General features: G+C 45.3%; 3 protein-coding genes across 5 annotated transcripts; all 3 read left to right on the top strand.

The window, feature by feature from the left end:
- The first annotated feature begins 10,397 nt into the window (after positions 1 to 10,397).
- Positions 10,398 to 47,320, top strand: SMARCE1 (SWI/SNF related BAF chromatin remodeling complex subunit E1). Of its 3 annotated transcripts, none has more exons than XM_082273046.1 (11): positions 10,398 to 10,474; positions 15,816 to 15,858; positions 18,871 to 18,914; positions 20,309 to 20,407; positions 25,565 to 25,645; positions 25,822 to 25,953; positions 32,327 to 32,498; positions 34,820 to 34,992; positions 41,321 to 41,422; positions 44,900 to 45,128; positions 46,719 to 47,320. In XM_082273046.1, the coding sequence occupies exons 2-11, from the start codon at positions 15,852 to 15,854 to the stop codon at positions 46,940 to 46,942; spliced, it is 1,263 nt and encodes a 420-aa protein (XP_082129172.1). In that variant the 5' UTR covers positions 10,398 to 10,474; positions 15,816 to 15,851; the 3' UTR covers positions 46,943 to 47,320. The 3 variants fall into 3 exon arrangements, with proteins under 3 accessions (XP_082129172.1, XP_082129173.1, XP_082129171.1); XM_082273045.1 differs by having other exon boundaries at positions 10,399 to 10,474; positions 20,309 to 20,413; XM_082273047.1 differs by lacking the exon at positions 20,309 to 20,407.
- A 10,596-nt stretch (positions 47,321 to 57,916) lies between these two features.
- LOC309567237 (Ig-like V-type domain-containing protein FAM187A) lies at positions 57,917 to 59,191 on the top strand (the record flags this gene model as incomplete). The annotated part of the gene is made up of 1 exon (XM_082272619.1): positions 57,917 to 59,191. The coding sequence occupies one exon, from the start codon at positions 57,917 to 57,919 to the stop codon at positions 59,189 to 59,191; it is 1,275 nt and encodes a 424-aa protein (XP_082128745.1).
- A 34,845-nt stretch (positions 59,192 to 94,036) lies between these two features.
- Positions 94,037 to 95,311, top strand: LOC309566700 (Ig-like V-type domain-containing protein FAM187A; the record flags this gene model as incomplete). The annotated part of the gene is made up of 1 exon (XM_082271964.1): positions 94,037 to 95,311. The coding sequence occupies one exon, from the start codon at positions 94,037 to 94,039 to the stop codon at positions 95,309 to 95,311; it is 1,275 nt and encodes a 424-aa protein (XP_082128090.1).
- Between the last annotated feature and the right edge of the window lie 26,585 nt (positions 95,312 to 121,896).

The raw sequence follows: 121,896 nt of genomic DNA, 5'->3' as shown, positions 1-121,896 counted from the left end.
TCCAGGGGTTCCTTGAGAAGTGGTTAATTATTTTCCCATTAGATGAAGCTTGCAAAGTTCCAGGGCCAACTCCACTTGGCGGTGCCAGCAGCATGACATTATTGGTGATTTTAGCTGTAAGGGTGGCTATCTGGCTTTTGGAGGTGGTCCATGACAGCACCCTATGCAAAGCACACCTAAACTGCTGCATTCAGTACATTGCAGGAACCTCACTACCTACACTGTGGCACAGATGTTGCCGATTTGTGAATGGCCTCAATTCTGAACACAGACTTGTGAATGGCCTCAATTTTAAACACAGGCAAAATTTTAAGGCTAAAATAACTTTTCATATGCATAGCCTTGTCTGGACCCCCTCACCTGTACTTTCTTATAAATTCCAATTACTTACAATCCTGCTGTAAAGAAATCTTCACTGTGATAGCTGTCCTAGCTGGCACCGCTGAATACTTCAGAATTTTCAAAAACCTGTATCAGTGAATATGCACCCCAATCACCATTCACTTGGAGCTCATCTGTGAGTCTGTCTCTGTTGAACAGTCACCATATATCTAGATGACCTTGACTGGTGCCCCAATACTAATAATCTTGTGTTTGACAGATACTAAAATTACAAATACAAAATTCCTGAGTTGCCCCCAGAACAGGAATAAAGGGGAAATCTTCCAATGGCCATACTTGTTCCTGTGTCAACAGTCCAAGAGAGGACATCGTTTCTCACATTACAAAGATATCCTCCCACTTTCTGTTATGTCTACCGGGCAGGATGTGATGGGAAATCTCCCCAATGAGACATAGGCAAGAAAGAAAAACTTTGACACAAGTTTTAACCTTGCCCCTACTCTACAGCTTTACGTTAAAGTGTTTGTAAACCTCAGACATGAAATATGAACATAGCATATCCCTCTGTGTGCACTTGTCTCAGTCGGAGCACTAAATGTCATTTCTGTCTGCTGCTTTGTTCCTTTACTATTACCATGAATCACTTGTGACAGGTTTTCCTGATGTTAAAGTGTTACAAAACCCACAATCGTAAAATCTGTCTGTAGATGAGGAATAGCATGCTTGTTATACTCACTGTGTAACATCCTCTGCATTGTGTAAAAAGGCTGTGTGATCCTGTATGCGCAGATCCTCCCCCTGCTGCAAGTTCACTCTGGACAAGTCCAGATAAGCACAGTAAGTGTAGTTCAGCTGCACATGCTCAGTTTGGTCTCTGTTGCTCAGAGAACACTTCCTGGTTTTAGCTGAGCTCTTCAGGTCACATGGTATTGACATCACACATGTGGGCATGTATACAGATCCTAAATGACAGCCCAGTCCCTCCCTCCTCCTCCATGCCCAGTAACTTAAAAAGAACACAGTGGTTGGGATGTGACATATTGATTGATGGATGATTTTTTTTTTTCATGGGAGGGTACATGTGATCAGCACAGGGCCAATCAGCACTGTCCAGACATGTTCAGACAGAGAATTAAGGGTCTTGAAGCCTGATAGGACAATTGTGGGAGAAATGAATACTCCTCCTACAAAACTATCAGCACTCACTGATACAAGTCACAAGATTGCTCTAATTGCTATAAACAGCTGATGAGAAAAGATATTGATCAGTTTATGTTTACTAAAATAATTGCATTTCCAAGGTCTGTGTACTGTAGGAGACCAGATATAGTAAATGCAGGATCTGAGTTTAGTAACCCTTTAAGAGAAAAAAAGATGACAGGGGAGGAGGCTCCAGCTGATTGACAGCCTCAGCTCTGTTCCTGTGTGAAGAGGGATGTGTTCTTTCCCTCCAATCAGTTCTCAGAGATCTCCTCAATGAGCTCTGCAGAGTGTAATTTTAGCTCTCCGATCCTTTTTTTTTTTTTTAACTCTTAGACAAGCTTATAAATTCAGCACTTTGAACGGATGCATAGATAAGAAGACTGCAGATAGACAGGTAAAACTTAGATAGGTCGATTTCTTTCATCTCTGTGTATCACCTGAGGCCAGTCACTTCACTGGGTATATGTAAGGGTTTACAACCACTTTAAGATTAAATGTAAAGGTGGATTCATTTTTTTGTTTTCATTTCAATGAAGCTGATGGGTCTTGCACCCGAAAACTCTGCTCTTTTGTCATATTGCCAAATATAATGTATGAAGTGCCATGGTTATGTTCCTATCATCTACAAGAGGCCTTACAGACACCCAAAGTATGTATCTTTCTACCCACAAGGTGGCCAAGTAAAAGAATTGTACCAGATAGTCTGTTTTTCCAGTAGCAACCAATCATATTTTTCTTTTCATTCTTAATGTTGTACTGGAAGTATAATAGACAGAATCTGAATTACAGTATTGGCAATTGCAAGCAACATGGTCCATTGTCTTTATACATTTCATTTTTTTACACTGTTAGGTTAACTGTCCTGAATGGTTTTCATTCATGACAGCATGCTTACTATTGTGATCTGTGATTGGCTACAGCTAATAATATGGTACAGGGTGGTGTGATTGCCTAGGCAGGGCTGGGACAAGGGGTGGGCGGGAGGGGCACAATGGTTTATTGCAGGGATGGGGGGGCTCTGTGACCCTAACCCTAAGGGAAGGGGGGGCTCAGTTTGGCATCCTTGCCCTGGGCGCTGGATGACCTTGTCTCGGCACTGGGCCTAGGCAAAATGTGATAGTTGTAGGCCAATCACAGCAACACAGTAGTAAGCACGCAGTCACGAATGGAAGCCATTAATGACTGTTTTGCTTACATGTAATCATGTGATTGCTATGATTGGTCACCGTGATCAACTATGTCTACTGGACACAGCGATCACAGGATCGCGCCACTGAGCGCCCAAGTGTGCATGTACTAAGCAATGTACCAGTATGTTGCTTAGCCTGCAGCTGCACATTTACTGCAAGCAGGTGGCAAGTGGTTAAAAAACATTAATGCTGGAAAGAAAACATTCCATTCAAACCATTTACTACATATTTATATATTTAGTACAAAGTGTTGGGAACTGTGCAATCACAAAGATTATTTAGCAAAGGAATGGAATAGCTAAAGTGTGTTAGGCAGTACACATTTCAAATTGTTTCTTGGGCCTCACTAACTGCTGTGGGCAATTGGGCACATCTTGTTCTGAATTGGTTTATCTTAAAGGGGTGTTACACTTAAAGTGTAACACTTTTACTGAGAAAAAAAAAACAAAACAATCTCCTCTGGGTAAGCTATGCACATTACAATGATTCCATTACTTTGTTGTAGATTGCTACCATTTTTTGTTCTATAGAAATATCTGTTTCACCGTGTCCTTTTCAGACTGATTCCTGAATGGGAGAGTCACCTAAAAATCTAAATTCTAATAGGGCAATCTACATCCCTGTAGTAGTCAAGCCTACTTGAATAGGAATAAAATTCCTATTGCTGGGATGTCAAAATTTTAGTTGATTTACTAGCAGACCTCTCTAAAATACAAAATAGGGTGCCACTCACACAAGGAGGAAATTACCTCCCTAGAGGCAACTGTGTACAGAATGCCACCAGACTGCCATATTGTGTTGAAAAATACACGGTTTGCAGATTAATATGGAAAAGTAACTTTTTTTCAGACTTCTGGGAAAATCAGTGAGCCAATCACACAAGCAGGAAACATCTCTGAGGTCGTTCCATATACCAAAGCTGTACAGATAGCCTTCAGTTGCCAAACTGCATTCAATTTTACAGAACAATTTAAAGAGGTTGTAAACCCCCAGACAAAAAAAAAAAAAACTGTAAGACAAAGGCATAATGAGCTAGTATGTATTGCTTACTAGCTGATTATGAAATACTTACCTTAGAACGAAGGCCTTCCATCGGCGCCCGCACACCGCTGAGATGTCTGACATCTTCCCCAGTGTTTCTTCCGGGTTCGCGGGCTCAGGCACTGTGAGTGGCCAGAGCCACGATAGCATCACTCCTGCACATGCGCCCGGGAGCCGCCTGTTTGCGACATAGGCTCTGCAGGTCCGATATAGTAAGCCAGACCTTCAGAGCGTATGTGCCCATGATGTCATCAGCTGCATGCACTCTGAATATCCCCAAAACCTGTACGTCGGCTTGGAGAAGTGGTTGTACTGGGATGATATACAGCTGCAGGCATTCTTTAGAGCCGGCGGTCGGCTTTCAGAACATATCAGTCGATGCGGCTCAGGAACCGCTTGGCCATTATCCCAGTGAGCGAGAGGGGACATCCCCCCTCCCGCCACCTTCCGTGACTCTCACCGGGTCTCCCGTCCTACTGGGAGACCCGAACAACCAGTTGGCATGTCCGTGGACGTGCCAGCTGGTTGGAGTTCCGAACAAAGCCAGATTCGGCTCTGATCAGGTCTCCGATGTATTAACCTGGAAGCGGTGTCATGACGCCACTTCCAGGTTACTCGGCGGCTAACGCGCCAAATTTAAAGAACTGTCAGTCTTCAAAAATGCAGATTTCAGCATTTTGAATACTTTAAAGCGCACTGGAGGGGTCTGGGGTCTTTTAGACCCCTGATCTCTTCATAAGAATACCTGTCACTGCCTATTACTGTCACAAGGGATGTTTACATTCCTTGTGATAGCAATAAAAGTGATACATTTTTTTTTAAAACAGTGCTAAAAATAAAAAAATGTTATAAAATAAATAGTAAAAAAAAAAAACATTTTAAAGCGCCCCCCGTTGACGTGAGCTCGCGCACGAAAGAAAACGCATACTTAAGCCGCACCCGAAAATGAAACTGGTATTCAAACCACACATGTGAGGTATCGCCCCGATCGCCAGGGTGGGAGCAATAATTCTCAAAAAAGAGTAACTCTAAACTGGTAACTGTTAAAAAATTTTAAAGCGTCGCCTATGGAGATTTTTAAGTACTGTAGTTTGTTTCCATTCCACGAGTGTGCGCAATTTTAAACCATAACATGTTAGATATCTATTTACTCGGTGTGACATCATCTTTCACAATATACAAAAAAATTGGGCTAACTTTACTGTTTATTTTTTATTTTTTGAATGCAATAAAATGTATTTTTTTTCCCCAAAAAAATGTGTGTGAAAGAACGCTGCGCAAATACAGCATGAGAAAAAATATTGCAACGACCGCCATTTTAGTCTCCAGAGTCTTTGCTAAAAATATATATATATATATATATATCTATCTATATATAGATAGATAGATATATAATGTTTGGCGATTCTAAGTAATTTTCTAGCTAAAAATACTGATTTTAACTTGTAAACAACATGTGTCAGAAATATGCTTGGTCCTTAAGTGGTTAAATTACAACATGGTTTCTGTAGAAATTGTATACACTATATTATTTTTTTATTTTTATTTTCACAAAAGTGGAGTTACTCTTTAAAGCCCAACTAAATCAGTCCCATTCTTATAATTTCTAATAACTAAGGTAATTTTATATGAATCGAAACTCTATGTGATAAATTGTTACGGTTATAAACCCTCTAAATAACATTAAGATAGCAAACAGCTTTTTATTTATTTTTAGCATCACATAGTCTGTTAATAATACATGACTCAATTGCTAAATGTCACTTTAATAAAATATGTATAAAGGATATTTAACTCGCTGCTAGAATTGCTTTTAGGTGTCCTTATTCATTTAAATTAAGGGCTGCTTAGCTTTACCTTTTAGCAATATTTGGCTTATTGAATGTACGACTTGATTGATGTGCCTATACAATGTTAATGCTTGAATGATGTGTCAGAGAATATCTGGCTTCAAAATTCTGTTCTGAATTGTGTACATACAAAGATTCATGGATGACAGAAGGAAAACATAAAAATATTGCTGTTAATATGAGCTACTTTTTAAATAAAGCGCTTATGTGAATTTATTTCTGTACATGGCTATATGGGTAGAAATGGGGCAAGTCTAAATAAACTTGAAGTTTTTTTCCATCTAGGTAAATCTGACTTTGAGTACTTTTTTTAAAAGAATGGTGCTGAAGATAAGTGTGGGCTTGCAAAATAGCTTTCAGTCTTGTTCACATGGGCTTATTACAGTGTACAACCGCGCAAAAGCTGTGTTTGCCTGCATGGGGATGCACAGGTATTTGTGCATCCCCATGCAGGCAGTCACATTCATGTCAATTGGGATGCAGCAGCTGTAGGGACACTGCTGCTCCCAATTTGACATCTGTGTGGGCGCAGTGCCCCAAATGCAATTGGCACAGCACTAAGCCCAGGAGCTGAAACAATCAGCTCTTGGGCTTCCACATATCGCTTCAATGGCGTATGCTGTAGAAAAGAATGTAAACACTATGAGGGTCGATGTAGTAAAAAAAAAAAAAAATTGCTGGATGAATGACACACACATTCTTGAAGGATGGATAAATGTTTCCCATGTTTTCTGTAGATTAATTCATATGCTTGACCTCTCCATCTTGTGGCCAAATTAGGTATAGTTTTCTTGTAATATTTAATTGCAAAAATATACCCTATTTTGGCCACTAGATGGAGATGACAATCATAATCTATTACAGAAAATACAGAGTAAAGCTCATCCAGCCTGCATGAATGTGTGTGACATTCATTCAACATATGTTTTATAAATATAGTTACCATGTGTGTTTATTATCCACATCTGGACCGAAAGAATTCCCCCCTTAATTGCCCTTTTTTCCCCCTTAAAGGCCATTTACCCCCTTAAAATGACATTTTTTTGCGATTCTGCACTGCGTTACCTTGACTGACAATTGCACGGTCGTGCGACGCTGTACCCATATAAAATTGATTTTCCTTTTGTTCCCACAAATAGAACTTTCTTTTGGTGGTAATTGATCACCTGTGCAATTTTTATTTTTTGCGCTATAAAAAGGCACTTTACTGGGATTCGTCGGGCGCCAATCGTGGCAAAATCGCGCAGCGATTGGGGTGCCATTGTCGGTAACGGGGATCACAAGGGTGTCCTGCCTTTTGCGGTGATTCGGGATCGCGGACAGAATGGTGGCGATTCCGCCCACGATCCAGAATGCCATGGTGTGAACGGAGCCTAAACTAATAACCTGTAAAGACTTTTAGGCTTGATTCACATCTGTGCATGTTGCTTTAGAACAAGGGTCTTCAAACTATGGCCCTCCAGTTGTTCAGGAACTACAATTCTCATCATGTCTAGTCACGTCTGTGAATGTCAGAGTTTTACAATGCCTCATGGGATGTGTAGTTCCACAACAGCTGGAGGGCCGTAGTTTGAGCATCCCGGCTTTAGAGAGTTTCTGCAGTGCTTTTTGCTGCCTTTCAGCGTTTTTTTTTTTTTTTTAACTGCGACTTTGCCATGATTTGGCTTTTTTTAATCCTTTCTTTTTTTTGAAAATTTGTTGTTGAACAGATTTAAAAACGCAAAACACAGCAAAAAGACACTACATGCTTTTCTGCAGCTTCTCTATTGAAGTTTATTGAACCAAAAAAGCAAAAAATAAATAAAAAAACACCATTTTAAGTTAAAAAAAGTCTCTGACCCTTTCCAAAAATGCAGAGGCACTAAAATGAATTGATGTGAACGTGTTCCATAGGAACCCATGTTTTAAAAAAAAAAAATGTCCTGCATTTCTGCAAAAAGCACCTTGGTGTGAATGGAGCTTTAGAGTGCCACCTATAGACAATTTTGGGTACCATTGTTTGCTGCCAATCCATGAAGACATACAATTTTAAGGTTTGACGTGCTGGTTAGGTGCAACCTTGTCTTTTATATTTTCCTAAAAACTGGGTAATATATTGTGTTATGTGCACTGAAATTATTGTTACTGTACTGCATTTTGTACTTAAAATCAATTTAAAGCAGAGCTCCACCAAAAAGGGGAAGCTCCGCTTGTTTGCTTCCTTCCCCTCCTCCACTACCACATTTGGCACCTGTTTTTGACACTTACCCGTCCCTACTCCCGGATGACCTTGCTGTGGCCCCCCTCCTCCTTCCCCCACCGCCAGGCCATTCACAAAGTGCAGTGTGCTTCGCGCATGCGCAGTAGGGAACCGGCTGTGAAGGCTTTACTGCCAGGTTCTCTTACAAGGAATGGTGGCGGCAGCACCCGAGATCTAACTGAAAAATTGGCTGGGGTGCGTCATAGGGGAATTCCTGGACCGGTAAGTGTCCCAATATTCAAAGTTTATTATACAGTATTTGTAGCTGCTTACTTTTCATTTTTTTGGTGGGGGATTTTCTGGGGGGGGGGGGGGGCGCTGGAGCTTCACTTTAATAAACAATTAACATCATGTAACATAGACTACACAACTACTGGCATTTTATTCTCCAGGGTCTCTGCTTTCAGAAAATGTAAGCTGTTTTGGGGGTCTCCAGGCATAAAGTGTGCATTTAAACAAGCACAAAAAATAAAATAAAAAAGAGGCTCTGGCAGCGAAAGGGTTATAGCCCCACTCTAGAACCTCCCTTCCCTCCTTTTTTTTTTTTTTTTTGTTAATTTTTACTATAGATTTTTATTATCTTCTTCCTTCCACCAGGGGTAGGTAGTCCTTACCCCCCACAGGTAATGATGTGTGATCATTGTTCTATGAGTCCAGGCTAGTGTGATGGCAAACTCCAGGGGGAAGGGCAATGATGGCCTGGGCTCACAGGAAGTGGGTTGAATGATGCTGGGACTCATTCCAATTGGACGAGCAGAGGAGAGAGAATGTGGAGAAGACAATTCTGTGAAGGAAGTGAGGATTGCGGCAAAAACTGCTTCTTTTTTATTTTAAGAGGTGCTAATACATTTTCACTCCCTGCAATTTCTGGACTTGGCTATTTGCTTTAATGCCAGGTGATAATAGAGACAGGGCCGGTACAAGTTAAAACCAGTGGTGATTGGTGCTCCATCGGTCGGCCACGGCCCACCCCCTTCATCACTCCAGAGTCCAGTCCATGCCATAGACCCCCCCACCCTGGACGCCAGTTCACTTACCTTGTTCCTCCGGACAGCGACGGCTTCCCCCTCAGTCTCCTCCATGTCCCCTCTCGGCAGCCGTTTCCTCCCTCCTCCTCCGCTAATAGGATGCCTTCTCCTGTGGCCAATTGGGATACAGGTCTCAGGAGGAGAATCAGTGTGGCAATAGCAAATATTAATTTGCTATTGTCACACAACCCGGTGGGCTCAGGGCGCAGTGCTCTGTGCCCCGAGCCCACCCTTTTTTGAGGCCTATTCGAGCCTCTGGCTCTAATTACGTGCTTCAAAAAAACCAAAAACTCTCATGTAGATTAGGGGGCCGGACGCATGGATGGGGGGGCGGCGCCCCTACTGGACGGGTCCACTGCCACTGGTTACATTTCAAACTTAAGGCCAAAGTAGCAGAGTTGGAATAATTCTCTTCACTCTCCAGGGGTCCTTCTCTGCTCTGCTTTGGCTGTCGTAAACCGCGAGGCCCTGCCGAGAATGAGTGCCTTTGATTTAAAAATGGTGCCACGCAGTGCCATTACGTAACTGTGCATGCGCCTGCCCCTGCCCAGTCGAGCTTGTACGAGCTTTCCCGAATGCGGCAGGTGTCAGAATGGCGCATGCGCGGTTACAGTGTCAGCCCGCAACCATTTTTTTTTTTTTTTTTTTTACGAGGTAAAGGGAATTTAAATGCAGCCCGATTAATGTGCGCTTGCCGGGACAATGTAAATTACCCGGGACAGGCTACTATTTGCTGGGACTGTCCCGGCAAAAATGGGACAGTTGGCAAGTATGCAACCCTAGGCAGCGGACATCTTCTTACACCCATGAAAGTCTTACATTTCACACTTATTTTAGCAGTAAACTCTCCTTATATATTACAATAGACTATTTCATCATTTTGGTGCTGAGCAGTGCGGGATTGGCTATCGCCACCTTCTGCCTGCAGGCTTTTACGCTGCATATACTATAAAAATTAAAATCTAATACTGTATTTAAGGATATAAGGTCAGTTTGCTGTTATAATAAGTGTAAAATTGAAGACTTGCTTGGCTGTAATGTCCGCTGCCTCCTTCGTGTTCTGTCAGATTAGGAAACCTATTGGAACGCATAGCGGCCATGTTGGAACGCATCGCGCATGCGCAGTAAGCATTACCCGCTTCACTACAGGTGTTGTAAAATTTTGTCGGACCCGTGAAAAAATCGGACCTCGTCACTTCCGGTGATAGAGCATCACAAAACAGCGGATGGGAGTCGTCCGTGCGCATGGGCAGAAGAGATTTTTCGAGGTTTGGCAAACCTACCCGTGAGAAATGCCTAACCTCGTCACTTCCGGCGTACCTACGTCATCACTACGTCATTGAACAGCATTTTCCGATGAGCAGTAGCTTGCTGACAAAACACCGGAAACACCGAGCTCCCGTGAATATGTCTCCCCGCCCCCTTCTAATTGCGTGACTTCCGTTGGCATGTAAGGGCAGGAGGCGGAGTGTGCGGCGCCTTTTGTTGTCCGGGCAGAGGTGGGCGTGGCGTGGAAAGTGCGGCGGCGGAAGTGCAAGCTGCCTCTTCCTGTGTGAGGGACAAAGAGAGCGGAGCTGGGAGGTGAGTGAAGCAGTGTGTGGGGGGAGCGGGCCCGGTGTGTACATATGGCGGGGGGAGCCGAGTGTGTGTATTATCTTGTCATGTAGAGGAATATGGGGGGCTCAGTCACCCCCCCCCCCCCTCTCTGTGTGTACTCATTCTCTGGGCTCGGATATACTAATAATAATAATACTATGTGCTTCCAGGTATCATTCATATATTACAAGGACTGGGTTAGGCCTCATTCACATTGTAGTGTTGTGTGAGCCCCGCTAATACCATGCTGTGTTGCACCGCACACCTATGGCAGCCCATTCATTGCACTCTAATGCAAGCAATGTTTGTTTTCTTTTTTTTCTTTGTGTTTTTCCTGCTAAAATGTGTCTGCTCTGCTGCATTTGTTACAATTGTTTTATTAAAGCGATAGTATACTCCGCTATATGACTTTTACCTACATGTAAGCCTATAATAAGGCTTACCTGTAGGTACAATTAATATCTCCTAAACTGGCACTGTTTGGGAGATATTCACCCTGCATGCAGCCGCTGACGTCTGTGGCGCACACGCTCTGTAGGTCCCTGCCAGTGTTCTAAAATTGCATCAGACCCCCGAAAATCCTGGACCCCCGTCACTTCCGGTGACACTACGTCACCACCAGCTGGTGCGAGCCCCGGTGCGCATGCGCACAAGACATTTTCCAGGTCCCATGAAATTTTAAGGCTTAGTGAACAGCTGACTGAGAGGAGGCGGGGCTGAGGCACCGGGTATGTGCGGTCCACCAACTCCACTTCCGGGTCTATGCATTCCAGACATAGATCTTTTTTTTTTTGTTTGTTTTCTTTTATATCATTCCACACATTTACACAAGTTCCCTTTACTTCAATGGAATGGAAAGGCGGACACTCTTTTTTTAGCACATACCAACACACTGTGCAGGGGTCCAGAAGCACTGCATTTCCCATGATGCATTTCCCTTTTCTGCTTTATATAAATACTAATTATGATTACGATGAATATTCAACATTTTATTATTTCTCTCGATGTGTGTAAGGCTCCATTCACATGTTAGCGTATGGATCACGGGCAGAACCGCCCGCGATCTGGAGATTATTGCAAATCGCGGGACGCCTGTGCGTTGCCCGTTGATTTGCAATAGACCCCCAAACGCTGAGCGATGTTACCGCGATTTCCGCCTGCCGAATCGCGGTAACATCGCGCAAAAAAAAATCGCGGGACGCATTATGACCAAAAAAGTACAAGAGCTTCTCTGGATCGTATTGCATCCCGCGATTTTTTTTGCGCGATGTTACCGCGATTCTGCAGGCAGAAATCGCTGCAACATCGCTCAGCGTTTGGAGGTCTATTGCAAATCAACGGGCAACGCACAGGCGTCCCGCGATTTGCAATAATCTCCGGATCGCGGGCGGAACTGTGGCGGTTCTGCCCGTGATCCATATGCTAACATGTGAACGGAGCCTTAGGGAATGTGTGGAATGATAGAAAAGAAAATAACAACAAAAAAGATCTATGTCTGGAACGCATAGACCCGGAAGTGGAGTTGGTGCCTCAGCCCCGCTTCCTCTGTTAGCTGTTCGCTAAGTCTTCAAATTTCATCGGACCTGGAAAATGTTTTCTGCGCATGTGCACCGGGGCTCGCACCAGCTGGTGCTGACGTATTGTCACCGGAAGTGACGAGGTCCGGAATTTTCACGGGTCCGATGAAATTTAAGAACACCAGAAAGTGAAACTCCTGCGTGCAGGAGAGACATCATCGCGGCTCCGGCCACTCAGCGCTGGTGTTCCGTGAGAAAACCATACCCGTGAGAAAACCATACCCTCGTCACTTCCGGTGCACCTACGGAGGGTATGGATTTCTCACGGTAGTTAAACTTGCGGCGCTTACATTAAAACAGCTGCTATGCAACATAAATCATCTCTGCTCCGTCCCCTGTCACTTCCCTCATCTCCGGTAATAAATATAAAAGCGGATCACGGAGCCGAGATCGCCGTCATTTACATCTCATACACCCGCCGCCGCTTTTATATTTATTACCGGAGATGAGGGAAGTGACAGCGATAGCAGAGGAGATGTTCCAGCCGAAGTGTTTTAATGTACCCGCCACAAGTATAACATTAGACACAGTGCCGTGATAATTTCATGCCCACCGAGCATGCGCACTTCTCAAATCCTTTCATGTTCTATTAGGTATCCGGGGCTCTGAACATGCGCACTGCTGCGCTGCTCAGCTGTTTCAGACCGGATGTTATGAGGGTATGGTTTCTTCACGGGGTATGGTTTTTTAACGTTACACCGGAGCCACCGAAACAGGAAGGGATGCCGAGAGAGCATGTCAGCTCCCTCAGCGTTGTCCAGGCAACCGTGTCGGGGCTTCGTTTTAAGGTAAGTATTTCATAATGAGCTAGTATGCGTTGCATACTAGCTCATTATGCCTTTGTCCTGCAGGGTTTGTTTGCTATTTTATTTTATTTTTTGAGTATACAGCCGCTTTAAGACAGAATACATAAAGCAGGTTATACAGATATGTTATATATATATATATATATATATATATATATAAAACAACAATGAAAATGGAAAAAAATGACATCTGGTATCAACAAGAAATACATTTGTAGAATATGTACACAATACTAGAAAGTGTTAACAAAAAAAAAGTGGAAAGGGGGGGGGGGGGGATGCGAAGAAATATAGAAGAGTTTAAGTCCCCGTTCACATTTGTGTGATGTGGGAACGCTGCGAATATGCAGCGTGATCCCGCATCGTATCCGCACCCCCGGCAGTTCACACTGCCATATGCGATACGCAGGGGGTGTCAAAAGTTAATGACACCCCCAGTCGCATATCAGTGTCATGTGGCCAAAAAAAAAAAATCAATTTTCTCTCAAGTTGCTTAAAGCTTTAAATGTGTTTTTATGTTGTAAAGCTTCCTAAGGGTCTTCCCATTTGATGCGTCATTAGCAATGAATGGCACTGTGAGCACCAGTGTGCACTTTTCATACATAACGCATTGTAGTGTGAAAGCGGCCTAAAAGTATGACTCCAGTATGGATTATATTGCGTAGTTAGGCCTCGTGTGCACAGAGTTTTTCTCCCTGTTTCTGACCGGGGAAAAAACAGCTTTAAATTGCACTTAAATCTGAATCTGCATTTTGCACTTGTTTAGGCATTCATTGATTTCCATTGGCTGGAATATTAATTTATTCTGGCCATTGAAATGAATGAACACTTAAAGCGGCGGTAAGTAAAAAGAGGGTCCCCCTGCAGGTTTAAGCCATAATGTATGTATTCACTGCATACTAGCACATTATGCCAGAGTTACCTTTTTAGAATAGATTAGAGAATGCACTGAAATTTTGGCCACCAAAACAAATCGGTCAAAAGAAAAAAGGTGTCAATAATGGTGCTGAAAACGCATGCGGTTTTACAGCGATTTTTGACTTGCATTTGCGGTGAAATTTTCACCGCAATTTTACTGTGCTTATGGTTTGTTTTTTTCATAGGTGATGTGACTCAAACGCATCAGAAACGTAACATGGGTGCGTTATTGATGCGTTTTCAATGCAATTAAATTGGGAGGTGCGTTTTTTTTTTTTGCCCTGGTTCACATTGATGCTACTTTAAAATCGTCTTACTTCATTTAAAGTAGCACGATTCCAACGTAGCAGGTCTGTGTGATTTCAGGTGCTACTTGAAAGACACCTGTGCAACTTCATGCACCGATATCTATTGAAGTCGCACCCAAAATCAGCAAAAGAAGTGCAGGAACTACTTTTGCAAATCAGTGCAGTGCTGGGTTTTTTTTTTTTTTTAAACAAAAAAAAAAACTGTCATACTTGCCTGCTCTGTGCAGTTGGTTTTGCACAGAGCAGCCCGATTCTCCTCCTCTTCTTGGGTCCCTCTTCGACACTCCTAGCCCATCCCTCCTGTTGAGTGCCCCCACAGCAAGCAGCTTGCCATGGGGGCACCCCGGGCCTCTCCCCCCCCCCCCCCTCTCTCTCTCTCTCTTATAGGATTGCTCACTCTGACAGTCAATGAAAGTGGGTGGTGGTGAGTTAGTCGTGTAATAGGCAAACGTTTTTTTACTTTCATGCATTCAATGCATGAAAGTAAAAAAACCTTCTGTGTGCAGCAGCCCCCCCAATACTTACCTGATCCACTGATATCCAAGAGAGCCTTACCTCTCTAGGGAACACGCACTCCTGATTGGCTCACTGGCTTCTGCCAAAAAACAGGAGACAGAGGGGCTCGGTCCAGCCGTGCCTCCGTGTGTGAATAGACACACAGACCCGTGGGTCCGGGGCACGCCTACTTGGGTCCCCCAACAGCAAGCTGATGCTGTGGGTGCACGCGGCAGGAAGGAGGAGCCAGGAGCCCCAGCGTGGGACCCAAAATGAGAAAGATCCAGGCAGCTCTGTGCAAAATCATTGCACACAGCAGGTAAGCATAACATGTTTTTTTTTTTTTTTTAAGACTTTAAAGCAGAGTTTCACCCAAAAGTGGAAGTTCCACTTATCTGCTTTCTTCCCCCACCACTCCAGTGCCACATTTGGAGCCTTATGGTCAAAAACAGGTACCCGCTCCCACTTCATTGTAAGGGCTCCACGGCGACCGACATCATTTGCAGTCCCTCCTCCTCCTTCTTTCAACCCCCCCTCTCCTGGCTACAAGGCTTCACTTCCTGCTTCCCCCTAGTAAGGGTGCCTGCGCTCAGAGTCTTTGGGTGGGTTGGCTTCGGGTGCAGACATCGCAGGCTCCCTGGACAGGTAAACGTTCTTATATTAAAAGTCAGCAGCTACAATATTTGTAGCTGCTGACTTTGAATATTTTTTAATACAGGCTGGAACTCTGCTTTAATGGCTGGTGCTGTTACAAGTATAGTCCAAGTATTAAAAAGTCCACCAGCACACCAATTGTAGCAAAATAGAATTAGAAGTTTATTTGCCAGCATGTTTTGGCACTTTATCCGGTTCTGTGATCAGCCGAGTCCGAAGGACTCGACAAACACAGAGCACACCGCAGGGGGCGCGCGAGCAGTGTGATCATGGGGGGGGGGGCGACATCTATTGCCGCCCTCCCGGGATTGGAAGCCCGAGCTGTAGCTGTCTTTTTTGCTATAGCGTGGTTGGAAAGTGGGTAATATATACTGGCCCCAGCCTTCATCTCACATTTTGTGAGACATTCCTGTACTGTGCTGGGGTGATTTTTCTTGAGCCTTTGTCCATGAGGCCTGAATGTGAAGATTATGTTCATGTTATGGCTTTCTTTTATTTTATTTTTTTGTGGGGGTGTCTGCTACATTTTGGGTAATTTTTTAACAAGCGTACCTTTCTTGTTTTGCAGGTTTAATGTGAAACGTGAATTAAATATTTGGCCAAAATGTCAAGTAAGTGATTTTTTTATTTTTTATTTAAAAGTTGTAAAAAAATGATTATATGGATCATTGTACATATTCAGCATGTGAGCAGAACATCGATCAGATTTCAGTTTACTGTTGGGACAGTGCAAGAAGATGTTTTGTTGATCTATGGGCTGCCATTCTTTGCCTATTTTTATTACACTGAATACGCCTACACTTGATTTGGCAATAAAAGAAGTTTAGTAAAATCAGGCACAGGAAAAACTTTGGTTACGTTATTTTCCAGAAAATGAACAGACCTATACATAAAAAGTGGTTCTGCTCACTTTGGGCAGCTTTTTTTTTTTTTTAAACTGTGTACGTGTCCACAGTTGGTTTTATTAGATGGGATATCTGGTGCAGTTGTTCCCATTACCAGTGTTTTTTTTTTTTTTTTCAGATCCTAGCCATTGTTCTACAATAAGCCACAAAATACATATTTTAATAGTATGTGAGCATTAAAGGGATTGTAAAGGCAGAAGTTTTTTTTTTTTTTATCTTAATGTATTCTATACATTAGGATAAAAAAAAAAAACATTTTGTGTGCAGCAGCCCCTCTAATACTTACCTAAGCCCCCTCTCAATCCAGCGATGTTGCAGGAGTGTCTGAGCTGCTTGGGACTCCTTGTTGGCTAAGACAGCAACATGGCACGATTGGCAGCGAATCAGGAGAGAGAGGGGATGAGGCTGGGTCACGGCTCAGTGTCTCAATGGACACAGGGCTGTGACTCGGCTCAGGTGCCTCCACAGCAAGCTGCTTGCGGTGGGGAACTCAACAGGAGACAGGGGCCATGAGCACCGAAGAGGGACCCGAGAAGCGGAGGATCTGGGCCACTATGTGCAAAACCAACTGCACAGAGCAGGTAAGTATAACATGGCTGTTTCTTTTTTTTAAAAAGAGTTTTTACAATCAGTTTAATAAATGCTATCTCCACCTTTAGCAACACATTACACCAATATTTCTGTACAAGTACCATATACCTAAATATGGGTGAGAGCATGCAAGGGTTCCTTTCCCCCACAGTTGATGTCACTTTTAAAATTGGTGTGGCTGTACAGCTGTGCCATTCATTCAGAGAGATACGTGTCATGACTGGTTAGGTCTAAATAGAACAGAGGGTGTTCAGTGCTGTGTTCACTGTCTGTAAGCTTGCAGTGTTTTGCACATTGTTTGTCATTCTATGTAAAGTCTATTTAGAAACTTCAGCATTTGCCCCCGTTCACACTAAGGCGACCTGGTCGCCGTAGGTCGCCTTCCATAGGGAAGCTGCGGACCCGTTCTAATAGGAGCGACACAAGTCGCTCCGACTTAGAAAAAGGGCCCGGAGCTTCTTTGGGGCGACCCGGTGCGACCGTCATAGACTTCAATGTTATGAAGTCCGTGCCGGCCACTCCGAGGTTGCGGTGCGCTGCTCGCACCGCGACCTCGGAGGTCGCCCCCCCAAGTCGGATCACCCCTGTGTGAACGGGGCCTTTGAGTCTGCATGATTGCGTGGATTTAGGTTACTTCAAGATTGGGCTATTTTATTGGTGCAGTATTGAGACCTAGTGGGTGGGTTTGCCTTTACAAACTTATGAAGCTGAGTGAGCTTTGTAGATTGTATAGATAAAATGTATTTTATTCATGGAAGGCTAGCCATAAACGGTAAGATTTCTCTTGTTAAGCACATGGGCTGAACAAGAGAATATATTAGTATGAAGGTAGTTGCTAATTGGTGAACCAGCAAATACTCACCCAGCGATCAGAATAATTAAAATGACACAATAATTTACAGTACAAATGATAAGAAGCAACTGCTGTAACCACACAGAAATATAACAAAGTGTAATTGACCTTCAGTGGCCAAAACGGGCACACAAGCATCAATCACAGTCGGCAGCACTGCTGTGTGATTGATGCTTGTGTGCCCGTTTTGGCCGCTGAAGGTTAATTACACTTTGTTATAAGAGAAAATATTAAGTTTCCCCCATCCACGCTAAATAGTGTGGATGGAGGAATCTCCCCTGCAGGTTATAGTATTTTGACAGCCGATGCCAACGGCTGCCAGAATACCCGAATGATAAATGCACCTGAAGTCGAAGTTGTAGCGCTGCTGACAGCAAGAAATTCAAGTCATGTATGTCAAGCTTTAAGCCCGGTACACACTATCCAGTGAGAGCCGCTGTACTAATGATCTGACATTAGTACAGCGATCTCCCCTGCTGAGCCCCTCCGCCAGAACACTTCAATGGCTGAAAGCGCTAAACAGGAGTCGGTCGGCTGCTGGGTTTGCAGCAGAAGCCGGCCCGGGGGGTAAACACACGGGCTGAATGTCGGCTAGTTTCTATTGAATCTGCCAGCATTCAGCCTGTGTGTATGGGACTTTGGGAGTTTTTCTCAATCAATACCAAACTGATCCCTGGATATTGTCCTAGCTTCTACTTCTGCTGCAGGATGTACTGTATGTTCCAGCGTTTATAAAGGGGGTGAATACCATCACTTTCCTTAAGTGCCGGTTCACATTAGTGCGGTCACAGAGATTGGATGTAATTCGGAGCGCACTGCTCCTAAAATGACATGCAATCTCTGTGCGGTGCAAATTCAGCCATAGTTTGTATGGCTGAATTTGCACCGCAATCGCACTAAAAGACGCACAAGACCCATTTTTTGGTCCGCAGCAGAATCGGATGATCCGCATGGTGGTTCACACTAGTGCGATCCGATTCTGTGTAAACTTACAGATCTTATCTGGGGGTGTCGTTCACTTTTAATTGACACCCCCTGCGTATCGCATATGGCAGTGTGAACTGCCAGGGGTGCGAATGCGATGCGGGAACACGCTGTATATTCACAGAATTCCCGCATCGCACAAATGTGAACCGGCACTTAGGGTGTGAAGGTTTGCCTTCTATTCTGAAAATGGAAGTTATAATTTGACATGTTTTACTTGCCATTTTGATTGTTTCGATTTAAAAAAAAAAGCATTTCCATGATCTATTGTTTCTTTTTTTTATTAATAGAACGGCCGTCATATGCTCCTCCCCCTGCCCCAGCACCCGCAACAGTAAGTAAACTATTCTATAAACCCTTAACCCTTTATTACCAACAAGCCTTGAAGTATTGGTTAGTGCAGTCCTATAGGTCAGGTTGTAGAGAGACATTTGTTTCCTCCTCAGTATACGATTATACATGGGTTCTGAAGTGGCTGTTTTGAACAATAAAAGCTTTATTTCCACTACTAGGTTTGTTATTGGATGTGTCTTATTTGTATGAAACCGCCATTCCCCAACACTTCTCCGACAGATGTCAATTCCTAAACCCAGATAATGGATGTGCGCTAATTTTAAACACACCTAAATGTGACTTAAAATTAGTTAATATCTTTATGGGCAGCCCCTCTTCCTGGGTTATCAGCTTTGTATATGAAACAAATCTTCATGCTTGCTTTTCATATAATTACATGTTGTCTGTCAGATGCGTGCTGTCATCCTGTGTGTTTGTGCTGCCTGTGTGCTGGCTTTTTCTGCAATGTAATAAACTGCATCTACAGCTTTTGGTATTTTTTCTGATTGTTTAAAGACTTTTTTTTTCTGTTTTTTTTCATTTTGTAATTAGATGTTGCCAATTGTTCTACCATGCTCTTATTACATAATAAAGACACATAGAGCCAAATTTGCAGCAAAAACGCAACAGGCCTTTACTTGTTTATAACGACCTTCCATAGATTTGTGATTGTTTAAAGGTTGGGCTGTGATATTTACAGTGCTTGGTAAAAAACTCCTTATAGAACTGAATGCCTGCCTTTAATTCTGCTTGCTACCAAGTGATGTTAAGAATTATAGTTCTATCTGCAGATACAGAAATAACAGATTTTGCTGTTGAGCTTTCAACTTAGGGTCTGATGTCCTTTGACTACAATGAATACCTGCATTGTCAGGGGAACATATACATCACTTGTTTGTGTATATCAGGACTGAGAAAAAAAATGGCTGAATAGCCGGTGTGCCTAAACAATTTGTAGGTTGCATTAGATTATGGAGTTTAAATTCCCTGGCTTTGTTTAAATGCCTTCTGGCTCCTGGCTTTGGCCTTAAAACTTGTGATTTCTCCTATAAATTGTCCATCCGTGGTGCATTTACTTTACAGAATAAAGATCCCCCAACCCTTCAGAATATGGAGATATTAAATACATTGTATATGTAATCTCCCTGCACCAACTGGTAAATTGTTACTTGTGAACATTTCAATCTCATTATCAAAATCTTGCAATAAAAATCTGTATACTGCAATACTGCTCCCCCAAATTTCTATGTGCTCCGCTTCTAATAGACAAACGTTCACAGCTTCTTGAACATGCCATATGCAAACCATTTTCATTTTTTTGCTTTTTTAAATATTTTATTTCCTTTGTTTGAAATCATTTCTCATTCGTGTTTTTGTCTCATTTGTTTCCATCAGCAAATGCCCAGCACACCAGGGTTTGTGGGATACAATCCATACAGCCATCTTGCCTACAACAACTACAGGCTGGGAGGGAACCCAGGCAGCAACAGCAGGGTAACGGTAGGAGATTGTCATGATGTGTGACCTGAGGCGTTACAGCACAGATGGAACTAGGAATTGTGCTTTAAACTGAAACCGGCCTTTTTGTAAAGCAGGGACTAACCAGGCAATCTGTGCAAAGGCATTGCCTGGCTAGTTGTGGTATGAGACATGGTGCTGACTTTTTTTCATTTTGGTTAATATGAATAAATAAGACTGGATATTGCAGAAACACCATGTCCCATCATTGTCCCTACGGGGTGGCTGGTTGAACTGTGCAGATGCAGATACACTTAAGGGTTTTAAAAACTGCAATACATGTTGCTGCATACAAAAAGAGCTACTAGTATTTATACCTGTAAAGGTATAGTTCAAGACGTTGAACGGCCCTGAAAGATTTACAAATTTATTTTAGGAGCTAAAAGACTGTTTACTGTACTCAAAGTGCAATGCTGTTACTGGGAGAGGTAGAATGGGAAGGAAATGCCATGAGGACCCATGTTTTGGCGCAGTATTGACATGTGATGGAAGTTTGGAGTAATCACTGAGTGAATAAAGAGCACCATTCTGCAGGGGTTTGTATGGCCAATGAAATGCATTCTTTTTTTCCCCTGCTTGTTGTAACCTTTTGAACAATAAAGACTTTAGACTCATAAGGATTCTTCATTTGGCGCTCTCTTTGACCTATTACACTCGGGTTTAGGCCTAGTTTTAACCACCTATTTTCAGATTCTCTTTTTGGGTAAAAAAAAAAGACACCCTTACAGGATTAAGCATTAAATAACTGATCTTGCCAACGGGAAAACCCATGTGACTAAAATATTAGTCGTCATGGCGCTGTGCGGTAACAGACACCTTTTCTTCTCCTTTACCAGCAACGTTTCTCAAATAGGTTCAGTTTTTAAACCTTTAAAAACCTATTGATATGTTTGAATGTTACTAGTAGCTCTTTTTTTTCACCTATACTTGTCTTTTAGCTTTTTTTTTTTACCCTCTTTATGCATGTGGGCAAGTCATGTTAAACTGTTTATAGCTAAAGAACCTATTTGTTCTATAGGTGCCTACGGTGGAAAGTGTAAGAGATCCTTGTGTTGCCACTAACATCCAATAGGCGTCACATCGTTTTCTATCCTGGGCTGGAATAAAAAGTTAGTTGCTGTGAGCAACTAAGGCGCAACATCCACACGGGTTCGTGGGCAGCTGCCAGCAAGAACCCGATTCTTTCCAGCAGTTGAAATGTTGCACATACTGTGTGTCAATAACTGCAGGTGTCAGCAGCAGCTTTAGATTTGTACTCTGTAATACAGCGTAACATAAAGGATTGCAACGATGGCCGTTTTATTCTCTAGGGTCTCTGCTAAAAATATATATAATGTTTGGGGTTCTAAGTAATTTTCTAGCAGAAAATACTGATTTTAACTTGTAAGAAACAAGCGTCAGAAAAGGCTTAGTCTTTAAGAGGTTAAACTACCCCTCACTTACAGACGGAAGTTCATTCCTTTGATCTACAAGAACGAAATGATACATTGTAAAGTATTGTGTTTTATAGTTATTTAGCAGCCTTAACAATGTAAGAATCAAGGACATGCCATTTTTAAAGCTGTGTTCTGAAGTGTAACAAAGTAATATTAGGCCACTTACCTGTCCTGGAGTCCAGCGATGTCAGCACCGCAGCCGATGTTTCCGCTGCCATTGCCGTTCAGGGAACCCAGCAGTGAAGTTTTGCATCTTCACGGCTGTGCCCCTACCGCGCATGCGCGAAGCTCGCTGCGCGCTTACTGGCCTACAAGCAGAGGGAGGAGGAGGGGGCTGAACTGACGAAACCTTGCCGCGGCAAGGTCAGACGGAAGTGGGGACAGGGTACCTGTCATACAGGTAGCCCCCCACCCCCTGAAAGGTGCCAAATGCGGCATCGGCGGGGGAGAGGAGACAGATAAGCGGAACTCTGCTTTAAAATCATGCGGGGGGGGGTGAAACAAAATCGCAATTTTTTATTTTTTTTTTTAACGATTATTCGTGCAACTCTAGTAGCCAGGTAGATCAGACTGACTGTTTACTAGATTCTTTCTTTTCTTCCGTTTGTGAATATCATTTACATGGCACCCCGGGGATTCAGCATTTCTTTACAAACAGAGCAGGGTGACACTTAGGCCTTAGTGTTGCTGTATAAATGATGCCCTGAGCCATATGGGCTGCTTTTATGTTTTAGGGAGTGGTTTAAGTAAACCCGTGCTTCCCGTTTCCCACCAATCACTCAATTTCCTCCTCAGCATGCCAGTTGCCACTTGGGCTTACACAGGGATTATTTTGTCTCCACTCCTAAAAAAGGAATATCATAGGAGTGAAGTAAAGATAATCACCTACAGAGGCGGCTATTGAAGTGAACCTGTTGTATTCACTGTTTTATTGTGTTCACTTTAATTCTTCGGTCAGAGTTTGCATGGGCCTCTTCCCATCCCCGTATGACAGCACTGAGCCAATCATCAAGCATCAGCAATGTCACATGGAGGGAATTTCATACTCCCCACCCCCATTCCAGAAGTAACCAGTATTTTCTTCAATCGTCAGTGGTGGTCCTGCAAAGAAGTCACACAAATCTCTTGAAAGCTTGATAAACCATAAAATGAAACTGCAGAAATTGCTAAAACTCTTTAGCCCTAATATACTTAAGCTGAGTAAGCACCTTACAGTCTTATAATACAACTTTAAGCTTTGTAAGAAGAATGTAAGGTGTAGCCAGGATTTAAAGTGGTTGTAAAGGCATAACCTTTTTACTTTTTTTTTTTTTTTTTTTTTTTAATGCCGGGTTCCACCAATTTTTGCAGGTTACTTTCATCCACATGCCCACCTGTAGTGCAGTCTTAAATGGATATAATTTTTTTCATTATGTCTGAATCCTTCAAAAGAGAAATCTGGGTTTCGATTTTGTTCCCCATTTATACTTATCTAGGTGGATAAAAGTGATAATCCCCCGCACTCTTAAAACCAATAATATGACAAATGCTGCTACCTAAAAAAAAAAAAAAAAAAAAAAAAAAAAAAAAAAAAACACAAAATAAGTGAAATACATAACTATGAAATAATCACATGTACTGGTGGTGCACGTATATGTGATTATTTCATGTGTCTGATGCTGCATCTGTCCCCCGGCGCCTCTCCACTCAGCACCGACCGATCGAGCACCGCCAAACGCTCGGTTCTGACAGCTCCCCGAGCAGAGAGCTGTTGTCAGTCAACAGAGAGCTGCTGTGCCCTCTCCTCGCTCCTTGATGCGCTGGGCTGTGGAGGGGTGGGGAGTGACCAGCTCAGGCTCTCACTGGCTTGCTGAGAGGCTGAGCTGGGTGTCGTCCCATGCACCTGATGGATTCTGACTACGTGGTCGTAATGACGCGGTACCTGAACAGACATCTGTGACGTAAGCAGAAAGTGGACTTCAGCCCGCTGTCTGCTGAAAATGGGTCACAGGAGTGCTGAACGAACTGCACTCCTGTGATCCACAGGGGAAGTGCAGCTAGAAGAGCTTTGGCTATACTTTCATTTTAAATGTGTCGACGGAACTTCCCGGCCGTCTAGGCTATGTCATCAGGCGATTCCCTTGGACTCCTGGGTTGTCAGCATCTATCCCAGGAGTCCAAGGGTATCTCTTGATTGACAGGTTGCGATAACAATGGGTTGGAAGTTTTTGTCGCCACCATTGCTATGGCAACCTGGCTTTAAAAAAAATTGTGCTGTGCAGTGTCATCTGCACCGTTGCGAGATCTGGAGGTGCATGCTGGGTAGCCAGCTGCACCTAATCCCAGAAATAGACACAAGCGAGCTTCAGATGCCCAGAACCGCAATGGCCCCTGCCTGCTTCTGAAATCGGGTAATTTTTCTACAGATTAAAAAAACACCCAATTACAGTTGGGAAAGTATCCAAATAGTATTGTACAATCTGTGCCGATCATAGGGGGTACATCTGGAAAAAAAAATGGATTATGGTGAATGGAGCTCTGCTTTAATGTAGTCTCTGCAAGTCTTCATGCTCTGCAGCAGCGCTGGTCTCTGTTCCCTGTTCCTCTCTTCACAGGACAGCAGGAACCCATCTGCTCCTGGTGCTGTTAATCAAATCCTGTGAGGGGGCGGGGCCAAGCCACTCTATATTTGTCTATGGACGCACACAGCAGAGCTCAGGAGTGCGCCTGTATGTAGCACACAGCTTGTGATGGGGGCAGACGCAAAAGAGGAGCCAAGAACCTTCGCTGGGGACCCCAGAAATGGAGCATCGGGCTGCTCTGTGTTATACCATTGCACAGAGCAGGTAAGTATGACATGTTCATTTTTTTTCTGGAAATAAATGAAGCCTTTACAAATGCTTTTAACTAGCCTATTTATAATTGTGGTCAATGTAATGCCAATGCTAGAATTAAACAAATACCCTTTATATGATCTTAGTGGCAATACAAAGAGTGTGCTTGGACACTGCAAACATCAATGGGTCCTTTTCCAAATGTAGTATTCCCCTATTTCCAAAGATGTTCTCTTCACCCAACTCCTAATGAAGAGTTTGTGCGCCAGCAGATATTCTTGAATTTCTAAACTCGTTTTTTTTGTAGAAACTGGCAAAGTGAAGATGTTTGTTAGAGGTGTTAGCTAGTGTGTGTGTGTGTGTGTGTGTGTGTGTGTGTGTGTGTGTGTGTGTGTATATATATATATATATATATATATACACACACACAATGTTGCCAATGACCTTTAAGGCCGAAGATTGCTTGTTAAATCACCTGATTGGAAAATTAATAAGAAGGGCCTCCCTCCTTGCAGTGCATAGCACCCATCCAGAAAGGGCCTCCCTCCTTGCAGTGGATAGCACCCATCCAGAAAGCTACTGTACTTTTTTAGCATGATTCAACTCTCCAAAACTGTTGCAGTATAGCCACCTGTGGATGAGCAGGAAAAGTCTCAGGTGGCCTGATTGGCCAGTGAATCTAGCCCAATATAAATATAGGGGGTGGCATATATAAGGTAGAACCTTCAAGCTGCCATATTGCCATACAGCCATATTGCTGTCTGTGTCTGTTTAGGATACACAAGGAAACTGCATTTTATTTCTGAAGAATGTATGCAGTTTTTTGGACGTCTTTAAACATTGCTAAATGCAAAGTTTAACTTTCATGTCTGCTTTTCTTCTAGGCCTCGTCTGGGATTACCATCCCAAAACCGCCAAAGCCCCCGGATAAGCCACTGATGCCATACATGAGATACAGCAGAAAGGTAAGTGATGGCTTGGGGGGAGGTGCTGCTGTCTGTCTCCACCGTAATAGATTCCAAATCACCCCTGTATTTCTGTAGAATAAATCTAGAATAAAGATTGTACATAGGCTAAACCTGTAGACCTTCTAGTAATTAAAACAAAAACCCTCTCCGCCACCCTTAATGTCTCTGAATAGGTCTGGGACCAAGTGAAGGCTTCCAACCCTGACCTTAAGTTGTGGGAGATTGGCAAGATCATTGGTGGGATGTGGCGTGACCTAACCGATGAGGAGAAGCAAGAGTACTTGAACGAATATGAAGCTGAAAAGGTACGAGGAATTAGTATTTAGATAAAAGAAAAAAAAAATCCTTATAAAATGTCCCAGTAGAGCCTCAGGTGCCACTCTGCAGGCTTGAGGTGCTGTATTGTGTAGAGTGTGAGGGTTGACATTGCTGTTCACTAGGTCCCAGGCTGGAAAACCTCAGGATTAGGTGGATGCTCCCCAGCTAAGATTTGTCCCCAGTGTTTATGGAAATCAACATCTGCCCCAGTTCAAATTTAGAGCAGAGTTAAAATTAATTGATAGAAGAAATATATAGAATAGTGAGTCCCTTCATTAGCAGCTGTCCTAATCTCTGGAGAATTGAGCTCTATACCTGAGCTTACAGAATCAAGAATTCTTGTTTTCAATGAAAAACTAGTGACAGGCCTAATCCTTATACTGTCTGCAGTGATACTTCTTGAAAGGGGATCTCCTTCATATATTGATAGTGTCCATCAACTGCCTTTAAATTGCTTCAGGGATTTCACGATTTCTGGTTGTCTGATGCTAAGAAACATAAAAAGTCAAATATGTGCTTTAATTGATAAATTGCTGAGGATTAGTCAATGGAACGTTAAGTCCAATTAGGGCCCATTCATACTATATGCGTCGGGCAACTTTGCCCAATGCAATCCCTGCGCATAGACAAGGCCATTTGCTAGGAGTTCAGTTCATACCACTGTTGCAGTGGTGGGCATTGAAAAAAGGTAGGAGGATATGCTGTACTTTTTTTTTTTTTTTTTTTTTTTTTTGCGCAGTGTGTTACCAATAACAATGAGTTGCCACTCAGCAGATGAATGAAATGACATTTTGTGACCTTGCAATATATTTGGAAAACATACAATACATCACAATACATTGTGAAAGGCTAGGTGGGTTGTCTGTGTAATGCCTGCTTTCTTCCACGTTCGGTCTACTTGGCTCTGGCCACTTCCCCAATGATTCCATGCCACACCCCAATGAAGTCCTTTAGGTAGACTGTATCCCAAAGCTGTCGATTCTCCTCCTTACAATGTAGTTACTCGCAGACAGGCTGACCTTGGTAGATGACGGATTTAATGCTACTGAGACACATTGGATCTCTTAGTAAAAATTCACCAGTATGTGGTTATCTTATAGTTTAGATTAGGTCTGGCAGTGATTTTGTGAAATAGAAAATAGGTTTCCTGATCTCTAACCCCTCTATATAAACTTGCTATCTGAATAGGCACCTTTGGAAAAAACATGTATACTTCTTTTTTTCTGTACACTGTATATATAACCTAAGAAGTTATGTGAATGTTGCCCTTCCTCTATAAACTGTATTCTAGATTTATTTTGCCTTCAGAGACATCCGTGCATTCTGTAGTGTTCATGCATGAAGCTTGTGTTTTTGTTGCTGTGATGTATTTCATATCTCTGGCTGTTCTTCTTTTTTTTTTTTTTTTTTTTTTTTTTTTTATAATTGCACAATAGCTGTTTTTCTACAGATGTTGCTGCTCTGCTACACAGAATCTAGAAATGACAAATGTACTTACAAGTGTTGGAAAATGTTTATCGGAGAAGAACTTAAGTTCTTAGGAGAGAGGGGAGCAATTGGTCATTTTTTGTAATTTTTTTTTTTCTATTCGGACTAATCTGCATTATTTAGAAATGGAGGACTTGGTAAAATTTGTCTTTTCTGGTTAGTATACCATTGGTAAAACTTTGACTAGTGCTTGCATTCTGTACAATATGCATGTGCTTACATGAGATTTTAAAGGCCAACGGCTCTTAAAATTCAGATTTATGGTGGCTGCTGGCATGTGGACTCTCATGCTGTCTTTAAAGGATAAATTCACCTTTTGGAACACGTTAAATGTTCCACCCGTATTTAGAGAAGAACATGCAACATGTTCCAGAAGCTGCAACTTTCCGGATGCCAGGAGAGGATCTTCTCCTGGTGTCCGCTGTCACTTTTTTAAAATAACCTGCGCATAAAGGGCAATGCCCACATGGCCGTGTCATTTAGTCAGCCATTGGTGCTGATGGCTTGTAGTAAGGATTGACCGATTATCGGTGGGGCTGATATTCACTTTTTTTGAAGTATCGACAACAAACTTGCAGATTTTTCTTCAAGTGGTTGTACCGGAGTGATGCCTGCAGCTAGGGACATCACCCCGGTACTGTTAATCAGAGCAGACGGTCGGCTTGCTTGTAATGGCGACTGATGCGGCTGAGCAGCCGCTTGATTGTCATTAAAAGGAGCGGCATGGGAACGTCTTTTAGACCCCCAGATCCCTCCATAAAGAGTACCCGCCACTGTCACAAGGAAAGTTTACATTCCTTGTGACAGCAATAAAAGCGATCAAAAAATTTTTTTTTTTTTTAAGGACAGTGTAAAACTAAAAACTTTAAACGTGCAGAATATCAGCACCTAATATCGGCTATTGGCCTGAAAGATGGCCTGGAAATCGGTATGGGCCCTGAAAAAACAATATTGGTTGATCCCTAGCTTGTAGTGCTAAAAGGACTGCAAGGTTGCTGATGAGCAGAATTGCAGTTCTTTCACAAGCCCTGCAGCTTGTAAACAGCCAGCCTCTATGCAGGGATTGTCTGCAGAAGTTTGGGATTGCACTCCTGATACATTGATCACAGATGCAATGCTTTCTAGACTGTACATTTATTATTTTCTTTCCCAAATGGCCAACTTATTCTTTAAACATTTTCATTAGTGCGCCCTTCAGCAGTTTGAGTGCTCATTCACTCTAGCAGTTGGGGGGAGGGGGCACTGTAAAAACCAGCGGTCGGGCCACACTTTTACCGCCACCCAAGCGCTACCCTCTTTAGCTGCAGAGGCAACAGCTGGGGATTTACACAACAAGAATTACACGCCATTTTGAGCGGACGCTACGCTGTGCCTGAACCCTGCAACTGCTGGGAGCATGAGTTTAAAGCAGATGGTGATGAGGTGATAACACCACGTCACCGCCTGTAAATTCTGTGAAGAGCACACCACTAGTGTGTATGAGCCCTTAGAGTCTTGTAGAAAAAGCTGACTGTTGGAGCCTTAGTCTACTGGTGGATCGATCCTCACGTGCCCACACAACTGCCAATCCATGGTTTTATCTCAAGTGATAAAAATAACTTTGTAAAGGACTAGTTTAAGGCTTGATTCACACTGGGGTGGCTTCAAAGTCGCCACACTCTGAAGCTGCCCCGTACAGCGCGACTTCAGCATGGATCGCAAACGACTTCCTTAATAGAAGTCAATGCAAGCCACTCCGAAGTCACCCCCAAGTAGTGCAGGAACCTTTTTCAAAGTCAGAGTGGTTTGAGTCGCTCTGATTAGAATGTTTCCATTGCACTAAATGGAGCGCAACTTTTCAGTTGACTAAGTCGTCTGACAAGTTGCCCCTGTGTGAACCGAGCCTAAAATTACACAGCTCACTCGCTAAGGCTTCAATGATTTATTGAATTAGCTTTCAGTTTGTTGAAAGTGTGAGGGAGCACCAATTATTCCCATTTACCACTTTGTTAGGTGGGTGGTAGCTCCACAGTAGTTCACATTTGCTTCCAAACAATAAAAGGGTGGCCATATTTCCTGCCTTCTGCTTTTCTTGGTTAGATATCTGACCCCCCCCCCCCTCCCCCAAGAGGCTTGCACTTTAATATCTAGTACAGTCATAGAACATGTATACTACAGGAGAAAGCTAGGTTGGTCTCTAGTCAGTCTGCAAAGTGTTTGGATCATGGGAGGTCAGAAGCTCGGAACAGTAGAGGGATGGATCATCCGTTTATAAAGTGGCACAATTTGGGTGCTGTTGCTTTACAGCGTGGGATGGTTTGTGTGGTGTACTAATGACATAAAAGGTAAGTCGCAGCCTTATTGTTGAGTTTGTGGTTAGCTAGGTTAATGATTAGGGTTAAGGCTGAAGTTTATTTTTGAGGATGCAGCACCATATATACTATTGATTGGGGAAAATGTTATAGGGTCATTTTTAGGCTAGGGGATTAGATAGTGTTTGTATGATAGAATGTGCTAAGGATAGTTGGGATTGGGAAATGGATTCTTAGCAATAAAATTAACATTTGGTTTTGGCACCCAAACCCCCATATCCAAATGTACTGTTCACGGGAACTATACAATCTTAAGGGAGAATATGTAAACTTCAATACAAATGAAGGCTCTGGAGGGGATCAAACTGGGGCTTCAAGGCAAGAGTGCTATAAAGCCACCATGCTGCCCTTACCTTGGTCACTGTGTATATATAAATTTGTAAAAGAGGCCAGTTTGTATAGTTACGCTAACAGGTGATGCCAGTCTGTTGTACAGTTGTTATACGGACAGTAGAAATGCAATGCTAGAATATGGAGGTTTATACACATACCTGGTCTTGTCCTCCATACCCTGAACATCTTTTAAACCCCGAAGCACAAGATGCTTACTCTGACTCTGCATATGTGAGCCAACAGTGCAGAAGTTGGCGCTTTGTTCCCACCTTCCCTAATGCAAGAACAAGCCTCAGAGCTGACCTGTTGGATTATACTCTACAAGAGGGGAGGGGAGAACTTTTGACTTGGTTACATTTTTGCACATTTAGTGCCTTGCTTTTTTAGGGCTGTCAAATTTTGAATCTTCTCGGAAGCATCTTAAATGGATGCCATTGTCACAAGTCTGTCGTTGCGGACCTCAGCCACTTCATCTCCCGAAGATTTACCTCCTTTGTGACCAGGCAATTTTTTTGCGATACAGCAACCCCCCCCCAGAAATAGCTTTCTTTTAGTGGTATTTGATTTTGATCACCACCTTTTTTTTTTTTTTTTTGTTTTTTTGTTTTTTTGCGCTTTGAACAAAAAACCGACCCAGTTTGTAAATATTTTTTACTTACTGCAAAAAAATCTAATTTTCTAATCTATTTAGACCAATATGTATTCTGCTAAATGTTTTAGGTAAAAAAAAAATCTCAATAGGCGTATATTGATACAAACTTTGGGATATATTTATGGAATTTTTATCTATTTTTACTAGTAATGGTAGCAATCAGCAACTTATAGCAGGACTGCGATATTGCGGCAGACAAATCAGGCACTGACACTTATTTGGAACTAATACAGTGATAAGTGCTAAAAATATGCACTGACACTGGCTGGGAAGGGCTTACAATCAGGGGCGATCAAGGGGTTAACTGTGCCTAGCCAGTATTTTAGTGTAGAATGGGAGGTGCTTTTACTAGGGGAAGGCATGGTTCCGTGTCCCTGTTTTGCAGAAACACAGGATCCATGTCTTACAAAATGGCAATCTGCCTTGTTTACGTAGGCAGACTGCCATTCTACCTGCGTACCAAATGATCAGCGGATGCTGGTGGACATAGAGTCTGCAGGCCCTGCTGATCGAATCCTGCTGTGTAGAATCAGTGGGAGCGAGCCGCCAGTGGCACACACTCGCACCTACTACCCGGAAGTGCCTTACTATAGGTTGGTCAGCAAATGGTTAATATTTGTCACATGAGATTCTGAATCTCCTCAGAAACACCTGACTAATGCCATTGACACACGTCCCTTGATACAGGCCCTAATGTCACATGACCTAGATATAAATAAATATATAGCTAATGTTATGATGGGACAAATGGTGCACTGACCATTCTCCTCTTGCAGTGGAGAGATAGACAGATATTTTATTTAAAATCTTAATGTTAAAAAAATCTTCTGATGCTGGGCATTTTACACGTTTGCAAATGTTCCTTACCCCAATTCCAAGTATTAGACAGTTCTTTCAGCACCCTTTTATTCTATTCAGATAAGGCCGTTTCACACATGTGCGACTTGTCCTGTGACTTGGGACTGCAAAGTCGCATGATAAGCCGTACTTCATGATTTCCAATGAGTACCGTTCATATCTGTGCGACTTCAATTTGCAACAACATCAAAGTAGTCCCTGCACTAATTTGGTCCGATGCGTTTTGAGGTCCATAGATCTTAAGATTACACAGGCAATGCTTCAGGTCCAGGCAAAATCGTGTAACTTTTAGGTCGCACAAGTGTGAAAGGGGCCTAAGCATTACATAAATCCTAAACCGTGCTAGGTGAAGAAAAAAAATCCAGGTTTAGACAACCTGGCATGTTACTATGACTTCTGATTCTGTTCACATACCTCAAGACACATCTTCATTGTAGAAAAACAGTTGGTGTCACCTTGAAGGTAATCTCAAAGAGCATACATTTTAAAAACACACAAGTCAACTTTTCTTTTTCCGGTGCGGACACAGCAGAATGCAAATACTCCTAAAGAAAAAAAACAGTAGACCCAAATCAAAACTTGAAATTTTACATGATCATGTATGCTGAAATCAGGGAGGTCAGGTTCATATATCTTGTGTGAAATATTAATTGTGGGCATTTCTGTGATTTCCTGCAGATCGAGTACAATGAGTCAATGAAAACCTACCACAACTCACCTGCTTATCTCGCTTATATCAATGCCAAAAGCAGAGCTGAAGCTGCCCTAGAGGAAGAAAGCCGACAGCGCCAGTCCCGCATAGACAAAGGAGAGCCTTATATGAGTATTCAGCCAGCAGAAGATCCAGATGGTGAGTCAAACAACATTGAGGTTGATTCACTAAAACTGGAGTGGAAAATGTGGTGCAGCTGTGCTTGGTAGCCATTCAGCTTGTTCAACCACTTAAAAACCATGCCTTTTCTGGTACTTTTTGTTTACATGTAAAAAATCAGTCATTTTTTTGCTAGAAAATTGCTTGGAACCCCAAACAATAATAATTGTTTATATATATATAATTTTTTTTTTTTTTTATATATATATCTCAAAAAAATTACAACGATTACCATTTTATTCTTTAGGATCTCTGATAAGCAGAGACCCTAGAGAATAAAATGGTGATCGTTGCTATTTTTTTATGTCACACAGTATTTGTGCAACAGTTTCCAAACTAATTTTTTATACAATAATAAATAGTAATGCAAAAACTACAATATATAACCCAATTTTTGGTAGGATCTAAAAGATGTTACGTAGAGTAAATAGATGGCAACAAACTATGATACTTTAAAATCTCCATAGGCGACGCTTTAAATATTTTTACAGGTTACCAGTTTAGAGCTAGAGGATGTCTTGCACTAAAATTTTTGCTTTTGCTATCACGTTTATAGCGATACCTCACATTTGGTGCAAACATCATATACGTGCGCGACTTATGTATGTGCTTGCTTCTGCACGTGAGCACGGAGGGATGGGGGTGCTTTTACTTATTTTATTTTTGCACTGTCCCTTTTTTTTTTTTTTTTTTTTTTTTTTTTGTGGATTTTTAAAGAAAATAAAACCAGTTGACCGAGAGAACAGAAAATATACAAGAATTATCTTATACATAGTAATGTATAAACATCAAGATCATTGTTGAAACATGCATTTATAACATAAATGTCAAGTGGCATATATAAGCTTTTTTTTCTAAAATGCAGCCCACTGTTTACAATGTTCCGGAGTAAAAGAAAGAATAAAATACAAAAATCTGCATTCTTTGCATCCATACGAGCAAATATGGGCATAAATATTTTGAATATTCAATTTTGCCTTAGGAATATATTGTGCGCAAATATGCAGATAACAAATGCCTGAAATGACATCCAAAAATGCTGAAGCTCAAGGATCAGTACCATTTGCAAGAGGCCTATTCCTGCTGTGTCAATGCTTTACAGACTCTTCTTACTCATCTGATGCTACACCTCACACTGATAGGCTCTGGCATTGATGTTTGAGTGACACATTTATTTCAAGTTGCTGACGGGATCTCTGTTATGGTCAGAGAACGTAAACGTTGTAATATTTCATGTATGATTGATCTGTCCTTCAGATGATCTTTACCCAGCATCTACATCCACCATTCTATACAGTCAGGGTCCCCTCTGCTGCCATTTATGTGTTCACCTTTTGCAGTCTATGTAAAGGCATCTTTTTATAGAGTGGAGGGGTGGGGGGTTGTTTATTGCTCTCCCCACTGGGCAGATTTAACTCTCTATTTCCCTGCTAGCAATTGCCACGAAGACAGAAAGTGGTGGAAATCCAAGAATTGTAAATTGTAATCACCGCATAAGATGAGGCAAAATCCTCCAATAAGGACACTTGTTCCTGGACCAGGTTATATTCATTTTTAAGAGATTTCCTATTTATTATTCAATCTCAAGCACAGGAAGTAAAGAGACGTCTCTCCAGGGGGATGCGGGTAACAAAAACAAACTTGGTAGGAGTAGTTAAAGGTAAAAAAGAATAAAAAATGTTCATTTTTCGTACACTTTAAGCTGCAAATGTCATGCTTACGTGACTTTGAAATGAAACGCCACATTTCAAGGATAAACCGAATTACAGCAAGTAAACTCGTACACGCATTTGCATAATGACCCTATTAAAATAGTTACAGGCGTCCCATTGTGTGTACTGTAACACCCCCTAGTGGTTCAAAATGAGGTGTTCTTGATCCACTCCAGTTTTTTCTAGCCAACACACAAGATATTGACTGAAAATTCAGCGACGGAAGTTATCCACATTGGTTGTTAAGAAGCATTTAACTGTAAAATGGTTAAAACTTGGCTCTTGCATCATGAAATCTCACAATCATAAACTTGTTGGGTCTCCATTATAGAGTTCTTGGCTGGATTGGATGAAGATCATGTTGATGGGTAGAACCACTGGGCAGCACTTTTGGGCAGGAAACAGAACCTGCATATGTAATACCTGTTGCTTCTGTGTACATATATAGTTACAAATTATACATAGAAAAAAAGGTTGTAAAAAAAAAATGGTAACACACTGCTTAAGTTTTTTCATATTAAGCAGATTATGTTCAAATATATCGTAAATAAAAACTTTTTTATAACAAAGCTTTGCTCTGTCTTGCAGACTATGATGATGGTTTTTCCATGAAGCACACTGCTGCTGCACGCTTCCAGAGGAATCACCGGTTAATCAGTGAGATCTTGAGTGAGAGCGTGGTGCCAGATGTGAGGTCTGTGGTCACAACAGCCAGAATGCAGGTTCTTAAGAGACAGGTCCAGTCCCTCATGGTGCATCAGGTGAGAATGATATCTCAGTATGAAACTCTGAACCCCATATTATGCCATGTGTTTGTACTGAAATGCTTTTCACAGGCATGTTTTGCCTTTATTGGTATGGGAAATGGTCTTTTCAGGAGAGCACAAATCAGTATTAGCTGTTGAATGATGTTTTAGATTATATTTTAGGAAGCCACCAAGTTCTTTTCTGGACCCTTCTGAGCCATGTAAACCAGAAATTGCCTGGAGATTTTACAACAAACCTTTTGAGGCTGGGAGGAAATGGGGCCGGAAATTAGGTTAAAACTCTCCAATAAATACATGGACTGCAAAAAAAAAAAAAAAGCATTGCAGGGGCCATAACCCTTTCAAAACAAAATTTTAAGCTCCATTTTTAAAGCTGGTCCCCAGCTTTCAGACTCGGCTACATAGAGTTTACAGCGCTGTGTTCCAACAATGGGATAAGCACATCCGATCCCACACCAAGGAACAAAATGTCAGGATGAGCTATGCCCAGTCGTTCACAGGGAGCTTTGTGTTTTCTGATTAAATAATACAAAGCTTCCTCTGAATGGCTGAGGTGAGCAGATGACAACATGATCTCCGACTCAGAGCCAATTCAGAGGAAGCTTTGTGTTCTTTCATAGAATATAAAGCTCCCTGTGAATGGTTGAGTAGAGGTCAGCCTTGATTTTGTTGTATGGGACACAAGAGTCCATACAGCACAGAGATCTGCATTTGTTAGTGAAATCGTTTGTTTGGCTCAGCTTGGTCCATACAAATTATTTCAACTCCACTAAAAGCTGGAGATCAGTTTTTACGTTTTATAAATAAAAGGCTATCAGTTGTGTAAAAGCCCAAACCACCAAGTTTCTTTTTTTTTTTTTTTTTTCTTTTTTTCTTTTTTTTTTTTTTTTTTAAAGAATATTTTTAATTGCTCATATGCTTAGTAACCTAAACAAAAAATGTGCTTTTTATGTGGAGTGTTGTAAATAAAATGTAGTGTAAGGGGGGTTGTACTGCGCTTTAGGAATTGCTCAACCAGAGATTATGATAAGACTTTGGTTATATATCCACTCTTCTCGAATAAATCCTTATTTCATAAAAGTAAATAGGGCAATATATGTATATTTCTTCAAACAGTACCTTCTATAATAATCCATCTTAATAGAGGGTGAGAGGGGTAGTTTATTGTGCTCCACCGCGATTAGTGTGCTTCAAATAATATCCGTATCCTTGAATTGGTAATTTTTTAAAAGTGCTGGTGTCAATATACTGGTAATTCCAAAAGTGCTAGTGTCCCAGTTATATTGGATAATAAAGTGCTTATAACTACGCACTGGTTCACTTTGTATAACAATAAACCACTGTATATAATACTGATATTCCTCTTCTTATAAAGTCAATAATAAAGTATCGATGAATGTTATAAACATAAAATAAATAAATACAGGTGTCTAATAAAAATTTCTTGTGCAAAATCAACCAATATAAAGTGCTTCTTGGTGGGTAAATAAATTCAAGTGTCCAATATAGTTTCTTGTGCAAAATAAGTCAATATAAATAAAGTGCTTCTCGGTGGGTAAAAATTCTTCCTCCACCTGATTTTTCGTGTCCCGAGTCCTTTCAGTGAAATCACTTCTAAGTGCTCTAAATGCTCACCTCAATGAGGACCGTAATACGCCAGTATCACTTGACCATAAATGGCTGTTGTTATGGATCATTTGTTCCAACGCCGTCCACTTCCTCTTGGAGAGTCTTATCATAATCTCTGGTTGAGCAATTCCTAAAGCGCAGTACAACCCCCCTTACACTATATGTTTAAACTGTTTTATTTGGTATCAGTTAATGTACTAGCAGCATTAGGGTGATTAGTGAAACCTTTCCAAGATGGCGCAGGAACTACATTCCACATATTGTAAATAAAAACTTCAGAATTCCATGACCTGCTATTCACATCAATGAAGCAAATGGATACCATGTAGAAACTATACTATTACACATAGAAATTATTACAAATGTTATCTTGTATTTTCAGGGCCGGTTCACATTAGTGAAATCACAGAGATCGCATGTAATTCGGAGCGCACTGTTCCTAAATTACATGCGATCTCATGTGCAGTGCAAATTTCAGCCATACAGTTTGTATGGCTGATTCACACCGCAAACTCACTAAACACGCACATGACCCTTTTTTTTTATCCGCATTAGAATCGGATTGCATGGTGGTTCACACTAGTGCGATCCGATTCTGTGCGAACTTGCAGATCGCACTGCGATATGCGATCTCAACTGGGGGTGTCGTTAACTTTTACTTGACACCCCCTGCGTGTATGCACATGGCAGTGTGAACTGAAAAGCCCACTTCCGTGAGGCGGCATATGTGTGTTGCGTCAGCGTTGGGGGTTAAAAAGAACTGGTGCAACCACCACATCTACGAGCTGGGAAGCTTGTGTTTTTAATACTGCTTTAATTTTAAGGCTCCCATTTTTCTCTTTTAATACTTAATGAAGGATAAACTGTTTGTAGGTGTTCTAGTCCTAAAGAGTACTGAAGGTTTTTTATAACTACAACAATGTGTCTCTTCTGGAGATGGGATTATGACTGAGCTTGCTGAGATTAGATAGAAATACGCCTCACCCAGATCCACCGATGCGGTTAAAGGTGTTTTCTGAATCCCAAAGCTTCACATAATGGGGACACAGATCTGCTGACAGTATGCTAAAGTTTACTAGTCTTTAGTAGAACATTTTGAATTCTTTATTTTTTGGAGCTTTCTCTGGTATGACAAAGTTGCAAAATCATTTGGCAGATAGTACTTACTGATAAAAGTTCTGGAGCTCATCCACACTACTTAGCACGAGGAAGTCCCTCGTCTGGAATTTTTTTTAGCATTTGAATGACAACCCAGTTGGTTCTCCAATGAGCTGTCTTTGGCTTTAGTATATGACTCCCTGGAATGAGCATGCAGAGTCTAAAGGCCCGTACACACGTGCAGATTGTCGGCCGAAAAGAATCGGCCGCCGAACGATCGGCCGATTTTCGGCTTGTTAGTATGATGCTTCCGACAGCCGGCAGCGCACTTTTGGCCGAAAAGAATCTGTCGTGCAAGCATTAAAATTTTTCTTGTCCAACACCAGAGCGGCCGATTGTTCGCCAGTCAGTACAGGTTTCGGCCGACAGACAGCCGATTAGCAAGACTGGGCATGCTCAGAAAAGAAAAAAAACCAGGAAAGTTAACCATCACATGACATCACTTCTGCAGTCGGCTGTTGTTGGCCGACAAAATTCGTGTGCAGTCTTTTGCACTTTTCAACAGACAAGACAGCCCTCAGACAAAAGACGGCCGATCGTTCGGCCGACGATCGGTACGTGTACGGGGCTTTAGTCAAAACTCTTGATCTGCATACTTGTTGTGGGCCAGTCCTTTTCTTATGAACAATGACATCTTAATTGCTGGTCTAGTTAAGGCAAAAATACTCCTCTTTGTGCAGAAATTCCATTTGGTTTGTCTTCCATGTATGCCGGTCAGCTCATTTCATACCAGAAGCCCAATAATAGTCATTCCTGTTCGCTTTAGAATAGCTCTGTTACCTCTGCCCTCTCTGCTGTGTATCTAATGATCTGCTCATACTCAGTGGAAAGGAATTCTGTCTATGACCAGTTTTTTTTTTTTCTTTTTTATAATACAGTGTTCGTATAACACCAACAATTTGCCCTGCACTTTACAAAATAAAGGGAACCAGTACAATTAAAATACAATTCAAGGCACATGGATTAGGCGTCCCTGCCCATGAAAGCTTGCTATCTAAAGGGAGGGGGAAGCGATATAAAAGGTAGTACCTGAGGCTGAGTTGTTTAAGAGAGTCAGTTGCTAGCTAGGAAAGAAAATCCATCACATCCCTGCTGACAGAACCGAGCTCTGCATTAACATGCTCTTTTCTGTGTCTCTCCTCGCGGATCAGCAGGTGCTGGCGGACGTCCATTTGCCGGCACCCGCTGTTCCGCTTGTTTTGTTTTTAATCACACCCCTTACCTGGAAGTGCCAGATCATGTACTAAGTGGGTTATCTGACGCAGGAGAGCCGCTCTGCTGCCATATAACTAAGTTATGAGATTGGCAAGTGGTTGATCTCAACGGGAAAAAGACTGCGGGAGGAAATATTATTCAGTTTTTCAAAGACTGAGTTTTTTAGGAGTTGGTGGTTTGACATCCATACCAATATGTCAGGTATTAGGTTAGTAAGATAGTAGGAGGCTGAAGGGGGTGAGCTGAGGAGTAGAGAGAGAAGTTTGTATGTGGTCAGTATAAAGATGGTATTGGAAGCAACTCAAGGTCATTAATTGACTAAGAAGAGGTGTAGATATAGAACCGGTCCAGGGACAGAGCCTTATGGGACCCCCTACAAAAAGAGGAGGGATTGGAGGTAAAGTTCTAGATGACCGTGAAGGTGAGCTTACATGGGTAGGAGAACCAGGAAAGAGCAGAGGCTTGGAGGCCAAGGGAGCGAGTGTTTTGAGGAGGATTGGGTGGTCGGCTGTGTGGAAGGCAGTAGAAAGGTCTACAGGGAGTGCAGAATTATTAGGCAAATGAGTATTTTGACCACATCATCCTCTTTATGCATGTTGTCTTACTCCAAGCTGTATAGGCTCGAAAGCCTACTACCAATTAAGCATATTAGGTGATGTGCATCTCTGTAATGAGAAGGGGTGTGGTCTAATGACATCAACACCCTATATCAGGTGTGCATAATTATTAGGCAACTTCCTTTCCTTGGGCAAAATGGGTCAAAAGAAGGACTTGACAGGCTCAGAAAAGTCAAAAATAGTGAGATATCTTGCAGAGGGATGCAGCACTCTTAAAATTGCAAAGCTTCTGAAGCATGATCATCGAACAATCAAGCATTTCATTCAAAATAGTCAACAGGGTCGCAAGAAGCGTGTGGAAAAAGGCGCAAAATAACAGCCCATGAACTGAGTAAAGTCAAGCGTGCAGCTGCCAAGATGCCACTTGCCACCAGTTTGGCCATATTTCAGAGCTGCAACATCACTGGAGTGCCCAAAAGCACAAGGTGTGCAATACTCAGAGACATGGCCAAGGTAAGAAAGGCTGAAAGACGACCACCACTGAACAAGACACACAAGCTGAAACGTCAAGACTGGGCCAAGAAATATCTCAAGACTGATTTTTCAAAGGTTTTATGGACTGATGAAATGAGTGAGTCTTGATGGGCCAGATGGATGGGCCCGTGGCTGGATTGGTAAAGGGCAGAGAGCTCCAGTCCGACTCAGACGCCAGCAAGGTGGAGTACTGGTTTGGGCTGGTATCATCAAAGATGAGCTTGTGGGGCCTTTTCGGGTTGAGGATGGAGTCAAGCTCAACTCCCAGTCCTACTGCCAGTTTCTGGAAGACACCTTCTTCAAGCAGTGGTACAGGAAGAAGTCTGCATCCTTCAAGAAAAACATGATTTTCATGCAGGACAATGCTCCATCACACGCGTCCAAGTACTCCACAGCGTGGCTGGCAAGAAAGGGTATAAAAGAAGAAAAGCTAATGACATGGCCTCCTTGTTCACCTGATCTGAACCCCATTGAGAACCTGTGGTCCATCATCAAATGTGAGATTTACAAGGAGGGAAAACAGTACACCTCTCTAAACAGTGTCTGGGAGGCTGTGGTTGCTGCTGCACACAATGTTGATGGTGAACAGATCAAAACACTGACAGAATCCATGGATGGCAGGCTTTTGAGTGTCCTTGCAAAGAAAGGTCACTGATTTGTCTTTGTTTTGTTTTTGAATGTCAGAAATGTATATTTGTGAATGTTGAGATGTTATATTTGTTTCACTGGTAAAAATAAATAATTGAAATGGGTATACTGTATATTTGATTTTTGTTAAGTTGCCTAATAATTATGCACAGTAATAGTCACCTGCACACACAGATATCCCCCTAAAATAGCTAAAACTAAAAACTACTTCCAAAAATAGTCAGCTTTTATATTAATGAGATTTTTGGGTTCATTGAGAACATGGTTGTTGTTCAATAATAAAATTAATCCTCAAAAATACTCATTTGCCTAATAATTCTGCACTCCCTGTAATGTTAATAGTACTGACTGGTGGCCATTGGTTTTAGAAGTTAAGTCTTTGGTGAATTTCAGAAGGGCAGTTTCTGTGGACTATTGTGGAAGAAAGCTGGAAAGTAAGGGGTCCGCCCAGGAAGTTGGCGCAGAATCCAGACCACCTAGAAAAATGGGAACAAAGTGCGACATGCACTTGTAAGTTGGGAACGTATTTTACTGAGCCACCCTTGAGCCACTCTCTCACAACCCTCTTTTGTTTTCACCAGCGTAAACTGGAAGCAGAGCTACTACAGATTGAAGATCGTCATCAGGAGAAGAAAAGGAAGTTCTTAGAAAGTACCGAAGCTTTCAACAATGAGCTTAAACGGGTAAGTCCTATTTGAAATGGATAACCAGCCATCAAGAGTAAGGGAAATAAAATCTGTACTCACTGATGTACTTTTGAGCTTGTTCCTAAGATAGAATTCCAGCTTACACCCCACCTAGCCTTAACCCCCCCCCCCCCTTCTTAACACCTTTGCTTACTAATCTGTATAAGCAAGCAGTATATACTTGCCTATTTTCAAATTTCTCCAGTCTGGTCATCTTATCCCACTCTCCTGTGTTAGCATGGCTGCAGAGGAGAGGAGTGCTGACAACAGATGGGCTATTGAAGCTAATGGGTGAAATCACTACTTCAGGCTTTACCACAAATGTGCTCAAAAGCCCATTTACATATTGTGCAGACCAAGAATACATGCGTGAAAATATGCGCAAATACATAAAAAAAAGTTTGAAAAACAGGAGTATTGTGAGCAAGAGCACTTAGTCATTCTGTGCTCTGCAGGGCAATCTCCATATATTCCTGTGTACAGTGTACATTCAACTAACCATATTATGGTTTCATTGGTCCCCTAACAGTTTCTGCATAGAATATTTTGCTCATCCAAAAAAAAAAGTTTCAGCTTGCCCCCTTTTTTTTTTTTTTTAAATACAGCAGAGACCCAGGTCTGTTTTTATTGTATTCAAGGTCCTCATTGAGGAGCCTTCCCCCTTCTGTTCTGTAGACCGATATGAAGTGATGGGAAACTTTCCAAACCAGGACACAGCATTTAAAAGGTTAAAGTAGAAAAGGGTTAGAATTCTGTCAGGTTTTTATTGCTGTCAGGGTGCAGTCTTGAGGAGGTTACTCATCACTTCAACTTGGTGACAGTCGTCGCTTGGGCAGAAAGAGTGAGTCTTTTTAACTATTTGACCTCCGGAAGATTTACCTTACTTTGACGGCACCGCGTAACTTAATCTGACAATTGCGTGGTCGTGAAGTGCTGTATCCAAATAAAAAGTGAAGGAGCGGCTTTGCTCTGTACTGCAGCCGCATGCTTTGTGTGTAGCTCCGGATCGGTTCCGGTATTGGCTATTTCACAACGCCAGATATCGGTATCGGGTCCAAAAAAGTCAGATTGGTGCATCCCTAGACAAAACTGAGTTTACATTGGCAGATTGCAGTTCTGTGTCTCTTCCTCACGACCAGCAGGTGGCGGTGGACATCGAGTCCCCCAGACCCACCAGTCGGCTCCCACTTGTGTATGATCACAGCAGAAGCGAGCCACCAATGGTCGCGCATCCTACCTGGAAGTGTCTGTGATTCGTTGCACAGGAGCTGCCTCGAAGCAGTAAAATGGCTATAGTGCGGACCTGAACCGGTTAAACAATACTAGCTCATTAAGACCTGCACGAGCTTGTAACCCATCCTATTCTATCCAAAAAAAGTTTAGCAGGCGTTGGGCTCAGTTACATTCACATACATTTCAAAAAGAATGCATATTTAATTTGTACATTATACACCGATTAGTAATCGCATTATGACCACCCACCTAATCAGTAGGTCCCCCTTTTTGACACCAAAACAGCCCTGACCCATCGAGACATGGACCCCTCTAGAACTCTGGTGTGCTGTGGTATCTGGCACCAAGCCGTCTGTAGCAGATTATGCCACCACTACCTTCCCTTGCTGCATCCTGATGCTTCTCTTCCCCCAGGTAAACGACGCACACGCACCCAGCCATCCACATGATGAAAAACAAAACCTAATTCATCAGACCAGGCCACCTTCTTTTTTTTGGCCCGTGGTCCAGTATAATTCTCACATGTCCATGGTAGGCACTTTTGCCTGTGGACACGGGTCAGCACAGGTCTGACCGGTTTTGCGGCCACGTAGCCTCATACACAACGAACTGCGATGCACTGTGTTCTGACACCTTTCTATCAGAACCAAATTAACTTTTTCAGTAATTTGAGCTATTGTAGCTCTACTATAGAATCAGCTAGTCCTTACTCCATGTATGCATCAATGAGCCTTGGCTGCCCATGATCCTGTCGCCGGTTTTCTTTCTTTGGACTATTTTTGATAAGTCCTGACCACTGCAGACTGGGAACATCTCACAGGAACTGCAATTTTGTAGATCCTCTGACCCAGTTATCTAGTCATTACAATTTTGGCTCTCATCAATTTTTCTCAAATCCTTACGCTTGCCAATTTTTGCTACTTTCAACACATCAAGTTCAGGGACAACATGTTGTTCACTTGCTGTCTGATATATCTCACCAATTTTCAGGTGTCCTTGTAAATAGATAATCAATGCCGTTCACTTAAAGTGGAGCTCAGCCCATCTGCCTCCTCCCTCACACTTGGCACCTTTTTTTGAGGGGGCGGTACCTGTTTTTGACAGGTACCCGCTCCCACTTCTGGCTAATTTGCCATGGCAAACTCAGCCTGGAAGTACCGCCCCCCACCCCCCCTCCCAATCAGAGAATTATGCATCACTTAGTGGGGATGGATTCCTGGACAGGTAAGTGTCCTAAAAAGGCAGCTACAGTGTTTTTAGCTGCTGATTTTAATTTTTTATGCAGGAGCCTGGAGCTCTTCTTTAATCTCTCAGTGAGTGGTCATAATGTTATGGCTGATCGGTGTATATTGCTTTTTAGTAGCCCAGAGTCATTCTGGGTAATTTGCATCACATGGGTAGGCTTATGCAGTGTTTAGTACAGACTAGCTCTGATACAGCTATGACAGTAGGAATGTAGTGGCGCTAGAGGGATGTACTATAAACGTAGTGTCATGCATAAGAAAACATCAATATATAAATGGGTAAGTCCATTATTCGAGTCCATAGGGTTATAAAATGACAAAGCAGCACCTGGCGGCAGCACCCTTAGAGCGAAGCAAGCGCCCTGTATTGTGGAAGAGAAGAACAGAGGGGCACCAGACTGTGTAGCATTAAAGTGTTTGTAAAGGCAGAAGGTTTTTATCTTCATGCATTCTATGCATGAGGATAAAAACTGGCCTGTGTGCAGCAGCCCCCTCTAATACTTACCTGCGCCCCTTCTTGATTCAGGGATGTCCACAAATGCCTCAGTCGTCCGGGACTCTCCCTCCTGATTGGCTGAGACACAACAGTGGTGCCATTGGCCTCCCACTGCTGTCAATCAAACTCAGCCAATGAGGGGAGAGTAGGCGCTGGGCCGAACTACGGCTCTGTGTCTGAATGGATACATGGAGCTGCTGCTCGGTTCAAGTGCGCCCATAGCAATTTTTTTTAATAGAAAAAAAACTAGACTTTACATTTACAATCACTTCCAGTAAGACAAGGGGTAACTCACAAATGGATGAACAATTCAAGCATATGGCATGGTGGCAGTCAGTCTCTGGATCGTCCCCATAGTGTGGCAGCATAAGTTAGTCTGGCGCCCCTCTGTTCTTTGATACAGCTATGGCAGAATGATGTGGTGTGTTCTGTGCTCCTGTAATTAAATATTGTATGTACTTGCATGATTCCTAGAAGTATGATTATTTCTTTCTCATCCAGTTATGCAGCCTAAAGGTGGAGGTGGACATGGACAAGATTGCTGCAGAAATAGCCCAGGCTGAGGAGCAGGCTCGCAAACGGCAAGAGGAACGAGAGAAAGAAGCAGCAGAGCAAGCTGAACGCAACCAAAGCGCTGCAGCTGCTGCTGCCGCCACAGCAGTCGAGGAGGAGCAAGAGCCGCCAAAGTCTGAAGAAAAGACAGAAGAGGAAGATACTCCCATGGAGACAGGTAAGTCGCTGTATAGATATAGTGCTGATGAGATGACTGACCATCAGAAAAACCCATTTTTGTCACCGTCTCTGGATGTAATGGTGGTTGGCTGTGTTTGGCAGTAAGGTCTTCTTGAGTATTACTGCATCGTTTACTGGGTGCCATAGCATCCCTCCGGCCAATCTAAATAAACTTTTGAAATCCTAAGTATTCCATAAGGATAGTAGTCAATGTTTTATGGAATACTTATGACTTTAAAGGTTTGTTTAGGTTGACTGGAGGGTTGCTATGGTACCCAGTAAACAATGCAATCAACCTCATTCTAACCTCATTCGCAATAGCTGAAAGACTGCTACAGCGGGGGCTTCCAGTGGTGGGAGGGTGTCTATAGACGCCCTCCCATGATTGCACTGCTGGCGCGCTCTGTGATTGAGTCCTTCGGCCTCGACTGATCACAGAACAGGGTGAAGGGTCGAACACCGCGGGCCTTTACTACGTGATCAGCTGTCAGCCAATGACGGCTGATCATGGAAGTAAACAGAAGCTGGTTATCAGCTTTTTTTCTCCTCGCGATTCAGCGCAAGGAGAAAAAAAACGGTAACCGGCTTCTGTTACAGGGACATCGGTCCCACCAGTGCCCACCTATCAGTGCCGCCAGGTGAAATTGCAACACATCACCTTCCGGAAAGGTATTGAACATGCTCTTTTACAGAATGGCTGTGTCCTGTTTTTGTGACAAACAGCGTTATTTTAAAGTAGAAGTCCATGCGGCTATAGATAGATTTGGATGACTACCCCTTTATCTGCCAAAGAATTTGGAGGTTTGTATTACCAGTCTTTCATTTACCTACTTTCCATCTGCGACTGTAAAAGCAGGCATATGAAAGCCTAATCTTTGTTCAGCAATGCAGCGGTTTTATTCTGGAAACTAGTGAGTGGTGAATATATGCTTTCCACTGAAATGGCGAAAAACCTTTTAATATGCAGCCACCCCCCAATACTTTGAGACTAATCTTGATCCAGTGATGTGCATTAGAGCAGCTGCTCTGGGGCTCTCTTCCTCGTCTTTGTTTTAGACAGCAGTGGTAACCACTGGGTGCATAAGTGCCCCCATAACAAGCTGCTTGCTATAGGGACACTCAATGGGAGGAGCCAGGAGTGCCAGTGGGGGGAACCCGAGGAGAGGGGAATCAGGGCTGCTCTGTGGAAAACCATTGCATAGAGAGCAGGTAAGTATATAACTTTACTGTACTGAGCCTTAGTATCATACACTCAAGGAAGGCCACTGCAGGTTTATTGCATGTATTCAGAAGACTAGCAACTGGGGGGGGGGTTGCACATATCCTGGAGACTGGCAGCTGGGATGGGGGGGGCTGGTAATGCAAACACACGGTTAATGTGAAACTTGAAAAGTATACTGAAGGGAACAGCTCACTTTTGAAATGGATGCTGGGAATTGATTGTTGAGGGCTGGATACTGAGAGATCAATGTGTGTGTTGGGGAATAACTGGTGCAACCTGCTCAGTTCAAGGTTAATAGGACTGGAACTCAAAAATGCTATTTGAATATGCCTGCCTAATTATATAAATTGCATTTCCTATTTCCAGAGGACACCCCATCTTTGCCTCCTGCAGAAGAAACTAGTGAGAGCCAGCAGAATGGAGAGGAGGGGACATCAACTCCTGAGGACAAGGAAAGCGGACAGGAGGCTGTGGACAGTACATTGGATGAAGGAACTAGTGACAGTAATACCGGATCTGAGAGCAACAGTGGAACTGTGGAAGAGCCAACAGTGGATCAGACCACAGAGGAGGGAGAGCGAAAGGAATGAGCATACTCCTACAGTTTTCCAATCCTGCTTTTTAAATGTGACCCAAACCTTGGTTAGGCAGCAATCCCAAGTCATTCCTAATTTATCAAACCTTAATGAATTCCAAAAAAGGTTGGATTGAATAATACTTGCCACAGTCTCTTCACTGGTTTTATGGGTTCCATTGGTTCAGTGGCAATAGAACTGAGCAAAGCTGTTATATGAATTTTTTTTAACCTCCTAATTAGCATAGCTTCTAATGTACATGAGAGGATCACCATCGATCCACTTGATCCTTATTGGACCCATCCAAACCCAGTGCTACAACAGCACACCTGACAGATCAGTAAACATTTCTATACAGTAATGAGAACTAGATTTTTGGTTGCAGGGAGATAAATTCTCTAAATGAGAATTCATGGAACTGCAGCCGTCCTTTATTTTTTTTGTGCCTGCCCTCTGTTTTAGGGATGAAACTGGCAGCCGTGTGAGGATTTACCTGGAAGTCTGGCTCAACTGTACACATAAAGATGCCAGTACTAGATCTGTTTTGAAGTCAGTCGCTTCTCAGTATAGGTCATTTTTAACTCCTCCGATATCAATTAAGTTGCATTTTAATGGGAATGTGTCATGAGGGAAAAATGTAATCTGGCATTGCTGACATTTTGAAAATGCAAGGCTTTTTTTTTTTTTTTTTTTTTTTCTGGCAATCTTGGAATTCAGTACTTCCTGAACTACTGGGCTGTGTGAAGGCACCCTGTCGCTGCTTGCTGGATAAAGTCAGTATTGCTGCTCTGCATACTTGCTTCAGGTCAGTCAGTGCTAGAGCCAAGACAGCCAGTCACAGCAGTTCTAAAACGTGGTCAGCATGATAGCCTACATATCTGTCATGACAGGCATCCTTCCCCGCCATCCAGTTCTGCTGCAGTTTTGTAGCTGAATGTCCTCCACACAATTTTTAATGCTGTTTTTGTGATGACCGTGTACGAGGTTGTATTTTTATTTTTTAATACCTGAAGATTGAATAAAGAATGAATTGTCTTTCTCATGTTTGTCATTTGTCGCTGACTCTACAGCATTTTAAATTTAACACTCTGTCACTGTAAGTTACTGGTTCATTAGAGGGACACAAACCATTCTAAACCGGAGCTATGGCCTTACCACAGCTTAGAGAATAATTCCAGGTATGAATATTTTGTACATAGTTACATTGGTGCAGCTTGGACCAGTCTATGTATATACCATACCTGGCCGATCCCGCTGGAAATCACTGAAGTAAACACCGCTACTCCAGTGATCTTCCCTTGTTTCGTGTTGAGCCGTTGTCCTGCTAAATTATTACGGTGGAGGTCAGTCGCTGGGCACAGGCAACATTCAGAAATGCTTTACCTTTTGTGAATGAATGCAAAGTATTTTCTTATTGTAAGAAGTGGAGTGCTGATGTTACTCTCCACCTTGCCCAATCCAAGAATGGTTTGCATTTATTCAGAAATTGCAAAGCATTGTCTGAGTGGTCAACCACTTATATTCAAAATGCAGTAGGGCAGCCGCTCAGTGCACGGCCCCCACAAGCAAGTTGGTACCTCTAGAGTACTTTTGTCTACGTCGGTGATTTACAGCTTTCAGGGGCATTGAACAGGTATGGTATGTATATACATAGTTACTACGAATTTACGGATACCAGTTTTTTTAAGACTTGAGTACGAGTACCGATTTCTTTTTCTCAATTACTGATATCTATTTTTAGTGTCATGTTAGTTTTTAGGGCTTGTTCAAATCATACATGCATGAACACTGATGGGGAAATCCACACACCTCAGTTTTCATTAACGTTTCAGTGAGTTTTTACTGCCCGTTCACATATGCGGGCCGGCCGCAGTGAAATTTGAAATATAGTCCTGTGCAATTTCTGTCCAGTTCGTGTGCGATTTCTAATCTGGTACACTACAGTTCAAATTGGAACGAAATCGCACCGGGCCAGGCTTTGAAATTACACTGCAAACTGGCCCACATAAATGTGAACCGAGTCTGAAAGTATCGGTTTTAGTATCGGAGCGTCTGCAAATCGTGCAAATGCTTAGTTTACCGGTATCAGTACAAGTATCTGTATCAGCATAATAGTTACATTGGTCCAAGCTGGGCCCATGTAACTATATATAATATAAAATATAATATATATATATATATATATATATATATATATATATATATAATCCATACCTGGAAATCTTAAAGAAATAAAAGCACAGCTCGGTGCAAGCATGGGCATGCCTTTGTATTGCACCTGGGACACACTGATTTCAGCTGCAATGCTCTGCAGTCCTGAACGCACACATATATTTTTTATTTTATTGATGGTACATTTTATTGCTATTTTCAAAAAGGTGAACTATGCCCTAAGTAAAGACATCAAAGGCTGCCCACCACAGCCTTCATTTAAAAATAGGGTGTATATTTCAGGCAGCAGTGCCTAGCTGGTATTGGTATCCACTCCCTTTTTATATATTAGCTCCCTGATGTGAACTGGTGCAAGCAACTGGACCTCGTATTGGTATCCCTAAAATTCTAAGAAAGGTATAAACCTGAGAGAATACACCTTGAGAAATTCATGCAAACCACCCATCCAAAAAAAAATTCAGGAGTCCTGGAGAAATAGCATCAGTAGACATTTCAAGACTATAATGAAAACAATCCTGTTCTAGGCTGGGCTTGCACTGCAGTAGGGTACTCATGGTCCCATAGATTTCTATTAGGATGTGCCTTTTTGCCACGTTTTCTGAAAGATCATCAAACATCCTGTATGCTTCATCTTTGGTGCGCTTTCAGAAAACCTGGCAAAAGCTTGCATCCTAATAGTTCATTCATTCAGAGCAGAGACCAGTTACTAGTAGTGTACCTCAAGGCTCTGTACAAAGTCCTGTTCTATTCAATCTATTTATAAGTGATTTTATAAATAAAGGTCTGTTGGGCAAGGTATGTCTTTTTGCTGACGATTCAAAGGTGGGTAATAGGATTGATATCCCTGGAGGTGTCTGTAACATGGAACATGATTTGGCATTGTTAGAAGATTGGCCAAAGTAGTGGAAAGCCGTTACAATGCTTCTAAACTTAGCATAATGCACCTAGGGAAAAAGAATCCCTTACAAAACGAGGTCTGCAACCCCATGGCACGTGGTTGCATTTCTGCTGGCACGCAAATAAAGCCTGCGATGCCCTACACTTAAACCTGACTGGCCGCTGCTTGCAGCTGGCTACAGAGGAGTGAGCCCGGCTGCCTCATTCAGCTTTCCTGCATTTAGTCAGCATAGGTGGTTAGGTGACTGATGTTCAGCCGGACCTAGGGTATGTTGCGCACCCCTGTCATGGATGCTGTTCCCAGGGTACTGAGCTGCACTCAGCAGATCTCAACATCCCACAAATGGCTAAAAACTGACTCGTTCTCTCGTTCATTGACGGACACAGCGCTCCATATTCAGAACCATGGAGTTATATTGCCCCCTACAGGTGTAGGACACTAGGCAGAAAAAACAAACTTGACTATGTCTATGAGCAGTCCTAGCTGGTTTAAGTCCCCCTCTCTGCTATAGACCTCCAGTCTTGTTTCCCAGGTGGAGGTGGCGTTTGAGCACAAGTCTAGCAGGAAGCCTCCCCTGCCCTCTCCTGCTTCACCGGTCTCCTCGGATACTGAATCTGGCTTTGCTGCTGCTTGCGGATATGGTCCGGCCTGGAAGCCATGCTGCCTGTACCGTCTGATAGTGACGATGACTCCTCCGTGGCAGCGCATGAGAAGACGTGTTACTTCAGTGCGTGAAATGTAAAAAATGGAGGATGCTGTTGAGGCAGCGCTCACAAGCCATCTAGTTCAGCCAAAGTCTTCACTTATCCTACCTATTTTGACAAATTTGTCTACAGAGATTGGAAGCGCTGAAAACATCCCTTTTGTGGTCCCTAAATGTTTTGCGGTATGGTATCCCTTTGAGGAATCGCTTCTGAAGAAGTGGACTCTCCTGTTTCCAGGTTGAATAAGGCAACCATGATTCTGGTGGAGGAATCCCTGGCTTTTAAAGACCCGGCTGATAGAAAAGCGGTGTCTGTGGCCCGCAACATGTTTACTATTACCGGATCGGCATTGCAGCCCATCCTGGCCATTGCCCTGGTGTCCCAAATTCTGATTGAGTTGGCTCAGCTTTTGCGCCACGGTCTGGGTAGTGAGCAGGATCCCCCTGCTTACGTTGAGGTTACATATTACATATAGTTGGTGAGGTTGAATAAAGACAAAAGTCCATCCAGTTCAACCTGTGTAGATGTGTGTGGCTGTAATCATCTTGCATACCCCTGAATGTTCTGATCCTTGAGATGTACGTCTAAGAGTCTTTTGAAAGCCACCATACTACCCGCAGAAACCACCTCATGTGGTAGAGAATTCCACAATCTTGTAGCCCTAACAGTAAAGAAGCCCCCACGTTGCCTGAGGTTAAAACGCTTCTCCTCTAATCGCATTGTATGCCCCCGAGTTCTCATGCAATCCCTTCGACTGAACAGCTTTTTTTCTAAGCCTAGATCCCCATTTAGATATTTAAAAATTGCTATCATGTCCCCCCTCAGGCGTCTCTTCTCCAGGGAGAATAAATCAAGCGATTGCAGACGCTCCTCATAATCAAGGTCCTCCAATCCCCTAATTAGTTTAGTTGTTCTTCTCTGGACTCTCTCCAGCTCCAACACATCCCTTCTGAGGACTGGTGACCAGAACTGGACCGAATACTCCAGATGAGGTCGGACCAGAGTTTTATAAAGTGGAAGGATTATAGTCTTATCTCTGGAATACATCCCTTTCTTTATGCATGCTAATATTCTGCTAGCCTTGGCAGCTGCCGCTTGACATTGCATGCTGTTGCCTAGTCTATCATCAACCAAGACTCCCAGATCCTTCTCCATTTTTGATTCTCCCAAGGGTTCCCCTCCTAACGTGTATTGTGAGGTGGTGGACCAGATGGTCCAAGGACTGCAATTTGTGTGTGATGCATCTTTGGATATGGCTCCTTTGATCTCCAAGCTCCACATTTCAGCAGTAGTGCGTTTTTGTGGCTTAAGTCCTGGTCTGCGGGCCAAACCTCAAAGAAGGCCCTCACTGATTTGTCTTTTCAAAGCAACTGTCTGTCTGGGGCTACTCCTGATGACATCCTTAAGGGCCCTTTCACACGGGCGCTCCGTATGTCCGCAAATCATCCTGTTTTTTTGCGAATGATTTACGGACATAATGTAAGTCTATGGCATTGCGGATGTCAGCGGAATACCATCCGCTGACATCCGATTTTCTTCCTTTCAGTTCTGTTCTGTTTTTTGGAACGGAACAGAACCCTATTTTTTCATCCGTTCAAAAAACGGAAAGGAAGCAAAATCGGATGTCAGCAGTGTCATCCGCTGACATCCGCAATGCCATAGACTTACATTATGTCCGCATATCATCCCATCCGTTTGCGGATGATATGCGGACATACGGAGCGGATGACACAGGTGTCATCCGCTCCGTGAAAAAAAAAAAAAGTCCCGCAGCGGAGAATAAATCCGGAGCGGCCGTGTGAAAGAAGCCTAAGGCTCCGTTCACATGTGAGCGTATGGATCGCGGGCAGAACCGCCGCGGTTCCGCCCGCGATCCGGAGATTTATTGCAAATCGCGGGACGCCTAGCGTTGCCCGTTGATTTGCAATAGCCCCCCAAACGCCGAGCGATGTTGCCGCGATTTCCGCCTGCCGAATCGCGGCAACATCGCGCAAACAAAATTGCGGGACGCAATACGCTCCAAAGAAGTACAAGAGCTTCTTTGGAGCGTATTGCGTCCCGCGATTTTGTTTGCGCGATGTTGCCGCGATTCGGCAGGCGGAAATCGCGGCAACATCGCTCGGCGTTTGGGGGGCAATTGAAAATGAACGGGCAACGCTAGGCGTCCCGCGATTTGCAATAATCTCCGGATCGCGGGCGGAACCGCGGCGGTTCTGCCAGCGATCCAAACGCTGACATGTGAATGCAGCTTAAGAGTCTCAAGGGGTGGAAGAGTACATTCCTTTCTCACTCTGGGAAGGAGCCACGTAAACAAGGTTTCTGCTTTCTCTGCCCCTGGACCTCCCTAGTAAAAGACAAATGGGTCCACAAACTGATTCTTTCTGGATACAAGATAGTTTTGTCCCTGTCCTCTGGAAAAGTTCTTTCCCTCCCAATGCTTGTCTGGCACCGGATCGTCTGTAAGCTCTTTTCAGGGCAGTGCAGGACCTGTTGTGTCAGGGGGTAATCGTTCTGGAGGTTTTATTCAAACCTGTTTACAGTCCCATAAAAAGAGAGGAGGGTTTGTTCAATTCTAGACCTCAAGGCCCTGAATTGCTTTGTGCAGGTGCAAGAATTCAGCATGGAGTCCATTCGCTCAGTGGCTTCCCTGCAGCAAGAGGATTTCCTGTGTCCTATGCCCTGTTGACCCCTGTCCCCTGCACTGCTGAACCATGTTGGCTATTAGGAACTACTAATTTACAAATGCAGGAACTGGGGGCTGGGGCTTATCTGTGGTGTGAAGGTGCAGGAACTGGGGCTCTAAGATGTAAAGGTGCAGGAATTGGGATGATCTGAGGCGATTAGATGTAGGAATTCAGCTGATCTGAGGTGTGAAGGTGACAGAATTAGGGTGATCTGAGGAGTGAGGGTGCATGTATTATGGCTTATTTAAGATCTGAAGGTGCAGAAATTGGTATGATAATTGGGGTAATCTGATGGTGCAGGAATTGGGACTAATCTGAAGTGTAAAGGTGCAGGAATTGAGGGAGACCTGAGGTGTAAAGGCGGAGAAATCGGGGTGATCTAATGTGTGAAAGTGCAAGAATTACGGCTGATCTGAGGTGTGAATGTGCAGAAATTGGGGTGATCTGATGTGTGAAAGTGCAAGAATTAGGGCTGATCTGAGGTGTGAAGGTGCAGAAATTGGGGTGATCTGATGTGTGAAAGTGCAAGAATTAGGGCTGATCTCAGGTGTGAAGGTACAGGAATTGGGATAATCGGAGGTGCGAAGGTGCAGGAATTGGGGTGATTTGAAGTGTGAAGGTGCAAAGTTCAATATATATTTACCTTCATTCAAGTAATTTACAGAATTTAATATTTAACCGCTTGCCGACCGTCGCAAGTACATATACTGCGGCGGTCAGCCCCGGCCAGGCAAAGTGACGCATCGGCATGTCACTAGCCTGTGAGCCAATAGCGGGCGAGCGAGCGCCCCCGAAGGCGCGCTCCCGCCCGGCTCATTCCCTAACGAGTCAGTGCGTGTGACCGGCGGACCTGATGTCCGCCGGTCACTCACGATCGTCCGCCGTGAAGGGAGAAAGCCAGGCGGCTAATGTAAACAAAGCCGCCTGTCATTCTCCCCTGTGTAAAAATGAAGATCATACGGTTCTACTAAGTAGGACCGTTGATCTCTGTTATTACACCAGTAGCCATGTCCAATCACAGTTAGAAACATGCCCCTAGGGACATACTTAACCCCTCCTTCCTCAATAAAGTTAACCCCTTCCCTGCCAGTGTCATTTTTACAGTAACAGTGCTTATGTATACCACTGATTACTGTAGTAATGTCACTGGTACCCCCAAAAGTGTCAAATGTCAGTCAAGGGTCTGATCTGTCCGCCGCAATGTCACAGTCCCGCAAAAAAAAATCGCAGATCGCCGCCATTACTCGTTAAAAAAAAAAAAAATCTTTCCCTTAGTAAACGCAATAACTTTTGCGCAAACCAATCAAAATATGCTTTTTGCGATTTTTTTTTTTTTTTTTTTTTTAACCAGACATATGTAGCAGAAAACAAATTGGCCAAAAATGTTAAAAAAATTTGATTTTTAATTTTTTTGGGGGGAAATTATATATAAAAAAATATGAAAAATATTGTTATTTTTGCAAAATTGTCGCTCTTTTTTTGTTTATAGCGTATGATCAAAAAATCACACAGGTGATCAAATACCACCAAAAGAAAGCTCTGTTTGTGGGGAAAAAAGGACGTCAAATTCGTTTAGGTACAGCGGCGCACGACCGTGCAATTGTCCATTAAAGTCACGCAGTGCTGAATCGCAAAATAGGCCCTGGTCTTTGAGCAGGAAAATCCTCCGGGGCTTAAGTGGTTAAGGGTCTCTAGGCAATCTTCCTATAGCCTAGGCCATCTTTATGTAGAACAAAAATTCTTTTTTTCAGATCCTCAGAGAGTTAAGCCCCGTACACACGTACTGATTGTCGGCCATACGATCGGCCGTCTTTTGTCCAGGGCTGTCTTGTCTGTTGAAAACTGCAAAAGACTGCACACGAATTTTGTCGGCCAACAACAGCCGACTGCAGAAGTGATGTCATGTGATGGTTAACTTTCCTTGTCTTTTTTTCTTTTCTGAGCATGCCCAGTCTTGCTAATCTGCTGTCTGTCGGCTGAAATCTGTACTGACTGGTGAACAATCGGCCGTTCTGGTGTTGGCCAACAAAAATTTTAATGCCTGCACACCCGATTTTGTTCGGCCGAAAATGCGCTGTCGGAAGCATCATACTAACAAGCCTACAATCGGCCGATCGGTCGGCGGCCGAATATTTACGGCCGACAATCGGTACGTGTGTACGGGGCTTTATTTACCATGTGGTGCCATGTTGAACTTCCAGTGACCAGTATGAGAGAGTGAGAGCAACAACACCAAATTTAACACACCTGTTCCCCATTCACACCTGAGACCTTGTAACACTAACGAGTCACATGACACCGGGGAGGGAAAATGGCTAATAGTGCCCAATTTGGACATTTTCACTTAGGGGTGTACTCACTTTTGTTGCCAGCGGTTTAGACATTAATGGCTGTGTGTTGAGTTATTTTGAGGGGACAACAAATTTACACTGTTATACAAGCTGTACACTCACTACTTTACATTGTAGCAAAGTGTCATTTCTTCAGTGTTTTCACATGAAAAGATAGAATAAAATATTTACATAAATGTGAGGGGTGTACTCACTTTTGTGAGATACTGTACATAGTTACATTGATCGAAACTGGACCAATGTAACTATGTATAAAATATCTATACCTGGAATTATTCAAAAAAGGAAAAAAAAAAGCACTGCCCATTTATAAAGTGCACAGCCCTGTAGAAGCATGGGGGTTAGCAATGCAAGAGCCTATGTATTGCACTTGGGATGCACTGATTTCAGTTCAATGCTCTGCAGACCTGGATGCACAAATTTATTAAATTACTATCCGTGGCACATTTTTAAAATTTTTTAAAATGACGAACTACTGTATGCCTTAAAGCGTTTGTTACCCCAGCGTTTCATATTTCTAATATGTGCCTGCTGTACCATGTACTTGTATGAAAAAAAGTCTCCTGTTCGCTTTGTATTGCTTAGTTTGCGTGAAATCCTTGGTGTTCCTGCCAGTCCCTCTGCTTTCCTATTAAAAACTGACCACACTAAGCAGGAGATCACAGTGTGGTCAGTTCTCTAGCTGTGCTGGGAACTTAGCCTGCTTTCCTCCAATGATCAGACGTGCTCTGACACGGCCCACCTGCACAGCTGAGAACTTATAAGGGAGAGAATGTGACCACTTATAGGAAAGGGGGGAAAAAAGTTATTTACATTTTTCTTTAATATCCATCCACAGAGAATTATTTCTCTCGCTTTAACGATCGTGGCGATAGCTCACAAGTGTGGTTTCAACACTGTTTACAAAGTTGGGCCCGACTTGCATATGCGTTCGTTTCTGCGCATGAGCTCGGCGGGACAGGGCGCTTTAATTTTTTTTTTTTCCTTATTTATTTAAATTTTTTATTTTTACGCTGTCCCTTCAAAAAAAAATTTTTTTCCATCACTTTTATTCCTATTACAAGGGAAGTAAACACCCACTGTAATAGAAATAAGCATGATAGGCCCTCTTTAATGAGAGATTGGGGGGTCAAAAAGACCTCAGATCTCTCATTTACACTTAAAAGCAAAAAAAAAAAAAAGTAATTCTTACTTTTGCTATAAAAAAAAAAAAAAAAAATTGTCCCTTTAAGTCTGTTGGGCGCAAGTGACATTTGATTTGGCTCCGGTTCTCCAGGGGTGTAGAGTCAAGTAGGGGAACATCTTGCCCTCACTCAACTTCCTGCCCATCCGTGTACAGAATTGGATGGCTTTCCCTGCTACCCACGGCTCCGGTAAAAATGACCGGCAAGCGGCGGGAGGGGGGTGGGGGGCACCTCTCCCGCTGCCCATAGAAGTGATCCCGTGGCAAATCTGCCGCCGGGACCACTTTTATCAGATTCCGGATCGCCAACTGTGTAAAAAAAATACCAGGGTTATGGCTGCTAGCTGCTGCCATAACCCCGGTATTTAACGTCAAAGTACCGAAGTGATAAAACTGACTTTACCTAAAAGTCCATGGCTGAACTGTACACATAAAGAGAAGGAGAGAGATGTCCCCACTTCCAGACCTGCAGTTATCAAATGCCAGTTGGAATTTGAATTTGTTTTCTGGCTAACTGACATGGCTAACAGATATTTTTATCTGAGACTTGAATATGACACTCAGACAGCTGAAAATAAAGACCCCTATCCTTGTTAAATCTTTATTAAACTCATTATAGAAAAAAAAATAAGAAAAATCTGATTGCATCCAATCTGATCAAATAAAATCTAGCATCTCTGATTGTTTTTTAGAGGCTAAACCATATCTTGATATACTGTATGTAGAAATCTATATATATATCTATATATTATGTAGCAATTTCCATCCAGGATTCTTTGTTAAATTTTCCCAGACCAAACTAATCCATCTGTTAAAGCAGTATACAGGGGTGAATTTTTCCTGTGTTTACCTTTGCAAAGCCTGGGTAAGGTTTCCATGGCAACCACGGAACACTATGACGTCCAATAGCAGCTCCAGCTGAGAGGTTATAAAACCAACTGCCTCTCACTGCTTCTGCCAGACGACTCTGACCTCCGTGCAGTGCAGACCGTTTTTGATGCATTCTAGAATGACATTCAGAAAGCTTGTTAGTATTTTGCTGTTTTTCATCTGTTGGCAGATCACAGAAGTGAATGCTTACGTTCTTCCAGAAAAGGATGCCCACGTTCTTCCAGAAAAGGAAGAAACAGATGAAAAGCTTTTATGCCCGTCTAGTGTGATTTATGAAAGTGTGGCCTATGCCGCTGACATGACCATAGAACTACTTTGTAAATGCAGGCTAGAGACACCCGTTTACTGGTTCTATAAAAAATCCATGAACAGTGCAGAAACTCGGATGCTGACCCCAGATGGAACACAGAAGTCTCTTCATGTGGAGTCAAAGATCACCACTAAAGTGTACAACGTCATCATACACAAGGCCCGCGTAGAAGACTCAGGACTTTACATTTGTGGAAATGGCGATGGTACATTCTACTGGGGTTACAACGTTGATGTGCAGGATACCTCAAATGCTTATGTGGCATTTGAGGAGCACCACCAAGATCCCCAACCAGACCTGAAAACTGAGCACCTGACAACCTTCACCGCCTTCTGGAAATGGGAAAAGTGTGACCGCTGTGATGCGCTCGCAGAACAAAGAAAGATAGGCTTTTGCTATGTCAGTAGTGCCTATCTTGACCCAAGGTACATGCTCTCAGAGAGCGGCGTTGTTCCCTGCGGCTCACATGGGGTTCCTGACAACCTGCGAAAGGAACTTTCCGATCGGGGACCAGAAATATTTATCAGGAAATGTCAGATCCCCTGCCACATAAGGAATCCAGGGGTGTTAGGCACCATCAAACACTGGATACACAAAATAGGCAAGATTAAGGATTATATCCCATTCCTCTCCAGGGCTCCGACTGAAAAACTTACATACACCTTGGGGAGCAGCCTTACTCTTTCCTGCCCAGGTGCCCAACCAGAAGATGCCGTTGCCTGGGATAAGGGCAAAATAAGACTCTACAAATTAGACTATTTGATTGGCCAAGAGAAGGCGACACGTATCTACATAGATCACGGCAATAATCTGAACTTCCGCTATGTCCGGTACAGCGACCAAGCAACATATTACTGTTGGCTCCAAGGGAAGCTTAAAGCTGGCGTCAAGCTGGTCATTCAAGCAGACCCAGCAGAAAAGCGAACGGCCTCTCATCCCGACTCCATCTTCGCGATGAAGTTTATTGGTATCAGTTTTGCCGTCTTTTTTCTTATTTTTGTGATGGTCCATTGCATAAAATGCAGTGCCTATAATTTTAAGTGTTCGTCATGCATAGCAGATATGGTGTAATGACTCGTTCACGGGTCACAAGAAGATGATAAAAACAGGCAGATATAGTTTTTATTTTTTGTGCTATAAACAAAAAAAGACCGACAATTTTGAAACAAAAAAAATAAAATAATAATTTTTACTTTCTGCTATAAAAAGAGAGATAGGGAAGGGGGGGGGAGACAAGGGGGAGAGAAGGGGGAGAGAAGGGGGAAGAGAAGGGGGGAGGGGGGAGAGAAGGGGGGGGGAGGGGAGGGGGGAGGGGGGAGAAGGGGGAAGGGGGGAGAGAAGGGGGGGGGAGAGAAGGGGGAGGGGGGGGAGAGAAGGGGGGGGGAGAGAAGGGGGAGAGAAGGGGGAGAGAAGGGGGAGGGGGAGAGAAGGGGGAGGGGAGAGAAGGGGGAGGGGGGAGAAGGGGGGAGAGAGAGGGGGAGGGGAGAGAGAGGGGGAGAAGGGGGGAGAGAGAGGGAGAGGGGGAGAGAGAGGGGGGAGAGAGGGGGGAGGGGGGAGTGAGAGAGGGGGGAGGGGGGAGTGAGAGAGGGGGGAGTGAGAGAGGGGAGAGAGGGGGAGGGGGGGAGGGGGAGAGAGAGGGGGGAGAGAGAGAGGGGGAGGGGGAGAGAGAGGGGGGAGAGAGAGAGAGGGGGGAGGGAAGAACTCCAGCCCTGCTCCCAACACATACCTGGAAGCTGTTGTGGTCAACGCATGGCAGAAGAATGGGACATCTGATATCTGCAGCTCTGCTCCCAACACATACCTGGAAGCTGTTGGGTCAATGCACGGCAGAAGAATAGGACATCTGATATCTGCAGCTCTGCTCCCAACACATACCTGGAAGCTGTTGGGTCAACGCACCATAGAAGAATAGGACATTTGATATCTCCTAACTCTGCTCCAGTCACACCCGGAAGCTGACTGGTCAACGCACAGTCGAAACAGGGACTATTCACGGTTATGAGGTTTGTTAGAAATGCTTTAATAAGTTTACTAGTAACCATGATGATAACCATGGTGATTATGCTGGAAATACCCTTAATGAGGGAGGGCACATCATGTGACCCATGTATCAAAAGGTAGGCCCCGTAACTACCAAAATGTTGCTGTGGCATTCATATTACAAATGTGAAGGCGTGGTAACTGGTATCTGCGTGCATAATGAAACCACCTATTCAATGTGCACTGCAGAGGACCAGGTAACCTGTTATGACCCCACCTATGCAACCACCAAAACGTGGTTAGCCGCTTAGAGCTTTGGCTCCATAGGCCAGCTGATAAACTGTAAGCTTGGATTTTGCCATTAACCTCAACGGCTTCCCCAGGAGAGGCTGCGGGAGATTAGAATGGGAAAGAGGGCACCTGGCCTCCAGATAGGAAAGATAATGCATGGTCCCCTGAACATATTGCCTTCTAAAATGGTGGATAATTAACAAAACAAATTGGTAGAGTCTGACAATCCCTGTGGTACTACAGAGCCCAGGACAGTCAAGCTGCTTATTTTAGACCCCCCCCCCCCCTTCTCTCCCTTTCTTCCTCTCTGTTCTTCTGTAACTAATGTGCACTAATGTGCAAGAATATGCATGCATCATACATACTAGGGGAAGTAGAACTGGGGGAATCCATAGCGGAGAAGGATCTGGGTGTTCTAGTAGATCCTAAGCCTAATAATAGCATGCAATGCCAAGCTGCGATTTCCAATGCAAACAAAGTCCTTTATTGTATTAACAGAGGCATTGACTCCAGAGAGAGAGATATCATTTTGCCCCTGTACAAATCATTAGTAAGACCTCATCTGGAATATGCAGTTCAGTTTTGGGCACCAGTTCTCAAAAAGGATATCGGGGGAACTGGAGAGTGCAGGGAAGGGCAACCAAACTGATAGTAGGCATGGAGGAGCTCAGATATGAGGAAAGATTAGAGGAACTGAATTTATTCTCTCTTAAGAAGAGGAGATTAAGGGGGATATGATCAACATGTATAAATACATAAGAGGTCCATATAGTGAACTTGGTGTTGAGTTATTCACTTTAACCACTCACCGCATTCTAACGTACCGGTACGTCGGTACACTTTGCGGGGTTATACCGGGATGATGCCTCTAGCTAGAGGCATCATCCCGGTACCGTGGTTTGAAGCCGACGGTCGGCTTTCCGTCGGTAACGACTGATGCGGCTCGGGAGCCGCTCGATCGTTACCCGGGGGGGGGGGGCGGGAGGGGACGTCCCCCCCCCTCCCGCCGCCTTCTGTGGCTTTCCTGGTGGGACGGGAGCCCCGAGCACCCAGCCGGCACGTCCGCTGGCTGGATGGAGTCCCGATGAATGCCGGAAACGGCATCGATCGGGTCTCCGATGACGTAACCCGGAGGCGGCGTCCATGACGTCACTTCCGGGTTACTGTGCTGCAAAAGGCGGCAGATTTAAAAAACGGCTGTATGCAAAAATGCAGTTTTCGGCGTTTTGCATACAGGGAAGTGTAGTGGAGGGGTCTAGGGTCTTTTAGACCCTCGATCCCTCCATAAAGTGTACCTGTCACTACATATTGGTGTCACAAGGGATGTTTACATTGCTTGTGACAGCCCCCGTCACCGTTAGCTTGCGCACAAAAAAAAACGTATACGCAAGTCGAGCCGCGAATGAAATCGCTGTTCAAACCCCACATGTGAGGTATCGCCGCGATCGCCAGAGCGTGGGCAATAATTTAAAAAAAAGAGCTACACTCTACCTCTAAACTGGTAACCGTTAAATAAATTTAAAGCGTCGCAGATTGAGATCTTGACCGTAGTTTGTCGCCATCCCACGGGGGGCGCAATTTTAAACTGTAACATGTTGGGTATCTATTTACTCGGCGTGACATCATCTTTCACAATATAAAAAAAAATGGGCTAACTTTACAGTTTAGTATTTTTTAAATGCAGTGAAATGTGATTTTTCAAAAATTTTCCAAAAAAATGGCGTTTTAAAGACCGCTGCGCAAATACCGCATGACAAAAAATTTTGCAATGACCGACATTTTATTCTCCAGAGTCTTTGCTAAAAAAATATATATAATGTTTGGGGGTTCTAAGTAGTTTTCTAGGAAAAAAACGGAATTTTTGTAAAATCTTACCTGTAAAATTCCTTTCTCTGAGTCCTCCGACAGTCGCCGCCATCTTCATATTCGTCACAATGGGGTATTAGACTTTGCTCCGAAGGAGTAGCTAGGCAACAGAATATGTCAATATAAAGGCTTTTAACATATCCCACCCCCAGGGGGTGGTCCCCTCAGTCAATACCCTCCTACTTCCTGTATCCATACTTCAGTTTCAGTGGAATAGCAGTAGAGTATACAACCAAACCCCAAAAGAAGGGTGGGGGCGGCGACTGTCGGAGGACTCAGAGAAAGGAATTTTACAGGTAAGATTTTACAAAAATTCAGTTTTCTCTTAACGTCCTCCGACAGTCGCCGCCATCTTCATATTCGTCACAATGGGGACATCCCAAAGCAGTGCAAACATGAGGGGTGGGAAACGCAGCCGCGCCTAAAGGCAACGCAGTCTCCACATCAGAGAAAGGAACCTTACCAAAGGAAGGAAACCAGCTGGGCAACAGGAGAAAAAACTTGCTCAACAGAAGCAATAACCCAGGAAAACAAATAACCTAGGGATAACAACATGTAACCCAAACAGCCAAGGAGCCCATACAAGGAGCTCTAAGGAACTGCCGCACTAAGAACCTTGCGGCCAAAGGAAGCATCTGCCGATGCCTGAACATCCACTCTGTAGAATTTCGTGAAAGTGTGCACGGTCGACCAAGTCGCCGCCTTACACACCTGGGCCACAGAAGCCCCATGCCGACAGGCCCAAGACGTACTCAGAGATCTGGTAGAGTGCGCCTTCACAGGCACAGGGGGAACTTTCCCCTTCAAAGCATAGGCCTGTTCAACAGTCTGTCTGATCCATTTGGCGATGGTAGAGGCCGACGCAGCCATGCCCTTCCGAGGTCCCTCAGGAAGGACAAACAAGGAATCCGACTTGCGGAAAGATTCAGTCGATTTTAGGTAAACCCTAATCGCCCGAACAACATCCAAGGAATGCAGCTCCACCTCCTTCGGATGTTTGGGCTACGCGCAGAGCGAAGGCAGGACAATGTCCTCATTGATGTGAAAATCCGAAACTCTCTTCAGAAGAAAAGAAGGGTTAGGTCGCAAGACCACCTTATCCAGATGAATGACCAGATACGGAGACTTGCAGGACAAAGCTGCCAGCTCCGAAACCCTGCGAGCCGAAGTGATCGCCACCAAAAAAGCGACTTTTTTGGACAACATGGACAACGAGATCTTCCTGATCTGTTCAAAGGGAGCATGTTGTAGCACGGACAGAACAAGATTCAAGTCCCAAGGAGGTAAAGGTTCCCTCCTAGGAGGGACCAGATGTCGCACCCCTTGAACAAAGGTACTAACCAAAGAGTTAGACGTCACAGGACGTTGAAAGAGAACGGCCAGCGCAGACACCTGACCCTTGACTGTAGCCAGCGCCAGACGCTGGTCGACACCCGTCTGAAGGAAGGACAACACCCTAGACACAGAGTATGTGCGAGGTGAAAACCCCCTGGACTCACACCAGGCAAAATAGGCCTTCCAAGTAAGGTGATATACCTTCCCCGAGGAAGACTTCCTCGCGTTAATCAAAGTGTGAATGACCTCTGGAGAAAGACCCCTATCTTTCAGGACCTCAGGTTCAACAGCCAGGCCGTCAAAGCCAGCGACTGTAAAGCAGGATGGAATATCGGCCCTTGAGACAGGAGATCTTCTCGAAGAGGTAGACGCCAAGGAGCGTCGACCGCCAGGTTCACGAGGTCTGCGTACCAGGACCGGCGAGGCCAGTCCGGTGCCACAAGAATCACTGTGTGTGGTTCCGAGTTCAACCTGCGAAGGAACCTGGGCAACAATTGAATAGGCGGAAACGCATACAGCAGCCGATACTGATGCCACGGGGCTACTAACGCGTCTGACGCGTCTGCCCGAGGATCGCGCGTCCTTGCCACGAACCTTTTCACCTTGTTGTTCAGACGAGACGCGAACAGGTCCACATCCGGAAGACCCCACTTCGCGCACAACATCTGGAAGACAGCCGGGTGGAGAGACCATTCCCCCTGATCCAGGGTCTGGCGGCTCAGATAATCCGCCTGCCAGTTCTCCACCCCCGGAATGTGTACCGCCGATATCGCCGGGACATGAGTCTCGGCCCAAGAAAGAATGTCGGACACTTCCCGAGCCGCTCGGGCACTCCTGGTGCCCCCTTGGTGATTGACGTAAGCCACCGCCGTGGCATTGTCCGTCTGCACCCGAACCGGACAGCCGCGCAGCCTGTCCGTCCAACGTTGAAGGCAGAGATTTATCGCACGCAACTCCAGAATGTTGATCGGAAGGGAGGATTACCCCTCCGACCAAGTCCCCCTCCGCCTGCCTGTTCTCCACCCCAGGAATGTGTACCGCCGATATCGCCGGGACATGAGTCTCGGCCCAAGAAAGAATGTCGGCCACTTCCAGAGCCACTCAGGCACTCCAGGTGCCCCCTTGGTGATTGACGTAAGCCACCGCCGTGGCATTGTCCGTCTGCACCCGAACCGGACAGCCGCGCAGCCTGTCCGTCCAACGTTGAAGGCAGAGATTTATTGCACGCAACTCCAGAATGTTGATCGGAAGGGAGGATTCCCCCTCCGACCAAGTCCCCTGGGCGGACAGAACGCCCAGAACACCACCCCAGCCCGACAGGCTGGCATCCGTGGTGATCACCGTCCATGAAAGAGGACGAAAAGACTTTCCCCCCGACACCGCCGGGGACTGGAGCCACCACAATAGAACCCTTCTGGTGCGATGGCTCAACGAAATCTGGATATCCAGAGATTGCGGACGCCCGTCCCACCTGGACAGGATCTCCGCTTGGAGACCCCTCGTGTGAAACTGGGCAAAGGGAATCGCCTCGAAAGCCGAGACCATCAGTCCCAGACACCGCATGCACTTCCGCAGGGATGAGCACGGAACGTCCCTGAGGGACTGGACTTCTCCCTGAAGAATCTTGAGTTTGTCGTCCGGTAGGAAGACCTTCGCCTGGACCGAGTCCAGGATCATTCCCAAATAGGGAAGACGAACCGACGGACACAGCGTCGATTTTGGATAATTTATCGTCCAACCAAACTCCTGTAGAGTCTGCACCGTGACGGACAGATCCGTCTCCAGACCCTGGCTGGTCGCAGACCGAACCAGAATATCGTCCAGATACCCCAGGACAGAGATGCCCTGGGCCCTTAACAAGGCCAGCAGTGGTGCAAGCACGTTGGTGAAAACCCGCGGAGCCGAAGCGAGGCCAAAAGGTAACGCCACGAATTGGTAGTGATCCTCTGCAATGGCGAATCTAAGGTAACTCCGGTGACCCTCGAAAATGGGGATGTGTAGGTACGCATCCTTCAAGTCGATGGAGGCCATGAATTCCCCCGGAACCAGGGCAGCCACCACCGACCGCAGAGATTCCATGCGGAACTTGCGAACCCGCACAAAGCGGTTCAGAGCCTTTAAGTCCAGAATTGGACGTACCTTGCCCTCCTTCCTGGGCACGGTGAATAGATTGGAATAGAACCCCCGAAATCTGTCCCGATGAGGCACCGGGACCACCACTCCCTGAGCCCTCAGGTCTCGCACCGCTAGGTTCAGATCCCGCAAACGCTCCGGAGACAGTTGAAGATTTGAGGGAAAAAATCTGCTCTCCGGCCGAGAGAGAAACTCGATCTTGTAACCAGATCGAACGATTTCCTGAACCCACCTGTCCCGAACACGGGTCAGCCATGGTTGTGGAAAACCGAGCAAGCGTCCCCCCACCCCAGAACCGGGTGAGGGCGCCCCTTCAGGCCGCACTGTTGTGGGCAGCGGATCCGGACTGGCCGGACTTCTGCTTACCTGTCCACGGCTTCTTTTGGGGGCCCTGACCTTTGAACGGCTTGCCCTTATAGTGCGGCCGAAAGGCACGAAAGGACCCCTGAGAGGGCCGAAAGGAAGCATGATTCTTACCAGGAGCCGCCTTAGCCTTTTGGGATTGGGGCAAGAGCGTGCTCTTACCCCCTGTGATCCCCTTTATCAGAGTATCCAAGGATTCGCCAAAAAGGCGAGAACCGTCATAAGGTAGATTGGCTAAGGTCTTGCGCGAAGATTGGTCCACCGACCAACACTTTAACCAAACCAAACGGCGAGACAACACTGCCACACCGTGTACACATGCGGCCAACGGGACCATATCCAAGTCCGCATCGCACAAATACATGACACCCTGATGGATTTGATCCACCATGTCCAATGTCGCCTGTGGGGCGGAATCAGCCACCAAAACGCGTCTAAGCACCTGCGTCCAACTCGCGACCGCCTGGGCCGCCATAAGGGAAGCAAACAGAGCTTTCAGCATAGAACCCATAATAGAATAGGTATGACGGGCAAGAGACTCCAGCCTCTTGTCTGTGGCATCCCGGAACACCGGGGTATCCTCAGCAGGAATCGCAGTGGACTTATTCAGAACCGCGATCGCGTGATCCACTGGAGGTGGTGCACACCAACGCTCGTCAGTAGCGGGCGTGCAAGGATAACGCAGTTTGAACCTACTGGGTACAGCAAAAGGCTTGCAGATATTACGCCATTGTTCCTTAACAGCGCTCTGAAAATCATCAGTGCAGGGAAAAACCTGCGATGTTTTGCGTCTTCTCTTTGTCCCATAAGCTGCCAAGGCAGCAGGCGGACACGGTTCATCCTGCAAGCGCAGTGTTTGCTTGATGGAAGCAACCATTTCATCCATGAGTGCAAGCTCTTCAGACGAGCCAGGGGGAGAATCATCCACCCCTTCAACCTCAGCCTCCACCTCGGACCCCACAAGATCCAGGGAGGAACGGGACCCTGATAAGGAGACCCCGGCCATATCAGCCCCCGCACCATCACCCTCTGAACCAGAGGAAATTGAAGCTCTGGACCTTTTTGTGGATTGAGCAGCCACCAACATTTGCACCTGGGCAGCAAGATTAGCCACAATCGCAGCCAAATCCCCCCCTGGGGGGGAAACAGCAGTCCCCTGGCTACCCACCAATGTGGCAGGAAATTTGCCCTCCTGAGAATCCATTGCCCCAAAAAAATATGCTGGCAAAGAAAGGGTTAACTGCCCCTTTAACAAGCGCGGCGAGCGCAGCCCACCGCCACACACACAAGCACAATGAGACCCCCACAGGGATAACACAGAACACAGGCAATGGATATAGGAAGACAGAAAGGTAAAAACCTGAGGAGACCCCTGCTGTAGCTGCCTCCTCGATCGGTGCACATCAGGAAAGAGGAAGTGATGCAATCAGGGCGCTCTGTTAAAGCCTATGGAAGGCTACAAGAAAATGGCCGCCCGCAGTGAAAACATGCGGCTGGGGCGAGTGCAGGCAAAATGGCGCCGTTTGGCGCCGAAAACGCCGCTCCCCCGCTCTGTGATGTACTACAAAACAATCGCTGTATAGTGCCCCAACATGACCAAAAGCATGCCCCACAGCACACAGCCCTTCACACAGTACACAGGCAGACACACAGTGCCACACAGCCCCCCCCCCCTGCAGCCCACAGCGTGCAGGCAGAATGACAGGGAGCCAAACAGTGTGAACAGAGGCAGGTTACACAGTCCCAGACTGACACCCCCCCGACAGACAGGTCCCCACATAAATACACTTACCTCCTAATGGCGTGGGGAACCCGCACAGGCGAACAAACCGCAGCACATGAGGCAGGGAGAGTCGCATCCAGGACGCACTAAACCGGGGTTAAGAAACCGCACAGCGTCCAGTGAGGTAGCCACCTCACCAAGCATCCCTGCACCGAACAGGGATGGGTCGTTCACTGTGCCAGGAGCGATACCTGGCTGAACGCTCGATGGCAGGCCGGGAAGCCACTGACCCACAACCTGCGACCAGGGGGATCAGCCCGAGACCCAGCCCGCACGAATCCTCTTCATCAGAAGAACTAACTAACGCTGAAAAAATAACAGCTAAGTAAAGCAAGAGAAAAAACTCAAAGAAAATCAAAAGAGAAAAGAAAAGCTGAGACAAAAAATGCCCCAGCATAGAGACATCCAGCTACTCCTGACAAGCTAGACATTGAAACTGAAGTATGGATACAGGAAGTAGGAGGGTATTGACTGAGGGGACCACCCCCTGGGAGTGGGATATGTTAAAAGCCTTTATATTGACATATTCTGTTGCCTAGCTACTCCTTCGGAGCAAAGTCTAATACCCCATTGTGACGAATATGAAGATGGCGGCGACTGTCGGAGGACGTAAGAGAAATACTGGTTTTAACTTGTAAACAAAAAGTGTCCGAAATAGGGCTGGGGCTTAAGTGGGTAAGGCCAACACAGAGGACAAGGGGGCACTCTTTACGTCTAGAGGAAAACAATTTTGTCTCCATATACGGAAAGGTTTCTTCACCGTAGAGCTGTGAAAATGTGGAATAGACTCCCTCCAGAGGGGATTCTGGCCAGCTCAGTAGATTGCTTTAAAAAAGACCTTGATTCTTTCCTAGGTGTACATACGGTAATATAAATGGGTACTATTATTTATAGGTAAAGTTGATCCTGGGAATATCCGATTGCCTCTCGGGGGGTCAGGAAGGAATTTTTTTCCCCTGCTGTAGCAAATTGGATCATGCTTTGCTGGGGTTTTTCGCCTTCCTCTGGATCAACTGCGGGTATAGGATTGTGTACATGGGATTATATGGTTGGGTTTTCTTTGCTTTTTTTGTTTTTTATTGGTTGAGCCAGATGGAATTGTGTCTTTTTTCATCCTGACTAACTATGTAATGAGAATACAGATAAACGTAAAGCCAGGAATGTTAATTTTGATAAATAAATGTTACAGGAAACATCTGCATGAGAAGGATATGTATTGCTTGCCAGGCTAGTTAGGCAAATATGTATCTGTGACGTAACTGTTTTATATATGTGATGTACACGCTTATTTAGTCACTTGGCAAATGGGCATGAGCCGGGCTAAGTCACTCGCTAGCAAATAAAAAAGGTTTGTTTTCCTGAAGTTCGCGTCCGATTTCTATTTCTTGTTTCCAATGACTGTTTGATGCTACACCAGGAACAGGATCTCCACATGGTACAGCATTAATATGACAAACAGGATTCTGAGCCAGCCGTGATGTGGCCCCAATGCCCTGGCAGTGGAGGGATCTCATTTCTAGGAAACCACCTCCATGGGCAGTACAGACCAGCGATCTGTAAATCCTGGTCTGCCCACTATAGCAAGAAGGGATGAAATTACATCACCGCTTGCTAAAGAACAGAACTAGACGAGATGGGATGTGCCAAGACCAATGGCTGGGTAAACAGGAGGCATAGCAGCCACCGGTCTTACAAACAGGAAACTACATGGAGTTAGAGCAGAATTAAAGCAAATCCCCCATTAGTACACCCCCCTACACAAAACACTAAACAGTTATTACATTTGTAAAATTCCTTACCATTGAAGAGAAAAGTCTAACTGAGTTTTCAGGAAGTCTAACTGAGTTTTCAGGAAGTAATGAATACTTCTGTTCAGTTTTTACAGAAGAAAAAGAAGGAGAAGGACCTCCACTTGAAAGGATGACTAATGAATCGTTTGATGCATGTGTCTTTACAGAGGAAGACGTTCTAAGATTGCTGTCTAAAGTGAAGACAAATAAGTCACAGGGTCCTGATGAGATACACCCAAAATTATTAAAAGAGCTTAGTGGTGAGCTGGCAAAACCATTAACAGATTTATTTAACCAATCATTAGTAACAGGAGTCGTCCCGGAAGATTGGAAATTGGCAAATGTCGTGCCCATTCACAAGAAAGGTAGTAGGGAGGAATCGAGCAACTATAGACCAGTGAGTCTGACATCAATAGTAGGCAAATTAATGGAAACCCTATTAAAGGATAGGATTGTGGAACATCTTAAATCCCATGGATTGCAAGATGAAAAACATTTACTTCAGGGAGATCATGTCAAACAAATCTTATAGATTTTTTTGACTGGGTGACTAAAATAATAGACGGTGGAGGTGCAGTAGACATTGCATATCTAGATTTTAGTAAGGCTTTTGACACTGTCCCACATAGAAGACTTATCAATAAACTGCAGTCATTGAGCATGGACTCCCATATTGTTGAGTGGATTAGGCAGTGGCTGAGTGACAGACAACAGAGGGTTGTAGTCAATGGAGAACATTCAGAACAAGGTCATGTTACCAGTGGGGTACCTCAGGGATCTGTACTGGGACCAATTTTGTTTAATATCTTCATAAGTGATATTGCAAAAGGCCTCGATGGTAAGGTTTGTCTTTTTGCTGATGACACAAAGATATGTAACAGGGTTGATGTTCCTGGAGGGAAACGCCAAATGGAAAAGGATTTAGGAAAACTAGAAGAATGGTCAGAACTCTGGCAACTGAAATTTAATGTGGATAAGTGCAAGATAATGCACCTGGGGCGTAAAAACCCAAGGGCAGAATATAGAATATTTGACACAGTCCTGACCTCAGTATCTGAGGAAAGGGATTTAGGAGTAATTATTTCAGAAGACTTAAAGGTGGGAAGACAATGTAATAGAGCAGCACGAAATGCCAGCAGAATGCTTGGATGTATAGGGAGAGGTATAAGCAGTAGAAAGAGAGAAGTGCTTATGCCGCTGTACAGAACACTGGTGAGACCTCACTTGGAGTATTGTGCGCAGTACTGGAGGCCATATCTCCAGAAGGATATAGATACTCTAGAGAGAGTTCAGAGAAGAGCTACTAAACTAGTACATGGATTACAGGAAAAAACTTACCAGGAAAGGTTAAAGGACCTTAACATGTATAGCTTGGAAGAAAGAAGAGACAGAGGGGATATGATAGAAACTTTTAAATACATAAAGGGAATCAACTCAGTAAAGGAGGAGAGCATATTTAAAAGAAGAAAAACTACCACAAGAGGACACAGTTTTAAATTAGAGGGTCAAAGGTTTAAAAGTAATATGAGGAAGTATTACTTTACTGAGAGAGTAGTGGATGCATGGAATAACCTTCCTGCAGAAGTGGTAGCTGCAAATACAGTGAAGTTGTTTAAGCATGCATGGGATAGGCATAAGGCTATCCTTCATATAAGATAGGGCCAGGGACTATTCATAGCATTCAGATATATTGGGCAGACTAGATGGGCCAAATGGTTCTTATCTGCCGACACATTCTATGTTTCTATGTTTCTATGTTTCATCTCTCTAATTCAAAAGATGCAGCATCTATTCTACCAAGGAGGGGGTGTTCTAAAATTTTGTCGGACCCATGAAAATTCCGGACCTCGTCACTTCCGGTGACGCTACGTCATAACCCAGCTGGTGCGAGCCCTGGTGTGCATGCGCACAAGACATTTTTCAAGGTCCGATGAAATTCTAAGACTTAGCGAACAGCTGATTGAGAGGAGGAGGGGCTGAGGTGGGACGCACACACCGCCGCAGCAAAATTGCTGTCACGGGCGAACCAAAGGTGCTGGAGACCCCAAAATTGTATCGCAGGTAGCCATTACGCTCCGCTATAGCTGATAAAAATTTAGGGTCTCGGGGATGAAAGGGCGCGGAGCAGTGACCCCGAGGCCCGGGCTGCTCCGCGCCCTTTCATCCCAGAGACCCCACATTTTTATCAGCTATAGGGGAGCGTCTTGGCTACCTGCGATACAATTTTGATTACATCATATCCTCTCCTCTCTGGCTACACTAGAATGAAACTACACTTCCCATCATGCTTTGGGAATTGCTGTAAATGTGGGAGGGTACATTAGGCCTGTAGATGTAAAAAACAAGTTCACTTCAACATAAATACACCCCATTATTCTGCAGCCAGCCAGCCAGCCACACTACTCAGTAACACACAGCAGGATAGGTAGGTTACAGCCTTATAAATGCAAAGCATGTTTGTGCTCTCCCCCTCCAGCCACAACAGGGGATAAATGTATTGACCTTACTTGCTTTATGTAATCATTACCGAACTGTAGGTACATGATGCCCATAATGATATATTTTACCCGCTGTACTCTGCTGTAATTCAGTATTATAAATATTCCCCCTCCTGCAGCTTTGAGATCTTCCTAACAGCAATCAGTACTTGTGTATAAGAGCACATCCCTAGCCGCAACACAGAAAGAGCGAGCCGGGGCATGCTGTTTTACATACATTCACAGACATTACAAGTAAATGTCAGCATGAGAAAAAAAAACTAGCGCTACCTTACTAATCAATAACACAATAATGGTGGAACCATCTAATGTATAAAAATCTCAATAAACTTCAATATTACCACAATATTGGACTTTGTGATATGTAACGTCTCATATAATACACATCAGACTTAAAATAAGACATAAAAAAATTAAACTTTGCAGGGATGGTGGAAACCCCTCCTACAGATATTTGGCAGTCGACAGTGTCAGTAAAGCAGTGGGTGGTGTCCACTGCTGATCAGTGCCCATCAGTGCAGCCTTAATTGTGCAGCCTCATCAGTGCCCAAAAGTGCAGCCTCATCAGTGCAGCATATCAGTGCTTATCAGTGCACCTTTCACAGTGCAGCCTCATCAGTGCCCATAAGTGCAGCAGATCAGTGCAGCCTCATCAGTGCCCATCAGGACAGCCTTATTTGTGCAGCCTCATCAGTGCCCAAAAGTGCAGCCTCATCAGTGCAGCATATCAGTGCTGCCTTATCAATGCACCTTTCACAGTGCAGCCTCATCAGTGCCCATAGTTGCTGGATTTAAAAACAGCTAGCAGTGTGTCTGTTGTTTGAGACATTAGTTAAGAATAATGCACTTTACTTACCTATAAAACAGGGGCGTAACTACAGGGGTTGCAGGGGTTGCAATTGCGACCGGGCCCCATGCTCCAGGGGGCCTGTGTGGCTCCCCTGTACACCTGGATAGGAGGGGCGGCGGGGGCAGAGAAGGCATGTAGAGAAATCACTGTACTCCTTTTTCCTTCTGTAGCTGCAGGAGGAAAATGGAGATTGGTTCCTCTGTATGCTGCCCCCACCACTCCTCCTATCCAGTTCACTTGTGTTCTGCTGTCTCTGGGCCCCTGTGTGCTCCCCTGGTCGTCCCCGCCCCACTGTGCTCCTTTCCCTCTCATGCCGGCTGCTGCAGGGGGTGTGTCACAATAGAGAACCAGGAAGGGGTCAGTAAATATGTAATTTACCAGCTCCTTCCTTTTCTGAATGGACAGAGTCATAGTCAGTGACATTGTAAAAAAATAAAAATAAAATGATAAATAATAATACAATTAAAATACTAAAAAATAAAAACTACTGACACCAGTGGGTGAACTTCCAGGATCGCAAAGGTCACACTTGCGACCGGGCCCTGGCATTCCACCACCGTGGAGAGGCCCCAAGATGGCAGGAAGGGGGCCCACTGCAGAACTTGTGAAAGGATCCTGCAACGAGATTAAAGGGTCCCAGGATCGGTGGGAAAAGCCCCAGGATTGAATGGAAGGGCCCTGGCCAGGGATCCAGGGGGCTCATTATGGTTTCTTGGGCCCCGGGGCCCTGAAGGTTCTAGTTACGCCTCTGCTATAAAGCATTAGTTGTGTGGTTTAGATAGTGTTTTGAAACCTATAGAATGGATCTGAGGCATCCTGAAAGCTTGAATATTTATTCATTTAAAGAAATGCCCTTTCATACACAATGCACTTTTACCCCTCTGCTGATCTAACAAAGCTCACTCTCTCCTCCCCCAGGTGCAGATGCACATTTAGAGATCCAAAACCATAAGTCCTTTGTTTCCTGGCTGTCCCTGCCTAACATAAAATTCTATAGGGTTCTATGTAGAGTTGCATTATTAATCGTATGATAATCACAATCTTGATTCACCCCAACCCCTGCGATCTCAATCCCCAATTTTCACGATTCTCAGTGTTATGTGTCTGGGTATGACACATAGCCAAACATCCCAAGTCTCCGGCATGTGGGCTGCAGCTGTCTGACACCCGTTCGATATCCCGGCTGTATGTGTCAGAGCTCAGCTGACAGAATGGAGCCAATGCTTCCTGTGTAGTTCTGACTCTGGTCTGTCGCAGGCGGATTGATATGAAATGCACTCTGCCTGTGAGAGGAGACCGAGTAGACCAACAGGAAGCATTGGCTTTGCGCTGCCCCTCACACTTCACCAGCAGTACCCATCAGTCAGGAGTACCCACAGCAGTACCCACCAGCCAGCAGTAGCCACAGCAGTATCCACCAGCCAGCAGTACCCACCAACAAGCAGAACTCACAGCAGTAGCCACCAGCCAGCAGTACTCACAGCAGTACCCACCAGCCAGCTGTACCCACAGCAGTACCCACCAGCCAGCAGTACCCACCAGCCAGCAGTACTCACAGCAGTACCAGCCAGCAGTATCCACAGCAGTACCCACAGCAGTACCAGCCACAGCCAGCAGTACCCACCAGCCAGCAGTACCCACTAGCAGTGCCCACACCAGTACCCAGGGGTAATTCATGACAGAGGAAGGGGGGGGGGGTAATCCTAGTCACAGCTTATTTTCAAATGGTTAGTAAAAAAAATATATATATATATGTATATATATATATATATATATATATATATATATATATATATATATATATATACACACAGTATATATATATATATATATATATATATATATATATATATATATATATATATATTTTTTTTACCTTTAACCACTTGCTGACCGCCGCACGACTATCTACGTCGGCAGTCAGCCCCGGCTAGGCAAAGTAACGTAGGTCTACGTCGGCACTTCCCGCCGGTCCTGTGCACGCTCCCGCGCCCCCCGCCGCCGCCGATGGCTTGATTGGGTTCAGAACCGATCAGTCATCAGGTCCATGCCAATCATTTTTTGGCCTGGACCTGTAAATCGGTTCTGCCCAATCAGATTACATGCTGAGCCTGTGAAATGTAAACACAAGCTCAGAAAAGATGTGTCCTCCCCTCCCAAGATCCTTTTTGGATCCAGCGTGAGAGGAGAGCACATCTAACTGTGAGTAATTGCACAAGCACACACTTGTACACTTAGATAGGCACATTTAACCCCCATTGGCCCCCCCAGTTAACCCCTACACCCCCTGTCACAACACACACTGTATACAGCATATAGCATTTTCCTATATACCTGTGTGATTTGTGACCAGGTGTAGCGCTTGCGACCCCCCCTTTTCACTTAAAATACCCGCCACCCCCATAAAGATTTAACCCCCTTATCCCCCCTGATCCCCCCCGATCACCCCCAATTAACCCCTTCCCCCCTGTCACATTGCACACTAATACAAAGCTAATATACTGTGTTTTTGTATTTTGTATTAGTGTGTTTGTGACCTGAATTAGCGCTAGCGACTTAGCTTCTTTCCCAAAGGAGGTTTAGGGTTCCTGCCATCCCCCCAATAAAGATTTAACCCCCTGATCCGCCCTGATCACCCCTACACCCCCTGTCACTACACACACTGTATACAGTATATAGCATTTTCCTATATACCCGTATAAGTGTGATTTGTGACCAGGTGTAGCGCTTGCGGCCATCCCTTTTTCACTTAAAATACCCGCCACCCCCCCCAATAAAGATTTAACCCCCTGATCCCCCCTGATCACCCCCAGTTAACCCCTTCCCCCCTGTCACATTGCACACTAATACAAAGGTAATATACTGTGTTTTTTTTTTTATGGAGAAACCCCTCTGTGTTCACGAATATAACCTTAATATGGGAGGGGTGGACCTTAACGACCAGCTTTTGGCGCCGTATTTATTTAGTTGCCCGTAAAGCCAGACGCTGGTACAAAAAAGTGTCTGTTTATTTATTCCAATTGGCTATGCTGAACGCCTTTGTCCTATACAGGGCGTCAGGACGAACTGGATCCTTCCGGGAATTCCAGGAAGAGGTCATCCTTGCCTATCTGTACCCAGGAGGCATGCCTGCCCAACTTCCCCTTCCAGATGCAGTGAGCCGGCTGCGTGAGAAGCATTTTTCACATGTCCTCCCGAGTACCCCTACCCAAAGATACCCCCAAAGAAGATGTCGTGTCTGTAGCAGGCGCGGATTTAGGCGTGACACCCGTTATTATTGTCCCAAATGTCCTGACCAACCTGGTCTCTGCATCGGGGAATGTTTTCGAGTGCTACAATACACTAGTGAAGTTTTAGTGTAGGATACAGCACGACACAGTGTAGGGCACACAAACACAGGGTCTCGAAAGATGTATGTCCATCAACATTTTGAGAGACCCAAGCTGGAAAATCGCAGTCCCAAATCGAGAAATAACAGAAAAATAATAGGATCCAAAAACAGTTGTTGTGTCTGTCATTTTATGTTCTTCTACTCTTCCTACTGTACTTTTACTGTACTTTGTTTGTTTTTCATTCTTTTGTGACCGGTTTCTCTTGCATGTACTCGTCGGCTGCCACATTGATTTTATATATTCTGACACAAACAGCGTTTGCGCTCAGCATATATGGATACCTTTGCTGGCAGCAGCTGTGGTGATTTTCTGATTTCTGCACTGCAGTTAAAATCCTATTTTGGTACACGTGGAATAGTGTTGTGTATACCCATCATTAAATTAAGTGGGTGGATGTTTGGGCGGTTAATAATGAGTAATACTACACATTATTCCTGTGCTGATTTCTGATAGGTTTTCCTTTTTTTCATTCAGCCCACAGGCTGCATGAAAAAAAAAAAAAAAAACCTACACTATATGCCAAACAAGGACCAGCAATATACTGGTACATTGCTGGACTTTGAGTGGTTATACCAGGATGATGCCTGCAGATTTAGGCATCATCTTGGTATCGTTTTTTACAGCCAGCGGTCGGATTACATGTAAAAGCAATCCTAGCGGATAATTGGCCGCTAGACTGCTTTTACATGCAGTGGGAGGAGACTCCGCCCCACCACCCCCCCCCCCACCGCCGCCTTCCGTGGTTTTTCTCGGGCTCTCCTGTCCCACCGGTTAACCCGATAGTGCAGCCGGTGGTTCAATGTTCAATTATCTAACCATAGAGCTAATTGGAGATGAGAATGGCTCCAATCACCTCTATGGCCTAAGATACCGGAAGCTACGAGCATTTCATGACTTCTGTTTCGCCAGAAATAAACAGGGCCATTGGGAAAAAAAGAGTACCTGTCACTACAGATTGCTATCATAGGGGATATTTAAATTCACTGTGATAACAATAAAAATGATAAAAAAAAAAAATGAAAGGAAAGGTGTCAAAATAACATAAAAAAAGCAAAAAAAAAAAAATCCAACCCCCCCTGTCCCCCCGTGCTTGCGAGCAATGGCGCACGCAAGCGGTGGTCTAGTGTCATATGTAAACTGCAATTGCAGCATGCATGTGAGGTATCGCCGCGAACGCCAGGTCGAGTGCAGTAATTCTTGCAGTAGACCTCCTCTGTAAGTCTAAAGTGGTAACCTGTAAAATTGGATTTTTGACTTACCGTAAAATCCTTTTCTCTTAAGCTCATTGACAGACGCAGTCCTCTTTGATTAATATCAGTAGGGTTATACTGCCCCCTACAGGAGTAGGACACTAGGCAGGAAAAATGTTCTGGCCACACCTTAGGGGCAGTCCCAGAGGGTATATCCTCTCTCTCCCTGCTACAGGATGTCAGTTATGTCACAAAGCAGTGTCAGAGAATTTAACCCAAGCCAACTCAAAAATAGAGGGGCTGGTACTGCGTCTGTCAATGAGCTTAAGAGAAAAAAAATCCAATTTTCTCTGTCGCTCATTGACAGACGCAGTCCTCTTTGATTAATATCAGTAGGGACGTCCCAAAGCAGTGCCACAAATGAGGGGTGGGATAACAGAAATCAAAATCCAATCCAGAAGGCCCAACCGGAGCCAACCAGAAGCATCAAGGACTCATCGAGCAAAAAGATGAGACCCAAGTGAAGAACCCAACAAACCCTCGAGGTAGACCAACGGTCTCCTCAAACAGCGGCCTGCAGGAACCTTGCGGCCAAAAGAGGCATCCGCTAATGCCAGCACATCAACCTTATAAAATTTTGTAAAGGTATGAACCGACGACCAGGTAGTCGCCTTGCAAACCTGAACCACTGACGCCTGATGGCGGAAGGCCCAGGAAGCACTAAGCGCTCCAGTGGAGTGCGCCTTAACAGGGAACGGAGGAACCCGACCCTTAATAGAATAAGCCTGTATCACCGTCTGTCTGATCCATCTAGAGATGGTCACGGCAGACGCAGGCAACCCCTTTCTAGGGCCATCCGTGATCACAAACAGTGAATCCGTCTTACGGAAAGATTCCGTGTAGTCAAGTACACCCTGATCGCCCGAACCACATCCAAGGAGTGTAACGCAAACTCCCGAGGATGACTGGGCTTAGGACACAGGGAAGGTAACACAATATCTTCATTTAGATGGAAATCTGAAACCACCTTAGGAAGGAAGGATGGATTCGGATGAAGAACCACCTTATCCCTATGAACCACCAGATATGGGGAACGACAGGACAATGCGGCCAGTTCTGACACCCTGCGTGCAGAAGTGATAACCACCAAGAAGGCCACCTTCTGAGATAAGGTAAGCAAGGGAATCTCCCTGATATTTTCAAAGGGAGGTCTCTGAAGAACCGACAACACCAAATTAAGATCCCAGGGCGGTAAGGGCGCGTGCACCGGTGGAGCCAGGTGCCGCACCCCCTGGATGAAATTCCCCACCAAGGAATGAGTACGTCCAGTGGGACTATGTCGCGGCCGACCCAGCGCGGAGCTAGGGCCTGCACGCGCTCGTAGGCCGGCTGGGGTGACCACTGGATCTCAACATCCAGCCTGTCGCCCAGCTCCAGCATAATTGCTTGAAGATCTCACAGGAACAAAAACTGGAGAGAAAAAGCTAACTAAAAAAGATTTATCTAAAAAAGCTTGCCAGGACCAGAGATCCCAGCAAGGAACTTAGGTCCTTACTCCTGACTATGCAGAAAAAACTGACATCCTGTAGCAGGGAGAGAGAGGATATACCCTCTGGGACTGCCCCTAAGGTGTGGCCAGAACGTTTTTCCTGCCTAGTGTCCTACTCCTGTAGGGGGCAGTATAACCCTACTGCTATTAATCAAAGAGGACTGCGTCTGTCAATGAGCGACAGAGAAAGACTTTTAAAAGCTTTTAAAAATGTACGTACATTCTGCTGCTTCTCCTGAGTACAGTGATACCACATGTGTGAGACTTTTTGGGAGCCTAGCTGTGTACGCGACCCCGAAAACCAATCCCCATCTTCAGGTTTTCTAATGGCGTAAATTGCTGATTTTACCACTGCGCTACCTTTCACAGTTTCAGAGGCTCTGACATTTCAATATAGCACAACCCCCCCCCCCCCCAAATGACCCCATTTTGCAAAGTAGACACTCCAAGCTATTAGCTGAGAGGCATGGTGAGTCCATGGAATAGTTTATATTTTGCCACAAGTTTCAAGAAAATTATTTTTTTTTTTTCTTTGGTTTTTTATACAAAGTTGTCAGTAGATGATATAATACTCACACATGCTATGGGTATATTTTTGCAATGACACCCCAAAATACATTCTACTGCTTCTCCTGAGTACAGGGATACCCCATGTGTGAGACTTTTTGGCAGTCTAGCCGCGTACAGGACCCGGAAAACCAATCCGCACCTTCTGGCTTTCTAAGGGTGTAAATTGTTGATCTCACTCCTTACTACCTATCACACTTTTGAAGTCCATGAAATGCCAAGATGGCACAAACCCCCCCCCCCCAAATGACCCCATTTTGCAAAGTAGACACTCCAATCTATTTGCTGAGAGGCATGGTGAGTATTTTGCAGCTCTCATTTTTTTGGGAAAATTAAGAAAAAACAGGAAAATGCATCTTTTTTCTTCTTTTTTCAAATTCCGAAACTTTGTGACAAAAAGTGAGATCTGCAAAACACTCAACGTGCCTCTCTGAAAATAGCTTAGGGTGTCTACTTTCCGAAAAGGGGTCATTTGGGGGGGGGGGGGGGGGGGTTGTGCTGTCTTGGCATTTCATGGCCTCCGAAACTGTGATAGGTAGTCAGGAGTGAAATCAACAATTTTCGCCCTTGGAAAGCCTGAAAGTGGGGATTGGTTTTCGGGGTCCTGTACTCGGCTAGACTGCAAAAAAGTCTCACACATGGGGTATCCCTGTACTCAGGGTATCCCTGTATCCCTGTACAGCAGAATGTATTTTGGGGTGTCATTTCACATATACCCATGGCATGTGTGAGCAATATATCATTTACTGACAACTTTGTGTAAAAAATAAATAAATATATATATATATAAATATATATATATTTCCCGGAACTTGTGGCAAAATATAAAATATTCCATGGACTCACCATGCCTCTCAGAAAATAGCTTGGGGTGTCTACTTTCCAAACGGGGTCATTTGGTGGGGGGGGGGGGGGGCTCCGAAACTGTGACAGGTAGTTCAGAGGTGAAATGCACAATTTTCGCCATTAGAAAACCTGAGAGTGTTGATTGTTTTTTGCGGTCCTGTACACAGCTAGGCTCCCAAAAAGTCTCACACATGGGGGAATCCCTGTACTCAGGGGAAGCAGTAGAATGTATTTTGGGGTGTCATTACACATATACCCATGGCATGTGTGAGCAATTTATCATTTAGTGACAACTTTGTGTTAAAAAAAAAATTTAAAAAAAAAAACGGAATTTTTGTAAAATCTTACCTGTAAAATTCCTTTCTCTGAGTCCTCCGCCCACTTCATATTCATCACCAATGGGGTTATGTCCTCTATTCCGTAGGAGTAGCTAGGCAATAGAATATGTTAGTACAAAGACTTTTAACATATCCCACCCCCAGGGGGTGGTCCCCTCAGTACATAACCCTCCACTTCCTGTATCCAACTCAGTTTCAGTGGAATAGCAGTAGAGAGTACATCAAAACCCCAAAAGAGGGGCGGGGGCGGCGACTGTCGGAGGACTCAGAGAAAGGAATTTTACAGGTAAGATTTTACAAAAATTCAGTTTTCTCTTACGTCCTCCGACAGTCGCCGCCCACTTCATATTCATCACCAATGGGGATGTCCCAAAGCAGTGTAAACATGAGGGGTGGGAAGAACGCAGCCGCGCCCAAGGCAACGCCGTCTCCCCATCAGAGAAAGGAACCTTACCAAAGGAAGGAAACCAGTTGGGCATAAGAACAAAGCACTCGCTCAACAGGAGCAAGAAAACCCAGGGAAAAAACAAATATCCAAAAAGCCAAAGAACCCGTAACAAGGGCTCTAGGGAACTGCCGCACTAAGAACCTTGCGGCCAAAGGAAGCATCAGCCGATGCCTGAACATCTACTCTGTAGAATATCGTGAAAGTGTGTACGGTCGACCAAGTCGCCGCCTTACACACCTGGGACACAGAGGCCCCATGACGACAGGCCCAAGACGTACTCAGAGATCTGGTAGAGTGCGCCTTCACAGGTACAGGGGGAACTTTCCCCTTCAAAGCATAGGCCTGATCAATGGTCTGTCTGATCCATTTGGCGATTGTAGAAGCCGACGCCGCCATGCCCTTCCGAGGACATTCCGGAAGGACAAACAAGGCATCCGACTTGCGAAAAAACTCAGTCGATTTGAGATAGACTCTAATCGCCCGGACAACATCCAAGGAGTGAAGCAACACCTCCGTCGGATGCTTCGGCTTCGCGCAAAGCGAAGGTAGGACAATGTCCTCATTGAGATGAAAGTCCGAAACCCTTTTTGTAAGAAAAGAAGGGTTAGGTCGCAAGACCACCTTGTCCAAATGCACAACCAGATACGGAGACTTGCAGGACAAGGCTGCCAGCCCCGACACTCGACGAGCCGAGGTGATAGCCACCAAAAAGGCGACCTTCTTGGATAACAAAGACAGCGAGATCTCCCTGATCCTTTCAAAAGGAGCACGCTGCAATACTGATAGAACTAGATTCAAGTCCCAAGGGGGAAGAGGGTCCCTCCCAGGAGGGATCAGATGACGTACCCCCTGCACAAAAGTGCTAACCAAAGAATCAGATGCCACAGGCCGTTGAAAAAGAACGGCCAAAGCAGACACCTGACCCTTGATCGTGGCCAGCGCCAGACGCTGGTCAACACCCGTCTGAAGGAAGGGCAACACCCTAGACACCGAATAAGTGTCAGGAGAGAAACCCCTGGATTCGCACCAGGCAAAATACGCCTTCCAAGTACGGTAATAAACCTTCCCCGAGGAAGACTTCCTCGCATTTATTAAGGTGTGAATGACCTCAGGGGAAAGACCCCTGTTCTTCAGGACCTCGGTTTCAACAGCCAGGCCGTCAAAGCCAGCGATTGTAAAGCAGGATGGAAGATCGGTCCTTGCGACAGAAGATCTTCTCGAAGAGGCAGACGCCACGGGGCGTCGATTGCCAGATTTACGAGGTCTGCGTACCAGGACCGGCGAGGCCAGTCCGGTGCCACAAGAATCACCGTGGTCGGTTCCGCGTGTAACCTGCGAAGGAACCTGGACAGCAATTGAATCGGTGGGAACGCATACATCAGTTGGTACTGATGCCACGGGGCAACCAACGCGTCCGACGCGTCTGCCCGAGGATCGCGCGTCCTTGCCACGAACCGTGGTACTTTGTTGTTCAGACGAGACGCGAACAGGTCTACCTCCGGAAGACCCCACCTCGCGCACAACATCTGGAAGACAGCCGGGTGAAGGGACCATTCCCCCTGGTCCAGGGTCTGGCGGCTCAGATAATCCGCCTGCCAATTTTCCACCCCCGGAATGTGAACTGCCGATATTGCCGGGACATGCGTCTCGGCCCAAGACAGAATCGCGGCCACTTCTCGAGCCGCCCGGGCACTCCTGGTGCCCCCTTGGTGATTGATGTAAGCCACCGCCGTGGCATTGTCCGTCTGCACCCGAACCGGGTAGCCGTGAAGATTGTCCGTCCAACGACGAAGACAGAGGAGTATCGCTCGCAGTTCCGGAACGTTGATCGGAAGGGAGGATTCCTCCGTCGACCAAACACCCTGGGCGGACAGAACGCCCAGAACACCACCCCAGCCCGACAGGCTGGCGTCCGTGGTGATCACCGTCCATGAAAGGGGACGAAAAGACTTGCCCCCCGATACTGAGGGGGATTGAAGCCACCACAGAAGATCCCTTCTGGTCTGAGAACTCAATGACATCTGGAGATCCAGAGACTGCGGACGCCCGTCCCACTTGGACAATATCTCCGCTTGGAGATCCCGTGTGTGAAACTGGGCGAAGGGAATTGCCTCGAAAGCCGAGACCATCAATCCCAGACACCGCATGCACGTCCGAATGGACGAAGATGGAACGTCCCTGAGGGACCTGACTGCCTCCTGAAGAGCTGCGAGTTTTTCTTCCGGCAGGAAGACCTTCGCCTGGACAGATTCCAGAATCATACCCAGGTAAGAAATCCGAACCGATGGGCACAATGTCGACTTTGGAAAATTGATCGTCCAACCAAACTCCTGCAGAGTCTGCAACGTGACGGACAGATCCTTCTCCAGACTCTGGCTGGTCGCAGACCGAACCAGAATATCGTCCAGATACCCCAGAACCGAAATGCCCTGGGCCCTCAACAAAGCCAGAACCGGTGCCAGCACTTTGGTGAACACCCTCGGAGCCGAGGCGAGACCAAAAGGCAACGCCACAAATTGGTAATGATCTTCCGCTATGGCGAATCGAAGGTACCTCTGGTGACCCTCGAAAATCGGGATGTGAAGATACGCATCCTTCAAGTCGATGGAAGCCATGAACTCCCCCGGAACCAGGGCAGCCACCACCGACCACAGGGATTCCATGCGGAACTTGCGCACCCGCACAAAGCGGTTCAGCGCCTTCAAGTCCAGAATCGGACGCACCTTGCCCTCCTTCCTGGGCACGGTGAGCAGATTGGAATAGAACCCTCGAAATCTGTCCCGATGAGGCACCGGGACCACCACTCCCTGAGCCCTCAGGTCCTGCACCGCTAGATGCAGGTCCCGCAAACGCTCCGGGGATAACAGAAGACTTGAGGGAAAAAATCTGCTCTCCGGCCGAGAGAGAAACTCGATCTAGTAGCCAGATCGAACGATTTCCTGTGATTCGGGTGAGGGCGCCCCTTCAGGCCGCACTGTTGTGGGCCGCAGAACCGGATTGGCCGGACTTTTGCTTACCTGCCCACGGCTTCTTGCGGGAGTCTTGACCCTTGGACGGCTTGCCCCTATAGTGTGACCGAAAGGCACGAAAGGACCCCTGAGGGGGCCGAAAGAAAGCATTCTTTTTTCCCAGGAGCCGTCTTAGTCTTGTGGGATTGAGATAAGAGCGTGCTCTTACCCCCCGTGACCCCTTTAATTAGGGCATCCAGGGATTCGCCAAAAAGGCGAGAACCATCAAAAGGCAGATTGGCCAAGGTCTTACGTGAAGATTGATCCACAGACCAACACTTCAACCAAACCAGGCGGCGAGATAACACCGCCACACTGTGTACACGTGCAGCCAACGGAACCATATCCAGGTCCGCATCACACAAATACATGACACCCTGGTGGATTTGATCCACCATATCCAAAGTCGCCTGGGGGGCAGAATCAGCCACCAGGACACGCCTAAGCACCTGCGTCCAGCTCGCGACCGCCTGGGCCGCCATAAGTGAAGCAAATAAAGCTTTCAACATAGAACCCATAATAGAATAGGTACGACGGGCAAGGGACTCCATCCTCTTGTCCGTGGCATCCCGGAACACCGGGGTGTCTTCAGCAGGAATCGCAGTGGACTTGTTCAAAACTGCTAACGCATGGTCCACCGGAGGTGGGACACACCAACGCCCATCAGTAGCGGGCGTAAAAGGATAGCGCAGCTTAAACTTACTCGGTACAGCAAAAGGTTTGCGTATATTACGCCATCGTTCTTTCACAGCGCGCCGAAAATCATCAGTGCATGGAAACATCTGCGATGATTTGCGCCTTTTCTGCGTCCCATAAGCCGCCAAGGCAGCTGGAGGACATGTTTCCTCCTCCAAACGCAGAGTTTGCTTGATAGAAGCAACCAATTCATCCAGGTCCAGGGAGGAACGAGACCCCGATAAGGAGATCTCTGCCACAGCAGCCCCAGTACCATCACCCTCTGAATCAGAGGAAATTGAAACTCTGGGCCTTTTAGAGGATTGAGCAGCCACCAGCATTTGCACCTGAGTCGCAAGGCTAGCCACAATCGCAGCCAAATCCCCCCCGGGGGGGGGGGGGGAAACCGCAGTCCCCTGGCTTCCCACTAAATTGGCAGGAAACTTGCATTCCTGAGAATCCATGCCCCTGTAGTAGCAAAAATAAATGGGTGACCGCCCCTTTAAGAGAGCGCTGCGATCGTAGCCCACTCACACTAAGCACCCTACACAAGGGACCCCCACAGGGACAAGTAATCAAGGCAGGATACAGGGAATAGAGAGAAATGAACCTGGAGAGATCGGTGCTGCTGCTGCTGCCTGCGGTGCTCCTGAAGGAAAGGAAGTGCTGGCATACAGGGCGCTCTATTAAAGCCTATGGAGGCTACAAGAAAATGGCCGCCATGCATGTAAAACATGCGGCCGGAGCGATCGCAGCCAAAATGGCGCCGTTTTGGCGCCGAAACCGCCGCTCCCACACCCCATGAGGGTGAAGTAAAACACACCATCTGCCCAAAAAAGGAACATGGTAAACCGCCGCAGCGGCGCTGTAATGTGCCCCAAGCATGAGAAACTCAAGCCCCACAGCACACAGCCGTTCACACAGACAGAAAACTGACACAGAGTGCAGCCAGCCCCCCCTCCTGCAGCCCACAGCATGCAATGTGAGAGATAGGGAAAACGTAATAGTGTGAACACAGGGCAAGGTACACAGTCCCAGACTGACACCCCCCAGACAGACAGGTCCCCACATAAATGCACTTACCTCTTACATGGTGTGGGGGACCCGCACAGGCGAACAAACCGCTGCACATGAGGCAGGGAGAGTCGCATCCAGGACGCATCAGAAGGTGGGTTGAGAAACCGCACAGCGTCCGGTGAGGTAGCCACCTCACCTAGCATCCCTGCACGGAACAGGGATGGGTCGTTCAGATAACTCAGGAGCGATACCTGACTGAACGCTCGATGGCGGGCTGAGAAACCACTGACCCACAGCCTGCTACCAGGGGGGTCAGCCCGAGACGCAGCCCGCATGATCCTCTTCTTCCGAAGAACTAACTAACGCTGGTAAAATAACAGCTAACAAGAAAGAGAGAAAAAACTCAAATAAAATCCAAAGAAAGGAAAGAGAGCTGAGACAAGGTGCCCCAGCACAGAAACTTCCAGCTACTCCTGACAGCTAGACAAATGAAACTGAGTTGGATACAGGAAGTGGAGGGTTATGTACTGAGGGGACCACCCCCTGGGGGTGGGATATGTTAAAAGTCTTTGTACTAACATATTCTATTGCCTAGCTACTCCTACGGAATAGAGGACATAACCCCATTGGTGATGAATATGAAGTGGGCGGCGACTGTCGGAGGACGTAAGAGAAAAATGTAATTTTCCCAAAACTTGTGGCAAAATATAAAATATTCCATGGACTCACCATGCCTCTCAGCAAATAGCTTGGGGTGTCTACTTTCCAAAATGGGGTCATTTTGGGGGGTTTTGTGCTATCATGAAATTTCATGGCCTCCGAAACTGTGATGGGTAGTGAAATCAAAAATTTACGCCATTAGAAAACCTAAACATAGTGATTGATTTTCGGGGTCCCGTACACAGCTAGGCTCCCAAAAAGTCTCACACATGGGGCATCCCCATACTCAGGAGAAGGGGCAGAATGTATTTTGGGGTGTCATTCTACATATACCCATGTCATGTGTGAGAAATTTATCTTTTAGTGACAACGTTGTGTAAAAAAAAAAAAAAAAATTGTAATTTTCCCAAAACTTGTGGCAAAATTTAAAATATTTCATGGACTCACCATGCCTCCCAGCAAACAGCTTGGGGTGTCTACTTTTCAAAATGGGGTCATTTGGGGGAGTTTTGTGGAATCTTGACATTTCAGGGCCACCTAAACCGTTATAGGTAGTGAGAAAATGCAATGAAAAATGTACGCCCTTTAAAATTCTGATGGTGGTGAGTTGTTCTCGGGCTCCCGTACACTGCTAGGCTCCCAAAAAGTCTCACATATGGGGTATCCCTGTACTCAGGAGAAGCAGCAGAATACATTTTGGGGTGTAATTACACATATACCCATGGCATGTGTGAGCAATATATCATTTCAATGACAACTTTGTGTAAAAAAAAAACTATTTTTTTTAGTCATTTTTCAAACACCTGTGACAAAAAAATGAAATATTCAATGAGCTCAACATGCCTCTCAGAACATTCCTTATGATTTCTACTTTCCAAAAAGTGGTAGTTTGGTGGGGTTTTGTACTGCCCTGCCATCAGAAATTAAAGCTGCGTAAATTTCAGTATTTGCACCATAGTTTGCAAATGCTATAACTTTTGCGCAAACCAATAAAAATACACTCATTGAATTTTTTTTTGTCAAAGACATGTAGCTAAATATATTTTGGCCAAAAAAATTTACATAAATTGAGTATATTGGATATTTTTTTAAAGACAAAGTTGAAAATGTAATTTTTTCGCAAAATTTTCGCTCTTTCTTTATTAATATTGCAAAAAATAAAAAGCGCAGAGGTGATCAAATGCCACCAAAAGAAAGCTCTGTTTGTGGGGAAAAAAAAGGACGTACATTTTGTTTGGGTACAGCATTGCATGACCGCGCAATTGTCAGTTAAAGTCACAAAGTGCCAAATTGAAAAAAGGGGTCTGGTCAGGAAGGGGGTAAAATCTTCCGGGGCTTAAGTGGTTAAAAGATTTTGAAAATTGTGATGTTCATTCTAAGCAAAAACATTGTGATTCTCATGTTTGCCAGAATCGTGCAGCTCTAGTTCTACGGCACAGACACGGCCAAGAGAGAGGACTAAACAATACCCAAAGACCGCAGTTGTCCGATCTCAGTAAGGATACATCTGTGGAGGAGGGGTGGGATCTGTTAGGCCAGGGTGTAGGCAGGTGCAGTCTGTACTCCCCACTTCAGGGGGTGCTTGACCGAGACGGTGATGCAGATGGGGAGGAGGAACGTTTGGAGGAACTTGGTTCCTCCATGACTTCCTGAGGTCACAGGGAGACAGCTGTCTGATTGGACTCTGGCAGCATCTTGGGTTGGGCAGAGTCTAAGACCCTGGCTCCCCAGTTTGGTGCACTTTTATGTGAGTGGCTAGCGTAGGGACAGGACCCCATTTAACAGGAACAGTGTTTAGAGGTAGGGAAAGGTTCCAGAGGAGTAGAGAAAGTGTAGGGACTACGTCCAACTCTCTTTAGAAAGCCTCCCCTATGGGTGTGGACCAGCCAGGCCACATTCTGCTCCTCGTTGGAGACGCTGTTGGCATCTTCAAGTCTTAAGACCGCTGTCACTCTTTGTAAGTGGCTCCAGGCGGGTGCGCCTACCCACCAAGACCTGATTAAGTTGTGTTGAACCTATTCTACAATATGACTTAGTTGCCTGAATTGGACTCTATGTGTTTACTGCCCGCCACACCACCCTGCACCTTGGTCACAATGGGAAGGGGCAAAAAGAATACCTGCACTTTGTATAAATGTGTACCTATTCTTTAAAGTGTCACTAAACCTAATTAAAAAAACCTAAAGTGATATTAAACCTTTGTTTTTATTAAAATAAATATCAAACACATCTATACTTGCCTGCTATGTGCAATGCTTTTGCAAAGAGCACCCCCGATGCTCTTCTTCTGGGGTCGCCCGCCGGTGCCCCAGTCCCCTCCTCTTTGCCGCTTTCCATGAGGGCACCCATGCTTACTCACTCCCTAGCTCACACCTGGCCCTGCCCCTGCTCCCATGTCACAACATTGCTCCTGCTGCTATCAATCTGCCCAATGAGGAGGGAGGCAGCTGCAGAAGCCACTGCTCTCGTGCACATCGCTGGATCGCAGGTAAGAAAAACGGGGGGGGGGGGGGGAGCTGCAGCACAGAAGGTTTTTCACCTTAATGCATAGAATGCATTAAAGTTAAAAAACCTTCAGAACCACTTTCATAACTTGATTGTTAGTCATTGTTGTCCATTCTAAAGCAAGCATTGCACATCACATCTATAAAACAAAAATGCATTTAAAATCTCCTAACCCCTGATAAGGTAGTCTACTTTCGCTCTACGTGGTCCTACTGCATGTGAAAATGTACCACCTTTTGTAATTTGCAAATCCCAGGAGGCATCGGGAGCAGAACATGTAATTCTTGCCTAGGGGAGAATGGAGGACAACATACAAAATAAAAAAGCAAAATGCCCAATTGAGAAAATCTCCACCACACAGCTTTGATACTGGTCCCTTCTGGCAGAGGCTTGGGAAAGGTACAAGCCTAAAGAAAAAAATGTGCAGTAGTAGCAGTAGGGCACACTGAGAGTTGGGATTTGAAATTTAACATATATTCAAAAGTCAGGACTACCCCTGGAATTCAGATACAACTGGAGACCTTGGTAGCATCTTGATGACATTTTCTTAGTTTGTGGTTAAATTCTAGTTGTTGCAGAAACAATACTTTACCAGTAGGAGGCGATGATGTTTTATGAAAGTCTCAGTCAATAATGGCTGCTGCCTTTATCTTTTTTCTGCAAGTTCCAAAGGAATCGAACAGCAGTTATAGAATTGTATAGAAGTATTTTATTAATACCTGTTAGGAAAGTTAAGCGGAGTTCCACCCATTTATTACGTTGAGATGAACGTAATCCCCTTTAAATATGCTTTTACCAATGAAAACTATTTTTTTTTTCTTTTTTGTAAGGAAATACTGTTTTACTTCTTTATTCATCCGCACTTGCGGTTCCTGCTGCGATTACATCACTCGGGGATTCGCAAGGGCTCCTGGGATAGTGGTGTCACGTATCCCAGCAGCCCTAGTGACGAAATCTCGCGTTATTTCCAGACCGGCACCAGCTGTTCTCGGGGATGTATTTTATTCAGTCCGCGCTCCGCCCCGCCTCCTCTTAGTGAGCGCGGACTGAAAGCATTACATTCCGTAGAATGAAGAAAGATGGTATTTCCTTACAAATAAGAAATACATAGTTTGCATAGGTAAAAGCATATTTAACCACTTAAGCCCTGGAGGATTTGGCTGCTCAAAGACCAGGCCCTATTTTGCGATTCGGCACTGCGTGACTTTAACAGACAATTGCGCGTTCGTGCGACGCTGTACCCAAATGAAATTGACGTCCTTTTTTAACCACAAACAGAGCTTTCTTTTGGTGCTATTTGATCACCTGTGCGATTTCAATTTTTTGCGCTATAAACAAAAAAGAGTGTCAATTTTGAAAAAACAACAATATTTTTCACATTTTTTTATATGAAATTCCCCCCCAAAAAATGTAAAAATCAAAATTTAACATTTTAGGCCAATTTGTTTTCTGCTACATATTTTTGGTAAAAAAAAATCGCAATAAGCGTATTTTGATTGGTTTGCGCAAAAGTTATTGCGTTTACTAAGGGAAAGATTTATGTCATTTTTAATGTTTTTTTTTTAACTAGTAATGGCGGCGATCTGCGATTTTTTTCTTTTTTTTTTTTTTGCGGGACTGCGACAGATCAGACCCCTGACTAACATTTTTGACACTTTTGGGGGTACCAGTGACATTACTACAGTAATCAGTGCTATACATATGCACTGTTACTGTAAAAATGACACTGGCAGGGAAGGGGTTAACTTTATTAGTGATCAAGGGGTTAAGTGTGTCCCTAGGGGCGTGATTTTAACTGTAAAGGGGTGTGGCTTTTGATGTAACCACAGAGACATATGATCGTACATAGCAGGATTGTATGATCTCTGCAGTTACACCAGGGAGAATGACAGACGGCTTTGTTTACATTAGCCGCCTGCCTTTCTCTCTCTCCAGCGGGAGATCGCGAGTGACCGGCGGACATCGGAGCCGCCAGTCACTCGCGCGGGGATCCCAGTGAACGATAGGGGGCGGGAGCTCGCCCCCTATTGGCTCGCGGGCGAGTGACGTACCGGTACGTCACTTTGCCCAGGAGGGGCTGACTGCCGCCGTATATAGTTGTGCGGCAGTCGGCAAGTGGTTAAAGGGGATTATGTACATCTCAACTTATTAAAATGTGTGGAACTCCGCTTTAATCTCTAAGTTTTCTTGCTTAGGCTGTCACTTGTTGGGGATTGTTTGTGGATTTTATAGTCGCAGTAAGTTTTATAGAGCAAAACTTCACTGTAATTATAGAGCAAAACTAAGGAATATTAGAACGTCACTCGCCCACGAGCCTCTAGGGGGCAAGTGTGCACCGCCGGAGACGCGCTCCCGCCCCGCTCGTTCCCTGACATCCCTGCGCGAGTGACCGGCGGCTCCGATTTGTCCGCCGGCCATTCGCGATCTTCCGCTGGAGAGGGAGAAAGGCAGTAAACACAGCCGTCCGTCATTCTCCCTGATGTAACTGCAGAGACTATATGATCCTGCTATGTAGGATCGTATGTCTCTGTGGTTACATCACTAGCCACACCCCCCACAGTTAGAAACACGCCCCTAGGGATACATTTAACCCACTGATCACCAATAAAGTTAACCCCTTCCCTGCCAGTGTCATTTTTACAGTAACAGTGCATATGTATAGCACTGATTACTGTAGTAATGTCACTGGTACCCCCAAAAGTGTCAAAAATGTTAGTCAGGGGTCCGATCTGTCCGCCGCAATGTCGCAGTCCCACAAAAAAAAAATCACAGATCGCCGCCATTACTAGTTAAAAAAAAAAACAATAAAAATTACATAAATTACATAAATCTTTCCTGTAGTTAGTAAACGCAATAATTTTTGCACAAACCAATCCAAAAATGCTTATTGCAATTTTTTTTACCAAAAATATGTAGCAAAAACCAAATTGGCCTAAAATGTTAAAAAATTTTGATTTTTACTTTTTTTTGGGAATTTCATATAAAAAAATGTGAAAAATATTGTTATTCAAAATTTACGCTCTTTTTTTGTTTATAGCGCAAAAAATAAAAATCGCACAGGTGATCAGATACCACCAAAAGAAAGCTCTGTTTGTGGGAAAAAAAGGACATCAATTTCATTTGGGTACAGCGTCGCACGACCGCGCAATAGTCTATTAAAATCACGCAGTGCCGAATCGCAAAATAGGCCCTGGTCTTTGAGCAGGAAAATCCTCCGGGGCTTAAGTAGCTAAGGGTCTTGGCAATCTTCTTATTGCCTAGGCCATCTTTATGTAGAACAAAAATTCTTTTTTCAGATCCTCAGAGAGTTCTTTGCCATGAGGTGCCATGTTGAACTTTCAGTGACCAGTATGAGAGAGTGAGAGCAACAACACCAAATTTAAAGCGGAGTTCCACCCTAAAATTAAACTTACCTCCATCTTCATGCCCGGGGTCACCTGAAAAACAAATGGATAATCGCAATTTTTTTTTTTTTTTACTTACCTTGTTTAGAAGAAAATATACTTACCTTACTTCCTCTTCCTCCCCTTGGCGGCCACGGCGAGTCGTCACTTCCTGGCTTGCAATGATTCCTGGGAGCTGAACGTCATCGCTCCCAGGAATCAATGCGCCTGCACCGGCCCCGACATCCGTTCCGGTGCAGGCGCCGTCATACCTTGCTAAACAGCTTCTGGGCGTGCCCAGAAGCTGTGCAGGGATGACGCTGCGACATCGGAAGCAATGGCGGGGCCGGTGCAGTGCATCGTGGGACCGAAGAAGACGGAAGAGGACACAGAAGAGGATCGCGCTGGCTTCAAGCTGCCCACACCTGAGATGGCAGCGCTGGACAATACATTTTCAAGGTAAGTATTTCTTCTAAAAGGTAAGTGCAACCCGGGACAGATCAGAGGCTATCCATTGTGGAATGCACTAGCCCTGACTGTCCCGGGGGTATTTTTATAAAAAAAAAAAAAAACGTTCCCAGGGTGGAACTCCGCTTTAACACACCTTCTCCCCATTCACACCTGAGACCTTGTAACACTAACGAGTCACATGACACCGGGGAGGGAAAATGGCTAATAGTGCCCAATTTGGACATTTTCACTTAGGGGTGTACTCACTTTTGTTGCCAGCGGTTTAGACATTAATGGCTGTGTGTTGAGTTATTTTGAGGGGACAACAAATTTACACTGTTATACAAGCTGTACACTCACTACTTTACATTGTAGCAAAGTGTCATTTCCTCAGTGTTGTCACAGGAAAATATATAATAAAATATTTACAAAAATGTGAGGGGTGTCCCCACTTCCAGACCTGCAGTTATCAAATGCCAGTTGGAATTTGAATTTGTTTTCTGGCTAACTGACATCGCTAACACAGATATTTTTATCCCTGTCTGAGACTTGAATATGAAACTCAGACAGCTGAAAATAAAGACCCCTATCCTTGTTAAATCTTTATTAAACTCATTATAGAAAAAAAAATAAGAAAAATCTGATTGCATCCAATCTGATCAAATAAAATCTAGCATCTCTGATTGTTTTTTAGAGGCTAAACCATATCTTGATATACTGTATGTAGAAATCTATATATATATCTATATATTATGTAGCAATTTCCATCCAGGATTCTTTGTTAAATTTTCCCAGACCAAACTAATCCATCTGTTAAAGCAGTATACAGGGGTGAATTTTTCCTGTGTTTACCTTTGCAAAGCCTGGGTAAGGTTTCCATGGCAACCACGGAACACTATGACGTCCAATAGCAGCTCCAGCTGAGAGGTTATAAAACCAACTGCCTCTCACTGCTTCTGCCAGACGACTCTGACCTCCGTGCAGTGCAGACCGTTTTTGATGCATTCTAGAATGACATTCAGAAAGCTTGTTAGTATTTTGCTGTTTTTCATCTGTTGGCAGATCACAGAAGTGAATGCTTACGTTCTTCCAGAAAAGGATGCCCACGTTCTTCCAGAAAAGGAAGAAACAGATGAAAAGCTTTTATGCCCGTCTAGTGTGATTTATGAAAGTGTGGCCTATGCCGCTGACATGACCATAGAACTACTTTGTAAATGCAGGCTAGAGACACCCGTTTACTGGTTCTATAAAAAATCCATGAACAGTGCAGAAACTCGGATGCTGACCCCAGATGGAACACAGAAGTCTCTTCATGTGGAGTCAAAGATCACCACTAAAGTGTACAACGTCATCATACACAAGGCCCGCGTAGAAGACTCAGGACTTTACATTTGTGGAAATGGCGATGGTACATTCTACTGGGGTTACAACGTTGATGTGCAGGATACCTCAAATGCTTATGTGGCATTTGAGGAGCACCACCAAGATCCCCAACCAGACCTGAAAACTGAGCACCTGACAACCTTCACCGCCTTCTGGAAATGGGAAAAGTGTGACCGCTGTGATGCGCTCGCAGAACAAAGAAAGATAGGCTTTTGCTATGTCAGTAGTGCCTATCTTGACCCAAGGTACATGCTCTCAGAGAGCGGCGTTGTTCCCTGCGGCTCACATGGGGTTCCTGACAACCTGCGAAAGGAACTTTCCGATCGGGGACCAGAAATATTTATCAGGAAATGTCAGATCCCCTGCCACATAAGGAATCCAGGGGTGTTAGGCACCATCAAACACTGGATACACAAAATAGGCAAGATTAAGGATTATATCCCATTCCTCTCCAGGGCTCCGACTGAAAAACTTACATACACCTTGGGGAGCAGCCTTACTCTTTCCTGCCCAGGTGCCCAACCAGAAGATGCCGTTGCCTGGGATAAGGGCAAAATAAGACTCTACAAATTAGACTATTTGATTGGCCAAGAGAAGGCGACACGTATCTACATAGATCACGGCAATAATCTGAACTTCCGCTATGTCCGGTACAGCGACCAAGCAACATATTACTGTTGGCTCCAAGGGAAGCTTAAAGCTGGCGTCAAGCTGGTCATTCAAGCGGACCCAGCAGAAAAGCGAACGGCCTCTCATCCCGACTCCATCTTCGCGATGAAGTTTATTGGTATCAGTTTTGCCGTCTTTTTTCTTATTTTTGTGATGGTCCATTGCATAAAATGCAGTGCCTATAATTTTAAGTGTTCGCCATGCATAGCAGATATGGTGTAATGACTCGTTCACGGGTCACAAGAAGATGATAAAAACAGGCGGATGAAGTTTTTATTTTTTGTGCTATAAACAAAAAAAGACCGACAATTTTGAAAAAGAGAGATAGGGATGGACAGAGAGAGAGAGAGAAAGGGGGAGGGGGGAAACAAGGGGGGAGACAAGGGGGGAGGGGGAGAGAAAAGGGGGGAGAAGGGGGAGGGGGGAGAGATGGGGGAGGGGGGAGAGAAGGGGGGTGGGGAGGGGAGAGAAGGGGGGAGGGGGGAGAGAAGGGGGAGGGAGAAGGGGGGTGGGGAGGGGAGAGAAGGGGGGAGGGGAGGGGGAGAGAGAAGGGGGGAAGGGATGGAGAGAGAGGGGGGGTGGAGAGAGAGAGAGAGAGGGGGAGGGATGGAGAGAGAGAGAGAGAGAAAGAAAAGGGGGTAGAGAGAAGGGGGGGGAGAGAAGGAGGGGAGAGAGAAGGAGGGGAGAGAGAGGGAAGCAGGAAGAGAGAGAGAGAGAAAGCAGTGATCAAATGCCTGCTCCATCATAAAAGACATGAAGGGAGACTTACCCCAGATTGGGGGGGGGGGGGGAGGAGGTGGTGAACCGCAAACTGTTGCTGAAATTAGAGGAGAATATGCAGGACATAGGGAAATGGATCCAGGATAAACTCCCCATAAGTCTGACAAACCCAGTCCACCCCTTTAGGCCAGGAGATACAGTGTGGGTGAAAGAGTGGAACACAACCACCTTAGGGCAAAAATGGAGGGGTCCTTATACTGTTCTACTTTCAACCCCTACAGCCATTAGGGTGGTAAAGGTGACCCCCCTGGATACACCACTCCAGGGTAAAGCAAATTGCTGACCACACAGACTCCTGGCTGAGTACTTTAGATCCTCAGGACCTGTTAAAACTAAAACTGACCAGAGAAATTAGAGGGAAGAACTCCAGCCCTGCTCCCAACACATACCTGGAAGCTGTTGGGTCAATGCACGGCAGAAGAATAGGACATCTGATATCTGCAGCTCTGCTCCCAACACATACCTGGAAACTGTTGGGTCAACGCACCATAGAAGAATAGGACATTTGATATCTCCTAACTCTGCTCCAGTCACACCCGGAAGCTGACTGGTCAACGCACAGTTGAAACTGGGACTATTCACGGTTATGATGTTTGTTAGAAATGCTTTAATAAGTTTACTAGTAACCATGATGATAACCATGGTGATTATGCTGGAAATACCCGTAATGAGGGAGGGCACATCATGTGACCCATGTATCAAAAGGTAGGCCCCATAACTACCAAAATGTTGCTGTGGCATTCATATTACAAATGTGAAGGCGTGGTAACTGGTATCTGCGTGCATAATGAAACCACCTATTCAATGTGCACTGCAGAGGACCAGGTAACCTGTTATGACCCCACCTATGCAACCACCAAAACGTGGTTAGCCGCTTAGAGCTTTGGCTCCATAGGCCAGCTGATAAACTGTAAGCTTGGATTTTGCCATTAACCTCAACGGCTTCCCCAGGAGAGGCTGCGGGGGATTAGAATGGGAAAGAGGGCACCTGGCCTCCAGATAGGAAAGATAATGGATGGTCCCCTGAACATATTGCCTTCTAAAATGGTGGATAATTAACAAAACAAATTGGTAGAGTCTGACAATCCCTGTGGTACTACAGAGCCCAGGACAGTCAAGCTGCTTATTTTAGACCCCCCCCCCCCTTCTCTCCCTTTCTTCCTCTCTGTTCTTCTGTAACTAATGTGCACTAATGTGCAAGAATATGGGTGTTCTAGTAGATCCTAAGCCTAATAATAGCATGCAATTTCCAATGCAAGCAAAGTCCTTTCTTGTATTAACAGAGGCATTGACTCCAGAGAGAGAGATATCATTTTGCCCCTGTACAAATCATTAGTAAGACCTCATCTGGAATATGCAGTTCAGTTTTGGGCACCAGTTCTCAAAAAGGATATCGGGGAACTGGAGAGTGCAGAGAAGGGCAACCAAACTGATAGTAGGCATGGAGGAGCTCAGATATGAGGAAAGATTAGAGGAACTGAATTTATTCTCTCTTGAGAAGAGGAGATTAAGGGGGGATATGATCAACATGTATAAATACATAAGGGGTCTATATAGTGAACTTGGTGTTGAGTTATTCACTTTAACCACTTACCGCATTCTAACGTAACGGTACGTTGGTACACTTTGCGGGGTTATACCGGGATGATGTCTCTAGCTAGAGGCATCATCCCGGTACCGTGGTTTGAAGCCGACGGTCGGCTTTCCGTCGGTAACGACTGATGCGGCTCGGGAGCCGCTCGATCGTTACCCGGGGGGGGGCGGGAGGGGACATCCCCCCCTCCCGCCGCCTTCTGTGGCTTTGCTTGGGGCTCCCGTCCCACCAGGAGCCCCGAGCACCCAGCCGGCACGTCCGCCGGCTGGATGGAGTCCCGATGAATGCCGGAAACGGCTTTGATCGGGTCTCTGATGACGTAACCCGGAGGCGGCGTCCATGACGTCACTTCTTGGTTACTGTGCTGCAAAAGGCGGCAGATTTAAAATACGGCTGTATGCAAAAATGCCGTTTTCGGCGTTTTGCATACAGGGAAGTTTAGTGGAGGGGTCTAGGGTCTTTTAGACCCTCGATCCCTCCATAAAGTGTACCTGTCACTACATATTGGTGTCACAAGGGATGTTTACATTGCTTGTGACAGCAATAAAAGTGATCAGATTTTTTTTTTTTAAAAAAACCTGTAATAAAGTTGAAAATAAATAAAAAATAAATAGGAAAAAAAAAAATTTAGCCGCCCCCGTCACCGTTAGCTCGCGCACAAAAAAAACGTATACGCAAGTCGAGCCGCGAATGAAATCGCTGTTCAAACCCCACATGTGAGGTATCACATGTGAGGTATCACATGTGGGCAATAATTTAAAAAAAAGAGCTACACTCTACCTCTAAACTGGTAACCGTTAAATAAATTTAAAGCGTCGCAGATTGAGATCTTGACCGTAGTTTGTTGCCATCCCACGGGGGGGCGCAATTTTAAACCGTAACATGTTGGGTATCTATTTACTCGGCGTGACATCATCTTTCACAATATACAAAAAAAATGGGTTAACTTTACAGTTTAGTATTTTTTAAATGCAGTGAAATGCGATTTTTCTAATTTTTTCCCAAAAAAATGGCGTTTTAAAGACCGCTGCGCAAATACCGCGTGACAAATATTTTTGCAATGACCGACATTTTATTCTCCAGAGTCTTTGCTAAAAAAATATATATATATAATGTTTGGGGGTTCTAAGTAGTTTTCTAGGAAAAAAAGTGTCCGAAATAGGGCTGGGGCTTAAGTGGTTAAGGTCAACACAGAGGACAAGGGGGCACTCTTTACGTCTAGAGGAAAACAATTTTGTCTCCATATACGGAAAGGTTTCTTCACCGTAGAGCTGTGAAAATGTGGAATAGACTCCCTCCAGAGGGGATTCTGGCCAGCTCAGTAGATTGCTTTAAAAAAGACCTTGATTCTTTCCTAGGTGTACATACGGTAATATAAATGGGTATTATTATTTATAGGTCAAGTTGATCCTGGGAATATCCGATTGCCTCTCGGGGGGTCAGGAAGGAATTTTTTTCCCCTGCTGTAGCAAATTGGATCATGCTTTGCTGGGGTTTTTCGCCTTCCTCTGGATCAACTGCGGGTATAGGATTGTGTACATGGGATTGTATGGTTGGGTTTTCTTTGCTTTTTTTTGTTTTTTATTGGTTGAGCCAGATGGAATTGTGTCTTTTTTCATCCTGACTAACTATGTAATGAGAATACAGATAAACGTAAAGCCAGGAATGTTAATTTTGATAGATAAATGTTACAGGAAACATCTGTATGAGAAGGATATGTATTGCTTGCCAGGCTAGTCCGGGAAATATGTATCTGTGACGTAACTGTTGTTTTATATATGTGATGTACACGCTTATTTAGTCACTTGGCAAATGGGCATGAGCCGGGCTAAGTCACTCGCTAGCAAATAAAAAAGGTTTGTTTTCCTGAAGTTCGCGTCCGATTTCTATTTCTTGTTTCCAACAACTGTTTGATGCTACACCAGGAACATGATCTCCACATGGTACAGCATTAATATGACAAACAGGATTCTGAGCCAGCCGTGATGTGGCCCCAATGCCCTGGCAGTGTGGGTTGGGTACAGTCTTTCAGAGCGGCCCAGGAGGGATCTCATTTCTAGGAAACCACCTCCATTTGCAGTACAGACCAGCGATCTGTAAATCCTGGTCTGCCCTCTATAGCAAGAAGGGATGAAATTACATCACTGCTTGCTGAAGAACAGAACTAGACGAGATAGGATGTGCCAAGACCAAGACCAATGGCTGGGGAAACAGGAGGCATAGCAGCCACCGGTCTTACAAACAGGAAACTACATGGAGTTAGAGCAGAATTAAAGCAAATCCCCCATTAGTACACCCTCCTACACAAAACACTAAACAGTTATTACATTTGTAAAATTCCTTACCATTGAAGAGAAAAGTCTAACTGAGTTTTCAGGAAGTCATCTCTCTAATTCAAAAGATGCAGCATCTATTCTACCAAGGAGGGGGTGTTCTAAAATTTTGTCGGACCCATGAAAATTCCGGACCTCGTCACTTCCGGTGACGCTACGTCATAACCCAGCTGGTGCGAGCCCTGGTGTGCATGCGCACAAGACATTTTTCAAGGTCCGATGAAATTCTAAGACTTAGCGAACAGCTGATTGAGAGGAGGAGGGGCTGAGGTGGGACGCACACACCGCCGCAGCAAAATTGCTGTCACGGGCGAACCAAAGGTGCTGGAGACCCCAAAATTGTATCGCAGGTAGCCAGGACGCTCCGCTATAGCTGATAAAAATTTAGGGTCTCGGGGATGAAAGGGCGCGGAGCAGTGACCCCGAGGCCCGGGCTGCTCCGCTCCCTTTCATCCCAGAGACCCCACATTTTTATCAGCTATAGGGGAGCGTCTTGGCTACCTGCGATACAATTTTGATTACATCATATCCTCTCCTCTCTGGCTACACTAGAATGAAACTACACTTCCCATCATGCTTTGGGAATTGCTGTAAATGTGGGAGGGTACATTAGGCCTGTAGATGTAAAAAACAAGTTCACTTCAACATAAATACACCCCATTATTCTGCAGCCAGCCAGCCAGCCACACTACTCAGTAACACACAGCAGGATAGGTAGGTTACAGCCTTATAAATGCAAAGCATGTTTGTGCTCTCCCCCTCCAGCCACAACAGGGGATAAATGTATTGACCTTACTTGCTTTATGTAATCATTACCGAACTGTAGGTACATGATGCCCATAATGATATATTTTACCCGCTGTACTCTGCTGTAATTCAGTATTATAAATATTCCCCCTCCTGCAGCTTTGAGATCTTCCTAACAGCAATCAGTACTTGTGTATAAGAGCACATCCCTAGCCGCAACACAGAAAGAGCGAGCCGGGGCATGCTGTTTTACATACATTCACAGACATTACAAGTAAATGTCAGCATGAGAAAAAAAAACTAGCGCTACCTTACTAATCAATAACACAATAATGGTGGAACCATCTAATGTATAAAAATCTCAATAAACTTCAATATTACCACAATATTGGACTTTGTGATATGTAACGTCTCATATAATACACATCAGACTTAAAATAAGACATAAAAAAATTAAACTTTGCAGAATTGGTGGAAACCCCTCCTACAGATATTTGGCAGTCGACAGTGTCAGTAAAGCAGTGGGTGGTGTCCACTGCTGATCAGTGCCCATCAGTGCAGCCTTAATTGTGCAGCCTCATCAGTGCCCAAAAGTGCAGCCTCATCAGTGCAGCATATCAGTGCTTATCAGTGCACCTTTCACAGTGCAGCCTCATCAGTGCCCATAAGTGCAGCAGATCAGTGCAGCCTCATCAGTGCCCATCAGGACAGCCTTATTTGTGCAGCCTCATCAGTGCCCAAAAGTGCAGCCTCATCAGTGCAGCATATCAGTGCTGCCTTATCAATGCACCTTTCACAGTGCAGCCTCATCAGTGCCCATAGTTGCTGGATTTAAAAACAGCTAGCAGTGTGTCTGTTGTTTGAGACATTAGTTAAGAATAATGCACTTTACTTACCTATAAAACAGGGGCGTAACTACAGGGGTTGCAGGGGTTGCAATTGCGACCGGGCCCCATGCTCCAGGGGGCCTGTGTGGCTCCCCTGTACACCTGGATAGGAGGGGCGGCGGGGGCAGAGAAGGCATGTAGAGAAATCACTGTACTCCTTTTTCCTTCTGTAGCTGCAGGAGGAAAATGGAGATTGGTTCCTCTGTATGCTGCCCCCACCACTCCTCCTATCCAGTTCACTTGTGTTCTGCTGTCTCTGGGCCCCTGTGTGCTCCCCTGGTCGTCCCCGCCCCACTGTGCTCCTTTCCCTCTCCTGCCGGCTGCTGCAGGGGGTGTGTCACAATAGAGAACCAGGAAGGGGTCAGTAAATATGTAATTTACCAGCTCCTTCCTTTTCTGAATGGACAGAGTCATAGTCAGTGACATTGTAAAAAAATAAAAATAAAATGATAAATAATAATACAATTAAAATACTAAAAAATAAAAACTACTGACACCAGTGGGTGAACTTCCAGGATCGCAAAGGTCACACTTGCGACCGGGCCCTGGCATTCCACCACCGTGGAGAGGCCCCAAGATGGCAGGAAGGGGGCCCACTGCAGAACTTGTGAAAGGATCCTGCAACGAGATTAAAGGGTCCCAGGATCGGTGGGAAAAGCCCCAGGATTGAATGGAAGGGCCCTGGCCAGGGATCCAGGGGGCTCATTATGGTTTCTTGGGCCCCGGGGCCCTGAAGGTTCTAGTTACGCCTCTGCTATAAAGCATTAGTTGTGTGGTTTAGATAGTGTTTTGAAACCTATAGAATGGATCTGAGGCATCCTGAAAGCTTGAATATTTATTCATTTAAAGAAATGCCCTTTCATACACAATGCACTTTTACCCCTCTGCTGATCTAACAAAGCTCACTCTCTCCTCCCCCAGGTGCAGATGCACATTTAGAGATCCAAAACCATAAGTCCTTTGTTTCCTGGCTGTCCCTGCCTAACATAAAATTCTATAGGGTTCTATGTAGAGTTGCATTATTAATCGTATGATAATCACAATCTTGATTCACCCCAACCCCTGCGATCTCAATCCCCAATTTTCACGATTCTCAGTGTTATGTGTCTGGGTATGACACATAGCCAAACATCCCAAGTCTCCGGCATGTGGGCTGCAGCTGTCTGACACCCGGTCGATATCCCGGCTGTATGTGTCAGAGCTCAGCTGACAGAATGGAGCCAATGCTTCCTGTGTAGTTCTGACTCTGGTCTGTCGCAGGCGGATTGATATGAAATGCACTCTGCCTGTGAGAGGAGACCGAGTAGACCAACAGGAAGCATTGGCTTTGCGCTGCCCCTCACACTTCACCAGCAGTACCCATCAGTCAGGAGTACCCACAGCAGTACCCACCAGCCAGCAGTAGCCACAGCAGTATCCACCAGCCAGCAGTACCCACCAACAAGCAGAACTCACAGCAGTAGCCACCAGCCAGCAGTACTCACAGCAGTACCCACCAGCCAGCTGTACCCACAGCAGTACCCACCAGCCAGCAGTACCCACCAGCCAGCAGTACTCACAGCAGTACCAGCCAGCAGTATCCACAGCAGTACCCACAGCAGTACCAGCCACAGCCAGCAGTACCCACCAGCCAGCAGTACCCACTAGCAGTGCCCACACCAGTACCCAGGGGTAATTCATGACAGAGGAAGGGGGGGGGGGGTAATCCTAGTCACAGCTTATTTTCAAATGGTTAGTAAAAAAAATATATATATATGTATATATATATATTGTGACAGGAAGTCAGGTAAATCTGGGAATGTAGTCACAGGAAGGAGATACATTCCCACCTGCTTTGAAAAATTCACTGATACTATAGGGTGTTGGCTGCAAAAAGAGCCAGCAGGAAGTTGAAAACCATTCAGCTGTTCAGAATGAGGAGATCAAGGCCTCTATAATTTGTCCAGAGAAAATCTATTGAGTGCTGCCTCCTGTCGCTGTGTGAGCTGGGAAGAGGAGGACAGACATACGTGTACCTCCCGACGCCGTGTGGGCATGGGAGAAGGACTGCTGCCGCCTGTCGCCGTGTGGGCTGGGAGAGGGGGACAGTCGGATGTGTGCCTCCCGACAAGCTGGTGAGCATGGGAGAAGACCCCCTACAGCGATGTGAAGCTAAGGAGGGTAACCACGAGTGAAGACGTCTCAAAGGTGAGAAGACAAAGTGTTCCATGTGAAGAATCTGAAGAGTAAAGGATCCTGTTATAAATGAACATGTGCTGTGTGAAAGAAAACAAAGGGACATGTTCAATGGACAATGTTTGTGCTGTGTGAAAAGCAAACAAATGGACATTTGAGTGTCTGCTGTAGGATCAGCAGTGTCGGCCCAACAGTAGGTTGGAAAGACTTCTTAGGTAGGTTCCAGCGTGAGAAGGTAGCCGCCCACAGAGGCAAGGATTTATTTTGTCTTTTATTTTATTTTGGCTGTTTTGATGCTTGCAATTGTGTTAAGTAAATTGCATGAATAAATCAGTCTTGTTTTCAACCTCTAATCGGCTATCTCTGTGAAAACGCACCCCCAAAGGGGTCACCCATACGCCTACCACCGAGCTAATCCCTTACATATGGTGGAGGTATGCAGTGGGCATAAGCAGAGATCCCTGCAAGGAAGTGCAAATGTTTGATGAACTTTATCTGGTGCATGAGATTGCACAATCTATGTGTGCAGGAGAGAAGATCCTGACAGAAAAAAAAAAAGTGTTTTAAAGAGACAGCGGTCTCAAAATTATTTGATGAACTTTGTTGTGTCTGGTGCAAGTGACTGCACAAACTGTGTGTGCAGGAAAAGAGATCTTGCAAGAGAGAGAGAAAAACTACATGTGTTAAAGAGACAGTGGTCTGAAAAATTTTTGCTGGACTGTGAAAAATTTGTTTGTGGAGTTATTGAAGATGGGGCGTTCAAAACGCCTGAAGAATGCAAAGATAGATGAAATGAGAGACCGGATTCTATGGATGGAGGGGATGCTACCGTCTGAACCAGCCCCATCCATGCCTAAAGAGAGTCTACTAAAGAGGAAGGTTGTTGTCCCTAGCAACACTGATGAAACTGCTATGGAGACGCAGTGTGCTCAGATGAAAAGTAAGCTCAAAATGGAGGAGATGTTGAAACAACTGATTATATCAAATACAGCTCAACAGCAGGCAAATGCAGCTCAACAGCAGGCAAATGCGGATTTTCAGCGGAGCTTTGCAGCTCAACAAAAGGCTCATCAAGAGAGCATGGCAGGCTGGAAACAGAGACGCCAGCAGCCAATGGAGGCCATCGGTTTGGAAGAAACCGAGTATGTGTGCAGGGCTGAGTTGGATGCCTTGCAACGGAAAATGGAAGAAAAGGAACAAGCCTTGGAATTGCTTAAAATGGAGCATAGAAACTTGCAGGAAATGAATGAACTACTCAAGTCTCATGTGTTACAGTGGGAAGAATCCACTGCTCTTCTTTTGGTCGAGTTGCAAAAATGTCAAGACACTATAAAGGAGAAAGATACCATCCTCATGGAAAAGGAAATTGAAATTCAGACTTTGCAGAAGCAAAGTATGTGTGAAATGTTGGAGTTGCGTAATCAGTGGGAAAAAAGTCTTCAGTCTTTGGGAGCTACAAAAATAGACCTGCAGGAGTCGCAGGAACAGAATGTTGCTCTGAAAGCGACATTGTCTCTCAGCGACAAAGAGAAAAGTGAAAGAGAGGCTAAATTACTGAGTACTGTGTATGAGCTCACTACTTTGAGCAATGTGGTAGATGAATGGCGTGCGGACTGTGAAAGTTGGAAAGGGGAAGCCCAACGTGTCCAGCAGCAGTTAAAGGAGAAAGAAGCCTGTGTGGCAGAATTACATTCTTATTCCCAGATGCTAGCCAATGAGGTGAAGGCTCTTATGCAGGGAAAAGGAGATTGTGAACATAAGAGGGAAAAAGTAGAGGCACAGCTTCTGGAATCGCAAGTCAAGGTGTCAGAAGGTGACCGATTGTGTGCTAAGCTGTCAGAGAAGGCAAACCGACTGCAGGTTGAGTTGGACAATGTTACAAATCAGCTTTCTCAAGCAGACAGCAAATCTAGAGAAATTGCGGAAGATTTTTCTATCTTGGAATCGCAGCTGCAAGACACGCAGGAACTCTTACAGGAAGAGAGGTGTCAAAGGCTGAGTTTTAGCACAAAGCTCAAACAAATGGAAGATGAGAAAAATGGCTTCCTGGAACAATTAAAAGAGGAGGCGGAAGCAAAGAAAAACCTATCAGAGCAAGTCGCAACATTGCAAGCTCAGATAGCGGATATGAAAAAACGCATGGAAGAAAGCGTTGGTTCATTACAGTGTGTTGAAGATGTGAAAAAGAAGTTTGATCAGATGCTTGGTGAAGAGAAGACTGTGTCTGCAAAATATGCAGAAGAACGCGCCCGTGCAGAAACGGAGGTGCGTGATAACGAGAGCAAAGCCCTGTTCTTGGCTCGCTCCTTGGAGGAAGCTCTAGAGTGTAAAGTTGAACTAGAAAGAGTTAACCAACAGCTGTGTACAGAAATGGAAGATTTGGTCCGCTCCAAGGATGATGTTGTGAAAAGCGTTCAGGAGCTAGAAAAGTCTAAGCGAGTCTTAGAACAGCAAGTAGAAGAGATGAAGATTCCGTTGCAGGAACTGGAAGAGGAATTCCAGGCAACAGAGGATCTGTCCCAAAGAGGGGATAGTGTGCCTGATGCAGTTTTTAAAAGGATCAGTGTTTTGGGGTCTGTCCTGAGTGAGCCTCAGAAATGTGATGACACGTGGCTTGAATCACCCCTTTGGAATAAACCGTTCCTTCAAAAACTTCAAGCATTGGAAAATGTATCATTAGAACTTCAGCAAACAAAGGAGCTGAGTAAGAAATGTGATGATTTCTCAGTTCAGGCTGAAAACCTAGTGGAGAAAACTAAGGCTGTTGGTGAAAACGTGAAGCAAATGAATAAGTGCCTTTCAGGGAGTGTTTCCAAAATGGAACTGGTGAAAGACGGGTGGCAGAAGTTTGATCGTGATCTTGAGATGCATTCCATGTGGAATTCAGATAGAGAAAAAGAACTAGGTGACCTTGAGCGGTCAAATAGTTCAGCAGAAAGTGCATTGAAGAAACCTGTAAAAGAATGTGTTGCAGTTCCATGCTTCTTCACTGATGCAGAGAGGAGGTCTATAATGGATACCACCCAGATCGCTGGGTTCAACTGTGTTGTTGCCTTTAACCCCTATGTTGGTGGAAGGAAAGTTGATGATGTTCTGGTTGGCTACTTCTGTGAAGAGTTTGGCAAGAAATATAAACTGAATATCAAATCAAATAGTAGGCCTTTACTGCGACTCGCTCAGGAGGGCGAAAAGTTTAAGAAGTTGATGAGTGCAAATGCTTCAGATCTGCCTATGAATATGAAATGTTTGGTGAATGATATTGATGTCTCTGGGAAAAGGAACAGGGGTCACTTTGAAGAAATGTGTGACAGCCTGTTGTCTCAATTGGAAAATCCTCTGCACAGCATCTTAGAGCAAGCAAAGCTCAAGAAGGAAGATCATTCCCTTTTACAACAAAAAGTCAATGATTGTGTACAGCTGTATGGAGAGGCAACTCAAGTCACAGAGGGATGTCAAGAGTCCCTACTTGGAACAAACCTTAGTGAAGCAAAGGTTCTCAAAGTTTTGTGGAAAACATTTATGGATTGCAGAGAGAGGCGTCTTAAGAATGTTGAAGACATTAAGACTAGCCCAATTGAGTTGCCTATGGATCACGGTCCTCCATGGTGGATTGGACAGACGGTTATGAGGGACAAGCCGTCTGACATTTATGAGAAAGCTGTCAATGAAGATGACAGAAACGAGAAGGAGCAAAATTATGCCAAAAATGCAGTTGAAGAATGTGTATATGAGATGAGAGACAAACTGTGTGGCATTTATGAGAAATCTGTCAGTGAAGATGACAGAAACAGTTTCATCCGGAAGCTTGAGGATAATAGGAGGCTTATCAGTGAGTCAGCAGTGCCTGACACATGCGTGCCTGGAAATATGTGTCCCAACCCTAGGGTTGAAACAAGAGGGGGGGGTATGTGACAGGAAGTCAGGTAAATCTGGGAATGTAGTCACAGGAAGGAGATACATTCCCACCTGCTTTGAAAAATTCACTGATACTATAGGGTGTTGGCTGCAAAAAGAGCCAGCAGGAAGTTGAAAACCATTCAGCTGTTCAGAATGAGGAGATCAAGGCCTCTATAATTTGTCCAGAGAAAATCTATTGAGTGCTGCCTCCTGTCGCTGTGTGAGCTGGGAAGAGGAGGACAGACATACGTGTACCTCCCGACGCCGTGTGGGCATGGGAGAAGGACTGCTGCCGCCTGTCGCCGTGTGGGCTGGGAGAGGGGGACAGTCGGATGTGTGCCTCCCGACAAGCTGGTGAGCATGGGAGAAGACCCCCTACAGCGATGTGAAGCTAAGGAGGGTAACCACGAGTGAAGACGTCTCAAAGGTGAGAAGACAAAGTGTTCCATGTGAAGAATCTGAAGAGTAAAGGATCCTGTTATAAATGAACATGTGCTGTGTGAAAGAAAACAAAGGGACATGTTCAATGGACAATGTTTGTGCTGTGTGAAAAGCAAACAAATGGACATTTGAGTGTCTGCTGTAGGATCAGCAGTGTCGGCCCAACAGTAGGTTGGAAAGACTTCTTAGGTAGGTTCCAGCGTGAGAAGGTAGCCGCCCACAGAGGCAAGGATTTATTTTGTCTTTTATTTTATTTTGGCTGTTTTGATGCTTGCAATTGTGTTAAGTAAATTGCATGAATAAATCAGTCTTGTTTTCAACCTCTAATCGGCTATCTCTGTGAAAACGCACCCCCAAAGGGGTCACCCATACGCCTACCACCGAGCTAATCCCTTACAATATATATATATATATATACACACAGTATATATATATATATATATTTTTTTTTTTACCTTTAACCACTTGCTGACCGCCGCACGACTATCTACGTCGGCAGTCAGCCCCGGCTAGGCAAAGTAACGTAGGTCTACGTCGGCACTTCCCGCCGGTCCTGTGCACGCTCCCGCGCCCCCCGCCGCCGCCGATGGCTTGATTGGGTTCAGAACCGATCAGTCATCAGGTCCATGCCAATCATTTTTTGGCCTGGACCTGTAGATCGGTTCTGCCCAATCAGATTACATGCTGAGCCTGTGAAATGTAAACACAGGCTCAGAAAAGATGTGTCCTCCCCTCCCAAGATCCTTTTTGGATCCAGCGTGAGAGGAGAGCACATCTAACTGTGAGTAATTGCACAAGCACACACTTGTACACTTAGATAGGCACATTTAACCCCCATTGGCCCCCCCAGTTAACCCCTACACCCCCTGTCACAACACACACTGTATACAGCATATAGCATTTTCCTATATACCTGTGTGATTTGTGACCAGGTGTAGCGCTTGCGACCCCCCCTTTTCACTTAAAATACCCGCCACCCCCATAAAGATTTAACCCCCTTATCCCCCCTGATCCCCCCCGATCACCCCCAATTAACCCCTTCCCCCCTGTCACATTGCACACTAATACAAAGCTAATATACTGTGTTTTTGTATTTTGTATTAGTGTGTTTGTGACCTGAATTAGCGCTAGCGACTTAGCTTCTTTCCCAAAGGAGGTTTAGGGTTCCTGCCATCCCCCCAATAAAGATTTAACCCCCTGATCCGCCCTGATCACCCCTACACCCCCTGTCACTACACACACTGTATACAGTATATAGCATTTTCCTATATACCCGTATAAGTGTGATTTGTGACCAGGTGTAGCGCTTGCGGCCATCCCTTTTTCACATAAAATACCCGCCACCCCCCCCCCAATAAAGATTTAACCCCCTGATCCCCCCTGATCACCCCCAGTTAACCCCTTCCCCCCTGTCACATTGCACACTAATACAAAGGTAATATACTGTGTTTTTTTTTTTATGGAGAAACCCCTCTGTGTTCACGAATATAACCTTAATATGGGAGGGGTGGACCTTAACGACCAGCTTTTGGCGCCGTATTTATTTAGTTGCCCGTAAAGCCAGACGCTGGTACAAAAAAGTGTCTGTTTATTTATTCCAATTGGCTATGCTGAACGCCTTTGTCCTATACAGGGCGTCAGGACGAACTGGATCCTTCCGGGAATTCCAGGAAGAGGTCATCCTTGCCTATCTGTACCCAGGAGGCATGCCTGCCCAACTTCCAGATGCAGTGAGCCGGCTGCGTGAGAAGCATTTTTCACATGTCCTCCCGAGTACCCCTACCCAAAGATACCCCCAAAGAAGATGTCGTGTCTGTAGCAGGCGCGGATTTAGGCGTGACACCCGTTATTATTGTCCCAAATGTCCTGACCAACCTGGTCTCTGCATCGGGGAATGTTTTCGAGCGCTACAATACACTAGTGAAGTTTTAGTGTAGGATACAGCACGACACAGTGTAGGGCACACAAACACAGGGTCTCGAAAGATGTTGTATGTCCATCAACATTTTGAGAGACCCAAGCTGGAAAATCGCAGTCCCAAATCGAGAAATAACAGTTAGAAAAATAATAGGATCCAAAAACAGTTGTTGTGTCTGTCATTTTATGTTCTTCTACTCTTCCTACTGTACTTTTACTGTACTTTGTTTGTTTTTCATTCTTTTGTGACCGGTTTCTCTTGCATGTACTCGTCGGCTGCCACATTGATTTTATATATTCTGACACAAACAGCGTTTGCGCTCAGCATATATGGATACCTTTGCTGGCAGCAGCTGTGGTGATTTTCTGATTTCTGCACTGCAGTTAAAATCCTATTTTGGTACACGTGGAATAGTGTTGTGTATACCCATCATTAAATTAAGTGGGTGGATGTTTGGGCGGTTAATAATGAGTAATACTACACATTATTCCTGTGCTGATTTCTGATAGGTTTTCCTTTTTTTCATTCAGCCCACAGGCTGCATGAAAAAAAAAAAAAAAACCTACACTATATGCCAAACAAGGACCAGCAATATACTGGTACATTGCTGGACTTTGAGTGGTTATACCAGGATGATGCCTGCAGATTTAGGCATCATCTTGGTATCGTTTTTTACAGCCAGCGGTCGGATTACATGTAAAAGCAATCCTAGCGGATAATTGGCCGCTAGACTGCTTTTACATGCAGTGGGAGGAGACTCCGCCCCCCCACCCCCCCCCCCACCGCCGCCTTCCGTGGTTTTTCTCGGGCTCTCCTGTCCCACCGGTTAACCCGATAGTGCAGCCGGTGGTTCAATGTTCAATTATCTAACCATAGAGCTAATTGGAGATGAGAATGGCTCCAATCACCTCTATGGCCTAAGATACCGGAAGCTACGAGCATTTCATGACTTCTGTTTCGCCAGAAATAAACAGGGCCATTGGGAAAAAAAGAGTACCTGTCACTACAGATTGCTATCATAGGGGATATTTAAATTCACTGTGATAACAATAAAAATGATAAAAAAAAAAAAATGAAAGGAAAGGTGTCAAAATAACATAAAAAAAGCAAAAAAAAAAAAAATCCAACCCCCCCTGTCCCCCCGTGCTTGCGAGCAATGGCGCACGCAAGCGGTGGTCTAGTGTCATATGTAAACTGCAATTGCAGCATGCATGTGAGGTATCGCCGCGAACGCCAGGTCGAGTGCAGTAATTCTTGCAGTAGACCTCCTCTGTAAGTCTAAAGTGGTAACCTGTAAAATTGGATTTTTGACTTACCGTAAAATCCTTTTCTCTTAAGCTCATTGACAGACGCAGTCCTCTTTGATTAATATCAGTAGGGTTATACTGCCCCCTACAGGAGTAGGACACTAGGCAGGAAAAATGTTCTGGCCACACCTTAGGGGCAGTCCCAGAGGGTATATCCTCTCTCTCCCTGCTACAGGATGTCAGTTATGTCACAAAGCAGTGTCAGAGAATTTAACCCAACCCAACTCAAAAATAGAGGGGCTGGTACTGCGTCTGTCAATGAGCTTAAGAGAAAAAAAATCCAATTTTCTCTGTCGCTCATTGACAGACGCAGTCCTCTTTGATTAATATCAGTAGGGACGTCCCAAAGCAGTGCCACAAATGAGGGGTGGGATAACAGAAATCAAAATCCAATCCAGAAGGCCCAACCGGAGCCAACCAGAAGCATCAAGGACTCATCGAGCAAAAAGATGAGACCCAAGTGAAGAACCCAACAAACCCTCGAGGTAGACCAACGGTCTCCTCAAACAGCGGCCTGCAGGAACCTTGCGGCCAAAAGAGGCATCCGCTAATGCCAGCACATCAACCTTATAAAATTTTGTAAAGGTATGAACCGACGACCAGGTAGTCGCCTTGCAAACCTGAACCACTGACGCCTGATGGCGGAAGGCCCAGGAAGCACTAAGCGCTCCAGTGGAGTGCGCCTTAACAGGGAACGGAGGAACCCGACCCTTAATAGAATAAGCCTGTATCACCGTCTGTCTGATCCATCTAGAGATGGTCACGGCAGACGCAGGCAACCCCTTTCTAGGGCCATCCGTGATCACAAACAGTGAATCCGTCTTACGGAAAGATTCCGTGTAGTCAAGTACACCCTGATCGCCCGAACCACATCCAAGGAGTGTAACGCAAACTCCCGAGGATGACTGGGCTTAGGACACAGGGAAGGTAACACAATATCTTCATTTAGATGGAAATCTGAAACCACCTTAGGAAGGAAGGATGGATTCGGATGAAGAACCACCTTATCCCTATGAACCACCAGATATGGGGAACGACAGGACAATGCGGCCAGTTCTGACACCCTGCGTGCAGAAGTGATAACCACCAAGAAGGCCACCTTCTGAGATAAGGTAAGCAAGGGAATCTCCCTGATATTTTCAAAGGGAGGTCTCTGAAGAACCGACAACACCAAATTAAGATCCCAGGGCGGTAAGGGCGCGTGCACCGGTGGAGCCAGGTGCCGCACCCCCTGGATGAAATTCCCCACCAAGGAATGAGTACGTCCAGTGGGACTATGTCGCGGCCGACCCAGCGCGGAGCTAGGGCCTGCACGCGCTCGTAGGCCGGCTGGGGTGACCACTGGATCTCAACATCCAGCCTGTCGCCCAGCTCCAGCATAATTGCTTGAAGATCTCACAGGAACAAAAACTGGAGAGAAAAAGCTAACTAAAAAAGATTTATCTAAAAAAGCTTGCCAGGACCAGAGATCCCAGCAAGGAACTTAGGTCCTTACTCCTGACTATGCAGAAAAAACTGACATCCTGTAGCAGGGAGAGAGAGGATATACCCTCTGGGACTGCCCCTAAGGTGTGGCCAGAACGTTTTTCCTGCCTAGTGTCCTACTCCTGTAGGGGGCAGTATAACCCTACTGCTATTAATCAAAGAGGACTGCGTCTGTCAATGAGCGACAGAGAAAGACTTTTAAAAGCTTTTAAAAATGTACGTACATTCTGCTGCTTCTCCTGAGTACAGTGATACCACATGTGTGAGACTTTTTGGGAGCCTAGCTGTGTACGCGACCCCGAAAACCAATCCCCATCTTCAGGTTTTCTAATGGCGTAAATTGCTGATTTTACCACTGCGCTACCTTTCACAGTTTCAGAGGCTCTGACATTTCAATATAGCACAACCCCCCCCCCCCCCCAAATGACCCCATTTTGCAAAGTAGACACTCCAAGCTATTAGCTGAGAGGCATGGTGAGTCCATGGAATAGTTTATATTTTGCCACAAGTTTCAAGAAAATTATTTTTTTTTTTTCTTTGGTTTTTTATACAAAGTTGTCAGTAGATGATATAATACTCACACATGCTATGGGTATATTTTTGCAATGACACCCCAAAATACATTCTACTGCTTCTCCTGAGTACAGGGATACCCCATGTGTGAGACTTTTTGGCAGTCTAGCCGCGTACAGGACCCGGAAAACCAATCCGCACCTTCTGGCTTTCTAAGGGTGTAAATTGTTGATCTCACTCCTTACTACCTATCACACTTTTGAAGTCCATGAAATGCCAAGATGGCACAAACCCCCCCCCCCCCCCCCAAATGACCCCATTTTGCAAAGTAGACACTCCAATCTATTTGCTGAGAGGCATGGTGAGTATTTTGCAGCTCTCATTTTTTTGGGAAAATTAAGAAAAAACAGGAAAATGCATCTTTTTTCTTCTTTTTTCAAATTCCGAAACTTTGTGACAAAAAGTGAGATCTGCAAAACACTCAACGTGCCTCTCTGAAAATAGCTTAGGGTGTCTACTTTCCGAAAAGGGGTCATTTGGGGGGGGGGGGGGGGGGGTTGTGCTGTCTTGGCATTTCATGGCCTCCGAAACTGTGATAGGTAGTCAGGAGTGAAATCAACAATTTTCGCCCTTGGAAAGCCTGAAAGTGGGGATTGGTTTTCGGGGTCCTGTACTCGGCTAGACTGCAAAAAAGTCTCACACATGGGGTATCCCTGTACTCAGGGTATCCCTGTACTCAGGGTATCCCTGTATCCCTGTACAGCAGAATGTATTTTGGGGTGTCATTTCACATATACCCATGGCATGTGTGAGCAATATATCATTTACTGACAACTTTGTGTAAAAAATAAATAAATATATATATATATAAATATATATATATTTCCCGGAACTTGTGGCAAAATATAAAATATTCCATGGACTCACCATGCCTCTCAGAAAATAGCTTGGGGTGTCTACTTTCCAAACGGGGTCATTTGGTGGGGGGGGGGGGGGGGGCTCCGAAACTGTGACAGGTAGTTCAGAGGTGAAATGCACAATTTTCGCCATTAGAAAACCTGAGAGTGTTGATTGTTTTTTGCGGTCCTGTACACAGCTAGGCTCCCAAAAAGTCTCACACATGGGGTATCCCTGTACTCAGGGGAAGCAGTAGAATGTATTTTGGGGTGTCATTACACATATACCCATGGCATGTGTGAGCAATTTATCATTTAGTGACAACTTTGTGTTAAAAAAAAAAATTTAAAAAAAAAACGGAATTTTTGTAAAATCTTACCTGTAAAATTCCTTTCTCTGAGTCCTCCGCCCACTTCATATTCATCACCAATGGGGTTATGTCCTCTATTCCCTCTATTCCGTAGGAGTAGCTAGGCAATAGAATATGTTAGTACAAAGACTTTTAACATATCCCACCCCCAGGGGGTGGTCCCCTCAGTACATAACCCTCCACTTCCTGTATCCAACTCAGTTTCAGTGGAATAGCAGTAGAGAGTACATCAAAACCCCAAAAGAGGGGCGGGGGCGGCGACTGTCGGAGGACTCAGAGAAAGGAATTTTACAGGTAAGATTTTACAAAAATTCAGTTTTCTCTTACGTCCTCCGACAGTCGCCGCCCACTTCATATTCATCACCAATGGGGATGTCCCAAAGCAGTGTAAACATGAGGGGTGGGAAGAACGCAGCCGCGCCCAAGGCAACGCCGTCTCCCCATCAGAGAAAGGAACCTTACCAAAGGAAGGAAACCAGTTGGGCATAAGAACAAAGCACTCGCTCAACAGGAGCAAGAAAACCCAGGGAAAAAACAAATATCCAAAAAGCCAAAGAACCCGTAACAAGGGCTCTAGGGAACTGCCGCACTAAGAACCTTGCGGCCAAAGGAAGCATCAGCCGATGCCTGAACATCTACTCTGTAGAATATCGTGAAAGTGTGTACGGTCGACCAAGTCGCCGCCTTACACACCTGGGACACAGAGGCCCCATGACGACAGGCCCAAGACGTACTCAGAGATCTGGTAGAGTGCGCCTTCACAGGTACAGGGGGAACTTTCCCCTTCAAAGCATAGGCCTGATCAATGGTCTGTCTGATCCATTTGGCGATTGTAGAAGCCGACGCCGCCATGCCCTTCCGAGGACATTCCGGAAGGACAAACAAGGCATCCGACTTGCGAAAAAACTCAGTCGATTTGAGATAGACTCTAATCGCCCGGACAACATCCAAGGAGTGAAGCAACACCTCCGTCGGATGCTTCGGCTTCGCGCAAAGCGAAGGTAGGACAATGTCCTCATTGAGATGAAAGTCCGAAACCCTTTTTGTAAGAAAAGAAGGGTTAGATCGCAAGACCACCTTGTCCAAATGCACAACCAGATACGGAGACTTGCAGGACAAGGCTGCCAGCCCCGACACTCGACGAGCCGAGGTGATAGCCACCAAAAAGGCGACCTTCTTGGATAACAAAGACAGCGAGATCTCCCTGATCCTTTCAAAAGGAGCACGCTGCAATACTGATAGAACTAGATTCAAGTCCCAAGGGGGAAGAGGGTCCCTCCCAGGAGGGATCAGATGACGTACCCCCTGCACAAAAGTGCTAACCAAAGAATCAGATGCCACAGGCCGTTGAAAAAGAACGGCCAAAGCAGACACCTGACCCTTGATCGTGGCCAGCGCCAGACGCTGGTCAACACCCGTCTGAAGGAAGGGCAACACCCTAGACACCGAATAAGTGTCAGGAGAGAAACCCCTGGATTCGCACCAGGCAAAATACGCCTTCCAAGTACGGTAATAAACCTTCCCCGAGGAAGACTTCCTCGCATTTATTAAGGTGTGAATGACCTCAGGGGAAAGACCCCTGTTCTCCAGGACCTCGGTTTCAACAGCCAGGCCGTCAAAGCCAGCGACTGTAAAGCAGGATGGAAGATCGGTCCTTGCGACAGAAGATCTTCTCGAAGAGGCAGACGCCACGGGGCGTCGATTGCCAGATTTACGAGGTCTGCGTACCAGGACCGGCGAGGCCAGTCCGGTGCCACAAGAATCACCGTGGTCGGTTCCGCGTGTAACCTGCGAAGGAACCTGGACAGCAATTGAATCGGTGGGAACGCATACATCAGTTGGTACTGATGCCACGGGGCAACCAACGCGTCCGACGCGTCTGCCCGAGGATCGCGCGTCCTTGCCACGAACCGTGGTACTTTGTTGTTCAGACGAGACGCGAACAGGTCTACCTCCGGAAGACCCCACCTCGCGCACAACATCTGGAAGACAGCCGGGTGAAGGGACCATTCCCCCTGGTCCAGGGTCTGGCGGCTCAGATAATCCGCCTGCCAATTTTCCACCCCCGGAATGTGAACTGCCGATATTGCCGGGACATGCGTCTCGGCCCAAGACAGAATCGCGGCCACTTCTCGAGCCGCCCGGGCACTCCTGGTGCCCCCTTGGTGATTGATGTAAGCCACCGCCGTGGCATTGTCCGTCTGCACCCGAACCGGGTAGCCGTGAAGATTGTCCGTCCAACGACGAAGACAGAGGAGTATCGCTCGCAGTTCCAGAACGTTGATCGGAAGGGAGGATTCCTCCGTCGACCAAACACCCTGGGCGGACAGAACGCCCAGAACACCACCCCAGCCCGACAGGCTGGCGTCCGTGGTGATCACCGTCCATGAAAGGGGACGAAAAGACTTGCCCCCCGATACTGAGGGGGATTGAAGCCACCACAGAAGATCCCTTCTGGTCTGAGAACTCAATGACATCTGGAGATCCAGAGACTGCGGACGCCCGTCCCACTTGGACAATATCTCCGCTTGGAGATCCCGTGTGTGAAACTGGGCGAAGGGAATTGCCTCGAAAGCCGAGACCATCAATCCCAGACACCGCATGCACGTCCGAATGGACGAAGATGGAACGTCCCTGAGGGACCTGACTGCCTCCTGAAGAGCTGCGAGTTTTTCTTCCGGCAGGAAGACCTTCGCCTGGACAGATTCCAGAATCATACCCAGGTAAGAAATCCGAACCGATGGGCACAATGTCGACTTTGGAAAATTGATCGTCCAACCAAACTCCTGCAGAGTCTGCAACGTGACGGACAGATCCTTCTCCAGACTCTGGCTGGTCGCAGACCGAACCAGAATATCGTCCAGATACCCCAAAACCGAAATGCCCTGGGCCCTCAACAAAGCCAGAACCGGTGCCAGCACTTTGGTGAACACCCTCGGAGCCGAGGCGAGACCAAAAGGCAACGCCACAAATTGGTAATGATCTTCCGCTATGGCGAATCGAAGGTACCTCTGGTGACCCTCGAAAATCGGGATGTGAAGATACGCATCCTTCAAGTCGATGGAAGCCATGAACTCCCCCGGAACCAGGGCAGCCACCACCGACCACAGGGATTCCATGCGGAACTTGCGCACCCGCACAAAGCGGTTCAGCGCCTTCAAGTCCAGAATCGGACGCACCTTGCCCTCCTTCCTGGGCACGGTGAGCAGATTGGAATAGAACCCTCGAAATCTGTCCCGATGAGGCACCGGGACCACCACTCCCTGAGCCCTCAGGTCCTGCACCGCTAGATGCAGGTCCCGCAAACGCTCCGGGGATAACAGAAGACTTGAGGGAAAAAATCTGCTCTCCGGCCGAGAGAGAAACTCGATCTAGTAGCCAGATCGAACGATTTCCTGTGATTCGGGTGAGGGCGCCCCTTCAGGCCGCACTGTTGTGGGCCGCAGAACCGGATTGGCCGGACTTTTGCTTACCTGCCCACGGCTTCTTGCGGGAGTCTTGACCCTTGGACGGCTTGCCCCTATAGTGTGACCGAAAGGCACGAAAGGACCCCTGAGGGGGCCGAAAGAAAGCATTCTTTTTTCCCAGGAGCCGTCTTAGTCTTGTGGGATTGAGATAAGAGCGTGCTCTTACCCCCCGTGACCCCTTTAATTAGGGCATCCAGGGATTCGCCGAAAAGGCGAGAACCATCAAAAGGCAGATTGGCCAAGGTCTTACATGAAGATTGATCCACAGACCAACACTTCAACCAAACCAGGCGGCGAGATAACACCGCCACACTGTGTACACGTGCAGCCAACGGAACCATATCCAGGTCCGCATCACACAAATACATGACACCCTGGTGGATTTGATCCACCATATCCAAAGTCGCCTGGGGGGCAGAATCAGCCACCAGGACACGCCTAAGCACCTGCGTCCAGCTCGCGACCGCCTGGGCCGCCATAAGTGAAGCAAATAAAGCTTTCAACATAGAACCCATAATAGAATAGGTACGACGGGCAAGGGACTCCATCCTCTTGTCCGTGGCATCCCGGAACACCGGGGTGTCTTCAGCAGGAATCGCAGTGGACTTGTTCAAAACTGCTAACGCATGGTCCACCGGAGGTGGGACACACCAACGCCCATCAGTAGCGGGCGTAAAAGGATAGCGCAGCTTAAACTTACTCGGTACAGCAAAAGGTTTGCGTATATTACGCCATCGTTCTTTCACAGCGCGCCGAAAATCATCAGTGCATGGAAACATCTGCGATGATTTGCGCCTTTTCTGCGTCCCATAAGCCGCCAAGGCAGCTGGAGGACATGTTTCCTCCTCCAAACGCAGAGTTTGCTTGATAGAAGCAACCAATTCATCCAGGTCCAGGGAGGAACGAGACCCCGATAAGGAGATCTCTGCCACAGCAGCCCCAGTACCATCACCCTCTGAATCAGAGGAAATTGAAACTCTGGGCCTTTTAGAGGATTGAGCAGCCACCAGCATTTGCACCTGAGTCGCAAGGCTAGCCACAATCGCAGCCAAATCCCCCCCGGGGGGGGGGGGGGGGAAACCGCAGTCCCCTGGCTTCCCACTAAATTGGCAGGAAACTTGCATTCCTGAGAATCCATGCCCCTGTAGTAGCAAAAATAAATGGGTGACCGCCCCTTTAAGAGAGCGCTGCGATCGTAGCCCACTCACACTAAGCACCCTACACAAGGGACCCCCACAGGGACAAGTAACCAAGGCAGGATACAGGGAATAGAGAGAAATGAACCTGGAGAGATCGGTGCTGCTGCTGCTGCCTGCGGTGCTCCTGAAGGAAAGGAAGTGCTGGCATACAGGGCGCTCTATTAAAGCCTATGGAGGCTACAAGAAAATGGCCGCCATGCATGTAAAACATGCGGCCGGAGCGATCGCAGCCAAAATGGCGCCGTTTTGGCGCCGAAACCGCCACTCCCACACCCCATGAGGGTGAAGTAAAACACACCATCTGCCCAAAAAAGGAACATGGTAAACCGCCGCAGCGGCGCTGTAATGTGCCCCAAGCATGAGAAACTCAAGCCCCACAGCACACAGCCGTTCACACAGACAGAAAACTGACACAGAGTGCAGCCAGCCCCCCCTCCTGCAGCCCACAGCATGCAATGTGAGAGATAGGGAAAACGTAATAGTGTGAACACAGGGCAAGGTACACAGTCCCAGACTGACACCCCCCAGACAGACAGGTCCCCACATAAATGCACTTACCTCTTACATGGCGTGGGGGACCCGCACAGGCGAACAAACCGCTGCACATGAGGCAGGGAGAGTCGCATCCAGGACGCATCAGAAGGTGGGTTGAGAAACCGCACAGCGTCCGGTGAGGTAGCCACCTCACCTAGCATCCCTGCACGGAACAGGGATGGGTCGTTCAGATAACTCAGGAGCGATACCTGACTGAACGCTCGATGGCGGGCTGAGAAACCACTGACCCACAGCCTGCTACCAGGGGGGTCAGCCCGAGACGCAGCCCGCATGATCCTCTTCTTCCGAAGAACTAACTAACGCTGGTAAAATAACAGCTAACAAGAAAGAGAGAAAAAACTCAAATAAAATCCAAAGAAAGGAAAGAGAGCTGAGACAAGGTGCCCCAGCACAGAAACTTCCAGCTACTCCTGACAGCTAGACAAATGAAACTGAGTTGGATACAGGAAGTGGAGGGTTATGTACTGAGGGGACCACCCCCTGGGGGTGGGATATGTTAAAAGTCTTTGTACTAACATATTCTATTGCCTAGCTACTCCTACGGAATAGAGGACATAACCCCATTGGTGATGAATATGAAGTGGGCGGCGACTGTCGGAGGACGTAAGAGAAAAATGTAATTTTCCCAAAACTTGTGGCAAAATATAAAATATTCCATGGACTCACCATGCCTCTCAGCAAATAGCTTGGGGTGTCTACTTTCCAAAATGGGGTCATTTTGGGGGGTTTTGTGCTATCATGAAATTTCATGGCCTCCGAAACTCTGATGGGTAGTGAGGAGTAAAATCAAAAATTTACGCCATTAGAAAACCTAAACATAGTGATTGATTTTCGGGGTCCCGTACACAGCTAGGCTCCCAAAAAGTCTCACACATGGGGCATCCCCATACTCAGGAGAAGGGGCAGAATGTATTTTGGGGTGTCATTCTACATATACCCATGTCATGTGTGAGAAATTTATCTTTTAGTGACAACGTTGTGTAAAAAAAAAAAAATTGTAATTTTCCCAAAACTTGTGGCAAAATTTAAAATATTCCATGGACTCACCATGCCTCCCAGCAAACAGCTTGGGGTGTCTACTTTTCAAAATGGGGTCATTTGGGGGAGTTTTGTGGAATCTTGACATTTCAGGGCCACCTAAACCGTTATAGGTAGTGAGAAAATGCAATGAAAAATGTACGCCCTTTAAAATTCTGATGGTGGTGAGTTGTTCTCGGGCTCCCGTACACTGCTAGGCTCCCAAAAAGTCTCACATATGGGGTATCCCTGTACTCAGGAGAAGCAGCAGAATACATTTTGGGGTGTAATTACACATATACCCATGGCATGTGTGAGCAATATATCATTTCAATGACAACTTTGTGTAAAAAAAAAACTATTTTTTTTAGTCATTTTTCAAACACCTGTGACAAAAAAATGAAATATTCAATGAGCTCAACATGCCTCTCAGAACATTCCTTATGATTTCTACTTTCCAAAAAGTGGTAGTTTGGTGGGGTTTTGTACTGCCCTGCCATCAGAAATTAAAGCTGCGTAAATTTCAGTATTTGCACCATAGTTTGCAGATGCTATAACTTTTGCGCAAACCAATAAAAATACACTCATTGAATTTTTTTTTGTCAAAGACATGTAGCTAAATATATTTTGGCCAAAAAAATTTACATAAATTGAGTATATTGGATATTTTTTTAAAGACAAAGTTGAAAATGTAATTTTTTCGCAAAATTTTCGCTCTTTCTTTATTAATATTGCAAAAAATAAAAAGCGCAGAGGTGATCAAATACCACCAAAAGAAAGCTCTGTTTGTGGGGAAAAAAAAGGACATACATTTTGTTTGGGTACAGCATTGCATGACCGCGCAATTGTCAGTTAAAGTCACAAAGTGCCAAATTGAAAAAAGGGGTCTGGTCAGGAAGGGGGTAAAATCTTCCGGGGCTTAAGTGGTTAAAAGATTTTGAAAATTGTGATGTTCATTCTAAGCAAAAACATTGTGATTCTCATGTTTGCCAGAATCGTGCAGCTCTAGTTCTACGGCAAAGACACGGCCAAGAGAGAGGACTAAACAATACCCAAAGACCGCAGTTGTCCGATCTCAGTAAGGATACATCTGTGGAGGAGGGGTGGGATCTGTTAGGCCAGGGTGTAGGCAGGTGCAGTCTGTACTCCCCACTTCAGGGGGTGCTTGACCGAGACGGTGATGCAGATGGGGAGGAGGAACGTTTGGAGGAACTTGGTTCCTCCA

Source organism: Pelophylax lessonae (assembly GCF_965119305.1).
Source record: "Pelophylax lessonae genome assembly, chromosome: 11".
Classification (NCBI taxonomy): Eukaryota; Metazoa; Chordata; class Amphibia; order Anura; family Ranidae; genus Pelophylax; species Pelophylax lessonae.
The sequence above is the reverse complement of the archived record's forward strand: the minus strand, read 5'-3'. Positions and strand labels throughout refer to the sequence as shown.

Coding starts and splice junctions, on each gene's coding strand:
- SMARCE1 (XM_082273045.1), top strand. Junction 20,414..25,564: donor GCAGCAACAGCAGGGTAACG/GTAGGAGATTGT, acceptor CTTTTCTTCTAG/GCCTCGTCTGGGATTACCAT. Junction 41,423..44,899: donor TCAACAATGAGCTTAAACGG/GTAAGTCCTATT, acceptor TTTCTCATCCAG/TTATGCAGCCTAAAGGTGGA.